Source organism: Pelobates fuscus, chromosome 11 (assembly GCF_036172605.1).
Source record: "Pelobates fuscus isolate aPelFus1 chromosome 11, aPelFus1.pri, whole genome shotgun sequence".
Taxonomy (NCBI): Eukaryota; Metazoa; Chordata; class Amphibia; order Anura; family Pelobatidae; genus Pelobates; species Pelobates fuscus.
The window spans coordinates 78,327,973-78,472,151 of record NC_086327.1 but is presented as its reverse complement, the minus strand read 5'-3'; positions in this window follow the sequence as shown (position 1 = coordinate 78,472,151).

The following is a 144,179-nucleotide window of genomic DNA, read 5'->3' as shown; positions in this document are numbered from 1 at the left end:
AAAAAAAGCAAAAAATCATGTAAACACTGCATATTTTAAAACTCAGGACAAAATTTTGAATCTATTTAGCAGTTTTTTTTATTCGCTTTTGTAGAGGAGTAAAAGATTTTTCAAGTAAAAGTAAAAAAAAATGTATTATTTTAAAATTTTTCATCATATTTGTTTGTTTTTTTTAAATTAAATTACATGAGATTATATAAATAATGGTATGTAAAGAAAGCCTTTTTTGTTCTGAAAAAAACAATATATAATTTGTATAGGAACAGTAAATGATAGAGCGGAAAATTACAGCTAAACACAAACACCACAAAAGTGTAAAAGGAGCCCTGGTTGCAAATGTAAAACATTGCAAAAACAGCCCAGTCCTTAAGGGGTTAATGTTATTATTTTGATGTGTTATGCAATTACAAAAGGACAAATTTTACAGCAAAACATTTTTTTAAGCTTTACTCTCTAACAGAAGGATCTATATATGCATATCTCTTGAGGAAACAAGGAAGTACAAAGTGAAAGGCTTGGAACTGATCTGGAAATATTCTGTAGAGAGGGATTGTTTACTGATTTAACTATTTTTCTTATTGATCACAGCCAGAGTATGAGCATTTTAAACTTAATAGCAGAACGTATAGTGCACTGCATCAGAGAACACAAAGAGATTGCAAGTATTGGTCAGGGAATTTTGCAGGAAAGCATTTAAACAGCAGCAAAATTATTAGAAATGCTTCTCGTAAAATATATAAGTAAGTGAGCAGTGAGGATGATGGCCACTCTGCTTACATAAGTGAAACGTAAAAGCAATGGGAGGTAGTTTTGAAGTGAGATTCTGCCAGAAGAGATCTTGCAGCACCTTAAGCATTATATGTTTCCTGAGGGCAGCATCGCAGACTTCATGGTAGAGTTCCAATCTAAATTTAGGGCTACAGGATAAAGCGTGAATATGCACGTAGACTAAAAGAGATAGAAGGTAAGGAAGGTTGCTTGATCTTGCTCTTACTTACTTATAGCTAAACTATAATGTAACAATGTGAAACTGAGGAAATTAAACTTCATAGCTTAATTGTCAGAAAAAAAATTATCCATGGAGATGCAAACAAATGTCAATGAAAAAAAAAGAATTAAAAGTTTGAAGTGTTCAACTCATCTAGCGGCATCTGATGCCAATGCAGTGTTCCACTCATGCATCGGCATCTGATGCAAGAGAGGATGCATTAGAGGATGCATCCTATCTTGCATCAGTGTTGTTATGGATGCCCTTCAGAGATCAATTTCTCACTTGCTTACCTAATCCTAGACACATGTATGCATGCTGCATTGATCTGGCCATTAATTGGTCAGGTTGACCAGAGTGCCTAGACGGTCTGATGCCACAGCTTTGAAGGATTGCAATAGAGTCAAATACAAGCAATACTGAATCAGCAATCAGATATGCTTAGCCATGAAGTGCAGGTCAATGAGTCAGAAATCCGTTCACAAACTGTAAACCAGGCAGATCGAGAGATTCACAAACAAACAACTTAGTGACGTTCAGGCTAGAAGGTCATGATCAATATGAGGGATTCAATTATAACAGCAAGTAAAAAGAATAATAGACAATGTAAAATATTGTAGAGAATGGTTTAGTGATAACAAATATGCAAATGGAAATAGGTTTTGATTTACAAAATATCAAGTGGCAGATAGACCAGAGCAAAGCAGACATGTTTTAATAACCACTGTCCTAGTTTATTAGTTGTGGTCGATAATAGCTGTGGTCCAAATAGTTTGGATTTGTTTGCAGCATTTGGTCTGGATTTTAGCTGTCCAGTATTATTCGGTCTGGCTGAAATCCAGACCATAGTCAGGCTATTATGTTCCTGAATTACAAAATCCAAACATTGTTGAATTCCATCAGCAATGTCTGGATTATGCAGTTTGAATGACTCCCATATGCAGCTGGATGGTCTTGCCCCATTGCATAGTTACATAGTTAATAGCTGATAAGAGATGTGAAGAAAATAGACTTATGTGTGGTATTTTCTTCTTTATTCGTGACTTTCTGATGCATTTCATTATGCTTCCTTTTGTTGCCAGACAGCTAGGAGAGCGCCATTCAGTAGTTTGATTCATACGAACACGGGGAACAATCGCTCCTATGAGCCAGGAGGCTCCATTCGTGCTTTTATTCGTTTTTATGCTATTTTCTGAATTGACAAACCGCACACACTGAATTTGTGGAACTGTTTTGGGCAGGAACCTCATGTGCGGTCGGTGAACTAAGACTTCCACACTTTTTAAGAACCGCTGAACCGATCTGGGTGAAATTTTATTATGTTGGTCTCCCAGATCGGGGCTATCAGGGAACATGTCATTTGTGGGGATACCTTGTGTATAAAGGGGTGTTCCAAGTTTTGGGGAAATTGTGTGCCCTCTGCCTGGAGATAGTTGGGTTATTCCTTAACTTCCCTTAATCTCCCAGACAGAGGAAGGGAGAGTTTACTGTAATTCTGTGTTATGATTGGTTGTTCCTTTTGTTTATTGTAGGAGGTCCTCTTGCACGAGGATTTCCATAAAAGCCAGTGTGGCATCAATAAAACATTATTCCTGTTGTACCCTTCATGAACTCTTGGCTCATGCTTGGGTAACCTTTTATTTGCTGGGAAGATTCGTTTTGGAAGATGCATTCATCTACACTATTCCTCTACACCCTAACTGCAACTATAATCACTTATGCTCAGTTATTGGGAAAGGAATAGAAGAACTCAGTACCATAATCACTGAGGTTCTTAACAAGAGACATGCGTCCATCAGTCTTTTTCACATTTGATTTTTGCTGTTGATCCAAAAGAAGGCCTTCTTGACTCCATAATGGCAGTCATATATCTCCTTGGACAAAGAAGTTATAACCCCACCAATTAAAATGTATATCCCTTTATATTGTGTTTTTACAAGTGTGTATCAATTGCTATTTATAGACTCTGATAAAACCTCCTTATTGTACTTATTGTAAAAAACCCTTTCCTTTGCCTTAGACTAAATCTCCTTTCTTCCGGTCTAAATGCAAGCTCTCTTGTTCTATGTATAGTCACATTTATAAATAGAATATGTTTAGGTTAACATAGCATTCTCAGTGATCCACTTCTGTCCAGGCTGAAAAGAAATGGTACTAGTAACATGGAAATGGCAATTCCACGTTATGAATGCATATGAGGAAGAGGTGCAGTTAAGGAACAGTGGACCATTGTAAAAGTGTTCGACTTATTATAATGGGGAGCACCAAGTGCTCGGATTGTTCTTTTAATATTTTAATAAAATAGGTATGCTTTATAAAGCAGGACAATGCTTTGTGCTGTACAGCTTGGTTTGCCTATAATTATACAAATAATCAGTGTAAAAATATTTATTTATTTCTGCATTCTTGTACTTTTTTTTATACTTCATTTTTTTTTTCAATAAAGCATAACTTGGGGACACAGAAAGCAAAAGGGAGAGGGTACATGACATAGATATACTTTGCAGGCTACAAGACATGCATTCCAGCCAGATGTGACCCTAGGTTCCAGTGTAGTGAGTTCAGGTAAAGGTGAAAGAATAAGGTTAAAATAGCTAACACAACTAATACATTGAATCAGTCTCCTATAGCTATTACATCACAGATAGTCAACACATTTGTCCCAGTAAGGTGGAGTAAGTTGTGTTTACCTCCGTCCCCTAAAATCCTTGTGGGGGCAAGGGAACTAGTGTCTGTAGGTGTGGGACTGTTATTCTGTTAATACTGGGTCCAGTTTATAGCGTGTGGGGTCATTGTCAGGTAGCCTGTCGGGCAGTCAATTGACTCTGATCTGAAGGCTAGAACTAACGATTGGGGTAGGTGCATTCTTGTACTTTTTTTTTTTTTATTATTCTTTCTTTTTGTTGTGCAACATATTATCACAATCTGACAAGTGAAAAACATATTTTGCATGTCACATTACAGCACAGGGACATCCCTGTTGTAGCGTAGTACATGTGTATAGTGAAAAAACAGGTTTCCAACAACGGGTCTTTAACATGAACCCGTGTGTCACAATCCCCCATTCCACTTTCTGACCAAGACATAGGGTATGCTATCTCATAATTCAGATGCAAGGTTCGCTGTACCGTAAGAGTTATCAGCACCATTCCCTATAGGAGAGGTTCGTGGTGCCGATACGAGGAGAGTGTAAATAGAAAGAACAGAGAAGAAAAGTAAAGAGAAGAGGCAAGACGGGGCGTGGAGGCACGACGGAGGCAGCCGCGGAGGAGGGAAGGAGGGAAAGAGAGGGGGGGGAGGAGGAAGCGGGCCCACCGGCCGGCCCCCAGAGCCGCAGAAGTCCCGTCCCGCGCCCTAGGCGCCCAGCGGACTCTCGTCCCACGGCTCCCACAGTCTTCTGAATGCTCCCAGGGACCCCCTAAGCCTAGCCGTCAGGTCATCCATAAGGCGCACCTCCCTTATTCGCGCAATAACACTCTCTATGTGTGGTGTCTCCAGTTTCAACCATGTGTATGCGATCGCTCGCCTTGCGGCCAATGTAATTTTGTGGATCAGTTTTTGCTCCCTTCTCTTCCACCCATCTATGGTCCTATTTAGGAGATACACCCATGGGTCTAAGTCCGGAGCTCTAGAAAAAATTTGCATCATAAGGTCCTGTAGGGCTCCCCAGAATCCAGTGACCCTCGGGTACCCCCACCACATATGCAGGTAAGTCCCCCTCTCCCCGCACCCCCTCCAGCAATCGTGCGTGGTTGTTTTGCGCATCTTAAGCAACTTGACTGGGGTCGTATACCAACGGAACATTGTTTTTAGGGCTTGTTCCTGTAATGTTACACATACCACGGTTGACCTGCTGGCCTCCCATATTTCTTGCCACTCTACACCTTCGAGTTCTTCCCCCAAGTCTTGCTCCCATTATGTACGTTAGGTCTCCCCAATCACGGGATTCGGAGCATAAGTGTGCGTATAGTCGTGTTATGAGTCCCCTTGGCATACTCCCCCAAGTCACACATGGATTCAAAGAAAGTCAGTGTCTTTTGTGCTATTGCTTTTATGTGGGGTTGGCTAGCGTAATCTTTGATCTGCAGATATCGAAAGAAGTCCGCCGGTGTTAAGTGCCTTCCCTGTTTGAGGTGGTCAAAAGTAACTACGGCAGAGCCCTGGAACAAGTGGTGCAATCTTTGCAGACGCGCGCTATCTAGGTTCCTAAGGTTCCCTGCCTCCATACCTGGAATAAACCCTCTATTGCGTAATATTGGCATAAGGGGGAGGGGGAAGATGCCAACCCGTACCTCCGGCTGCAGGTATCCCACAGCCGAAGGGAGTTCAGGATTGCTGGGCAGGTGACCCTCAGCAGCGGCCTGTGCTCCCTGGGGACCCACATCACAAACTGGGGGAGATCCGGTCCCATCATACGTGACTCTATTTCTACCCATTTCCGTTCGTCAGGGGGTGAGTGCCATAACGCGACCTGAGCTAGCTGTGCTGCCACGTAATAGTGATATAGGCTTGGAAGTCCAAGCCCCCCCCTCGTCTTTGGCCGATACAGGACTTGTCTAGAGATGCGGTGCCTTTTATGCTGCCATACAAAGTCACCAATCGCTCTTTGGAGTGGGGAAAGTTGCGCTTTAGTCAAGGGGATCGGAAGGGCCTGGAAGAAAAAGAGGGCCCTTGGGAGCAGATTCATCTTTACAGAATGAATCCTCCCCACCCAAGATATTGGCTTATCGGTCCACCTGTCCATGTCTCTAGTCAGTGTGTGCCATAAGGGCATGTAGTTGTGGGAGTAAAGATCATCCGGGTTGGCCGTTAAATGAATTCCCAGATATTTGAGAGAGTGCGTTTCCATCTTGATGCGCCCTGTGTATCTGCTCTATGTCCGCCGCTTGCATATTAATGGGGAGTGCGCTTGATTTTGCCATATTGGCTTTGAAGTCTGAAATTTCCCCGTATGTGTCTAAAACCTTGCGCAGCGCCCTCATAGAATCCATAGGCCTCGTGAGCGTCAAAAGTATGTCATCCACGTAAGCCGCTGCTACAAATTCCTGTCCCCCCACCCGCACCCCCTGAGTCTCTGGGTGCTTTCGGAGCGCCTGTAGGAGGGGCTCTAGCGAAATGACGAAAAGTAGCGGGGAGAGTGGACATCCCTGCCTGGTGCCATTATAAAGTGGGAAGGGAGAGGGGGGCGCGCCCAAGATCCGGACCTTTGCCCTAAGATTGCTGTACATAGCCTTTACCACTGTAAGGTATTCTGCCGGGAACCCCAAATGTTGCAACACTGTAAACATATAATGCCAATTGACGCGGTCGAAAGCTTTTCCAGCGTCAATCGAGACCGCCAGGGTAGGTGTGTTCATGACTGTTTGTTTCCATATGAGATCTATATTCCGACGGGTATTTTCAAAAAGCTGCCTCCCGGGGATAAAGCCCACTTGATCGGGGGCCAATAGGGAAGTTAGATGTGGGGAAAGTCTATCCGCTTGGATCTTGGCTAGTATTTTCATGTCCTGGTTTATGAGGGATATGGGTCTGTAACTACTGGGTAGCAACGGGTCCTTATCTGGCTTGGGAAGCAATACAATGGATGCCAGTGCCATGTCCGGGTTCGGTGCACCCCCCTCTCTAAAGTTGTTAAATAGTTTAAGCAAGTGTGGTACTAGCTCTTCCCGAAATGTCTTGTAATAAGACCCATCAAAACCATCTGGCCCTGGTGCTTTATTCCCCTTAAGTCCCGTGATTGCCCTGTCTATTTCCTCTTCAGTTATCTCCGCCGCTATCTAGGCCCTCGCCTCTCCGGAGAGTTTTGGTAGGTCGAGATCCCTCAGAAAGCTGTGGATAAGTTCCGACTCCTGGTCCAGTCTCTGTCCGTCTGTAGGAGTGTGGTTATATAGTGCTTTGTAAAAGTCGCGGAAGACACCCGCAATGTCACCTGGAGTCGTTTTTATGGATCCGTCTGTGTGTCGTATGGATGTGATATGTGTACGTCCCTGTCGAGGCCGTAGGGTCCTAGCCAACAGAGAGTCCATTTTATTGCCTTTTTCATCAAAGGAACGTTTAGACCATGACAGTGATCTCGCTACGTCATCTACGAGCAATGCTCGTATGTCTTGGCCTCCACCCGTCCCAGTGTCTCCCCGTCCGGGCAGGTCTGATGTCTCTGCTCTGCAGTCTTAAGTTCCCTAAGAAGTCTCTCTAAAGTCGACACCTTTTGCTTTTTCCTCATCGTTGCTAGGCGGATAAGGGCACACCGTGGGTACCCCTACCTCAGGTGTGTCGTTATGGGCGAAGAAATCCGTTATCTCTGCCTGTATTTGTTCTCTAACCATGGGGTCTCATAGTAAGGAGGCGTTAAGTCTCCATGTCCAAGGGGATGCGGCACAGAGGTTCCCAAGGGTAATCGAGATCTCTGCGTGGTCAGACCACGTAATGGATCCCACAGCCGAGTCAGTGGTGCGTGCGAGGCAGCTATCATTAGCCAAGAAAAGGTTGATCCTTGAATAAGTGCCATATGGGGCTGAGTAAAATGTGTAATCGACCTCACTCGGGTGCTGAGCCCTCCATACGTCCAACAATCCCGACCGTGTCATAAAATTGTGTAGCAGCCTGTCCTGTCCCCCCCTCCCCTGTGATCTGAGTAAGCCTCTATGGGTGCTTCTGTCCACCGCCGTGCTCGACACCGCATTGAGGTCCCTCCCACGAGGAGCATACCCCGCGGCAGACTCTGGATTTTGTCAAGTAATGTGTCCCAGAACTCCAATTCCGGTCGGTTAGGGGCATAAACATTAACTAAATGGACGGCATGGGAGTATAGAACCCCGGATACTATAATATAGCGTCCGTCTACATCTGCTTCAGTCGAGGGTATCCGTAATGGGCATCTACTCCTCACCAAGATTGCCACTCCGTTACGTTTACGGTGGGCCCTGGCCTCGTGGGAGACTGTATATGTGTGGTCTCGAAGGGTAAAACGTGCTTGTTTAGGCAAGTGCGTTTCCTGGACAAATGCAACATCTGCTCCCCCCCTTTTCATTTCACGGAAAAGCACCGTCTGGGTGTTAAGGCCCCTCACGTTTAGCGATACAATTTTCATGGACATGGCACTAATTTGGGTCCTGAGCTATTGGAAGGGAACCGAGCCCGGCCCGCGGGTTCTCCGCTGGGGAGTTTGGGGAATCGCTGTGGGAGACCCCTCTACCCGCACCTCCTTGAGAGGACCCCTCCCCAAAACTATCACGTCCCTTCCCAGTACTCTCCATGGGGGTGTGTGTTCCCTGTGCCCCCACGTGGTAGGGAGCCCCTAATAAACCCCCTGCTCCACCCTCTCTTCTGCCCTCCTTATGTAAGTGCCCTCCGTCCGAGGCCCACGGACCCCCCCGTATCAGACATATGTTCTACGGCTACCTGCATGTGTTATGGGGCGCCTCGTTGGAATTTCCATAGTGGCGGAAAGGTGGGCAAACCCTTATAGGCATAGGGAGTGCCGTGCAAGAGACAAGCGGGCCGCCAGTCCCCGAGCAGGCAGACCAGGGCTCCCCTCCCTGCCGCTTCCTCTGGTGCTCATCTTTCTCTCCCAAGGTGCCGCTGCATCCCAGTCCCCACCTCCGCCCGTAGTCACTCCCCCTACCTGCTTCTCCCTTCTCTCCCGCCTGCATCCGCTCCCCTCAGAGGGGTCCTGTTCCCCCGCCCGTGCCATCTTCCATGGAAAATGTCCGGTTCCGCCCCCCTCTTGGGGCCTCAGAGTTACGATCGCCGGCCCTCACAAGGAAGCACCTTCCCTACCTAACCCCCCATGCCCTCCCCTCTACCTGCCGCTACCTGCGCCCCCTGGGAATGCAGTGCAGTGTGTGGGGCAGCGGAAGTACAGTGGTGGCATGTATACATATCCCCGCTCACCTAGGTAGATAAGTTATGGCACCCCCGTATACAGAGCATATTCCAAGAATCTCCCCTGGGATTGGCAACCCTAGCCTCCCATGCAGTAGGGCAATAATGTTTTCCGGAGTAGTTCCAATATGCAGCAGGCCCGCCCATGGATCCCGGGCCCACTGGAGGGGGCTGAAAGCTCCGCTATTGTGCCCATGTTTAGAGGCTGGACTACCCCCATCCCATGGGCCACGGGATACCCCCATGCCCCCTCAGGTGGAGACAATGCACCCCCCCATTCTGAGCCCTATCCACCCCACCTAGCTGCTGACTCCCTCCCCCAGCGTATCTACCTCACCCTGTCCTCTAATGGTAGGTCCTTCCCCAGGGGGGACTCCGTCCCTCCGCCACCATCAAAAAATCTAACAAAAGTAAATAACATAAAACCTCTCTCTGTTTGCATCGTCCATGCTATTGTCTCTGCTGGGCTCAGGCTGTGCGGTATACGATACCCCTCTCAGTCCTCAGTGTCCTCTGGTTCCGGCGGACTGCCACTCAGTCGGCAGGGGTCTCAGCTCCTCTGTAGGCACCGGTACGGCCGGTAGGTTCAGTGGGGGTGCCAACCCCATGTCTCTAAAGAACCTGCTAGGGTCTCCTCCGGGTGACAGAACATGCACTCTGCCGTCTTTTAAAGCCATGAGGCGGAAGGGAAAGCCCCATGCGTAGCGGACTCCAGCCCATCTCAATGCTTCCGTGATCGGCTTCCAATCCCTTCTGCGCTGGAGTGTGCTAGGTGCCAGGTCCTGGTAGAGAGCTATAGTTGCTCCTCCATGGGTGATAGGGCCCTATCTGCCCCTCTGAAGTATTGCTTCTTTGGTTGGCAATTATGTCTCTTGGTGCGTTCACCTCCGGCCAGCGTGTCCGCAGGGCCCTATGTGCCCTCTCTATCTGCCACATGCCCTCTGGAATATCTGGTAGTAGCGGTTTGAATATGGCAAGAATAAGCTCTGCCAGGGGTCCCTCACCCTCCTTCTCGGGTAATCCTCTAATCCGGAGGTTATTGTGCCGAGACCGGTTTGCGACATCTTCCAGCGCCAGGTCTGCTTCCAGGAGGCGTGTGGTGAGTATGTTAACCTGGGCCACTACTTCATTATGCGCCTTTGCAGCCTCCTCCATAAGCTTCCTGTTCTCGCTCCCAGCGCGTGGATTTCAGTCCGCAGTACTGTTGTGGACCTCTCTATCTCGCCCGCTAGGTAAGTTTTAACCTCCGCGAGCGTTGCTAGTATTTGGGAGGTGTCACAGTGGGGGAGCTCTGAGGCCATTCCGCCACATGGCGAGGATGCAGATGGAGTGCGGCCTACCTCGGTGACATTTTGGTCCAGCGCTGGGCCCGCTTTATTGGCGGTAAGCATGTCCATGACCGAGGCTCCCGGTTCGGGTCCTTTCCTGGGTGCTTTCTTAGGGTTCCGTTTCTCCATGGGAGAGTTAGTGTCTATCAAATTAAGAGCAATTGATCACTAAAAGCAGCGATATCGGAGCAGAGCTTCACGCCGACACGTCTATCTCTCTCCGAGGTCAGGCCACGCCCCGCATTCTTGTACTTTTAAAATGCAAATTTTAGTAAATATTATTTACATATGATTTTATATTTAGTTTATATATACTTTTGTATATAAAAGAAATACAGAAGATTTTAATGTTGACATATAAGTATGAAATATTATTTTTAAGTTGTTATTTATTTATTTGTTTATTTTGTTAGTTTTAGAGTAGAGGTTGTAGCCATATTAGTCCAGGGATGCAGAATAAATGTATATATTTTCATTTTTATTGGACTGACACAATTTTGGAATGACAAGCTTTTGGAAGAACCTCCCTTTCTCAACTCTAAAGCATTTCTGAGCCAATGGCTCAAAAATGCCCAGACATGCTTCAGACTTGAGAAAGGGAAGTTCTCCCAAAAGCTTGTCATTCCAAAATTGTGTCATTACAAAATTATATTGGTAAAGTAAAAAAGGTATTACAAGATAAAACATTTATATATTTTTTCGTTATGTTAGACTAACTGGAGTGAGTGAGTTTGCAGCTGACCTGGAGGCCATTTGATCTTATGTTTGGGTATTTCCCTTTCAGCAAGACAAAATGGAGGATAGCTTAGCCTCAGGGTCACTTTCCTCCAGTGACATGCTTTATTTTAATTACAGGAGCATTTTTTACAAATTTTATAGAGATTCTTTCCTATACACCGAGTATATTTAAAGGACCACTATAGGCACCCAGACCACTTCAGCTCATTGAAGTGATCTGGGTGCCAGGTCCATCTAGGGTTAACCTTGCAGCTGTAAACATAGCAGTTTCAGAGAAACTGCTATGTTTACAATAGGGTTAATCCAGCCTCAAGTGGCTGTCTCATTGACAGCTGCTAGAGGCGATTTCGTGCTTCTCACTGTGATTTTTGTGTGTATGTGGGGCAGTATGTGTATGGGTGGGCAGTGTATATGTGTGAATGTGTATGGTGTGTGTATGGGGGGGACAGTGTATTTGTGTGTGGGGGCAGTGTGTGTATGGGGGACTGTATGTGTGTGTGTGGCAATGTGTGTGTGTGGGGGAGCAGTGTGTGTACGGGGGGCTGTATGTGTGTGTGGCAATGTGTTAGTGTGTGTGGGGGGGGCAGTGCATATGTGTGTTGGGTATTGTGCTTGTATGTGTGGGGGAAGAGTGTGAATGGGGGGGCAGTGTATGTGTGTGTGGGGGGGGCAGTGTATGTGTGTGGGGGCAGTATATGTGTGTGGGGGCAGTGTGTGTGTATGGGGCCAGTGTATGTGTGTGTATGGGAGGCTATGTGTGTGTGGGGGCAGTGTATGTGTGTGGGGGGGGTAGTGTGTGTATGGGGGGAGAGTGTATGTGTGCGTGGGGGCAGTTTGTGTATGGGGCAGTGTGTGAATGGTTAGAGAGTGTATGTGTATGGGGGGCAGTATATGTGTGTGTGTGTAGGGGCAATGTGTGTGTATGGGGGGAATGTATGAATGTGTGGTGAAGAGGGTAGGGGGGCTTTTTGATAAAAAAAATAAAAATAAAGAATTTATAAAATTAAATACATTTATGTCCCCCCTCACTTCTTACCTTTACTGGGAGGAGATCAGACATTTCTGGATCCCTGGTGGTCTGGTGGGGAATCCCTGGTGGTCCCAGTGGTTAGAGTGAATTCTAGCCCGCAGCTCCAGGGCTAGAGTTCACTCTCGCGAGATTTGGAGCGTTGCCGTAGTAACCGCAGCAACGCTCCGTGCTCGCGAGAGTAGGATCCAAAGGAGCTGCAGGTAAGAGCTCCCGGGTCCTCTCTCCCTCCCCTGCCGGCTGCCAGCATTGTGCCTGCGGACCGGGGAGAGAGATCTCTGATCTCCCTCCCCGGTCCGCAGGCACATTGCAGGGCTGGCACTTGGACAATGACAGCCCTGCACTAGCCGGCAGGGGAGAATCTCGGGGCGGGCAATTGCCCCATTGTCTTCCCCCGGATCCGCCAGTGAGATGACGTCAGAAGAGGGAGGAGAGTCCCCAGCGCCAAGGGAGCCCGGCAAGAAAGATAAGTGTTTAACCCCTTAACCCCTCTTGAGCCTGGCGGGAGGGGGACCCTGAGTGTGGGGGGACCCAAAGACCCTATAGAGCCAGGAAAACAAGTTTGTTTTCCTGGCACTATAGTGGTCCTTTAAACCTGGTAGCCCTGCTAAATGACAACTACTATAAATAGCAATGCAGCATTACTTTCCCACAAAGCTGATTAGTAAATCTAAAGAACTGTGCAGAATACACACGAGAATGCATGTGATATATTTTTCCAAAAGGAATTAATAGCAATAAATGGGCTCAAAGTGAACCAAATATAATAAAAAGAATAAAAACAATCTAGGTGGTAACCCTGAAGTTCCCATTGAAAATAATTAGTTATTTTACACCTATTTTTATACCCTTAGTGTGGTAATGTAATTTGATCTTATAAGATAATTCATATGCAAGAAAACTTATTACCCAGGTGTTTTCAGAGCTACATATGGAAAACTCCTTTTCTCTCTTTCTTACTAGAATAAAAGATTGTTTTAAAGGCAGGAGCCCCTTCAATCTAATATGTGGATTGATAGCTTATCTACAGAGAAAACAGAATAATAAGAGCTAGTCTCTACAAGCACTTCAGTATTTCAACATTAGATGCTATTCTTCTTAAAAATGGAAAAATTATTTAAGCTCGCTGCGCAGTTTGACGAGCATTAAACCATTCACAGAAGACGTGTCCTTCTAATCCACATTAGGACAGTGACAATTGGCACTAATATTATTTTTTTATGTTGTAATTATGAAATTTCAGAAGGAAAACCCTGTGTATTCTACTTCTACTTCTAAATTCCCCAGAGAAGTAGAAAAATATTAATATATAATTCAGCACCCCCTATGGCTCAATGGCAGTGTGAGATTACATGCCTCTACAACACTAGTTAAAAGCTGCTAAACCTATTTTCTCCTTAGCCCTTGAAGAAGTGAAAATGTTCTAGTGAGACATATAGGGAACAATGATTTTCAGTGATGTTATACCTTACTTTTTATTGAAGCTAGATGGAGATCATGTTGAAAGCAAGATAACATGCCATGAGCACCTCCAGGTCCATGTTGTCTTTCTTGTTACAGTTACTGACCATGCTTTGTAAAAGTTAGCAACACATACATAAGATATTGTGTCTCACTTGTGTCTCCTTCCCTGTTAAGATTCCCTTGCAAGGTGGACTTCTCAAATATCTTAAAGAATCACTCAGGGCACACATTTGCTGCCAATAACAGAGTTACAAACACAGCACTCCATTGCCTTCTGTTAATGGAATGTGTCCTTGTTCATCACCTTGTGCATCATAGCTTCTTTTAAAATGGTGATGTGACAGATTGATACAATTTTGCAAATAGGCAAATTATTGCATGCTACACAATCTGCTGAAAGACCCATAAATTTAGTGTATTGTATCAATTGTTCGTTTAATGGAATTATATATTCAGAGCCGCAGCGTAATGATGGGGGGTGCCACTGACTAGGGGGGTGCCATGACGTCCAGTGTCATGTGTCACCCCCCATCATTACGCTGCGGCGGCTGCGCACAGCCGCAGCACCTTTGCGGCCCGGCGGGACTTACTTCAAGGAGAAGGAGGAGGAGTGTTGCGGGCCGCGGCATCACGCAACGTGATGACGTCATGCGCAGCGCCGTCAGCCCGCCTTCACGGATATCCAGCTGAAGGTTCCAATATCCGGGCGGTGAGGCACCCAGTCGGTCAAGGCATCATCAAAATGTGAGTAGATTAATTAAGGGGGCTGTATTAATTAAGGGGGGAGTGAGGATTAATTAAGGGGGTGTATTAATTAATGGGGGAGTGAGGATTAATTAAGGGGGTGTATTAAGGGGTGTGTGGATTAATTAAGGGGGTGTATTAATTAATGGGGGAGTGAGGATTAATTAAGGGGGTGTATTAAGGGGGGTGTGGATTAATTAAGGGGGCTGTATTAATTAATGGGGGAGTGAGGATTAATTAAGGGGGTGTATTAAGGGGTGTGTGGATTAATTAAGGGGGTGTATTAAGGGGGGAGTGGATTAATTAAGGGGGTGTATTAAGGGGGGTGAGGATTAATTAAGGGGGTGTATTAATTAAGGGGGGAGTGAGGATTAATTAAGGAGGTTTATTAAGGGGGTGTGGATTAATTAAGGGGGTGTATTAAGGGGGTGAGGATTAATTAAGGGGGTGTATTAATTAAGGGGGAGTGAGGATTAATTAAGGGGGTGTATTAATTAAGGGGGGAGTGAGGAATAATTAAGGGGGTGTATTAATTAAGGGGGCTGTATTAATTAATGGGGGAGTGAGGATTAATTAAGGGGGTGTGAGGATTAATTAAGGGGGTGTATTAATTAAGGGGGGTGTGGATTAATTAAGGTGGCTGTATTAATTAAGGGGGGAGTGAGGATTAATTAAGGGGGGTGTATTAATTAAGGGGGAGTGAGGATTAATTAAGGGGGTATATTAATTAAGGGGGAGTGAGGATTAATTAAGGGGGGAGTGAGGATTAATTAAGGGGGGTGTATTAATTAAAGGGGGAGTGATGATTAATTAAGGGGGTGTATTAATTAAGGAGGAGTGAGGATTAATTAAGGTGGGTGTATTAATTAAGGGGGTAGTGAGGATTAATTAAGGGGGTAGTGAGGATTAATTAAGGGGGGTGTATTAATTAAGGGGGAGTGAGGATTAATTAAGGGGGAGTGAGGATTAATTAAGGGGGTGTATTAATTAAGGGGGGAGTGAGGATTAATTAAGGGGGGTGTATTAATTAAGGAGGAGTGAGGATTAATTAAGGTGGGTGTATTAATTAAGGGGGTAGTGAGGATTAATTAAGGGGGTAGTGAGGATTAATTAAGGGGGTGTATTAATAAGGGGGGGTGTATTAATTAAGGGGGAGTGGGGATTAATTAAGGGGGTGTATTAATTAAGGGGTGTGTGGATTAATTAAGGGGGGTGTATTAATTAAGGGGGGTGGATTAATTAAGGAGGGTGTATTAATTAAGGGGGAGGGTGGATTCATTAAGGGGGTGGATTAATTAAGGGGTGTGTGGATTAATTAAGGGGTGTGGATTCATTAAGGGGTGTGTATTGATTAAGGGGGTGCCACACTCAGGGTCCGCCCCGGGTGCCAAATGCTCTAGGTACGCCCCTGATTCAGAGGAAACTAGTAACAATATGATTTAGAACAAATGAAGTAATATTATGCATGTTCTCTGATTTCTCTGTTCCCATTCTGTACACTTCATTTTATAAGGACTTCCTTCCTAATATGATACACACCCTACAGGTAGATGCTTTCAATAACTCATTTAAAGCTAACCTGATAGAAAGATACACCTTCTATCATATCTAAGATACACTATATCCCACTACTTCCTTTTCCGGAAGGATATTTCCTACAGAGGGAAATTATTCCACTGCTGAGAGAGTTATTGATCATCGCATATATAAACAAGAAAGGACAGATTTTCGAGAAGGTTCTTCTACACGTTTCTTAATATTGTTGCATCAGAAGGTTCTGTCCCTGTCATGTTGGTGATTGGGGGTACTCTTTCTATTTGTTTCCATCTCATCATTACTTATAGCCTAGGAATAAAAATGATAAGGCAGATCAAGAGCAGTGAATTTTAAGCATACCACGTCAAGAAAAACAAAAAAAAACATACATTTTTAGGTTTCTCTATTGTGCACATCCCAAATCCCAAATTAATTTACAATTACACATTAAATTAACACCAAACAATTACAATAAAATACCCTTACTAAATAAATGTAAAAGCAATGTGCCATATTTGGCTACCATTAAAAACATACAGAAGTATACAACAGTGTTGAAACTTAACTATAAAAAATGTATAAAGCCAACCACCAAAATGTATGCTTAGCTGACATGACCAAGAGAGTCTGATGACCATATCACCAACACCCAAACGTTTCTGAAACCAAACTGTTGCCTTTCTTAAGGGCACATAATCCTCACTGATTCATGTGATTAGTGGGATTTAAATACTGATAATTAATGTTAAATACTGCAGGATGAACACTTTGATGGAACATCTTGCAAGAAGATGCTTCAATGTCATTACACTTGGTATCACAAGACTAAGCAACACAACCACATTCCAAACTAGCTGTGGTTTAAAAAACAAAAAACAAAAAAACAGTTAGTGGATTAGCAACACAAACAGTTATCTTATCTGCGTGTGTGGTTGCCTGTGGTAGAAAAATAGATAATTTATTTTTGTATGCTCCTCCCCCCTCCCCATCATTAATTTGAATATATGTTTACTCAGCAGTGGAAAATTATACTAACCATCTCTGTGCTGTACATCTTCATTAAAAGTAATTTTATGGCAGGACAGGAGGCTTCATGTTTGCTTTACCTTCTTTACTGAAACCTCCAGCAGCAAAGAAACAGTTAACAGAACTTTTCAAAACAACCAAGCAGAACAAAGCAACAGTAGTATAAAACCCCTAAGCAGGCTCTTCCACTTCCTCTTTCTTTGCTGCTGCCTCCAGGTGAGCACTCACCAACTCAGAGTTGTCTCTGCTCTGGGTTGTTTTTTTTTATCCTACATTCTGCTTGCTTATTTTAACAGTCTATTTAATCTGTCTATTTATTAGGTTTGTTTAGGCAGCTTAATTGCTGGATTTATTTAGGCAGGTTTCTTGCTGGATTTGCTTTGACAGTTTGTCTGCTGGGTTTATCAAGGCAGTCTATTGCTGGGTTTATCTAGGCACTCTATTGCTGGGTTTAGCTAGGCAGTTTATTGCTGGGTTTAGCTAGGCAGTCTATTGCTGTGTTTATCTAGGCAGTCTATTGCTGTGTTTATCTAGGCAGTCTATTGCTGGGTTTATCTAGGCAGTCTATTGCTGGGTTTAGCTAGGCAGTCTATTGCTGGGTTTAGCTAGGCAGTCTATTGCTGGGTTTAGCTAGGCAGTCTATTGCTGGGTTTAGCTAGGCAGTCTATTGCTGGGTTTAGCTAGGCAGTTTATTCTGTGTTATTTCCTATACCACTTCATGCTATGTAGCTGCTGTATCACTTGTTAACATTTGTTGCTGTATTTAGGCTATTTATCTGATATATTCTGGTTACTGCTCATTGATTTATTGTTCTTCTGGGTTACTCTATGCAGTTTTTCTCACTCTGCTGTTTGGGGAATGGGTGTCCTTGCTATGATGCTTTGGCTCTGCCTGTAATCTGTTTCCCCTCCCCGGGTTCCCCTGCTGGGCTCTGTCGCCCATACCCTTTCTCCCTTATTCCCCACCTGCTCCCCGCGGCCCCTGGCTGCTTGCTGAGCAGCTTTTCCAACCATGGCAGTGCCGCGCGATCACCACGCGGTAGGCCGCGCTCGTTTTTGGCGTCCATTTTTTTTGGAGCCGCATGGCTACGTGCGTTGCGAACAGCCCGGTCTCACCAACCGAGCTGGCCTGCTGGCCATGTGGGCATGTGGCCAGCCTCCCCTCTCCCTACTTACTGTGCCTGTCTCACATGCTGCATATGTAACAGATCCGGGATAGCAGGATCTGTCCCAGGCACTCTCACAGCTCACAACTGCAGCTTACTATGATGTCTGATGCAATGTGACTATGTTCTCTATCTAAGCAGTAGACTTGTCATGCTTTTTTTACTAATTACATGTGAATCTCAGATTTAGAGGGGCATGTTACTGCTCAAATATAAATCATTGTTTAAAAAATCATTGTTTAACAAGACTATGCCACATGTGATATATGCTAATCAAGTCTTTCTCTTAAGGTTCAGTCACTTCTCATAAAAATGAAATGGCCTGTTTTTCAGCACCTAGCTCCCCTGCCTAGGATTTGCTGCCCTTCCTGCAAGGGACTTACATTTTTCCACTATACATACACTTTGAAAGTGTATCCTAATATAATACCTGAGTGGTCTGTAGATGTGAGTCAGCTTCTAGCTGTATGGACCCTTCTACCCCTCAGGGGGGCTAACCGGCCCCACATACAGCCCTGTTATTACGGGGGTGACACCCCCTCCCCCGTCCATATTTCTGGGGGTCTATGCGCTACTGGACCATAATAATGGACGTGTGACACCATTGTGGGCTGGGTGACCCCCTCCCTCTGGCAACATGGCTACCAATGAGTACCCTGCTGGCTCTACGGTGTCCTGTAGGATTAATGCTGAGGGTGACCCCCTCCTGCTTCCTACACTTATGCTCTGACAATGTCCTGTTATTATCATACAGAGGGGGAACCCCTCCTACAGCCTGCACTGCTGGACCTGCAGCATCCGAGTATACCCGTAAAAGAGGGTACCCCTCCCACTGATTGAGCTACTGTTCTTGCGGTGCCCTGCTATACGCAGATACTGAGGGTGACCCCCTCCTGTGGACTATTCTGCTGGTTCTGTTATAACCATAATGAGGGTGACCCCCTCTCGCTGACTGCACTACTGGGTGTAACGACCTATATGATACCACACTGAGGGTGACCCCCTCTTACCTACATCACTGCTGGATCTGCAATGCCCGGTTATGGTTATATGAGGGTGACCCCCTCCTGCCGTCTGCACTGCTGGACCGGCAATGTCTGGTTACTTTATTATACGGCTAATCACTACGGCACTACTGTACCTACAGTGTCCGATGTTCAGACTGAGGGTGACCCCCTCCCCTGCTGGCCTATACTGCATGGTATGCGTGTGCTTGTTGGGTGACACCCTCTTGCACGCTGGGTGACCCCCAGCTGGCCGCACAAGGTATCACTCCGACTGTTACCTCTATGGCAGTTATGCAATCACAACTGAAGGACAAATATCCCGTACCCAGAAGGTCACTTGGCCTGTCCTCATGCTGCCCTGCTGACCTCACTGCCAGAAACCATTGGTACCCTACAGGGGACACTCCACCGGCCATCCTAGATGCTACACCAAGCACCCCTGGTACACGTTGGCTAACGGATGGATTCATCAAGAGGATCAGTCTTCATGACGGAGTCCGGAAAGGACCCCGCAAACACGTGATACAGGGTTTGCACTCTATCTGGGACTAACCACTGGATGTCGACGACACGTGGACACAAATGTTTCCTCGGGACAAACGGCGCGTTACAGCTTGGAAAGCGAAAAATACTAAATTCCCTTTGGGAATGGACCGATATGACTTATAGGTATCGCCTAGTTGGTTTCTACCCCTGAGAACCGAAAAAAATGGCCCTTGTCCGAGCTGGACATCAAACTGACGGATTTGGCATCCAAGTGCTGGGTCTGCTCTCCGGAGTTACCCTCACGTACAAATTGAGCTGACACGTCTCTATTCATAGGGTTCCCCTTAACTAGCCCCAGAGGTCTCTCGGACCATGGCCGGACTCAGGATCAAGGTTGCGGAACCTTGGACCGTTCCATGAGCGATACGCATGACCAAAAGAGTCGTCCATTCCGACTCATTCCGAAGTTGCCATGCTGGGCGAAGGGTGTGGCAGAGTGGACTCCCGCCCCATCCCCATGCCACATGCTCCCAATGCATATGTCGCCTGTGGACACTTCGAGATGGAGGGCACTCATCCCCTCAGAGAGCTGGTCGGCATGGATGATTGGTTCTCTCCCTCAACTGGACATGAGAGAAACCCACATGGATTTTGCCATCAACATGGACATATTGAATCTGACTCACTCCCAGTCAACCCAGTTTCTGGTCTTTCATAGAATATTCGGTCCAGACGGTGCTCCGCCTCCCGAGGACCAAGATGTCCGTCTTCAAGGAAAATGCCAGGCATATGCTCCGCAACCCGCGGGTCACACTTAGGGGCCCTCCCCGGTCGATTGACCAGTTGTTATTCGCCATCGAGGCCATACCTCCAGGATCCGGTACTATCAGCCGCTCCAACATGACGCTTTCTTGGGTCTTCGGCCTGGTACGACCAACTCATGTGACCTTCGGACGAAGCTCATCTAAAACTTAATTGATGACTCTGACATAGGGGGACCTGGCCTACCTAGGAGTTTCAGACCCCAACCAACTTCGGCCTAGACTCTGGAGTCCGAAAGAGGGACCTCTTCACGCCAACTGCATGGAACTACCTGCAGGTTTGTTCGACATTCACAGCTTTCCCAGGGGAAGTAGTACTGCTCGCTACCTTCCGGCGTGGACTTATCACTGGTTGCCCACTACGGACTGCAGTCGGATCTCACGTAGGATCGCTATCTATAGCTTCTGGACAAGTATTCGTCATTTTGACAGAATGTCTGCGGGAAGAGACACTCATGTGGCGGACGGCTTCACCCGACCATGTGGAGACCCCAATGATTGGTTGCCTCACCCTCCGGGGTCTCGAGTACTGACATAATTAAATTCGGTGCGAACTGCCATACGGAGCGGTTCTCCAGCTGGCTGCCGGACCCTCAGCAAGGCGAGGGACGCGTTTTCCAAGCTTGGTCTCCTTCGGGGCGTACGCATCCTGTTTACCTCCAGGATACTTCGGGCTTTGCATCAGACCGAATTCCTGGGAGTATCATTTCGCCTGGCCACACCACTTCGAAGGAGTCCTCCGTGCTTTCCCCTTTTGCTGGAGTTTGCCATGGGAAGGCAATCTACGACTCCCTGTCTCTTAATGTCCTGTGTGGGATCCACAGAGGTAGCCTGCCATGACTGGTGTCTGGAGAGATGTTTGGGTCCCTATGGTGGTCCTTATCATGGCTGTCCCCATTGTCTGGCTGAGTTGCCCTCTCAGGGTAGGATCGTATGAGGACATTCACGTCCTATGTCAGCTAGTGGACGAGTGCATTTTCTCAAAATTCTAGCATTGGTAAGGATCTCTTGGTCTGCAGTTTACCAAGAGGAGTATACCTTATGGGAGCCCTATCTCTCGCTATTCCTCAAGTCTAGTGGTATTATGTGTTCTGTATTTCCTTGAGGAATGACCTGATGACAAGGACTTGCCTTGCAACAGTTTTTCCACTTACGGTTTTCCTCAGTACATCTTGTATTTCATGGCGTTCTGACGTCATGGTATCGACATAATGTCTTCTTCCTTCTTGCCGTTCAGTACATCGGTTTCTGCTCCACACATATTTCATTTCTCCGAATAGGCCACGGTTCTGTTGACAGGTTGTTCACGACCATGTAGATCCAGGATCTGGTTCTTTCGTCCTTCTACTCATGGACAGCTGTTGATTTCTCCGTACGGCCGTTTTGGACTGTTTCTGCATCTTCGCTCGCCTGTTTGATTTGGTGGATGCTCTCATTGGCTGACCTTGAGTTCCTCTAGGACACTTTTGGTTCGGGGTGCTGTCACCTCAACAACTTTGGAAGCCGTTGGGTCCCTTCTGCATTTTCTCTACACCGCTGCTTGGTTTAGGGAATGGGTTTTTCCATTCTCCTTTTATTTCAGTCCTCTATCTCCTATTGCTTCTGGTTCTACTATTTGGGTGTTAAAATTGCAAATATGAAGCCTCCTGTCTGCCATAAAATTAGGGATTATTCTAGCCTCGGTGAGGGAATAATCTAAATTTTATTAAAGACAGGAGGCGAATATTTCCCCCCTTTTTTTTATGTTCCCTCCCTGGATTTGGGTCTTAGAATTAATTGGGGATATTGTTATGTTATGTGAATGCATTGTTTTACATAATAAAGGTTATTTCTATTATTCAGTGATGATTGTCTGCGTGCATTTTATTCATCATGTTTGTGTTGTAATTATGTTTCGTCAATGCCTTTTAGTTTAGGTACATACTAGATACTAGGTCTTCATAAGATCTGTAGACTTTGTTTATTCATCAGGTATTATGATGTGCAAGTGATATTGTATGGATATGACATCTTGCCTTGACAGTTTACTTTCAAGATGTTTTCCTTTTTCTTGCAGTGTAATCTGTTTTCTCTCTGGGCTTGACGATTGTTTCTCTGCTACAAGCTGGATTCGTTGGTTTCCTTGCTCTCCTGCTTGACCTCATCAAAGATAGAGGAAGTGGAAGTGGAAGCCTGCTTAGGGGTTTTATACTACTGTTGCTTTGTTCTGATTGGTTGTTTTGAAAAGTTCTGTTAACTGTTTCTTTGCTGCTGGAGGTTTCAGTAAAGAAGGTAAAGCAAATATTCGCCTCCTGTCTTTAATAAAATTTAGATTATTCCCTCACCGAGGCTAGAATAATCCCTAATTATCTATTTGGGTGGAGCGAGTAAATCAGTGCACTTACATGTACACAATTACATAGGCTGAAGTCTATGAAGTTTTACTTTTTGTACATCTGTTCTTGATGTTGATCCAAAGGTGAAAGGTGAAAAATAAAATGTAAAGTAATTTCTAATACTATAGCACAAAGGGAAAATATTACTTAATAAATAGGCCATCAGAGACTTCTGGGATCCTTCACTAAATACTGGGTTTTGAGAAAAGGAAAATTTTAAAGGGACACTATAGTCACCTGAACAACTTTAGCTTAATGAAGCAGTTTTGGTGTATAGAACATGCCCCTGCAGCCTCACTGCTCAATCTTCGGCCATTTAGGAGTTAAATCCCTTTGTTTATAAACCCTTGTCACACCTCCCTGCATGTGACTTGCACAGCCTTCCATAAACACTTCCTGTAAAGAGAGCCCTATTTAGGCTTTCTTTATTGCAAGTTCTGTTTAATTAAGATTTTCTTATCTCCTGCTATGTTGATAGCTTGCTAGACCCTGCAAGAGGGTATGTGATTAAAGTTCAATTTAGAGATTGAGATACAATTATTTAAGGTAAATTGCATCTGTTTGAAAGTGAAACCAGTTTTTTTTTCATGCAGGCTCTGTCAATCATAGCCAGGGGAGGTGTGGCTAGGGCTGCATAAACAGAAACAAAGTGATTTAACTCCTAAATGACAGTGAATTGAGCCGTGAAATTGCAGGGGAATGATCTATACACTAAAACTGCTTTATTTAGCTAAAGTAATTTAGGCGACTATAGTGTTCCTTTAAGTACTATTTGCAAGCTGGCTGCAGTACCAGGCAGCAGGCAAAAAGTTACATAACCCTCTGCAGTGAATTATGTGGCAGCTGGCAAGTGCTTGCTAGCCAGTTGCTACATTAAAAAAAAAAAAAGATAAAGATAAAAATAAAATAAAATAAATGAATAAATAAATAAATAATAAGTCTACGAGGGTAAATAAAACTCATATAATACTACCATAATAAACCTTCCTATGTCCCCACCTGCCATGCAGCAGGTTGGGGCATATCTTCTAAATGTTTAAAACTAGCGACTGTGCAGCCATTGCTTCCCAGTTGCTAGAAAAAAAAGTGAAATAACAGGAGAGAACATATTCTGTGAGAGGGCCAAGCCCTCCAGGCCCTACCTATTGGTGAATGTAAAGAGGGTTTAAATCGTATCAGAACTCAGGCAACCTGTGCGGTGCAGATAGATGCCCTTTAGTGCATTATGATTTTGACTTTTTTTATTGTATTTTTGTGAATAGGGCATATTAAAAAAAATCAATTAGTTTTGTCTGTTATTATGGATTTTAAGTTGGCCTTTTATGGGGCTGAAGAAAAGAGGTAGAAGAAAGAAAACTTCAGTTGGTTAATATATATATATATTTACAGGAATTAGTTTTATTGGACCCCTTACTATTATTAGTGTGAGGTGGGTAGGTTTAATTTTTTTTAATGCGGGGGTGGTTAGGCATTGAGGACTAGTGATGTCCCGAACGGTTCGCCGGTGAATAGTTCCTGGCGAACATATTTTTTTTTTGTGGCCAAATTTACTAATACTAAGTAAAAATTACTTAGTATTAGTAAATTGTGCCCCTACTCACAATACCGCAAGTAGGGGCATGTCTATTAAACAGTGAGCAGCCTATGGCCTATGGCTGCTCACTGTTAAAAAAATAAAAATTGATATTTAGGGCCCCCACCTGAGCGGGTGGGGGCCCTAAATACCAATAGGGGGGGACCTATTGTCCTCCCCCCGGCCCCCACCCCTGAGCGGCGGGTGGGGGCCCTAAATACCAATGGGGGGACCTATTGTCCTCCCCCCGGCCCCCACCCCTGAGCGGTGGGTGGGGGCCCTAAAAATAACAATAAGGGAGGGACCTACTGTCCCCCCCGGCCCCCACCCCTGAGCAGTGGGTGGGGTCCCTAAAATTAACAATAAGGGGGGGACCTAATGTCCCCCCTGGCCCCCAAACCTGAGCTGTGGGTGGGGGCCCTAAAATTAACAATAAGGGGGGTACCTACTGCCCCACCCCCCGGCCCCCACCCCTGAGCGGTGGGTGGGGGCCCTAAATACAAAGGGGCGGACCCTAGTCACCCCTCCCCCCAAAAAAATGTTTTATCTTTCTACCTACCCCCTCACCCTAAAAATAATGAGGGGGGGGACCTTTAACTAAAAACCTGTAAAAAAAAAATTTGATAAAAATAACTTACCATTCGATGTTTTCTTTCTTCTACAATCTTCTTTTTTCAGCCCCAAAAAAGGCCAAATAAAAAACCATAATAACCGACGCAATAGAAAAAAAAAAAACGAGCGCACAAAAAAAAAATCCATGTTCACCCATGGAGGGCTCCGCACAGACTGAGTTCTGCAGGGCGGGGGAAGGCTTATAAAGCCTTGCCACGCACTGCAATTAGGCGAAGAACAATCTGATTGGCTGGTTTAAGCCAATCAGAGTGCTCTTTTTCATTTTACACAGCGTGGGAAAGTTCTTTGGAATTTTCCCACGCTGTGTAAAATGACAAAGAGCACTCTGATTGGCTTAAACCAGCCAATCAGAGTGTTCTTAGCCTAATTGCAGGGCGTGGCAAGGCTTTATAAGCCTTCCCCCGCCCTGCAGAGCTCAGTCTGCGCGGAGCCCTCCATGGGTGAACATGGATTTTTTTTTGTGCGCTCGTTTTTTTTTTTTGTTTTTTTTTTATTGCGTTGGTTATTATGGTTTTTTATTTGGCCTTTTTTGGGGCTGAAAAAAGAAGATTTTAGAAGAAAGAAAACATTATCATTATGGCCCCCACCCGCCACCCATGGGTGGGGGCCGGAGAGGGGGAGTACAGTAGGTCCCCACCTCATTATCTTTATGGCCCCACCCGCCGCCCAGGGGTGGAGGCCGGGGGGGGGGGAGGAGAGTAGGTCTCCCCCCCCCCTTCAACCACTATTGTGGCCAGATAGAGTCCCTGTGGGTTTTAAAATTCGCCTGCCTACTGAAGTCTATGGCGTTTCGCCCGGTTCGCAAACATTTGCGGAAGTTCACATTCGCGGTTCGCGAACCGAAGATTTTATGTTCGCGACATCACTATTGAGGGCCAGTAGCCACCTGGGGCAAATTGTTTAGATTTTTTTTTTTTTTTTTTAAACATAGTGGCATGGATATAAAGCATCGGTAAGGATTTCAGCTGTCTGGCAGTATTTGTTCTGGCTAAATATGGACATTATTAAATAGTGTAAACAATATTTGGATTTTGGTTTTCAATTGGCTGAATGGCTGAATGGCCCTGTATGCAAACTTTTTTTTTATATCGCTGTATATTGTTTTTGCACATTTGTATCCAATTGTTGTTTATAGACTCTGATAAAACCATAAAACCACCTCCTTATTGTACTTAGTGTAAAAAACCCTTTCCTTTGCCTTAGACTAAATAACTTTTCTTCCAGTCTAAATGTGAGATATCTTGTTATATGTATAGTCACATTTAAAAATAGATTAGGTTTGGGTTAAAATAGCATTCTCAGTGATCCACTTCTGTCCAGGCTGAAATGAAATTGTACTAGTAATATGGAAATTTAAATTCCATGTTATGAATGCATATGAGGGAGAGGTGCAGTTGGGGAACAGTGGGCCATTGTAAAAGTGTTTGAATTCTTATAATGGGGAGCACCAGTTGCTCAGATGCTTATATTTATTTTTATTTGTAAAAAAGAGCAATTTTGCATTTTATACCTGGTTCCTGTACTTTCATCCAGACGAATATCTATCTTTTCCTGGGGACCTGCATCTCTTTCCAAGCATCTATATTGGATTTACCTACACGCCATTACAGTTTAGAGCCAACTCACGTGGCTCTGTAGATTGTGAGTGCTCCAAGTTACTTTCTTTTTTATATCCTGTACATATATATTGCCCTATGATGGTTTTTTATACCTTTATAGATATAAATACAGTAACTACTATATCCATCGTGTGCGCAAACCACCTTTCTCTTTGTATCAATATGTTTATGTAAGTGTTTTTGGGTGACATAACACTGGGTTTTTTTTAGACGCACTGGGATTTACTATTTGTACATATCTTATCTAATTTTTAGCGCCACTTACACATTTTCTGTTTTTGTTACAAAATTATGTTAGTAAAGTAAAAAAGGTATTACAAGATACAAATGTAATATTTTTTTAGTTATGCTAGACCAACTGGAGGGAGTGGGTTTGCAGCTGACCTGGAGGCCATTTGATCTTATGTTGGGGTATTTCCCTTTCAGCAAGACAAAATGGAGGATAGCTTAGCCTCAGGATCACTTTCCTCCAGTGACATGCTTTATTTTAATTACAGGAGCATTTTACAAATTTTATAGAGATTCTTTCCTATACACCTGCTATAAACCTGGTAGCCCTGCTAAATGACACCTACCATAAGTAGCAATGCAGCGTTACTTTCCCACAAAGCTGATTAGTAAATCCAAAGAACTGTGCAGAATACACAAGAGAATGCATGTGATATATTTTTTCCAAAGGGAATTAATAGCAATAAATGGTCTCAAAGTGAACCAAATATAATAAAAATAATGAAAACAATCTAGGTGGTAACCCAGAAGTTGCCATTAAAAATAATTAGTTATTTCACGCCTATTTTATACCCTTAGTGTGGTAATGTAATTTGATCTTATAAGATAATTCATATAAAAGAAAACTCATTACCAAGGTGTATTCAGAGCTACATATGGAACACTCTTTTTCTCTCTTTCATACTATAATAAAAGATTGTTTTAAAGGCAGGAGCCCCTTCAATCTAATATCTGGATTGATAGCTTAACTACAGATAAAGCAAAATAGTAAGAGCTAGTCTCTACAAGCACTTCAGTATTTCAACATTAGATGCTATTACCGCTTCATCTTAAAAGTGGAAAAATAATTTGAGCTTGCTGCGCAGTTTGACGAGCATTAAACCATTCACAGAAGACGTGTCCTTCTAATCCACATTAGGACAGTGACAATTGGCACTAATATTATTTTTATGTTGTGTAGTTATGAAATTTCAGAAGGAAAATCCTGTGTATTGTACTTCTACTTTTAAATTCCCCCGAGAAGCAAAAAAAATAAATAATATATAATTCAACACCCCCTATGGCTCAATGGCAGTGTGAGATTACATGCCTCTACAACACTAGTTAAAAGCTTCTAAACCAATTTGCTCCTTCTTAGCCATTGAAGAAGTGAAAATGTTCTGGTGAGACATATAGGGAGTTTAGTGTTGCAAAGACATGTGTTGTTAAAATGGCAATCTAGGCACACTGATTTTCAGTGATGTTATACCTTACCTTTTATAGACAATAGATAGGTATCATGTTGACAGCAAGATGACATGATTGATAAAAGGAATGGAGCATTTTAGTTACAAAGAAAGGTTAAAAAATTTAAATCTCTTTAGTTTGGAAAAACATTGCCTCAGAGGGGATATGATAACATTATACAAATATATTTGGGGCCAGTACAAACCATTGTGTGGAAATCTATTCATAAACAGGGCTATACATCGGACACGAGGTCACACATTTAGGCTGGAAGAAAGATTTCATCTAAGGTAAATGTTTTTTTTACAATTAGAGCAATAAGGATATGGAATTCTCTGCCTGAAGAGGTGATTTTATCAGAGACCATACAGATGTTTAAACTGCAATTGGATACATACTTGCAAAAACATAACATACAGGGATATAATTTCTAATTAGTGGGGTAATATCTGCTTGATCCAAGGAGACATCTGACTGCTATTTTGAGGTAAAAAAAAATATTTTTTTCCTAGTTTGTTGCAAAATTAGAACCACTTCAGACAAGGTTTTTTGCCTTCTTTTGGATCAACAGCAAAACATATGTAAGGAAGGCTGAACTTGATGGACGCAAGTCTCTTTTCAGCTATGTAAATATGTAACTAACTATGTAACATACCATGAGCACCTTTAGGTCCATGTTGTCTTTCTTTTTACCGTTACTGACCATGCTTTGTACAAGTTAGCAACACATACATAAGATATTGTGTCTCACTTAATCCTTCCCTGTTAAGATTCCTTTGCAACGTGGACTTTTCAAATATCTTAAAGAGTCACTCAGGGCACACATTTGCTGCCAATAACAGAGTTACAAACACAGCACTCCATTGCCTTCTGTTAATGGAATGTGCCCTTGTTCATCACGTTGTGCAACATAGCTTCATTTAAAATGGTGATGTGACAGATTGATACAATTTTGCAAATAGGTGAATTATTGCATGCTACACAATCTGCTGAAAGACCCATAAATTTAGGGTACTGTATCAATTGTTCCTTTAATTGAATTATATATTCAGAGGAAACTAGTAACAATTAGTGATGTACCGAACTGTTTGCTGGCGAATAGTTCCAGGCGAACATAGCGTGTTCGCGTTCGCCACGGTGGGCGAACACATGCGCGGTTCGATCCGCCCCCTATTCGTCATCATTGAGTAAACTTTGACCCTGTGCCTCACGGTCAGCAGACACATTCCAGCAAATTATAAGCAGACCCTCCCTTCCAGACCCTCCCACCTCCTGTACAGCATCCATTTTAGATTCATTCTGAAGCTGCATTCTTAGATAGAGGAGGGAAAGTGTAGCTGCTGCACATTTGATAAGGAAATTGATAGCTAGGCTAGGGTATTCAGTGTCCACTACAGTCCTGAAGGACTCATCTGATCTCTGCTGTAAGGACAGCACCCCAAAAAGCCCTTTTTAGGGCTAGAACATCAGTCTGCATTTTTTTTTCTGTGTAATGTAATTGCAGTTGCCTGCCTGTCAGCTTCTGTGTCAGGCTCACAGTGGATACTGTGCCCACTTGCCCAGTGCCACCACTCATATCTGGGGTCACAATAGCTTAAGCTTGCATTTAAAAACAAATTTTTTTTTCACTGTAATAGATTGAATAACAGTTAGTTGTCAGCCAGCTACTGTGTCAGGCTCACAGTGGATACTGTGCCCACTTGCCCAGTGCCACCACTCATATTTGGTGTCACAATAGCTTAAGCTTGCATTTAAAAAAAATAAAAAATGTTTCACTGTAATAGATTGAATAGCAGTTAGTTGTCTGCCAGCTTCTGTGTCAGGCTCACAGTGGATACTGTGCTCACTTGCCCAGTGCCACCACTCATATCTGGTGTCACAATAGCTTAAGCTTGCATTTAAAAACAAAAACCTTTTTTTCACTGTAATAGATTGAATAGCAGTTAGTTGTCTGCCAGCTTCTGTGTCAGGCTCACAGTGGATACTGTGCCCACTTGCCCAGTGCCACCACTCCTATCTGGTGTCACAATAGCTTAAGCTTGCATTTAAAAACAAAAATTTGTTTTTCACTGTAATAGATTGAATAGCAGTTAGTTGTCTGCCAGCTTCTGTGTCAGGCTCACAGTGGATACTGTGCCCACTTGCCCAGTGCCACCACTCATATCTGGTGTCACAATAGCTTAAGCTTGCATTTAAAAACAAAAAAAAATGTTTTCACTGTAATAGATTGAATAGCAGTTAGTTTTCTGCCAGCTTCTGTGTCAGGCTCACAGTTGATACTGTGCCCACTTGCCCAGTGCCACCACTCATATCTGGTATCACAATAGCTTAAGCTTGCATTTAAAAACAAAAACATTTTTTCACTGTAATAGATTGAATAGCAGTTAGTTGTCTGCCAGCTTCTGTGTCAGGCTCACAGTGGATACTGTGCCCACTTGCCCAGTGCCACCACTCATATCTGGTGTCACAATAGCTTAAGCTTGCATTTAAAAACATTTTTTTTGCACTGTAATAGATTGAATAGCAGTTAGTTGTCTGCCAGCTTCTGTATCAGGCTCACAGTGGATAATGTGCCCACTTGCCCAGTGCCACTACTCATATCTGGTATCACAATAGCATAAGCTTGCATTTAAAAAAAAAATTTCACTGTAATAGATTGAATAGCAGTTAGTTGTCAGCCAGCTTCTGTGTCAGGCTCACAGTGGATACTGTGCCCACTTGCCCAGTGCCACCACTCATATTTGGTGTCACAATAGCTTAAGCTTGCATTTAAAAACCAAAAAAAAATGTTTCACTGTAATAGATTGAATAGCAGTTAGTTGTCTGCCAGCTTCTGTGTCAGGCTCACAGTGGATACTGTGCTCACTTGCCCAGTGCCACCACTCATATCTGGTGTCACAATAGCTTAAGCTTGCATTTAAACACAAAAAGTTTTTTTTCACTGTAATAGATTGAATAGCAGTTAGTTGTCAGCCAGCTTCTGTGTCAGGCTCACAGTGGATACTGTGCCCACTTGCCCAGTGCCACCACTCATATTTGGTGTCACAATAGCTTAAGCTTGCATTTAAAAACAAAAAAAAATTGTTTCACTGTAATAGATTGAATAGCAGTTAGTTGTCTGCCAGCTTCTGTGTCAGGCTCACAGTGGATGCTGTGCCCACTTGCCCAGTGCCACCACTCATATCTGGTGTCACAATAGCTTAAGCTTGCATTTAAAAACAAAAACTTTTTTTTCACTGTAATAGATTGAATAGCAGTTAGTTGTCTGCCAGCTTCTGTGTCAGGCTCACAGTGGATACTGTGCCCACTTGCCCAGTGCCACCACTCATATCTGGTGTCACAATAGCTTATGCTTGCATTTAAAAACATTTTTTTTGCACTGTAATAGATTGAATAGCAGTTAGTTGTCTGCCAGCTTCTGTATCAGGCTCACAGTGGATAATGTGCCCACTTGCCCAGTGCCACTACTCATATCTGGTATCACAATAGCATTAGCTTGCATTTAAAAACTTTTGTTTCACTGTAATAGATTGAATAGCAGTTAGTTGTCTGCAAGCTTCTGTGTCAGGCTCACAGTGGATACTGTGCCCACTTGCCCAGTGCCACTACTCATATCTGGTATCACAATAGCATAAGCTTGCATTTAAAAACATTTCTTTTTCACTGTAATAGATTGAATAGCAGTTAGTTGTGTGCCAGCTTCTGTGTCAGGCTCACAGTGGATACTGTGCCCACTTGCCCAGTGCCACCAGTCATATCTGGTGTCACAATAGCTTAAGCTTGCATTTAAAAACAAAAACATTTTTTTCACTGTAATAGATTGAATAGCAGTTAGTTGTCTGCCAGCTTCTGTGTCAGGCTCACAGTGGATAATGTGCCCAGTTGCCCAGTGCCACCACTTATATCTGGTGTCACAATAGCCTAAGCTTGCATTTAAAAACAATATTTTTTTTCACTGTAATAGATTGAATAGCAGTTAGTTGTCTGCCAGCTTCTTAGCAGGCTCACAGTGGATACTGTGCCCACTTGCCCAGTGCCTTCACTCATATCTGGTGTCACAATAGCTTAAGCTTGCATTTAAAAACAAACTTTTTTTTCACAGTAATAGATTGAATAGCAGTTAGTTGTGTGCCAGCTTCTGTGTCAGGCTCACAGTGGATACTGTGCACACTTGCCCAGTGCCACCACTCATATCTGGTGTCACAATAGCTTAAGCTTGCATTTAAAAACAAAACATTTTTTTCACTGTAATAGATTGAATAGCAGTTAGTTGTCTGCAAGCGTCTGGGTGTCAGGCCTTCAGCGTGTACTCTGCCAACCTCTGCAAGTGCACTTTGCAACTCATATCTGGTGTCACTATAGCGTGCCTTTAAAAGGCAAAAAAGTGTTTCACTGTAAGCTAATAGCAGTCAGTGTCATTCAAGCGGGTGTCAGGCCTTCAGCGTGCAGTTTGCCACTCATATCTGGTGTCACAATAGCGTGCCTTTAAAAAGCAAAAACATTTTTCACTGTAAGCTAATAGCAGTCAGTGTACTTCAAGTGGGTGTCAGGCCTTCAGCGTGTACTCTGCCAACCTCTGCAAGTGCACTTTGCCACTCATATCTGGTGTCACTATAGCGTGACTTTAAAAAGCAAAAAAGGTTTTTCACTGTGAGCTAATAGCAGTCAGTGTCCTTCAAGCGGGTGTCAGGCCTTCAGTGTGCACTTTGCCACTCATATCTGGTGTCACAATAGCGTGCCTTTAAAAAGCAAAAAAGTTTTTCACTGTAAGCTAATAGCAGTCAGTGTACTTCAGGTGGGTGTCAGGCCTTCAGCGTGTACTCTGCCAACCTCTGCAAGTGCACTTTGCCACTCATATCTGGTGTCACTATAGCGTGACTTTAAAAAGCAAAAAAGTTTTTCACTGTGAGCTAATAGCAGTCAGTGTCCTTCAAGCGGGTGTCAGGCCTTCAGTGTGCACTTTGCCATTTATATCTGGTGTCACAATAGCATGCCTTTAAAAAGCAAAAAAGTTTTTCACTGTGAGCTAATAGCAGTCAGTGTCCTTCAAGCGGGTGTCAGGTCTTCAGCGTGCACTTTGCCACTCATATCTGGTGTCACAATAGCGTACCTTTAAAAAGCAAAAAAAATTTCACTTTAAGCTAATAGCAGTCAGTGTACTTCAAGTGGGTGTCAGGCCTTCAGCGTCTACTCTGCCAACCTCTGCAAGTGCACTTTGCCACTCATATCTGGTGTCACAATAGCTTAAGCTTGCATTTAAAAACAAAAACTTTTTTTTCACTGTAATAGATTGAATAGCAGTTAGTTGTCTGCCAGCTTCTGTGTCAGGCTCACAGTGGATACTGTGCCCACTTGCCCAGTGCCACCACTCCTATCTGGTGTCACAATAGCTTAAGCTTGCATTTAAAAACAAAAATTTGTTTTTCACTGCAATAGATTGAATAGCAGTTAGTTGTCTGCCAGCTTCTGTGTCAGGCTCACAGTGGATACTGTGCCCACTTGCCCAGTGCCACCACTCATATCTGGTGTCACAATAGCTTAAGCTTGCATTTAAAAACAAAAAAAAATGTTTTCACTGTAATAGATTGAATAGCAGTTAGTTTTCTGCCAGCTTCTGTGTCAGGCTCACAGTTGATACTGTGCCCACTTGCCCAGTGCCACCACTCATATCTGGTATCACAATAGCTTAAGCTTGCATTTAAAAACAAAAACATTTTTTTCACTGTAATAGATTGAATAGCAGTTAGTTGTCTGCCAGCTTCTGTGTCAGGCTCACAGTGGATACTGTGCCCACTTGCCCAGTGCCACCACTCATATCTGGTGTCACAATAGCTTAAGCTTGCATTTAAAAACATTTTTTTTGCACTGTAATAGATTGAATAGTAGTTAGTTTTCTGCCAGCTTCTGTATCAGGCTCACAGTGGATACTGTGCCCACTTGCCCAGTGCCACTACTCATATCTGGTATCACAATAGCATAAGCTTGCATTTAAAAAATTTTTTTCACTGTAATAGATTGAATAGCAGTTAGTTGTCAGCCAGCTTCTGTGTCAGGCTCACAGTGGATACTGTGCCCACTTGCCCAGTGCCACCACTCATATTTGGTGTCACAATAGCTTAAGCTTGCATTTAAAAACAAAAAAAAATGTTTCACTGTAATAGATTGAATAGCAGTTAGTTGTCTGCCAGCTTCTGTGTCAGGCTCACAGTGGATACTGTGCTCACTTGCCCAGTGCCACCACTCATATCTGGTGTCACAATAGCTTAAGCTTGCATTTAAAAACAAAAAGTTTTTTTTCACTGTAATAGATTGAATAGCAGTTAGTTGTCTGCCAGCTTCTGTGTCAGGCTCACAGTGGATGCTGTGCCCACTTGCCCAGTGCCACCACTCCTATCTGGTGTCACAATAACTTAAGCTTGCATTTAAAAACAAAAATTTGTTTTTCACTGTAATAGATTGAATAGCAGTTAGTTGTCTGCAAGCGTCTGGGTGTCAGGCCTTCAGCGTGTACTCTGCCAACCTCTGCAAGTTCACTTTGCCACTCATATCTGGTGTCACTATAGCGTGCCTTTAAAAGGCAAAAAAGTGTTTCACTGTAAGCTAATAGCAGTCAGTGTCATTCAAGCGGTTGTCAGGCCTTCAGCGTGCAGTTTGCCACTCATATCTGGTGTCACAATAGCGTGCCTTTAAAAAGCAAAAACATTTTTCACTGTAAGCTAATAGCAGTCAGTGTACTTCAAGTGGGTGTCAGGCCTTCAGCGTGTACTCTGCCAACCTCTGCAAGTGCACTTTGCCACTCATATCTGGTGTCACTATAGCGTGACTTTAAAAAGCAAAAAAGTTTTTCACTGTGAGCTAATAGCAGTCAGTGTCCTTCAAGCGGGTGTCAGGCCTTCAGTGTGCACTTTGCCACTCATATCTGGTGTCACAATAGCGTGCCTTTAAAAAGCAAAAAAGTTTTTCACTGTGAGCTAATAGCAGTCAGTGTCCTTCAAGCGGGTGTCAGGTCTTCAGCGTGCACTTTGCCACTCATATCTGGTGTCACAATAGCGTACCTTTAAAAAGCAAAAAAAATTTCACTTTAAGCTAATAGCAGTCAGTGTACTTCAAGTGGGTGTCAGGCCTTCAGCGTCTACTCTGCCAACCTCTGCAAGTGCACTTTGCCACTCATATCAGGTGTCACAATAGCTTAAGCTTGCATTTAAAAACAAAAACTTTTTTTTTCACTGTAATAGATTGAATAGCAGTTAGTTGTCTGCCAGCTTCTGTGTCAGGCTCACAGTGGATACTGTGCCCACTTGCCCAGTGCCACCACTCCTATCTGGTGTCACAATAGCTTAAGCTTGCATTTAAAAACAAAAATTTGTTTTTCACTGTAATAGATTGAATAGCAGTTAGTTGTCTGCCAGCTTCTGTGTCAGGCTCACAGTGGATACTGTGCCCACTTGCCCAGTGCCACCACTCATATCTGGTGTCACAATAGCTTAAGCTTGCATTTAAAAACAAAAAAAATGTTTTCACTGTAATAGATTGAATAGCAGTTAGTTTTCTGCCAGCTTCTGTGGCAGGCTCACAGTTGATACTGTGCCCACTTGCCCAGTGCCACCACTCATATCTGGTATCACAATAGCTTAAGCTTGCATTTAAAAACAAAAACATTTTTTCACTGTAATAGATTGAATAGCAGTTAGTTGTCTGCCAGCTTCTGTGTCAGGCTCACAGTGGATACTGTGCCCACTTGCCCAGTGCCACCACTCATATCTGGTGTCACAATAGCTTAAGCTTGCATTTAAAAACATTTTTTTTGCACTGTAATAGATTGAATAGCAGTTAGTTGTCTGCCAGCTTCTGTATCAGGCTCACAGTGGATACTGTGCCCACTTGCCCAGTGCCACTACTCATATCTGGTATCACAATAGCATAAGCTTGCATTTAAAAAAAAAATTTCACTGTAATAGATTGAATAGCAGTTAGTTGTCAGCCAGCTTCTGTGTCAGGCTCACAGTGGATACTGTGCCCACTTGCCCAGTGCCACCACTCATATTTGGTGTCACAATAGCTTAAGCTTGCATTTAAAAACAAAAAAAAATGTTTCACTGTAATAGATTGAATAGCAGTTAGTTGTCTGCCAGCTTCTGTGTCAGGCTCACAGTGGATACTGTGCTCACTTGCCCAGTGCCACCACTCATATCTGGTGTCACAATAGCTTAAGCTTGCATTTAAAAACAAAAATTTGTTTTTCACTGTAATAGATTGAATAGCAGTTAGTTGTCTGCCAGCTTCTGTGTCAGGCTCACAGTGGATGCTGTGCCCACTTGCCCAGTGCCACCACTCCTATCTGGTGTCACAATAACTTAAGCTTGCATTTAAAAACAAAAATTTGTTTTTCACTGTAATAGATTGAATAGCAGTTAGTTGTCTGCCAGCTTCTGTGTCAGGCTCAAAGTGGATACTGTGCCCACTTGCCCAGTGCCACCACTCATATCTGGTGTCACAATAGCTTAAGCTTGCATTTAAAAACATTTTTTTTGCACTGTAATAGATTGAATAGCAGTTAGTTGTCTGCCAGCTTCTGTATCAGGCTCACAGTGGATAATGTGCCCACTTGCCCAGTGCCACTACTCATATCTGGTATCACAATAGCATTAGCTTGCATTTAAAAACTTTTTTTTCACTGTAATAGATTGAATAGCAATTAGTTGTCTGCAAGCTTCTGTGTCAGGCTCACAGTGGATACTGTGCCCACTTGCCCAGTGCCACTACTCATATCTGGTATCACAATAGCATAAGCTTGCATTTAAAAACATTTTTTTTTCACTGTAATAGATTGAATAGCAGTTAGTTGTGTGCCAGCTTCTGTGTCAGGCTCACAGTGGATACTGTGCCCACTTGCCCAGTGCCACCAGTCATATCTGGTGTCACAATAGCTTAAGCTTGCATTTAAAAACAAAAACATTTTTTTCACTGTAATAGATTGAATAGCAGTTAGTTGTCTGCCAGCTTCTGTGTCAGGCTCACAGTGGATACTGTGCCCAGTTGCCCAGTGCCACCACTTATATCTGGTGTCACAATAGCCTAAGCTTGCATTTAAAAACAATAATTTTTTTCACTGTAATAGATTGAATAGCAGTTAGTTGTCTGCCAGCTTCTGTGTCAGGCTCACAGTGGATACTGTGCCCACTTGCCCAGTGCCTTCACTCATATCTGGTGTCACAATAGCTTAAGCTTGCATTTAAAAACAAACTTTTTTTTCACAGTAATAGATTGAATAGCAGTTAGTTGTGTGCCAGCTTCTGTGTCAGGCTCACAGTGGATACTGTGCACACTTGCCCAGTGCCACCACTCATATCTGGTGTCACAATAGCTTAAGCTTGCATTTAAAAACAAAACATTTTTTTCACTGTAATAGATTGAATAGCAGTTAGTTGTCTGCAAGCGTCTGGGTGTCAGGCCTTCAGCGTTTACTCTGCCAACCTCTGCAAGTGCACTTTGCCACTCATATCTGGTGTCACTATAGCGTGCCTTTAAAAGGCAAAAAAGTGTTTCACTGTAAGCTAATAGCAGTCAGTGTCATTCAAGCGGGTGTCAGGCCTTCAGCGTGCAGTTTGCCACTCATATCTGGTGTCACAATAGCGTGCCTTTAAAAAGCAAAAACATTTTTCACTGTAAGCTAATAGCAGTCAGTGTACTTCAAGTGGGTGTCAGGCCTTCAGCGTGTACTCTGCCAACCTCTGCAAGTGCACTTTGCCACTCATATCTGGTGTCACTATAGCGTGACTTTAAAAAGCAAAAAAGTTTTTCACTGTGAGCTAATAGCAGTCAGTGTCCTTCAAGCGGGTGTCAGGCCTTCAGTGTGCACTTTGCCACTCATATCTGGTGTCACAATAGCGTGCCTTTAAAAAGCAAAAAAGTTTTTCACTGTAAGCTAATAGCAGTCAGTGTACTTCAGGTGGGTGTCAGGCCTTCAGCGTGTACTCTGCCAACCTCTGCAAGTGCACTTTGCCACTCATATCTGGTGTCACTATAGCGTGACTTTAAAAAGCAAAAAAGTTTTTCACTGTGAGCTAATAGCAGTCAGTGTCCTTCAAGCGGGTGTCAGGCCTTCAGTGTGCACTTTGCCACTCATATCTGGTGTCACAATAGCGTGCCTTTAAAAAGCAAAAAAGTTTTTCACTGTAAGCTAATAGCAGTCAGTGTACTTCAGGTGGGTGTCAGGCCTTCAGCGTGTACTCTGCCAACCTCTGCAAGTGCACTTTGCCACTCATATCTGGTGTCACTATAGCGTGACTTTAAAAAGCAAAAAAGTTTTTTACTGTGAGCTAATAGCAGTCAGTGTCCTTCAAGCGGGTGTCAGGCCTTCAGTGTGCACTTTGCCACTCATATCTGGTGTCACAATAGCGTGCCTTTAAAAAGCAAAAAAGTTTTTCACTGTGAGCTAATAGCAGTCAGTGTCCTTCAAGCGGGTGTCAGGTCTTCAGCGTGCACTTTGCCACTCATATCTGGTGTCACAATAGCGTACCTTTAAAAAGCAAAAAAAATTTCACTTTAAGCTAATAGCAGTCAGTGTACTTCAAGTGGGTGTCAGGCCTTCAGCGTCTACTCTGCCAACCTCTGCAAGTGCACTTTGCCACTCATATCTGGTGTCACAATAGCTTAAGCTTGCATTTAAAAACAAAAACTTTTTTTTCACTGTAATAGATTGAATAGCAGTTAGTTGTCTGCCAGCTTCTGTGTCAGGCTCACAGTGGATACTGTGCCCACTTGCCCAGTGCCACCACTCATATCTGGTGTCACAATAGCTTAAGCTTGCATTTAAAAACAAAAAACAATGTTTTCACTGTAATAGATTGAATAGCAGTTAGTTTTCTGCCAGCTTCTGTGTCAGGCTCACAGTGGATACTGTGCCCACTTGCCCAGTGCCACCACTCATATCTGGTGTCACAATAGCTTAAGCTTGCATTTAAAAACATTTTTTTTGCACTGTAATAGATTGAATAGCAGTTAGTTGTCTGCCAGCATCTGTATCAGGCTCACAGTGGATACTGTGCCCACTTGACCAGTGCCACTACTCATATCTGGTATCACAATAGCATAAGCTTGCATTTAAAAAAAATTTTTTCACTGTAATAGATTGAATAGCAGTTAGTTGTCAGCCAGCTTCTGTGTCAGGCTCACATTGGATACTGTGCCCACTTGCCCAGTGCCACCACTCATATTTGGTGTCACAATAGCTTAAGCTTGCATTTAAAAAAAAAAATGTTTCACTGTAATAGATTGAATAGCAGTTAGTTGTCTGCAAGCTTCTGTGTCAGGCTCACAGTGGATACTGTGCTCACTTGCCCAGTGCCACCACTCATATCTGGTGTCACAATAGCTTAAGCTTGCATTTAAAAACAAAAAGTTTTTTTTCACTGTAATAGATTGAATAGCAGTTAGTTGTCTGCCAGCTTCTGTGTCAGGCTCACAGTGGATGCTGTGCCCACTTGCCCAGTGCCACCACTCCTATCTGGTGTCACAATAACTTAAGCTTGCATTTAAAAACAAAAATTTGTTTTTCACTGTAATAGATTGAATAGCAGTTAGTTGTCTGCCAGCTTCTGTGTCAGGCTCACAGTGGATACTGTGCCCACTTGCCCAGTGCCACCACTCATATCTGGTGTCACAATAGCTTAAGCTTGCATTTAAAAGCATTTTTTTGCACTGTAATAGATTGAATAGCAGTTAGTTGTCTGCCAGCTTCTGTATCAGGCTCACAGTGGATACTGTGCCCACTTGCCCAGTGCCACTACTCATATCTGGTATCACAATAGCATTAGCTTGCATTTAAAAACTTTTTTTTCACTGTAATAGATTGAATAGCAGTTAGTTGTCTGCAAGCTTCTGTGTCAGGCTCACAGTGGATACTGTGCCCACTTGCCCAGTGCCACCACTCCTATCTGGTGTCACAATAACTTAAGCTTGCATTTAAAAACAAAAATTTGTTTTTCACTGTAATAGATTGAATAGCAGTTAGTTGTCTGCCAGCTTCTGTGTCAGGCTCACAGTGGATACTGTGCCCACTTGCCCAGTGCCACAACTCATATCTGGTGTCACAATAGCTTAAGCTTGCATTTAAAAACATTTTTTTTGCACTGTAATAGATTGAATAGCAGTTAGTTGTCTGCCAGCTTCTGTATCAGGCTCACAGTGGATACTGTGCCCACTTGCCCAGTGCCTTCACTCATATCTGGTGTCACAATAGCTTAAGATTGCATTTAAAAACAAACTTTTTTTCACAGTAATAGATTGAATAGCAGTTAGTTGTGTGCCAGCTTCTGTGTCAGGCTCACAGTGGATACTGTGCACACTTGCCCAGTGCCACCACTCATATCTGGTGTCACAATAGCTTAAGCTTGCATTTAAAAACAAAACATTTTTTTCACTGTAATAGATTGAATAGCAGTTAGTTGTCTGCAAGCGTCTGGGTGTCAGGCCTTCAGCGTGTACTCTGCCAACCTCTGCAAGTGCACTTTGCCACTCATATCTGGTGTCACTATAGCGTGCCTTTAAAAGGCAAAAAAGTGTTTCACTGTAAGCTAATAGCAGTCAGTGTCATTCAAGCGGGTGTCAGGCCTTCAGCGTGCAGTTTGCCACTCATATCTGGTGTCACAATAGCGTGCCTTTAAAAAGCAAAAACATTTTTCACTGTAAGCTAATAGCAGTCAGTGTACTTCAAGTGGGTGTCAGGCCTTCAGCGTGTACTCTGCCAACCTCTGCAAGTGCACTTTGCCACTCATATCTGGTGTCACTATAGCGTGACTTTAAAAAGCAAAAAAGTTTTTCACTGTGAGCTAATAGCAGTCAGTGTCCTTCAAGCGGGTGTCAGGCCTTCAGTGTGCACTTTGCCACTCATATCTGGTGTCACAATAGCGTGCCTTTAAAAAGCAAAAAAGTTTTTCACTGTAAGCTAATAGCAGTCAGTGTACTTCAGGTGGGTGTCAGGCCTTCAGCGTGTACTCTGCCAACCTCTGCAAGTGCACTTTGCCACTCATATCTGGTGTCACTATAGCGTGACTTTAAAAAGCAAAAAAGTTTTTCACTGTGAGCTAATAGCAGTCAGTGTCCTTCAAGCGGGTGTCAGGCCTTCAGTGTGCACTTTGCCACTCATATCTGGTGTCACAATAGCGTGCCATTAAAAAGCAAAAAAGTTTTTCACTGTGAGCTAATAGCAGTCAGTGTCCTTCAAGCGGGTGTCAGGTCTTCAGCGTGCACTTTGCCACTCATATCTGGTGTCACAATAGCGTACCTTTAAAAAGCAAAAAAAAATTCACTTTAAGCTAATAGCAGTCAGTGTACTTCAAGTGGGTGTCAGGCCTTCAGCGTCTACTCTGCCAACCTCTGCAAGTGCACTTTGCCACTCATATCTGGTGTCACATTAGCTTAAGCTTGCATTTAAAAACAAAAACTTTTTTTTCACTGTAATAGATTGAATAGCAGTTAGTTGTCTGCCAGCTTCTGTATCAGGCTCACAGTGGATACTGTGCCCACTTGCCCAGTGCCACCACTCCTATCTGGTGTCACAATAGCTTAAGCTTGCATTTAAAAACAAAAAAAAATGTTTCACTGTAATAGATTGAATAGCAGTTAGTTGTCTGCCAGCTTCTGTGTCAGGCTCACAGTGGATACTGTGCTCACTTGCCCAGTGCCACCACTCATATCTGGTGTCACAATAGCTTAAGCTTGCATTTAAAAACAAAAAGTTTTTTTTCACTGTAATAGATTGAATAGCAGTTAGTTGTCTGCCAGCTTCTGTGTCAGGCTCACAGTGGATGCTGTGCCCACTTGCCCAGTGCCACCACTTCTATCTGGTGTCACAATAACTTAAGCTTGCATTTAAAAACAAAAATTTGTTTTTCACTGTAATAGATTGAATAGCAGTTAGTTGTCTGCCAGCTTCTGTGTCAGGCTCACAGTGGATACTGTGCCCACTTGCCCAGTGCCACCACTCATATCTGGTGTCACAATAGCTTAAGCTTGCATTTAAAAACATTTTTTTTGCACTGTAATAGATTGAATAGCAGTTAGTTGTCTGCCAGCTTCTGTATCAGGCTCACAGTGGATACTGTGGCCACTTGCCCAGTGCCACTACTCATATCTGGTATCACAATAGCATTAGCTTGCATTTAAAAACTTTTTTTTCACTGTAATAGATTGAATAGCAGTTAGTTGTCTGCAAGCTTCTGTGTCAGGCTCACAGTGGATACTGTGCCCACTTGCCCAGTGCCACTACTCATATCTGGTATCACAATAGCATAAGCTTGCATTTAAAAACATTTTTTTTTCACTGTAATAGATTGAATAGCAGTTAGTTGTGTGCCAGCTTCTGTGTCAGGCTCACAGTGGATACTGTGCCCACTTGCCCAGTGCCACCAGTCATATCTGGTGTCACAATAGCTTAAGCTTGCATTTAAAAACAAAAACATTTTTTTCACTGTAATAGATTGAATAGCAGTTAGTTGTCTGCCAGCTTCTGTGTCAGGCTCACAGTGGATACTGTGCCCACTTGCCCAGTGCCACCACTTATATCTGGTGTCACAATAGCCTAAGCTTGCATTTAAAAAGAATAATTTTTTTCACTGTAATAGATTGAATAGCAGTTAGTTGTCTGCCAGCTTCTGTGTCAGGCTCACAGTGGATACTGTGCCCACTTGCCCAGTGCCTTCACTCATATCTGGTGTCACAATAGCTTAAGCTTGCATTTAAAAACAAACTTTTTTTTCACAGTAATAGATTGAATAGCAGTTAGTTGTGTGCCAGCTTCTGTGTCAGGCTCCCAGTGGATACTGTGCACACTTGCCCAGTGCCACCACTCATATCTGGTGTCACAATAGCTTAAGCTTGCATTTAAAAACAAAACATTTTTTTCACTGTAATAGATTGAATAGCAGTTAGTTGTCTGCAAGCGTCTGGTTGTCAGGCCTTCAGCGTGTACTCTGCCAACCTCTGCAAGTGCACTTTGCCACTCATATCTGGTGTCACTATAGCGTGCCTTTAAAAGGCAAAAAAGTGTTTCACTGTAAGCTAATAGCAGTCAGTGTCATTCAAGCGGGTGTCAGGCCTTCAGCGTGCAGTTTGCCACTCATATCTGGTGTCACAATAGCGTGCCTTTAAAAAGCAAAAACATTTTTCACTGTAAGCTAATAGCAGTCAGTGTACTTCAAGTGGGTGTCAGGCCTTCAGCGTGTACTCTGCCAACCTCTGCAAGTGCACTTTGCCACTCATATCTGGTGTCACTATAGCGTGACTTTAAAAAGCAAAAAAGTTTTTCACTGTGAGCTAATAGCAGTCAGTGTCCTTCAAGCGGGTGTCAGGCCTTCAGTGTGCACTTTGCCACTCATATCTGGTGTCACAATAGCGTGCCTTTAAAAAGCAAAAAAGTTTTTCACGGGGGCATGGCCTGGCGCTCGAGCTGCACGGACGCATGGAGGAGTAGCTCCTGCCGACCGAGACACAGGGAGCAATACCAATCGGTCTACCGAGCGTCCAAAACACACAGAGGACTCACTAACCTGTCAGTATGTCACAGAGGCAAAAGCTGAAATCCGCTAAGGCGGACAAATCTTCTTTCTTCCTTGCTAAACCGACGCCGCAAAAAGCGCGGGAAGAATCGGACCAAGATGGCGGCGCCCGGAGATCGCGAGAATCATCTCTCTCGCCCCCGGCATCCCCAGAAATGGAGGCAGGGGACAGACCCCTCACAGTGGCAACAATGCAAGGGATGATGGCAAACCTGGCAAAAGATATTCAGCTCGGTTTCCAGACACAAATGAAGACCTTAACAGCCGAACTGAAAAGGGACATCCAGGAGATAGGTAATCGCACAGCTCACCTGGAAGCAAGAATGGACGAGCACTCTGCAGCACACAATAGCCTAGCTGCCCAGCTACAAGACCTAACCTGCAATATGGAAAGACAAAGGGTCAAGATAGCAGACATGGAGGACAGGTCACGCAGGAATAACCTACGATTTAGAGGCATCCCTGAAAAAGTAGGTAACAATGACCTGGACAGATATTTGCAAGAGCTATTCCTTCAGTTAACCCCTGAAATACATCCTGACCAATTGATCATTGATAGGGCTCACCGCCTCAGAAGACCTGCCCACTTACCAACATCTTCCACAAGAGACGTTATAGCTAGAATACACTTTTTCCATGCCAAGGAAAGGATCCTACGTGCCACAAGGAACGCGGAGATGCCTGACAAATTCCGAGATATCAAGATCTTCTCAGACCTGTCGGCGGAAACCCTGCAATTCCGCAAATCACTAGCGCAGATCACCACAGCCCTACGCACGCAAGGTCTAAATTACAGATGGGGATATCCAGCTAAGCTGTTGGTGTACCATCAAGAAGCCCTCCACGCCATCACGACCCCATCTCAAGGCATAAGCATGCTCAAGGACTGGGGCATGCCTCTGATGGAGCAGGCGACTCCGGGCCCAGCCAAAATCCCCAGGCTGACGCAAGACTGGTCCACTCACTGAAGAAAGGAGAGTACGGCAGAGGTGTATGTAAGAAACTGTAATAATAGACACTCACACAGGCCCCTGCCTTGTTAAAGGTTATTGTTAAAGGTTATTGATATGCTACTGTTTTTCAGTTATAATCTGTTCCTCTATGTTTCATTAACCCGTACTTATGAATACTATAACGTGCACTGCCAGCGAGACAGACCCTCGGCTAGACACTGACACTGCCCATGAGCCAGGGTGTAGGGGGTCCGGCACTGGGGCCCGAAGACAGGCATAAAGCTTACCCCACACACAAGGCCCAGATGCCGATGTCTCACCTCACCCTCCAACAAAGCTAGACATGTTATAGTAATTTGCTCCCTTGTGCTCTCAGCGGTTGGACTCCCTCTAACAGGTTGTGTCCAATGACCGCGACCCCCACAGGAGGTGCACGACCCTTGGTCGGCGCACAACGGCTCAAACCCTATGAGCCAGATGGAGTCGAACCCCCTCAACCCCTCACTCCCACACCCCACCCATGCAACCTATCACATGACGCGCAGACCCTAGACCGCAAGTCGCCCTTAAGAACAGCGCATAGCCTAAAAAGCACAGACGATCCTTCACGAAATGCAACACAAGAGAAAATATGTCTCACAGGGAATCTAACAAAAAATAGCTGGTTACCAATGTATATATGTGTAGTACAGAGACAGGAATTGTATAGACAAAATGTTACGTATTATGTCATATAATGTCAAGGGGCTTAACACCCCAGGTAAAAGAAGATTGCTGCTGCACGATCTCAAACAACACTCTGTAGCGATCGCATGCATACAGGAAACGCATTTTAAAAAACCCAAAGAGCCGGCCCTATTCACAAAATTTTTCCCCACGCAATACCATGCCATGTCAGACTCAAAAACAAAAGGGGTCTCCATCCTCATCCACAAGGATGTGGCATTTACCCTGCAACAGAGCCATATAGACGACAAAGGTAGATATGTTATCATAGTAGGCCTCTTTAACAATGTACAGTATACGTTGGTAGCCACATACTTCCCTAATGATAATCAATCCGCATTCCTTACCACCCTTCTGAACAAGATAGACCAACATAAACTGGGGGGACTCATAATAGGGGGCGACTTCAACTTTATTCAGTCTCCTTCCTTGAATACGACCGCTCCCTTGACAGGCAGACGGAAAAAAAGCCTACAGAAACAATGCAAAACTTACAATCACGCCTTGTCCCTATTTAACCTACATGACAGCTGGAGAATATTACACCCCACGGACAGAGACTATTCGTTTTATTCCACTGTCCATAATACTTACACCCGTATCGATACATTCTATATAGATAATATAGCACTAGCTCAGCTGGAAAATTGCACGATAGGGGACATGACGTGGTCTGATCATGGGCCAATCTACTTGGACGTAAGGGACCAACTTAATCGCCAAGGCAAGAGTACGTGGAGACTAAATGAGTCCCTTCTGAAAGATGCCCCTTTTGTAGGACAACTGAAGTTAGACCTTCAAAATTACTTCCGCACGAATGTATCAGACCAAGTCTCAGACTTCACTGTATGGTCTGCTCATAAGGCGGTAATCAGGGGTCAACTCATTAGACGGGCAACGTATCTCAAAAAGCAACACCAAACTAGCTTACTAGAATGCCATAAACAGATAGCACTGACCACTGCCCAAAATAAACGATCACCCACACCAGAACTGGCATCCAAACTGAAAACCCTGCACCAAGACCTCACCAAACTCAATGCCCAAAAAACAACGTACTTCCTACATAGGTTGAGGGCCACTACATACCATACCAGTGGGAAATCATCTAAGTACCTCGCCAACAGGCTTAAAACAAAACAAGTGGCAACTAGAATACCACACCTCATAAATCACTTAGGGGGAAAAATAATGAACCCCATGACCATAGTCCAGGAATTTGCCTACTTTTACAAACAACTATACAACCTCAAAGAAAGCGAGGGTAGAGAAACCCCGGAGGCCGGCCCCATAACCACATACCTACAGGGCATAACGCTCCCTACAATTGACCGATCCGAAGTGAACACACTATGCCAACCATTCACACTACAAGAAGTCCTGACGGTCATAAAGCACCTACCCCTCGGCAAATCCCCAGGGGCTGACGGATTCTCAAACGTATATTACAAGACGTTTGCGGACATACTAGCGCCGCACCTACTGAAGGTGTACCAAAGAGCTGCAGAAACAGGGAGCCTCCCCCCCGAAATGCTCCTGGCCACGATAGTCACGCTGCCCAAACCGGACAAACCGACAGACAGTTGTAAAAATTTCCGACCCATCTCCCTCCTCAACACCGACGCTAAAATATATGCCAAGTTACTGGCCAATAGATTGACTCCTATCTTGCCAACCATAGTCAATGACGACCAGACGGGATTTGTTAGGGGCAGACAGGGCCTGGATAACACTAGAAAACTCTCCCTGGTACTGGAAACAATGAGGGGGTCGGGCCAGGGCGGTCTACTGCTAGCCCTTGATGCTGAAAAAGCATTTGACCGCCTGGGCTGGACATTCCTCGAACAGGCCCTTATAAAATATGGTTTTCCCGTACCGTTCATCAAACAAGTTTTCGCACTATATTCGGGTCCCACAGCGCAGGTGTTGCAGGCCGGATTCCTCTCAGACCGGTTCCCCCTAGCGAATGGCACGAGGCAGGGGTGCCCCCTGTCACCACTACTTTACGTACTGGCTTTGGAGCCTCTACTATGCCAAATCAGGCAGAACGCAGGTATCCACGGGATAAACCTCCATGGCAGGGAAATAAAGGTTAGCGCCTTCGCGGACGATATTCTTCTGTACATAACCCGACCGACAGAATCCCTCCCCCACCTATTAGACCTAATCAAGGATTACGGAAAGTTGTCCTACTATTCCTTAAATACAGGCAAGACACAAGCAATGGGGATACGACTATCGCACCAGACACTAGCTACACTTAAGACAGACTACCCCTTCGAATGGCGCACTGATAACATCAAATATCTAGGGCTCACATTCACGAAACAACCAACAGACACTTTCTCCGCAAATTATGTTAGGGTTTGGAAGGAATGCCAGACACTGATGAAAAAATGGAGCTCCATGTTTCTGACATGGACGGAGAGGGTGGCGACGGTTAAGATGTCGGTGCTCCCCAGACTCCAGTATCTGTTCCGCACCTTACCACTCAAAGTGCCCATGTCCTACTTCAAAACCATACAAAAAGAATTAGTCAGATTTGTCTGGGGCGGGGGCGCAGCTAGAATACAGGGGCCCATATTAAGGGCTCCACAAAAACAAGGGGGCTTCGCCCTCCCCGACATCAAAGCATATTACCAGGCGGCGGTGCTGACAGCTTTGCTGCCCCACCTTCTGGACGTACCACAACCACAGTGGGTTATGATGGAGAAACAAACATTGAAGCCATTCGATATACCCACAATGCTGTGGCTCCCAAAAAGGTTCCGACCCTCCGTGCCCCTTTTGCCAGAACAGCTTAGAATCGCTATACGGGTATGGGACACAACGAGAGGCAGTATAGAAAGCCTTACCCCGCTATCACCAGCAACACCACTCCACATCATCACATACTGTATACCTACGTTCAATGCCAAACCATGGATCGAGAAGGGGGTCACACACCTTTCCCATATGATCGCACGACATAAACTGAGATCATTCCAAGACATGCAAGACACATACCACATACCAGCAGCATCGCAATTCTCACAAATACAATTAAGATCCTTCATGGCAAAAAAAGATAACTTACCCCTCCACATCACAAGAATCGTTCCCGAACTAGAGACGACAGGGTGGGAGCAAATGGCAATAAGGGGAGTGTTACCTAAGGGCTGTAGACCTCTGTCATGGTGTTACCGATTTCTCCAGTCATACACGCACTTTGCGGACTCCAAACAAGCGGCACAGTGGGCGTCAGACCTACAGCGCACTTTAACGAGAGAGGACTGGGAATCCATAGTGAGTGCACCCAGAAAGGTGCTAAAAACGGAGACACTACTAGAGCAGCACAGAAAAACAGTATACAGATGGTATATGGTCCCCACACGTATCCACAAAATATACCCAAACTCGCCCCAGGGGTGCTGGAGATGTGGGCAGCAAGCGGGTACAGTGTTACACGTGTGGTGGTCCTGCACCCGGGTCTCGGGCTTCTGGGAGGACATAATCAACCTAATAAGGGAACTTACTCACACTCAGGTACCCAGGACACCGGAGACGTGCTTACTGCTGTTTCTGCCTCCCGGTATACATACCGCAGTACAGAAACTAGCCTTTCACGTTCTCCTGACGGCACAGCGCGCAATAGCGCGGCTGTGGAAATCCACAAACTCCCCACGGATCACAGAGGTGTATGAGGAGATAGACACTCAAAAATTATACGAAACCAGTTACCAAAGTGTCTTCCCAATGTCTAAAACGGCCGTGGAGGCGTGGGGGTTATGGGAGTCTTGGAGAACGAGCAATCTCGGCCACAAGGCACATCATATAACTAGTGGGAATAAGACCTAAGACCTAATAGATAGCCTGTCACCACACATAGCCATAAGGCGACCAGGTGTCTACTAGGGGCCCGATGGATACGCCATGGAGGAGCTAGCAAACATATAACTAGCAAACACATAATTGCCAAAGAATTATTTGCCGAACGTATACCTGTGTAAATGTATGTGATGCAATAAATTGTACTGTACGTGATGGTCGTCTGTGAAGAATTCGTATGCCCACCGAAGGGGAGTCCCTGAGGTTGCGTGACACTAATAATACTACTGTTGTTATTACTATTATTTCCCTTCTCTCCCTCCTTTTCCTTCTGTACCCCCACCCCATCCCTACGAAAGATGCATGAAAACTCAATAAAAATCCTTAATTGCAAAAAAAAAAAAAAAAAAAAAAAAAAAAGTTTTTCACTGTAAGATAATAGCAGTCAGTGTACTTCAGGTGGGTGTCAGGCCTTCAGCGTGTACTCTGCCAACCTCTGCAAGTGCACTTTGCCACTCATATCTGGTGTCACCATAGCGTGCTTTTAAAAAGCAAAAAAGTTTTTCACTGTGAGCTAATAGCAGTCAGTGTCCTTCAAGCGGGTGTCAGGTCTTCAGCGTGCACTTTGCCACTCATATCTGGTGTCACAATAGCGTACCTTTAAAAAGCAAAAAAAATTCACTTTAAGCTAATAGCAGTCAGTGTACTTCAAGTGGGTGTCAGGCCTTCACCGTCTACTCTGCCAACCTCTGCAAGTGCACTTTGCCACTCATATCTGGTGTTACTATAGCGTGCCTTTAAAAAGCAAAAAAGTTTTTCACTGTAAGCTAATAGCAGTTAGTGTACTTCAAGTGGGTGTCAGGCCTACAGCGTGTACTCTGCCAACCTCTGCCAGTGCACATTGCCACAGAGGGCCAGAAGCACTTTAAGTGCACGGCTCTGTGAGCGACTTAAAATTAAAGCCCACTGACCCAGAGGGATTTAAGGAGACCCGTTATGTCCCCGAATCGCTCGAGGAAGCCGATAGAAGCAAAGGAGGTGAATGATAAGGGAGCCTTTTTTACGGTCCGGGCAACACAAAGTAAGCTTACTGATACAGGGGTTCAAGATGGAGCAGACGCTGAGACAGAAGGTGATACAATCTCAGATACAGATATAGATCCTAAGCCTGCTCCTGTTAAAAAAAGCAGAGGCCCTCCTCACACCAAAGCTTTTACAGGATATGCTGGATAAAGCAGTTATCCAAATGCAGACAACAGTGGCAACTGCCATTGCAGATTTAAAAGAGGATATGATTAAATTAGATACAAGGACTATACACCTAGAGACAAAGGTAGACGAGGTCTCTGTTGCTTACATAGGCTTAAAATCTCGTGTAAGTGTATTAGAGGATAAAATGCTATTTCAGGATTCCAAACTCATGGATTTCGAAGATAGATCTCGCCGAAATAATATCAAAGTGCGAGGAATTCCAGAAGACGTGGGGTAACAGGAGCTCGAGACTTTTATGCTAGAGTTATTTCAATACGCTGTACCAGATTTACCACAAGATATGTTTTTACTGGACCACATACACAGATTGATTAGACCTCAATTCCTGCCGGCCTCCAGCCCGAGAGATGTACTCCTGAGAGTGCATTACTTTCATGTGAAGGAACAAATAATGAGGGCGTACAGAGCAAAAGAAGATCGACCAGGGAAGTACAAAAAAGTCCTCTTATTTGCAGATTTGTCATCAGATACTTTAAGATTTAGAAGATCCTTTAAAGACATTATAGAACTACTCCGAGCTAACGATATCAGATATAAATGGGGGTACCCAGCAAAATTGTTCATTACTAGAGAAGGAAAATTTAATGCTGTGTCATCACCAGCAGAAGGCTCCAAGCTCCTACAGGAATGGGGTTTAACTCCAAACCCCCCATCTGACGATTAGTCATTAGGATTGCTGGCTAATACTCGGAAAACATGAGGAAAACATGAGGAAAATATGAGGAACCACGAGGAACATGATGAACATGAACAAGCTATTGGTTTTTCCGTTTTTTTTCTTTTTTGTGTCTTGATGGGAGACAGGAGAATGGCGACTCTGGTGACTCTGGTGACTCAACAAGGGTTTGAGACTATTATCCTCATTATTTTTCAAACTATATAGTATGTTATGATAAACGAAGGAGAGAAAGAAAGTGAAACGAAAGAGAAAAAAATTAAAAGTATATAATGTATATAATGTGTGTTAATAAGAGTAAAATTATTTGTAAAAAATAAGTGAGAGAGAGTGGAAGGGGAGGGGAAGAGAAAGGAAGGAAAAGGGAGAAAGAAAGATCAAAATATAGGCTATATGCGATAAACCACTAGATATATAAGTTTGGGACTAAGTTGAATAAGTTGAGCTTATGGTTTTGAAATATGTATTCTGAGATATTTTCCAAAGTATTTGAGTATATTTAGATTATCATATCTGGACACAAGTTATTCTGTTCTATCTTAGTTAAGAATAGAAACATTATTCCAGTATAAATAATTATATAAATTCCTTTTTTTGAACAGCAGTAGCATTTTAAACAGCAATAAAGATAATAAAGATATGATTAAAAATAACATTATTAGACGGTTGATGTACTCATATTTGGTTTGATAAGTCAATATATCAATGAGCGACGTTTAGCAAGGTAATAATTAATTGCCAGAATGTTATTTAATTTAAATTAAAAGAATCTCAATAAAATATATATCTAGATAGACTGGATAGACTATTAAAATCAAATTATAAACTATAAATAATAAACAATATTTGGTATTACATGATAGAGATATGCTAAACTTTATTGCTCTATAAGTTAAATCATATTTTGATTATATTTAAAGGGGCATGTATGTCTAAAAAAATGTAAAAATCTTAAAGTTTAAAATCTAAAAAAGGAGCTTAGTGGAAGCAAGTCGAATCATATCACTTTTGGAATAGTGTCAGAATTTACTATGTAAAGAAATAGAATTATCTAAATATTTAAGTACAAACTTCCCTTATATTAAAAGTTGTTTAAAAGGCTTATAATCATTAAACAGGAGGTTAAATTCATACCTCCCTCCCCAACCATTTATATCGCTTCCTTCATCAAATAAAGAACTGCAGCTTTACAGTCAACAATCATATTATAAATTAAACATGACAAAAACTCAAGCAATGTGTCTCAATACAACTAAATCTACAGATCATAGATTGAAAGAAAGTTTTTCTTATGACTGGAGAGAAGATCATTTAATATTCTTAATCATTAGAATCACTAAAAAAGAAAAAGATCTTCTATTAGTCAATTATACGAAATTACTGAAGGAAATCGATAACCAATTAAAATCATGGAATAATCTGTTTTTATCTTGGGTAGGGAAAATAGCAGCACTTAAAATGTCAATATTACCTAAGATATTATACCTCTTTAGATCTTTGCATATGTTACTTCCACAAAAATATATAATAGCTATGCAAGCTGCTATGGTTTGTTTTAGCTGGGGTAACAAACACCCGCGAATGCCCAAAACATTATTGATGAGAAATCTAGAAAATGGAGGAATGGGGATACCAAATATAAAGGCATATTATCACTCTTCTATACTTATGAATGTTATCAGCGCGCATTCAACTGGTTATACCCCTCAATGGGTGGCAATAGAAAATAAATATTGCGGACCACAAGATCTTTCAACACTATTATGGAAGCCTCAACAACTACGACAATTAAACTCAAATATGTTGCCCTCTACTAAACATTTAGTGAAAATCTGGGATATTTACAGAGATAAATTATGTACAGCTTACCCATGGGCCTTAGCGACTCCAATCAAAATTTTACACTCCTGCAATGGAACGTTTCCATATCAGAAATGGGAAAAAGCAGGAATTACACATTTGTTCCACTTATGTACCATAGAAAGTTTAAAATCATTTTCGACTCTACAAAAGGAGTTTTCATTACCACCAAGCTACACATTTGCATATCTTCAAATCAAAGCGATCTTAGATACAGAAAAGGTCCGTGTGAGAACAGTTACGATGCAAACCTCTATATCGAAGTTTGAAGAGAAATGCTTATCATTAAGCCCTCCGAAAAGAACATTGTCTTTATGCTATCAAACTCTAGCTAACCCAGCGGAAAATGCGAAGTGGAAATGTATGCAATATTGGCAAGAAGATCTTCAACAGAATATTTCAATGAGGGATTGGGAATACATTTTTAACGCACATGCTGGACTAACTACTAGCACTGCGCACCTAGAAGTAACAAGGAAAATAATGTACAGGTGGTACATGGTTCCCGCTCGTTTGCACACTATCTTCCCGGATTCATCAGACAGATGTTGGCGCTGTTATACAGATAGAGGCACTATGCTGCATGTCTGGTGGTCATGTAAAGAGGTGAATACACTATGGAAGAAAATTGAAAAAATAATAAAACAAACTACAAACCAGCAAATACCTCACGACCCCAAAACAATACTTCTCCGATTACTTCCAATTAATACTCCTAAAGTAATCAAGAAAACCTGGGGACAAAGTAACAATCAAAGGGGCATATTATTAGCCCTTGATGCTGAGAAAGCATTTGACCGACTAAATTGGACTTATATGCAAGAGGTACTGTTGAGTATGGGGTTTCCTATAGCCTTTTTGAGTAATTTAATGGCCCTTTACTCTAAACCTATGGCCAAAATATATAACTCTGGCTTTCTGTCCAGATCATTCCAAATAACAAACGGTTCCAGGCAAGGCTGCCCACTCTCACCATTGATTTTTATTCTTTGTATGGAGCCCTTAATAAGATACATTAAATCTCAGGAAGCTATTAAAGGTGTAATTACGCCAACAGGGGAACAAAAAATTGCTTTATTTGCGGATGATGTCCTTTTATTCTTATCAGACCCAGAATCATCAATCCCACAGCTACTCACCACGTTGGAAAGATTTGGACAAATATCATACCACAAAAATAACTCTAAAAAATCACAGGCATTGGTTTTAGGACTCCCAATAGATGTCACACAACGATTAAAAGCGACATACAAGTTTGATTGGCGGAAAACATCTATTTCCTATTTAGGCATTAAACTCCCTACAACACATAAGTTGATAATAAAAGAAAACCACCTTCCACTTATACATAAACTGGACCATCAACTTAAAACATGGGAGAATAAAGAAATATCTTGGCTGGGCCGTATACAAACAATAAAAATGATGATTTTGCCACATATTCTTTATCTTTTCCGCACACTGCCAATTGCTATCCCAAATACTATACTCCGGAAGTTTCAGTTATTGATCAATGCACATATATGGAAAAGGAAACCACCAAGAATTGCACAAGACCAACTTTGGCTTCCATTTGCTAAAGGTGGTTTAGGGGTCCCAAATGTTAGAATTTATTATACTTGCCCAAGGCCTTTCATCTCTAGAAAGGGCCTCTTTTCCGCTATGGCTACCATTAGAAAGCTCTCAGTTCCCACAAGGCCCACTAACTTCCATTTTATGGTCAGGGATTAAAGTACATAATAAGGCAGTAGACTTGCTCCCATCTACAAAAAATATTTTGCATATATGGAGAGAGTCTATCTCTAAACTTTTTTTAGGACAAGATTTATTATTTGCAGCACCCTTGCAGACTCTCTCTGTCTTTACCTCAGACTTGCAGCTAGATTATTGGACAAAGTTAGGGGTATGTCATATACGGTTACTATATAATGATTCAGGTATTAAATCATTTCCTGACTTGGTTAAAGAATATTCTCTACCACCCAGGGAATTATTTACATACTTACAACATTTTGCAAGTAAATAAAATTCAAAAAATTCAGCAACTAACACCATTCGCTTTAAAGTGCACAGGGAGACTGCCTAATATTAAAGCTTTGTCCTTTTGTTACAATACTCTTCTGACACAAGGGGAACCTAAGAAACAGGAATATGCTCTAAAATGGGAAAGAGATTTGAAGGAATTTCGTTAGCAAGTTGGTTTCAGGCATTAAGGATAACCAAAGGGGTTTCCAGGAGTCTTAATCATTGGGAAGCTTATTGTAAGATTATTATGCGATGGTACTGGGTGCCAGCTAGATTAGCACATATTTTTAAGGGGACGAGCAATTTATGTTGGAGATGTTTAAAACATGTTTGTGCCCTAGTATTATTAAATTATGGGAGGAGATCGATACATTTCTTAGGGTAGCATTGAAGGTTAATATTCCATTCAGATCAGAGTGTTTTTTACTTCATATATTTCCCACACAGCTTCGGGAAGAAAAATTTATGATTATCCATTGTTTAACAGCAACAAAGATTTCAATAGCTTACAAATGGAAAAATAGACAAGCACCAACAATAGCAGAGGTTTTGTGTAGATTTGATTCCTTTAGCATATATGAAAAAATGGCAAGCCGAATAAAGGGAAGATAAGATCTATATAAGCGAAGATGGCATCAGTGGCTGGTGATAAGAGATCAATATGCATCATTGCTAAATATTGTCAAATAGACCTTACCTTATCTTTTGTTGTATCTTATTTTTTGTTGTTCCCTTCTTCTCTTGTTTTTTTTTGGGAGTGCATTACATTTAGAAGTATGGAAAAAGAAGAAAGGAGAAAGGTACAAGAATATAGTAAGATGTTGATATTACTATTGTATATGGGCGGTATTAAATGTTAAGCATGTTTCCCATTTCCCCTTGTTTTTTCTTTCTGTATCCCAGTTTGATGCTTCAGGGTCATATGATATGACCGTTGTTATCAACATAAAAATAAAATAAAAATAAAAATGAGACATTAAAAAAAAAAAAAAAAAAAAATGATATTCCTTTTATTGAGCACAGGGTCTATACTAATTGCCAGATATTGGAAGTCCAAAGACCTACCTTCACTACAAGAAATTGAAGAAGTAATGTCGACAACAGTAGAATATGAACTATTAATGTGGAACCAAAGAAAAATAGGAAAACTGAGCCCCCAAATAGCCCAAATGTGGCAAACCTACCTTCAATCTATTAATAAGAATTAGTATTTGGGCAGACAACAGGCGATTTACTGGTTTTGGGTAACGTAATCACTTGAGCATTCAAATTTTCCTCCGGCATTCTCACCCAATTTCCAATAGGGATAGTGAGCAAGAAATTTATATTAAAATTAAATTAATAGAAGATTAATGAGTACTTTAGCAATCAGAAGTAAATTGAGATACCTAAAAGAACAAAATGTCAAACGATAATATCAATGTGTTTTTAAAATTATTATTTTTTTTTTTTTTTTGTTTGGGATGGAGTAATATAGAATTACAAATCGTTAAAATACGGTTGAAATACATATATAAGATATAAGCTGTATAAGAGAAAAGAAAAGGAAAAAAAAAAGAAAGGAAAGAAATAGAATAATAGAAATTAATGTGATGATATGTACTGTGAGAATATGCCCCCTTCCCCCTTTTTTGTTCTCTGTTTCCCCCCCTTTTTTTTCCTCTTTATTATTTATACACTTGTTTACATTGTAGTATATAATGTGAGACAAAAATAAAGAAAAAGTAAATTCTAATATCTGGTCTCACAGTAGCTTGCACGCATAGTACCACTAATTTAAAAAAAAAAAATGACAGGCAGAGGCAGGGGCCATCGTGGTCGTGGTGCTGTGATTCCCTTTGGCCCTAGAATAATGCCCAGTTTTCCGAGGCCACGTACCCTGAACTTGAAAAGTTCTGAGGACATAGTTGACTGGCTAACACAGGACACCCAATCTTCTACAGCTTCTGCTCGGAACCTTGACGCACTATCCTCCTCCAGCTTAGCTTCGGGCACCTCTCAAGATACCACTCATCCGCCTGCCACCACCACCAACACTAGCACCACAGCTGCTTCACTTGGTATGTCAGAGGAGTTATTTACACATCCGTTTGAAGAAATGAGTGATGCGTAACCATTATTGCCAGAGGATGTAGATAACAGGGATATGTCTCAGGCAGGCAGCATTACACACATGGACGTACGGTGTGATGATGATGCTGTTGTACCCGCTGCTGCTTCCTTTGCTGAGTTGTCAGATACAAGTGAAGCGGTTGATGATGACGATGCGTCCATGGATGTCACATGGGTGTCCGCTCGGCAAGAAGAAGAACAGGGTGAAAGTTCAGATGGGGAGACAGAGAGGAGGAGGAGGAGATGAGTTGGAAGCAGGGGGAGGTCGTCTCAAGGAGTTAGTGGCACAGTCAGACAGCATGCATCGGCACCCGGGGTCAGCCCGACAGCACGCCAATCAACGCATGCTGTGTCCACCACCAGAATGCTGTCATTGCAGAGCTCAGCAGTGTGGCATTTTTTTTGTGTGTCTGCCTCTGACAACAGCGATGCCATTTGCAACCTGTGCCAAAAGAAACTGAGTCGTGGGAAGTCCAACACCCACCTAGGTACAACTGCTTTGCGTAGGCACATGATCGCACATCACAAACGCCTACGGGATCAACACATGAGTACAAGCAGCACAAAAACTCAAAGCAGCCATCCTCCTCCTGGTCCAGCATCTTCAGCCACGTCAACCACTGCTGTCCTCCTTGCCCCCTCTCAACAATCTGCCACTCCGTCTCTCGCCTTGAGCAGTTCCCGCTCATCTGCCCACAGTCAGGTGTCTGTCAAGGACATGTTTGAGCGTAAGAAGCCAATGTCAGAAAGTCACCCCCTTGCCCAGCGTCTGACAGCTGGCTTGTCTGAACTATTAGCCCGCCAGCTTTTACCATACAAGCTGGTGGAGTCTGAGGCGTTCAAAAAATTTGTGGCTATTGGGATACCGCAGTGGAAGGTACCCGGACGAAATTTCTTTGCACAAAAGGCAATCCCTAACCTATACTCGATTGTGCAAAAGGAAGTAATGGCATGTCTGGCACACAGTGTTGGGGCAAGGGTCCATCTGACCACTGATACCTGGTCTGCAAAGCATGGTCAGGGCAGGTATATCACCTACACTGCGCATTGGGTAAACCTGCTGACGGCTGCCAAGCATGGAATGCGTGGCTCTGCAGAGGAGTTGGTGACACCGCCACGACTTGCAGGCAGGCCTGCTGCCACCTCCTCTACTCCTCCTACTCCATCCTCTTCCATAACCTCCTCGGCTGAGTCCTCTTCTGCTGCTGCGTCTTGCTCCACATCAACGGCACCCCCCCAGCTCCCCAGGTACTATTCCACATCCCGGATACGGCAGTGTCACGCCGTCTTGGGTTTGACTTGCTTGAAAGCAGAGAGTCACACCGGACAAGCACTCCTGTCCGCCCTGAACGCACAGGTGGAAAAGTGGCTGACTCCGCAGCAACTGGATATCGGCAAAGTGGTTTGTGACAACGGAACAAATTTGTTGGTGGCATTGAAGTTGGGCAAGTTGACACATGTGCCGTGCATGGCACATGTGTGTAATCTGATCGTACAACGCTTTGTGCATAGGTACACAGGCTTACAGGACGTCCTGAAGCAGGCCAGGAAGGTGTGTGGCCATTTCAGGCGTTCCTACACGGCCAGTGAGGCGCTTGATTTGCGACAGCCCTACACGTTGGAATGCAACACTCCTAATGTTCGACCGCCTGCTCCAACAAGAAAAAGCCGTTAATGAATATTTGTATGACCGGGGTGCTAGGACAGCCTCTGGGGAGCTGGGAATTTTTTTGCCACGTTACTGGATTCTCATGCACAATGCCTGTAGGCTCATGCGTCCTTTTGAGGAGTTGACAAACCTAGTCAGTCGCACCGAAGGCACCATCAGCGACATCATACCATTTGTTTTCTTCCTGGAGCGTGCCCTGCGAAGAATGCTGGATCAGGCTGTAGATGAGCGTGAAGAGGAAGAGGTAGAGTTGTGGTCCCCATCACCACCAGAAACAGCCTTATCAGCATTGCTTGCTGGACCTGCGGCAACGCTGGAAGAGGATTGTCAATAGGTGTCAATCCATATCTGCCAAGTGACCCTATGTAGGGGGAACAGTCCCTATTCTGCTCTGTGTCAGTGTGTATCAGGGTGTCTGAGGACAGATGTCAATCCATATCTGCCAAGTGAACCTATGTAGGGGGAACAGTCTCTATTCTGCTCTGTGTCAGTGTGTATCAGGGATCCTTAGGATAGGTGTCAATCCATGTCTGCTAAGTGACCCTATGTAGGGGGAACAGTCTCTATTCTGCTCTGTCAGTGTGTATCATGGTCTCTGAGGACAGGTGTCAATCAATATCTGCCAAGTGACCCTATGTAGGGGGAACAGTCTCTATTCTGCTCTGTGTCAGTGTGTATCAGGGATCCTTAGGATAGGTGTCAATCCATATCTGCCAAGTGACCCTATGTAGGGGGAACAGTCCCTATTCTGCTCTGTGTCAGTGTGTATCAGGGTCTCTGAGGACAGGTGTCAATCAATATCTGCCAAGTGACCCTATGTAGGGGGAGCAGTCTCTATTCTGCTCTGTGTCAGTGTGTATCATGGTCTCTGAGGACAGGTTTCAATCAATATCTGCCAAGTGACCCTATGTAGGGGGAACAGTCTCTATTCTACTCTGTGTCAGTGTGTATCAGGGTCTCTGAGGACAGGTGTCAATTCATATCTGCCAAGTGACCCTATGTAGGGGGGACAGTCTCTATTCTGCTCTTTGTCAGTGTGTATCATGGTCTCTGAGGACAGGTGTCAATCCATATCTGCCAAGTGACCATATGTAGGGGGAACAGTCTCTATTCTGCTCTGTGTCAGTGTGTATCATGGTCTCTGAGGACAGGTGTCAATCAATATCTGCCAAGTGACCCTATGTAGGGGGAACAGTCTCTATTCTGCTCTGTGTCAGTGTGTATTAGGGATCCTTAGGCTAGGTGTCAATCCATATCTGCCAAGTGACCCTATGTAGGAGGAACAGTCCCTATTCTGCTCTGTGTCAGTGTTTATCAGGGATCCTTAGGATAGGTGTCAATCCATATCTGCCAAGTGACCCTATGTAGGAGGAACAGTCCCTATTCTGCTCTGTGTCAGTGTGTATCAGGGATCCTTAGGATAGGTGTCAATCCATATCTGCCAAGTGACCCTATGTAGATGGAACAGTCCCTATTCTGCTCTGTGTCAGTGTGTATCAGGGATCCTTAGGATAGGTGTCAATCCATATCTGCCAAGTGACCCTATGTAGGGGGAACAGTCCCTATTCTGCTCTGTGTCAGTGTGTATCAGGGTCTCTGAGGACAGGTGTCAATCCATATGTCAAGGTGTCAATATGTCATATGTCAGGTGTCAATCCATATCCATTGTGAATTAGGAATGTTAGGTGATTTCTGCCCTTTATGGATTAAAACCAGACTCTGCATCAACTGTGTAATTTTCCATGGGAGTTTTGCCATGGATCCCCCTCCGGCATACCACAGTCCAGGTGTTAGTCCCCTTGAAACAACTTTTCCATCACTTTTGTGGCCAGAAAGAGTCCCTGTGGATTTTAAAATTCGCCTGCCCATTGAAGTCAATGGCGGTTCGCCCGGTTCACCGGTTCGCGAACATTTGCGGAAGTTCCCGTTCGCCGTTCGCGAACCGAAAATTACGTGTTCGCGACATCACTATTTAGCATGCTTCTTATTATGAAGTTGATTTGATTTAAAATTCCATAATATAAACCTGAAGGTCTTGCTATACAATCATCAGATTTTCAAAGCACAGCATAGGAAAAGTCAGGATCTTTACTTAAGACAGACAGGGTTAGTCACTAAAGTAATTAATTAATTAATTGATTATATTACCCCCTGAAGAGCCGCCCAAACCGGAGAAATGTGCGTCGGTGCTCACTTACTCTCGGAATGCCACATGTATACTTTTTTCATAACATTATCCTACTCACGATTTTCAGAGGGTTGAAAGGAAGAATCCTCTTTCACCCATCCAGGATATCCGAGACGTGTAGTGTTATATGCACTTCAGACTCGTAGTTAGCACAGACAGTTGAAGTGCACTACTTAGGTGCCCTTGAAGGCACATATCGGTGAAGTTTTCCTCTCTGGCCGATAAGTGCAGCGTTCATCAGTTTCTTGTTATCTAGGCAGTACAAATTTTAGTACCACTGAATCCAGACAGTGACTTTTGGCTAGCTTGGAGAGCCCAGGTGCCCTTGAAGGCACAGTTCAGACATTTTTTCAGTGTGTGCTAAACAAATTGGACTACTTGATATTATTGAGAAGCTGCAGGAGGTCTTACAGTATCTGCCAGGAATATAAATAGGTCTTCATTGTGTAATTGAAAGAGACAAACATTCGATTGGTCTCTTTCATCAAGGACTAGTTTGCTGCATGAGACATATATACAATCTCTGTCAACAGCAATTGAAAGAGACTAACATTTTATCTGTCTCCTCCAACATTGATCAATCTTACCACATGAGACATATATTCAAAAGTCTCTGCCAACAGTAGCATGTTCCAACAGGGCATTCTATAAATATATATTTCACTATAGTGAATTTATCAGTGCTCCATGAGACATATATTCACAAGTCTCTGTCAGCAACAGTAATTTGTGCTGCAAGAGACATATATTCACAAGTCTCTGTCAGCAACAGCAATTCTGAACAGTGTGTGGTAAATACATTGTAAAGCTGTATAAGACATACATATATTTTTTTAGTCTCCACCAGCAACAGCAACTTCTCATCTTACGAGTTATATTGCAACATTGTTATTCTAGACAGCACAGTGCTTCATCTTGCACTCATTAAGGTACCTTTGCTTAAGGAAGTCTGTATTTTAATTTGTTTACTCACTTCCTCAACGCTGTAGGAAACACATACATAAAAGTCTCTGCCAGTAACAAAAAGACTTAACAGTTTGTTCTAAACATATTTCACCATTGGGAAGCTGCATGAGACACACACTGTCCAGTCTCTGATTGTAATAGTAACATTCTACCTATGAGTCATATTGCAACACTGTTGCTGTAGACAAAATAGTGCTTTATCTTGCACTTATTAATTGGCCCTTCTAAAAAGGAGTCTGTATAATTCTTAACTCACTTCCTCTCCTAATTCTTAATTATTAACAATAAAAGTAAATGTTTAATCTGTCATCTGTATATCTTGGTCTGGGGAAATATGTTCTCCCTTTTTTTTGTCCTTTACATATAGGGTCCATGCCCATCTTGCTCAGGGACCAGACACCAATTTTTCTCCCACCTCTCTTTTTAAGATAATTAAAAGTCACTTCAAGGCGAAGTTCAAGGCGAAGTTCAGTGTTATAGATTTTTGGGGAAAAGGAAACATTTGTAAGTGGTTCTTGCATGATTAATAAAGTCCAGGGAAGATTTTGTGATTAAATAAGATAAAAGAAGTGCATCTACACCTTCTAGTGGAAAAGGTGCAGGGAGCACTGAGGTCAGGAAGGTGGTTCCAGATCCACCAAAGGGCTTGTACCCGAAAGAGGTTATAAAATTAAAGAAAATTATTTGAAACTCAAAAAAATGGGAATCAAAACTGGTTTTTAATGTATTACTGGCGGGACCAGGTATCGTTTAACCCCTGACGAAGGTGCATTAGACGCACCGAAACGCGCGTCGGGTTCCAGCTTTGTTTTAATTTATTTTGGCACAGTTTGTCACTATGGTAGCACTAGTTGTTTGATTTAAATTTACTTTAACTACCAGCACTGAAGGAGTCTTTCTTGTAGCCAGCTAGCTGTCTCTACTTGCTTTTTCTTTCCTGTCGATAGGGACAGCATAGAACACCCTTGAAGGTGTTTTTTAGGAGTTGCAGGATATATATTTCTAATTCTATTGGACTTTCATCTATGCCACAGGTAATCTTTGCCTGCTCTCTTTACTCTCCCTACAGGGATAGAACAGAACACCCTTGAAGGTGTCTATCTCGGGAGTGATAGGGGTTACACCCCTGTGTATGAATCTCCGTATATGCTGCAGATACATATTTAGGCAATTGTTGCCTGCTACCCTTCCCTCCATAATAGGGGCAGCATAGAACTGCTATATTGTCCTCATTAGTGGGAGTTTTCTCATATCGATGCTCAGGAGAAATAGCTCAACCTATGATCACCAACGTGTCTAAAATATTAGTTACAGGGTGGATACATTGCCATTGAGACATTTAGGTTTTTCTTTCTTTAAATTAACCCCCTGTATACCTGTATATTGACTGGCATCATATTCACCCACTCAATCTGACCTGGGGATTTATCATAGCCAGGCCTGGTAGAGTGGTGTTTGGCACCCATAGACTCCTCTCTTTTCTAATTATTTGGTATACTATATATATAGGTTTACACCTTTTTCTTAGCTCCAAGTTTTGTTGTCTCCATGTAATTTTATATTAACTATAATAAACTTTTTTTGTTTTAATTTCCTGGGAGATATCAATTAGAGAGTACAATTTGATATTGTATCCTTGTATGCCAATATTGGGGATTTATTGCCTCCCCCCAATTATGTACATTCAGTGCTGATGGTTGGGTCAGGGGTCACATCTATACTGTTGAGTTCTTTGTAATACATTAAAAACCAGTTTTGATTCCCATTTTTTTGAGTTTCAAATAATTTTCTTTAATTTTATAAGATTTTGTGATGTTGGTATATTTTCATTCATGTTTATTTTGGGGTATTACTCGTTTGCAACTTGCAATGTTTTTCACGGTCTTTCTAAACTGTCTCTTCTTTGGTTCATTTGTATTGTGATCAATGAAACTAAAGCATACAGCCTATTTTCTCCAAACCAATTCAAAAGTGGGTAATTTAGTATCAACATGGAGGGATTGTGATGTTGTCAACTTTATTAATGGTTCGTCGGCTGCTGTTAATGTGATAAAATATTAATATTGAATGTACAATGTGCAATCATAATTTTACTATTAGAGGTAGAACGTGCTTGAAAGACAGGCAAAGAAAGAGAATGATACTCTGTTGGCTGGTAATTTACTGGTAAATATATATTTTTTTTCTATAAAATATTCTAAAGAAATATACCACTCTTTTTGTGCATGTCTTTGCTGTTATACAGAACTGCAAAACACTCACTTCAATATTTAATGCATTGTTAACATTTCCTACATTGCTTTAGGGAATTCTTACAAATTTGATTTGATAACTAACTACAGGTTTGCTTCAATGCTTGTCATGTCAGTCAAACTTCCTGCTTGTTATTATTCATCAAATGCACAAATATCAATTTTATAACATGACAGGAGGCTTCGTATTCGCTTAAGTCTCTCTTTACTAGAACTCCACAGCAGCACAGAAAACAACCAATCAGAAAAAAGTTAGGTACTATAAAACTCCCCTCCCCATGCATCATTTCCTCTTTCTTTGCTGCTCCGCACCAGTACAGGTCAGAGTACCTCTGCCTCCTGCTAATATTAGTGGGTGGCTGTATGGTTTTTATTATATTTTCAGTGTTTCACTTGTTTATGTGTTTTCACTTTATTCTCCTCTGCATATTGCTCTGGGGCTTGTGGGGAGTTTGTTTATTTTGGCTTCATTTTCATCTCCCTGGGGATTCTTTCCCTCTCTGTCCCCTTTAATTTTCCCTTCTCTGTTCCCCTGGACCTCTTTCCTCCGGTCGGCGGGGTTCTGTGTTATTGCTCACACCCGCCGGCCGGAGGCTTTCACGTGGCCGCCTGCTGCCTGCCTTGTCTGCGGACCGCATGGCCGCAGGGGGAAGAGGGGACTTTGTCCTACCCCACCTGTAGTTTTCTTCTTCTCCGGTCGCGGTGTTGTGGTACCGCCGACCGGAGGCTTTGCACATGGCCGCCTGCTTGCAGGTCCGCAAGGGGAAGAGGGGGCATTCGCTGCCCCACCTGCGGTTTTTCTCCTCCTCCGGTCGCGGTGTTAGGGTACCGCCGACCGGAGGCTTTACACGTGGCCGCCGGTTTGCAGGTCCGGTTGCGGTGTTATGATGCCGCCGACCGGAGTCTCGGCATGTGGTTGCCTTCCCTGGCCGGCTCTATACGCGGCCGCATGTGTCCGCCGGGGGAGGAGAGAGCAATTACATCCCGCTCGCCCCCCCCGACCCCTCTCCTCACGGTCATACCGGTTTCTCGTCTAACCTGATTGTTAGCTCTCCTTTCTATGTATATCTCACAAATTACTGTGTTTATGTTACATGGGCCTTAGTGGCATTTTCTATCTGAGAGTGATGTGTGTTTGTTTGGCACATATACTCAGATGCTGTGAATTTTGCTGCCAGGTGTATGGCACAGATTACTGTGGGTTTTTTTCCTGACAGTGTAATTCACAGATCACTGTATGTTTTACTGACAGTGTATTTCTAGATTTAGTTTTTCTACCGTGTGTATGCAGCTTGCTGTGTGTCTGACTGACGCTGTATATCTCAGACTTCGTTTTACTGACAGTGTATATGACAGATGCTTTGAGTTTTTGCTGACAGTGCATTTCTCAGTCCGCTGTGTTTACTGACAGTGTATTTCAGGATTTGTTTTTTTTCTGACTGTGTATGTCGCCGTTGCTGCGCGTTTGACTGACAGTGTATTTCTAGATTTCGTTTCTGACAGCGTATGTCGCAGTTGCTGTGTGTTTGCTGTCAGTGTGAATCACAGATCGCTGTGAGTTTGCTGGCAGTGTATTTCTCAGATCACTGAGAATTTTGGACAGTGCATGTCGCCTATTTCTGCGCGTATCACGGAGTTCTGCGAGTTACAGGTGTGTATGTACTCAGCTTGTACAGGCTCTGTACATGTGTAGACAGTGCCAGTTAGCTCTCGGATTCGTTTGCTTCTCAGTATATATTTTTTCTGGTCCAGCTATGAGGTCTCAGATGGGACTGCTCGGGTATGAATTATCTGTCCGTGGCATGTATAGTATGGCTATCAGTCCTGGCTCTGTCTCAAACTGGTATGGGAGGCCAGTCTACGCTGATGCGATACAATTTTATCAGGTTCTCGGGGGAATTAATTAATCCGGCTATGGTTTAGCCCCTCTCCTCGCAGTGTCCGTGATTTCACAACCCCTGCAGGTGGTATGATGATGGTAATATATAATACGCTAGAATTCCTACAGATCTGTGAGAGCATATGCTTACCTATTCACAGTTCAAGGACAGTGTCACTCAGTGTATCTTCCATTCACGGGCATGATGGTCGCTGGACTACCTCCGTTTTACCCAATACAGCTGGAATACCACTTTTCCCTGCTGGGCACTTGGGGGACCGCCAGTCCCGGTTCAGGTTATTACAACGGCATTACGCTATCTAAAAGGGTTGGTGTCTAGGGGTCCTACGTCACAGGATGCTTTGAGGATCCACTAATTTTAGGGGCCTCTATCCAAACTCAGAGGTCCCCACCTTCACTCAGTACCCCTCATAGGCGCTACGGAATTGGATGGCGCTATATAAATAACGTGTTATAATGATATAACTATATACACGACCCAGGATTGGCCTGATATGTCCGTGCCCCATTGATTGGCCTGCTATGTCTGTGCCCCATTGATAGGCCTGCTCTGTCTGTGCCCCATAAGAATGGCCTGCTCTGTCTGTGCCCCATAAGAATGGCCTGCTATGTCTGTGCCCATAAGAATGGCCTGCTATGTCTGTGCCCATAAGAATGGCCTGCTATGTCTGTGCCCATAAGAATGGCCTGCTATGTCTGTGCCCATAAGAATGGCCTGCTATGTCTGTGCCCATAAGAATGGCCTGCTATGTCTGTGCCCATAAGAACGGCCTGCTATGTCTGTGCCCATAAGAACGGCCTGCTATGTCTGTGCCCATAAGAACGGCCTGCTATGTCTGTGCCCATAAGAACGGCCTGCTATGTCTGTGCCCATAAGAACGGCCTGCTATGTCTGTGCCCATAAGAACGGCCTGCTATGTCTGTGCCCATAAGAACGGCCTGCTATGTCGGTGCCCTTTTATTGGTCCTCCTATGTCGGTGCCTATTTGCTTGACCAACTATTCTGTGTCCGTTAGTTTGGCCTGCTGGGCCTGCTCTATTGGTGCCGAACCCCCTTTGGCCGCAGGCCTGGGGCTATATCACTGAGGAGAGGCCAGTGCCCACCAGTGACATGGAAATAGGCAGGTGTCTGGACAAGCACCGTTGCCATACTATCCAAGAGGACGCCAATATACGGCCATCTGGATATGGTAGGTAGGGTGAAGGCCCTAAACCTCAGACCTGAAGGGCAAGTTTTTCCTATGAAGACCCCGGACACACATCCGCGGTTTGCGCCAGACCGGCGACGGCACATCTCCAAGGAGAACTTTGCACTGGTGAGGACCGGTACTCAGACACCTACAGGAGAACGCGGTGTTTTCCTTGTCTTTAACAACTAACTCCGTATCTGCCTCCCGGTATCCATATAGCTATCGGTAGTTATTCCTGCGTAAGGTTAGCTCCTGGCCCTGTTCGGTGGGGCTTACTTACTTGGGCTTTTGCCTTCTAGCTGAGATAGGATTTGCGTGTTTACTCGTTCTACGTTATTGTTGTCTTTTTCGTTTTCGTGACTTCCTTTTCCTTTCGCTCGGGTCGTCGAGAGGCCTGACTTGACCTCCTCCGATCTCCCGGGTGCTCGTGGATTGCGGAGAACGTCTCCAGCTTTCCTCAGACTACCAACGATCCGCCTGGACCCCGCGCGCGCGCACGGGATCTGGACGGTCAGTTGATAGTTTTCCATCGTTTTCCCGTAGATTACCCTCAGCCTTAGGCTGATACTCGTATTTGGTGTACCCTATAGTTGGTCACCCTGAGTCTCTAGGGACTCTAGCTTGGATCACAGGAGGGTGCGGCCCTCCACCTCTTCGATCCGAGAATATTTTATCTTCTGGAACAGTGAGCGTACCCCTCTCGGATACGGAACCGGACACTGATTTGTTATTAGAGGGCGCAGCCCTCCCTCAACCTCAGCCAGAGACTGAGCTGGATACAGGGGTCATGTTTGGAGGAAGCATTCTCCTAGAGAGGAACGGTCACGGATGCAGACTCTACTGTTTGGTTATTTGCGGGTGCGGCCCGCTCAGGCTATCAGCCGGACGTTAGCACGATATTTGATCTCATTAGTAGAGAGCGCGGCTCTCTCGTACACTCGACGCTCTACGGTGCCATCCATTTGTTCATCACACAGACTTGTACCTGTGCAAGACATCGATGACTACATGGAGGGGCGTCCCTCCTGCATTCAAGTAGATCTGACGTCCGTGCTACTGATTTCGATATAGAGGACTGCCTGGTCATGCAAGATATCCATACTTAGACTGGATCCCTCTAGTCTATCTCCTGTAATGGAGGGATATTCCCACAGGGGTATAACGAGGGGTGACTCCCACTTATTTATACACATTCCTGGAGATGGTACGGCCATCGGATGGAACCCAGGTATTATGTGAGTGCAGGTTTGGGTATATTCTGCACCTTAAAGAACAGAGGATGGCTTTCTGTTTTTGGATATCCAGACCATTGTGAACAACTGCTCAGACAGTTTTTCTCCCATATTTAGGTGGCAGGTGATACGGGGACCTTCATGGAGCATGCGGGCTCTGCCTTGCTCGGGTAACAGGATTAAGGAGGGCCTATTACCCGCTCTGAAGGTAAAAACCGTACGTATGGTTCACATGGTAAGACCGGAAACCCCGGTTTGTCTTGACCTCCTCGGTCCTCAGATCTTGGGATACGATGGCAGGACTGCCCCGTCTCCTCGAAACGCATACCTGGTGATCAGGGTTCGGAGATGGAGGACCCTCCATCTATACTCTAGTTATTCCTCACGGGAGCCATTTTGTTGGATTCACGCTACCCTACTTTTCAACTATCGTCGAGGAGACCTACGGGACCTTATGGTGGTACCTGGTATACCCAGACTTCTACACAGACGTCTTTCACTCTTGGACGAGGGCATTTCTGGATGGAAATCTGCGTTCCTGTTTGCACTTCCCATTCCTTTGAAGATTTCTGGGATTCCCTATTCCCAGAATAGTCGACCTCCGTTCCTCCACTCAAGTTCAGTTCAGAACCCTGAATGGACGTCTTTTGGAGCCCTTTCTCTACGGCGTCCGAGGTTTTACACAGTCCGTTTGGACTATTGGAATCACTTAGTATACGACTGGTTTGGACACACTCCCATTGTGTGCGTTATGAATTTATGTTCGGATGAGACATCCCACCGGGTAGGACAGGAAGGTACGAAAGATCCTCCTCGGTTTCTATTGCGATTTTGGTGGTGGTCTTCGGTGCATTCCTTGAGATTGGAGATCTCCCTGCAAGGCTGCATCACCGAATGACCCTGGCACGATCGGAGGAGCCGCCTTACGGGTCATGAGTTGAGACTTGGTGTCAGTTTTCTTCTCGCGACCCTAAGTCTTAGTTCGGATTTCGAAGTTATACAACTACAGGAATGTGGCTAATAGGTCAGCTTGCCAGCTCATGGACCGACTTCTAGGAAACAGGTTGCTACACCAGGTACAATGGATTTACCGGCGGAGGGTGCTTTTTTCCGTATTTGAGATACTTCGTCGGTTGGCATCTCCTTTGACCCGTCGGCTGTCATTTATCGTATTTGGAATGTCCAATTAGGATTACTCTGATATTTCCTGGAATAATTACCAGCGACACAAACAGCGTTGGATTGGTGAACTGAGCGTTGAAACAGCAAATACGAAGCCTCCTGTCATGTTATAAAATTGTAGATTATGCTAGCTTTAGTGTACCTATAATCTTAATTTTATTAATGACAGGAGGCGAGTATTTCCCACCCATTCTTGTCCCTCCCTTTGTTTAATGTTATAGTTTAGATTATCAGGTAAGTATGCAACTCTGTTTGTTGTCTCTGCTACCTGTCGCTTGTTCCTTATGTCTGTTTTTTTCCATAAGTAGGGTTGGGATGTTTCATATTAGGTTAATTTGGTTGCTACTATCTAGTTTGACGGTTACACTTGGATGGTGGACATCGTTATATTCATCGTATCTAGGACTTCGTTTCTTTCCCATGATGTTCTCTGCCTTTTATTCTGTTTTGTCGCAGCTTGAAAGAGGAAATGATGCATGGGGAGGGGAGTTTTATAGTACCTAACTTTTTTCTGATTGGTTGTTTTCTGTGCTGCTGTGGAGTTCTAGTAAAGAGAGACTTAAGCGAATACTCGCCTCCTGTCATTAATAAAATTAAGATTATAGGTACACTAAAGCTAGCATAATCTACAATTTCCGTGTTTGTGGGATTCATGCTTAAGTTATATAAATCTATGAAGGTAAGTGACAGCAAAATGTAGAACATATGAGTAACCTGCAAACTGTCTTACACTCTGTTGGATAATTGGGTCTTTTAATTTATTGTTAGAGAGAAATTTCAGATAGATGAAGCATCTAAGTAAGCTACTTGTGATGCCAAAGAGAAATATTTGACCCCCTGCTGAGGTCAGAAAGTTGGCATTTAGACAAGCACTCTTCATTATGTGATGAAGATAACTATCGTGATTAGCAAATAAGCTTTTCAAGCTGTATTGAAAAAATCTCTGGTTGTTGGTCTTTAGGTACCACTAGGAATTATCCCTCAATAGGGTAAGTCTTCATAAATTCAGTTTCATTATTGGACAGAAAGGGATGAAAGTGATAACGTTGCTATTTTTATTCTTCCGGAATTTATTTCCGAACAGTGTCTACATTTGTGGTAGGAAAATCAATAAATATGAAGGACTTGGGAAACATTAAAGACAACAAACTTGGCAACAATGCGCAATGTCAGGTAGCAGTTGGATTGCCCAGTAAAAAATTGTCAAACATAAAAATATGTATTAATTCACATGATGAAAATATAATTTTCCCTCTTTATAATATAGTTGTAAGACTCCTCTTGAATATGTGGTGCAATTTCGGCCAACTTTTAAAGAAGTGTATTATGAAATTAGAAAATGTGCACACATTGGGTGGAATACCGGCAAAAAAAAATTGCCCAACAGCCAAACGACAAATAATACTAAATATAGGGCCAGTGACTATCTAGCGCAACGCAGGTAGTATAGCGGTCACAGGTTAGCGCGCGCTGCTGCCTCCCTCCCTCTTCCCCCACTACCCAGTTAGGACAAGATGCGTATAGGCCATCTCACACATCGCTATCAGGGATTCCTGAACTGATTTGTTATATGCTTAGTAACTAATTTGTTAATCTGTCAACTGTACCAATTTTTTACACTCTGTACAAACTGGATGAAACCGTCTATGTATACAACTGTTGTGACTTCAAAGCAGATGTGATATATGCCGCTGTCCTCTCCTTCCCCCTCCCTTTTTCTTTTCTGTACCCCCTTCATTAATGTGGTTTTTCATGTTATTCTTATTTCTGTCAAATGAAAAATAAAATACATTGGAAAAAAAGAAAATGTGCACACATGCTACAAAATTAGAGTAGATTATTTTAGTTCTGAAGAATGTCTGGAAAACATGAACTTGTCTTCTTTTGACAAAAAAAAACTGTCACGGTACAGATGTGATATAGATAGATATAAATAGATATATGATATACATTATAACAGTATAAAAAATATTTACAAATAGTTATCTGGTAATTTGTTCATTTATACGATTTTATAAATGATAAGAGGTCACACAATTAGATTTTTATATAGGAGATTTTGCCTATGGCACAGGGTATAGATTTATTGCCTTGGAGTCGGGTCTTACCTTTTCTCCTCACATCCAGTCTATATCCAAATCCTGTAACTTCCACCATAAAAATATTGTTTTATTGTTTCTATTTGCCTTTTTCTAACTTAAGATGCAAATATGGCATGCACTCATCATTTCCTAACTTTTCTACTGAAACTCACTACATATCTGCCTCCCAAAAACCTGCATTGCCCCTCTTCAGCATGTAATGACTGTTGCAACTGGTGTGCAAACTGCATACTTATACCAGGCAGAAAAATAATTTACCAATGCAGGTTAGGCTCTATGATTTAACATGATGGGGGAAGTGTAGGGGCAACAGTGTCTGTCTGTCCGTCCGTCTGTCTAATATAACACTAACTAATGAATTACATTTCATTATGAGTATTTGGGGTTGTCTATGTTTTATGATTTATGAAAGTTGCTTTACAAACTTCTTATATTCCACGTATTTGGTACTGGAACAACACGAACACCTGACACGTTCACCCTCTCTGAATGATCAACTACTAAGGGCCACCAGAATATACGTTTATGGTATTTTTTTGTAAATATGTATGCTTATATATTTATTTCTAACTGTGATGTATTTTTTTTAAATACTCTGTTTCTATCTTTGCATGTTTTGCAAGAGAAAACAGTAATTCTTGCTTAGCATATATCAGAGATGCATTTGTAAAATGCATTAACATATTAGCAAGACCATATTATCACACACATCTTTTTAATGAACTGTAAATAATACATTATACAGTTCCTTGCTAGAATTAAATTATGACCTAATGGCATGAACTCACAGTTACGTGTAAAATGGATGTATAAATAGCTGCAGGAGAAATATCTATGAAAGAGAACATCACAGTCTGTGATTGCTGATAAATAATTGCTGTTGCGATGAAAATGATAGGAAAAAAAAATATTCGTCTGTAGTCAGAAAGAGAGAAGAATACACTATGGTTCTAAATTGCAGTTGTATCAATTGCTGTTCAAGGCTTTAAAATTCAAATTTCAGGCAAGCTATATAAATAGAGGAAGCTGAATCAAATCATTCATTTTTTACAGTGTAATAGTAATGAGATGCTCTTTGTTAGAAATAGTTCCACTATTAGGAATGTCACGTAAAGCGAGGTCTAGAATCAAGAATAGGAGAAAAATATATTTGAATGCTTATGATCTGCTTTCTTTTATGTGATTTTACTGTTGTAATCTTGATGACTACAATAAGCATTTGTATCTAATATTTACATTCTCATTTTGTGCAATCTTCATTTTCAACTATTTAATTAAAAACAAATAGATGTGATATTTCACAGATATCAATAACATTTCTGTGCCTGTGTTTGCACATCAACCTACACAGATATATCCTATTTTGTCACTCAAGCAGTTATATTTTACTCCAATTTTCTAGAGCACACAGCAATATAATTGTTTAGTGAGTATCACTGTAATATACTGTGAATGTGTTATTTCTCCCTAAAATTTATTTCTAGAAAAGAAAACCCATTTAAATAACTAGATTTGAATATTGTACAGTTTTCCAGTTCAAAAATTTTAGACTAAATTTAACATATATACCCTATCTAGATTTGATTCTGTTATGTATCTATGTGTTGCACTTTTTATTTGAACTTTTAATACATGTGTATATGACTTTTAAATGTAAATCACATTTAAAGTGCTACTCCTTCAGGTTTTTTTCTTTGATTATCATTCAGATAGTCACTTTATGTATTGGAGCAATTTTGCACAGAAGTAGCATCTCCATTGGGGGAGGAACATGGCAAACCCACTACTATCCTGGTTCCATCTAGTACCACTGGTTTGTTCAAAGACCTTGAAAAGATGCGAATACAAGAAGCAAGAAACTGTTGGGACTCTATTTTACTACAAAAGTAAATTGATCTATTCATATCAAGAGGTTTAAGGTTGAATAGGCACAGTACAAATTTGGATAGCAAGTTTGAGAAGGAATGACCCATATAAAAATACTACTTTGATATTGCCAAAGGCGATTAAATATAGTGGAGAACAACATTGAAGAGTTACAAAATAAAATTACAACATTGCCATCTATTAAGACAATGAAAGAATTAGATAGTAAGGTTAACAAAAAAGTTAAGTTTAAAATTGAGGTTGAATTAAGAAAAGATTAGATATTTAACTGAGATAGACTTGACTACCAGAATAAAATCAGGTTACAGTATGGAATATAACATCTATAAAACAAGCGTTAAGAGATTACCTAATCCCATAGAGGACCAACTACTGTTGATAATGCAATTAGACTTAGATCTAATAAATCTTTTCACAGTAGATATTTTGATAATGAGAATGAATTAGTTAAAATGTCTAATTATCCTAACAAGTCCTATACCAAACAAAGAGTTCTTCTAGAAATACAATGTCATACAAAACTACTGACCTAAAAGAAGGATAATTATAACTTAAGAAGGCATATCCGCTATTTTCCAAATACTTAAAAGAAGAAATCCCATACCAGAGTCCAGAAGCCGATAAAAATCAATCACAACTGGCCACACATAGTAGAATGACATAGGTAAGGGGGAGCACACAGGGCCAACAACACCACCTATCTCTGCACCACAGACTGCGAACATCCACAACCGTTGGGAGCAACAGGCCTCCTCATGGGCAGAAGGACTCTCCAGACAAAAGCTTGACTCACCGTCCTCACACCCGGAGAGGTCCCAGGAGAGCAAGGCTCTGGCGGGCCCACGGTTCTTCCACACATGCTCAGGCAGCGGGAAGATTGGGAGCACAGCGAAAGGCGGTCAGCCGCGGCGTGCAGCGAGAGGGCTTCAAGATGCAACGCCAAGCATTCAGAGCCCGGCACAGTCTCCCCTCCCATAGAGCTGCGGACGGCCACAAGCACCCACCAGCTACCAGCCTCCCATCTCTAGGCATCGGCTGACCTACCTGATCCATGGTCCACCCTGAAGCAATAAGCTTTGGTCGAGTGGTTGCTGCACTGAATTCTGCGGCAGAATAGCTGATCCTGTGCAGCCCTTACAGAACACAATGCCCGATGATCTGCTTTTGGTACAATCATAGACTAAATCTGCTTTCTTCTTCCCTTAAGCTACCATAGACCACATACCAGATGTTATACCATGCAATGATGCTTACCTATAGTCCTTGTGCAGACACACACTGGTTAGACCAAGCTACCATACAAATAACTAATGTGTTAAAGAAACATGCCCGACAACTTAAGCTTGTACTAAAATGTATCTCTAAAGCATGAACCTCACTACTAGATTAAGCCTGTTTCCCTTAAGCATCTGAACCTATAGTTTAAACTCGTACCTTTTACTTTGAATTAACCTATCCAGTTCTTGCTTGTTATTAATATAAAATTGTGCATGAACTATTACCAAAAATGTGCAGTAAATACAATTGCCATACTGTTGTTATATATGTTACGCATGCGCTTGATCTAGCTGTTGTGGCTAACCAAGCAAGATGTACAACTCGCACAACAAAAATTAAAAATTAAAAAAAAAAAAAAAAAAAAGAAATGTACTTAAAGATTTTAGGTGCCTTTAATCAGCGCCAAATATATATGCCTGGCCTGTACAATCCCTACCTGTGGATATGCTTGTCATCCTGGTCTTTTGGTGAAGAACTTTAAAGGCCAGTATGTGACTTCTGCTCACAGGTGTATAGAAATGTGGCTTCTCTTTCCAGGCATTAGGGGTTTTTCTCTTGGATGCGCAGTAGTGTAGTAGCAGGAATTTAGCGTCATGGAATGAAAATAAAATGGATTATTTTTCACCAATGGTTACAAGCTTTGTCAAAGTGTTTTGACAAACCTTGAGACCACAAAAATGAAGATGTATGGAACACAGAGCTTATCTTGGAAACCCCAGATTCGATACTACAATATTTTAGACAGCATAACTCAGATATAAGTTAACTGGAAGTAATGGGACTTCAGTGGATTCCCTTTTGTTGGGATACTTTATCCAGGATCAGAAGATTGTTGAGAGCAGAATCTTCAAGGATATATAGATTAGGTACTTTAGGCCCAGTGGATTAATGGAAATCACCGAGGATAACACTTTTGTCCAGCTTGAAATCAAAGTAGATCATGTCCACTGCAACACCCTGATCTATACTTCTACTTATTTCTTTGTAGAATTCAATTAAGTTATTTTGACATTACCTGTGTTTCATCAAATCATGCAGATTTTTTGCTTTAAACAATGTTCTTTTCAATGAATTTCCTTAATAACCCTTTAAATAATTTCCTAGCCACAGAAGTTAATCTCGCAGGTCTATACTTTCCAGCAACTATATTGAACCCTTTTTCTTAATATAGGAATCACATCTTCCTCCACTCCTCTCATAAAATTACTGAAAGAAAAGAATCCTGAAAGATTAAAAACAGAGGTTCACTTAATCCCATACTTAGCTTCTTAAGTACTTACGGGTGAATAACATCAGGCTTTGGGGCTTTGTTTACATTAACTTTCTTTATTTGCTACAGCACCTTGAGTCATCCAATTAAAATTTGTATCCAAGTTTTTTGCAGCAATCATTTGCATATCTCTTGCCATTAGTAATTACAAATGCTATATATATATATATATATATATATATATATATATATATATATATATATATAAACACACACATATACATATACATACATATACGTACATGCATGACCAGTGCTAGATAGAGACTTACTGACCGACTCTGGAGGGGACATATACTGAGAGATTACCTGCACAATCAGAAAGGGTTATACTAATAATTTATGTATATTGCAATCATATATTCATTTAATTCTATATACTCTACTTTATGTTATATTAACCCCTTAACGCCGTTACGGCGTTCCATGCCGTTGCGCTTTAAATGGGCTTTAAAGCCGTTGCGGCGGCATGGAACGCCGTAACGGCTTGCAGCCTCAGGAGCCATCAACTACTTACCTCCGCCGCGATCCTCTACTGGAGGGCTGACTGACAGCCCAGGCAGCCCTCCCACGGCAAATGAGGCCCCCGGGGGCCATGTGATCGCTCTCAAAGAGCGATCACATGGCCCCCTATAGCTGGCTGTGGATCTGCCAGCAGGGGGACTGTCTAAAACAGAGGTAGGCAACCTACGGCACTAGTGACGTGCACGGCACTCGAGGTGTCTTTGCACGGCACTCAAGGCTGCTAGAGCCAAACAGGCTCTGGCCTATAAGGAGTCCCAGTAAAACTTCAAATATCTGCTAATACGAAAAGATGGTGAAGGACAATCCTCAATTTAAGCATTGCAGCACATAGAGGTAATTATCTCAGATCACTTCCTCCAAGCACTTGTGAATGGGAATCCACAACGTAGTAGAGCAGCCTGCAGCTGCTGTTGCAGCTCCTGTCTTTGACCTGTACCAGGCCAGCCTGGTCCCCACTGGAACCCAGGGAAGCCAACCATACTGCTACATATACACAGATATTGTGGATCAAACCAAGTGTTTATCTGAGTATCTGCTAATTTCCAAATTGTTAAAATAAATGCGTGCACGTTTTGAAGTAAATTACACTGAGACACAGGTATCAGGTTAATAAAAAACTTCGGAATGTTTACTCAGGGGGCGGCAAGCCCCTTATAAAGGCAAAAATACATCATATGCAAAAATGTAGATAACAGAGAGAATACATCTCTAATTGGTTAGGTGTTAAGTGTCTTATCTAATGCACATCCTACGAGGCGTGATGTCACCATCATCCCGGGATTTTACTCCGGATGTAGGCGCCATCTTGTTACACGAGGAAGTTAGTCGGTGGGAGCGGGTGCTCTAGCAGCCATTTTGAGTAGATATTGAATACAGGTATACACAGTAAATAGACATTTTGACTATCACTAATTTACATTCATAACACAGAAATGAAGAATAACCCTATATAATAGCTCATATACGCACAAATACAATGATGCAAAGCTAAAGGTTTGCAAGTGTTCAATGAGAGATAAGTGTGTGTGTAAGATACTCTAACGTCTGGGTGTGGTCCCCTCAGCCTTCACCAATAGTACATAACATAAACAAAGATTAGACGGAATATCTTACATATAAATAACAGTAGAAATTCAGGTGGTGTGATCCCAATAGGATCCCAATAAATTTGCACTCACAAACAAGGAGCCAATCAATATCCGGCTCAGATCATCAGCTTTGTGGGGTATCAGAGGTCCCACTCCCTCCTTTGTGTGTGCAGAGTCTTCCTTTGGTTGCAATCACAGGCATGCAGTAGTGGTAATTAAAGTGCTTTATTCCATAAAGTGCACAAGTATAATAAAAATAAATAAAAACCTTACAGTCTGTACTGGTTAGTCTTGGATAAAGTAGCAATACGCGTTTCGCCTCTCTGGGAGGCTTCCTCAGTTGCTGGTTTAGTGTCCTAGGGGTTGTCGTTCTTTTAAATCCGTTTCTTAACTCGTGTGGTGTATTACTTCCGGGTCGCGTCTATTCCTTACGCATTTCCGGTTTGCGTTCCACCGTTGGAACGCATAGAGGAGATGGTCGCAGACTTCCTATGTGTCTGTCTGCTGGAACGCATCCTTGCGTTCCACTCCACCATCGATTTCCGTTCTGGATAGTACTTACAATGTTCGTTTAAGTTCTTTATATAGTCCCAATATTATTGAACTCCAAATATTTCTCGAATGGAAAATAGGAGAAGAGGGGAGACAAAGAATAGGTAGGGGTAGTCAGGGATCGAAATGCATTACTTTTTTGCAGTTATATTCACCATTACCTGATACCATAATTTTATACTTATGTATCCAGTGAATATATACAGTATCTTAAAGTGCTTCCAAATGTGTACCATTTCATACCTATATATTTTTTCTTTATGTACCAATGTGAAAAGGGCTTACCGGTATTTCTTAGATATTGCCAAGAATACTCCAATTGGTAAAAAATAAATGGTAGTATAAACATGATTATAAATACGAAGTGGGTGAGCTAGTAACCGGATATTTGTATATCTCAGTTTTAATAGACAATTTAAATCAAAAAAGGTATAAAATGGCAATGTTAAAAAATGCATACAATGCGTGCTGTGTCAATCATCATAAAATCGCTAGGACATCCCATATGTACAATATTAAGTGCATAAACTTGCAATAGGATACTTTCTCCGGACAAGGATAAATATGGTGATATGTAGATACTCATAGTTAGCAAACAGTATTTCACCAATAATTTATTAAAAGATTTCATCTAAAATGGCAAACTTCAAAATCTAGGTTGAGGCCGTGGGGGACTAATGTTTTAAAATTATAAATAAATTTCATTTCTTCTTTTCCTAATTGTTTTATATAGTCCCCTCCTCTCCAATCTTTCTTTACTTCTTTAATAGCACAAAAAAACAGGCTCTCTGGGTTTTGGTTGTGTGCTTGTTTAAAATGTAGCGGAACACTATGGGTCTCCATTCCATTTCTAATATTCCTTATGTGCTCCGCTATCCTAATTTTGAGGGGTCGAATTGTTCTCCCTACATATAATAAGTTACAAGGGCACTTAAGAATATATATGATGCCCTTCGTGTGACACGTCAGATGGTCTGTTATCGTGTAGGGTCGTTTTATTATATTTTCTATGTCTGTGAGGTGACTTTTGTTGCTATTGGTGGTTCTACAAGGGAGGCACATTCCACATCCATAAAAACCCTTGAGGTCCTGTATAAGATGGTTGGTTTTTTTAGGGCTTAAGTGACTTTTAACTAAATAACTCTTAAGATTTCTTGCTCCCCTATATGTGATTCTTGGTCGTGAAGGTAAAATCTTATTTAAAATAGGGTCGTTCCTAAGAAGGTGCCAATACTTTTTGATGGCCTTTTGAATATTTTTATTTTGCCCATTATAGTTACAGATAAATGGTATTTCATTCTTATTAAGGGCTTCCCTTTTAGGTTTATATTTTATTAGTTCCCTCCTTGGTTTCCCTTTTACTTCTTCTATATCTCTTTCCAAGGCTAGTGTGTCGTATCCTTTTTCCTGGAATTGTTGTTTTATATAATTAACTTGTTCCGTATAATCTGTGTCGTTCTTGCAGTTCCGTCGTATTCTTAGGAACTGACTTTTTGGTGCGTTTTCAAGCCATGGATGATGGTGGCAACTGTTTCTATCAATATATCCATTCGCATCTACAGGTTTAAAATGGTTCTTTGTGATTATATTTGAATCTTGGATGTTGATGTTGAGATCTAGGAAATGGATCTCCTCCTCACTGTATGTGCTAGTTAAATGAATTCCCCAATCGTTGGAGTTTAAGTATTTAATAAAATCCTCTAGTTGGTCTCTGTTGCCTTTCCAAATAAAGAAAATGTCGTCTATGAAACGGCAATAGGACACCAAGCTTGCTACCCAGTCATGACCCTGGGTCACATGTGTCTCTTCCCAAAAGGCCATGAACAAATTAGCGTAACTAGGAGCAAACTTGGTGCCCATTGCCGTTCCACAGACTTGCAGACACATATCTCCCTCGAACCAAAAAAAATTGTATATATATATATACTGTATATATTCACTGGATACATAAGTATAAAATTATGGTATCAGGTAATGGTGAATATAACTGCAAAAAAGTAATGCATTTCGATCCCTGACTACCCCTACCTATTCTTTGTCTCCCCTCTTCTCCTATTTTCCATTCGAGAAATATTTGGAGTTCAATAATATTGGGACTATATAAAGAACTTAAACGAACATTGTAAGTACTATCCAGAACGGAAATCGATGGTGGAGTGGAACGCAAGGATGCGTTCCAGCAGACAGACACATAGGAAGTCTGTGACCATCTCCTCTATGCGTTCCAACGGTGGAACGCAAACCGGAAATGCATAAGGAATAGACGCGACCCGGAAGTAATACACCACACGAGTTAAGAAACGGATTTAAAAGAACGACAACCCCTAGGACACTAAACCAGCAACTGAGGAAGCCTCCCAGAGAGGCGAAACGCGTATTGCTACTTTATCCAAGACTAACCAGTACAGACTGTAAGGTTTTTATTTATTTTTATTATACTTGTGCACTTTATGGAATAAAGCACTTTAATTACCACTACTGCATGCCTGTGATTGCAACCAAAGGAAGACTCTGCACACACAAAGGAGGGAGTGGGACCTCTGATACCCCACAAAGCTGATGATCTGAGCCGGATATTGATTGGCTCCTTGTTTGTGAGTGCAAATTTATTGGGATCCTATTGGGAATAATACAATTGCCCTGTCAGTACCAACGATACTGCACTATTATTTGTTCCCTTTGTTTTTTATCCTGTTATAGGAACGATACTCCACCTGAATTTCTACAATGATGCAAAGCAACTGCAGTAAAAATAACACAAGCAGAATACGGCAGCATACACACCTAAATTTAAAAAAATAGGACCGGCACGCTACGGGACATCACAATCCTATATCGGCACAGTGCTGCTAAAAGGTTGCCTACCCCTGGTCTAAAATATCAGACAGTCCCCCTGCTGGTGGGAAGTATATAAAAAAAAAATTAGACATGTGTAAAAATAAATTAAAAGTATTTTTATATATATATATATATATATATAATATGTATATATATTATATATATAATATATTAACATATTATATATATGTAACGTCACACAAAGTGTATTTTAATATTAATATAAGTATATATATTAGTATTAAAATACACTTAGAATGACGTTACATGTATCTAATATGTATATATATTATATATATAATAGATCTACATATATATATTATATATATTTCCTGACCAATTCTACATGGCAGCATTTACTCTTGGGGTAGCTCCTCCCCTCACAGCAGAAAGGACAGGAAACAGAACTCTGAAACTGGTATATATAGATCCTCCCCCTACCCATCAGGCAGTCTTTTTTTTTTCCTGTCCTTCACAAGCAGTTTGGAAGGAGTCTGCTTATGCAGGCCAAGGTTTTCTTTTATGCTCACCAGGCTATATTTTTGTAGCCATGCCAGGGTTCAGCCTCTAAGCCCTGAAGACCCAGCAATACGCACTAAGATGAAAAGCTGCTACCCTGGGTACCCCCTTTAGTGACCGGGGGTCGGACCCAAACTCTCCCTGAAGGGGATGAAAATGGTCCACTGCATGCCAGGGTTCAGCCTCTTATCCCTGAAGAACCAGCAACAGGCCAGCTTGGGTACCCCCTAAAGGGATGTATGTGATCTACTGTATACATGAAGCCCAGCAAACAGCATACCGGTAAGAATTTCCAGCCTGGGTACTTGCTTCAGCATCCAGGGGTCTGTCCTATCTCTCTTGGAAGTAATGACAGTTGTCCACTGCATATATGAGGCCCAGTTGAGTCTAAGCCTTTATCCCTGAAGACCCAGCAAACGGTACATGTGTAGGAGTTACCAGCCTGGGTACCTCCTTCAGCAATCAGGAGTCTAACCCATAACTCTCCCTGAAGGGTTGACAGCGGTACACTGCTTACATGAGGCCCAACAGAGTTGTGACTGCCTGGGTATACCTATTATTTGTGTTCCACCTTGTATGGTGATGATGAATGGCATATGGGGTACAGATGGAAGCCTATAGTTTAAACAGTTTAGGCTGTCAGTTGTTCAAATCCCCATTTTTTCCGCTGAAACTCAGTCCTGCAACGGTTCAGGTGAGTGCATTAGTAGTTTGGATTAAAACTAGTATAGGCACCTGGGCCTCTGTTCTTTCAGTCCCTCCCAGCTGCTTATTTTAGGCTTCCTTCTAACAAATAGGTCACATTTAGGAGATTTGTGTGGTGAGCATTTTAGGTAAGTTTATATTGTTTGGTGCAGGTATATGTACCCAAAAGAGTGCTGATGATACAAGTATGCATTGGGCAAAGTAGTGCTGATAATGCAAAAAGAGTGCTGATAATACAAGGAGGCATTGTGCAAAGGAGTGCTGATAATGCAATGAGACGCTATGAAAAAGAGTGCTAATAATGGATATCCTGGCTGTACAAAGTCTGCTGGAATTCCACAGCCTGGGGTCAGAGGAATATCAAAGGTAAGAGAACCTTCCTGGGTGTCTGTTTGAAGTACACATATGTATATGACAGGTTTTGAAAAACCTAGCTCCAAGGCCACACACACACTTGTTTCTATCAAGGTATGTGGCATTGATTGCTGTTATCTGTGCATTATCACAAATAAGCAGGCTTTTGCAGACATTGGAAGAATATGCTGCACAGGAGACCACCGGGCCTCAGTATCTGTACATGAACTGGTGGTGATACAGCATCGGTATGTTTCCACTACATGCTCTAATGTATGAACAGTTTATCCACTATATGCTCTATGTATGAGTTACTGTGAGGACACTGCCTCAGTATATTTATCCACTATATGCTCTATGTATGAGTTACTGTGAGGACACTCTCAGTATATTTATCCACTATATGCTCTCTATAGGAGTTACTATGAGAACACAGCCTCAGTGTATGTATCCACTATATGCTCTATGTATGAGTTACTGTGAGAACACAGCCTCAGTGTATGTATCCACTATATGCTCTATGTATGAGTTACTGTGAGAACACAGCCTCAGTGTATGTATCCACTATATGCTCTATGTATGAGTTACTGTGAGAACACAGCCTCAGTGTATGTATCCACTATATGCTCTATGTATGAGTTACTGTGAGAACACAGCCTCAGTGTATGTATCCACTATATGCTCTATGTATGAGTTACTGTGAGAACACAGCCTCAGTGTATGTATCCACTATATGCTCTATGTATGAGTTACTGTGAGAACACCGCCTCAGTGTATGTATCCACTATATGCTCTATGTATGAGTTACTATGAGAACACGGCCTCAGTGTATGTATCCACTATATGCTCTATGTATGAGTTACTATGAGAACACGGCCTCAGTGTATGTATCCTCTATATGCTCTATGTATGAGTTACTGTGTGTACACAGCCTCAGTATAGGCACGGCATCAGTGTATGTATCCACTATATGCTCTATGTCAGGGGTAGGCGGCCTTCGGCGCTCCGGGTGTTGTGGACTGCATCCCCCATAGTGCTCTTACACCCATAATGCTGGCAGAGCATCGTGGAGGGTGTGGTCCGGGATGGCTGGGGTGCCGAGGGTTGCCTATGCCTGCTCTATGTGTTAGTTGCTGTGCGAGCACAGCCTAGGTATATGTACCCACTATAGGCTCTGTGTGAGTTACTATAAAGATGCTCTGTGTGTGAGTTGCTGTGGGACACAGCCTTAGTATTTGTACCCACTATATTGGCTGTGTATGAGTTGATCTGAAGACTCTGCCTCAGTGTGTGTTCTTTATATGCTCTAAGTCGCTGTGAAAACTCTGCCTCAGTATATGTCCTCTACATGCTCTATATGAGACATTGCTTCAGTGTATCTGTTCCCTATGTGATTGATGTATTAGTGGAAACACAATATGTGTGAATGATAAAGGGCACATCCGCTATATGAATCCAAGCTAATACTGGTTCTATGTCGGTTGTGAGTCGCAACCTCAGTATATATGACTGGTGTAATATGTGCATGAAGTTCGGTTAGAACACAGCCTCAATTTAGCTCATTCATATAATCTTAATATGTGTACAGGCATAGTGTCACTATATATAGCAGAGGTAGACTATGTATGATTTCTGTTTAAACAGACTCCGTATATGTAACTGATATATCTGTGCATAAGGTGCTGTTAGTAACTCTCACAATGTATGTGATTCATATAATCTGTATGCAGGTTGGTATTATTATATAACCCCAATTTATATACGGCATTGGTAGATTTAGTATATACGAATGATCTAAGGTCTGTTTTGCGCTGAAATGTAGCACTGCCCAGTTCTAGCAAATACTAATGCACTAGTAACTGGATAAGTAATTATTGCCTACTGTGGATTTTCTATTTCAATTTTTTAAATGAAGTAAATAAGGGAACATACTGCTGTTGGCTTTGTATTAGATTCCTTCTCCCACAGGTGTTTCAGGATAAGCAATTAACACATTTTTATCACTTCAGGTAGATTGCAGGTGTTACTGAACCTGTCTGAGTGCCTCTCCCAGGAGAGAAGGAGACCTGATTTTCCAAAATGAAGCATGGTACTGTTTCACAGAATCAATGTTAATTATTTTTTTTTTTTTGTGGGTGCACATCTATGTAATTATTCATGAGACAATAGACTTTCTATTACCAGGTATCCTCTCCTCTCTGTCCAAGATAGGGAATGTTTTTTTTAATTGGTGACAGTGTTTTACCTTTAGATATATGCTGATTACTAATTCACAGCTAAGTAGATCATACTAGTTGCAAGAGTACAAATTGGGCTAATAATTGATCTCACAAGTAGGTAACGCTGAAGCCATTACCTGATTTAAAAGCTGTTAATATTGTTTTTTTCTCTCACCTGGTCATAACCTTTTAGTCTTTAAATCTGAATTCATTTCCTTAAAGCATAAATCTTATTATCTTTTATCCCTTGGGGTCCTGAAAGATTGGCAATCCCTTTCGTATATGTCAGGAGTGTCATGCTTCTGGTTCTTAATGTGTTAATGATCAGAATCTTCTGACCAATTCCCCTGTTGTGAAGGGGAACATTATAAATTCCTCTCTGCAATAATGGTATTATTTTAGGCTCATATGCTCAGGTAACTTTGATGCTGTGGATTGCACGTATTTTAAGGTCTTTCCAGTCCCCAGTCCTTCCTACTAGGTTTTCTATTTTAGGTAAAAATTCACCTGCTACCTGAACAATAGTGGAAATCCCTAAACAGGTTCTGTAATTGCGACCAACCTGTGGATTATATGTTTGGATTGGGGTTGATATCTTGCAGATATAACAAGCTGCTTATTATCACCATAGGCTCTGCCATAAGTCCTTCTTCACTGTCTGAGGATAAGGTAAGAGGAAGTATGTGGTTGTTCTCCTAGGGATAATTGAATATCTTCTACTGCCCTGCTTATTGTGTGTCTGTTGCCACAATGTATAATGTGCCTCTGGTTACCACCTTCCCATCAGTATCTTGCCTAATATGTGTGTGTATATTTTCTATTACCATGTATATCTTACTTATGTTGCACAACAGTCTCTAGTAAATGTGATTAAACTGTTTGGCATAACCTGTACTATTTTACAAATATAGGTACTGACATGGTTAGCCTCCTTATTGATTATTAGTTGCCACAAATTCTATGGTTCATACCGATATTTCTTTATTTTCCTCAACTAATCTGTATATGGTTCTTCTTGCCTTTTGCCTAGTAATGTGATTAGTTTATCTCCTGTGGCTGATCATTGCTGTATCAATTCGTCCACTGTGTGAGGTTGTGAATCTGAATTTAGCAACATCGGGTAATTGTTGCAGTGTTTTAATGACCGACTCTTATTTCTCTACTAGGCTCTGCCCCTTTCTGACAGGCAGGTATTGATTTGTTCCTGTTGCTTCAGGTAAGTAGTTCACAAGGCAAGAGGAAGCGGTGTGAATCGTCTTTATTAAATACATCCAGAAAGTAGTAAGATTCTCAATGTTATTCTCCCCATGTTTAATAGCATGGGGTCTCCGTTCTCATCCAACATTTATCTGCGTGTTACAGTATGATCACTGGAAGTTATGCCTTTGTTGAGGTTTTGATTTGATGGTATCAATTCGGTTTTATATCAGTAAAATTTTTCTTCTCTAGTTTATGCTTTTATGGCCTTAATTCCTATCTGACTCTATATCTATTCAGGATATTTCTGGTATTGAATGCCAGGAGGTTGCTGACCTTGCAGCCTCTAGGGGAAATTTGTCTTGTCTGAGCAGATTTTTATGACAATTTCCTATTGATTCTTGTTTGGCTTTGTAAAGTCTTCTACGATTTATACAGCTCAATAATGGTTTTATAGCTATTGGCTGTTTTTGAACTCTGTCCCTCCCTCTGTGTATTGCTTGGGTATTCCCCAAGAGTAAATGCTGCCATGTAGAATTGGTCAGGAAAATGGAAAATTCCTTCATACTTACCGTAATTTTCATTTCCTGATAATTATACATGGCAGCATTACGGTCCCACCCATATACTATAGGAGGTGAAGCTAGTTACAAAGACTGCCTGATGGGTAGGGGGAGGATCTATATATACCAGTTTCAGAGTTCTGTTTCCTGTCCTTTCTGCTGTGAGGGGAGGAGCTACCCCAAGAGTAAATGCTGCCATGTATAATTATCAGGAAATGAAAATTACGGTAAGTATGAAGGAATTTTCCATTATATATATACGTATAATTAAAATAATAAATAAATAAAATAATAAAATAGATAAATATAATATTGAAACAAAATGTTATATAAATTATATATTCATATGTAATTTCATTCTAACTGTATTTTGTTATTAATATATATATATATATAGGTAACAAAATACACTTAGAATGACATTCTATATCTATCTATATATAAAATACAAATAACCGCAAATATATATATATATATATATATATATATATATATATATATATATATATATAGATAAATACATATAATTACATAAAAGATTACATTAGTATACACATAGAATTTAAATACATATGTATATATATTAAAATTCTACATGTATATTTAAGTAATCTTTTAACATAATTATGTGATTTTATTAATTAAAATTTGATTGACATGCCTGACAACACAGGGTGAAAGTGCAGAGAATTTCATTCGCAATCACTATATTTGACCCTGTAACTCTCCAAGACACCATAAAACCTGTACATAAGGGGGTACTGTTTTACTCGGTAGACTTCGCTGAACTCAAATATTAGTGTTTCAAACTGGTAAATTGTATTACAACGATGATATTTTAAGTAAAATTGACGTTTTTTGCTTTTTTTTACAAACGAACGGCACTTTTATGGACTATATTATTGTTGTAATATGTTTTACTGTTTTAAAACACTAATATTTGTGTTTAGTGAAGTCTCCCGAGAATAACAGTACCCCCCATGTACAGGTTTTATGGTGTTTTGGAAAGTTAGAGAGTCACATATAAGGCTTGCATTTCATTTTCTTCACATTGAAATTTGCCAGATTAGTTATGTTGCCTTTGAGAGCGTATGGTAGCCCAGGAATGAGAATTACCCCCATGATGGCATACCATTTGCAAAAGTAGACAACACGAGGTATTGCAAGTGGGGTATGTCCAGTCTTTCTTAGTAGCCACTTAGTCACAAACACTGGACAAATATTCGTTTTTTGCTTTTTTCACTCAAAAACAAATATGAACGCTAACTTCGGCCAGTGTTTGTGACTAAGTGGCTACTAAGAAAGACTAAACACACCCCACTTTCAATACCCTGGCTTGTCTACTTTTTCAAATGGTATGCCATTATGGGGGTAATTCTCATTCCTGGGCTACCACACCGTCTCAAAGGTAACATTACTAATCTGGCAAATTTCAATTTGAAAATGGATTTTTCTATATTTGACCCTGTAACTTTCCAAAACACCATAAAACCTGTTAATGGGGGGTACTGTTGTACTCGTGAGACATCGCTGATTACAAATATGTGCATTTGTTTGCAGTAAAACCTAACAGTATTATGACATTCACAGCTAAAATGGCAGACGGAAATAGAAATTGTAAAGAAAATCTTATTTTCTCACATTTTGTAAAATTGAATTCATAATAAATTATGTTCCATATATGAATAGTTAATGATAAATTAAAGCCCTGTTTCTCCTGAACAAAATGATATATAATAAGTGTGGGTGCATATAATTTGAAAGAGGGGAACTACGGGTGAACAGACATATAGCGCAAATTCCAGTTTTTGTTTACGTTTTGTTTTGATCAGAACGTGCACTATTAACTCCGCCCTGAAGGGGTTAATGGATTATTAAGTTGTTGTATATCTATATTCATTTAAATTCAATAAACTATATTATAAAGACATTCATTGTATTCTCAATTATGTATATTTATATATATATATATATATATATATATTTTTTTTTTTTTAAATAGAGAAACTCTTACCAACTATATAATGTTAGAGGTAAGATATCTGTAAGGTTAGCCCTGCTAAATGCTATGTTTTTAAGATGCTATAGTGGTAAATAGGGGTACTAGCGATTACATCTTTACCATATTCTTCTTCCTTGCTCCAGTAGAGTAATAGTGGAAAAGGTTCATGTGAAGCTTTCCATGCAGATTTTCATACCCATTCACAATGTGACAAAGGTGTAACAAGAATCCACCGGGCTCCGGTGCGAAAAACTGCACTGGGGCCCCCTCATGAGTCTCAACTACCTCCCTGGGCCATTCTATAAGTCTTATTCCTTCCCTCCCCCCACCAGCCACGCCACATGTCTAATCTGGTGTGCCAGCCCCTCCACGTGTCTCACCGTCCAGCCTCTTCATGTGTCTCTCCAACCCCCCACATGTCTTTCCCACCCCCCAGCCCCTCCATGTTTCTCTCCCACACCCCAAGTATCTCTCCCACCCCCAAACCCCTCCATGTATCTCTCCCAACCCTTCCATGTTTCATACCCACCTCCAGCTCCCCATGTGTCTCTCCCACTCCCCACCTTTGTGGCAGACACACACACTCACTGATAGACACATATAACTCACTGAAAGACATACACACACTGACAGACACAAACAACTCACTGACAGACACACAAGCACACAATCTCTCACACATACATTGGCATACTCTGACAAACACACACACTCACTGACAGACACACACACTCACACTGACACACACACACACACACACACTGACAGGCACACACATTCTTGCACACTCTCACAAATTAGGTTTATATGTTTGTGGCCCTTCCAGCCTCCCTACCTTTTGGAGAGCTGGTGTTGGGTTGTGCTGTAATCTGGCAGTTGCTCACTCTTCCTGCATGCTGTTTAGCATGATGTGGTTTGGCATTATGTCATATTCCTGCTCCTGGCATCACAGAGGGCACGCAAGGGAGGAGAGAGGAACTGACAGATCAGCCTTCCTCACCACAGCTGAATGCCACGTGCATCCTGCCCTCCCACCCTGTTCTGGTATATATCGGCAGAATAGGCCCCTGCCATCCAGGTAAGCTGGTACCTCTTCTGCCTCACTAGATAAGCTCTGTTTGGGAGTGCCCTATGGTGGCCAGATGGCCACCTCCTGTGCCGCCCTGTAACAGAGCTCCTCTCAGCACCCCCATTTTATACTACTACAAGAGATATGCCCAGCACTCCTACTGTTTTTCCACACACTCACAATGCTAGATACAACCACATGTTTCTACACACATATACAACACTGATATGTACTGCATATGTCAATACACACAGACACAATACACGGCCACATACATACTGCCACACACAGATGCTATAATTAAAGATATACCCAAATACAAACAACCGATTCACAGTTTGGTGGGACTTTTGGCTTTTTTTTCACGTTCTAATTTTTCTTTCCACACCCAAATGCCTTGAATACATCACCCAAAATCCATCTAGACATTTACCATCCCACATAAACATTTATTAGCAGTTAAAGGGACGTTAGGAGCCCTTTACACATTATTACATTATGACATTATTATTATGCTGTTGTTTTTGTTGTTGTTTTTTTGCATGTTGGAATCTTTGTGTCTTTTGTACAAAAAACAAATGTATTGCAGAATGATGCACCATTAGCCTGTCTCCTTTGCTATGCTCCCTCAAGTCAAAAATACATCATTATCAAGTGTATGCACACAACTCAGATCTTAATAACACTGAGTGAGGTTTTTTTTTAATCCACAACCTGGCTGCAGACAGGCAGAGAAACTACAAACAGATAGTGATATCCTTACTATATATCTCCATAGGTGTCTAGTTCTTTAAAGTTTAGATCACTCAGTGAGGTCAATGGCTGAGCTGTGTGCATACATTTGATAAGAAAGTATTACTCTGGATTGAAGAGTCATGGCAAAGGATTCAGGCTTGTGGTGCAGGATTCTGTAAAATATGTATTTCTTGTGCACAAATTATAAAGAATTAAGCATGCACAAATTATAAAGAATTAAGCATGCACACATATAGCAGAATTGAGCCTGAAAAAAATACAGCAAATTAATAAGGGGCAAACCTCAAAGGCATGAAAGATGGATTGGTTGCTTGGAGTGTCTGTTTAGGCTGCACACACCACTTAATATCTCCGCATTTCTAGCTACAGTTAAAAACCATAATAGCAAAAATTCTCGCTGTTCATTTCTGCACAGCTATTATTCCTTCAGTGAATATCCCTAAATGTTGCAGAATGCTCTACTCTTTAGGGCCAGTTTTACATCCACCCATGCAAGAAAACCCATTTATTTTTACTCGGCTCAACCAACCCACCCACCCGCAACTCCTCGGTTCCTTGTACCCATATTGCATGCTCTACCAGCTGTTTGTAAACACAGCCAATCACCTCCTTATTACCTCCATATGCTATCAGCTGCTGCAGTTACGGTAAAACTCTCTATGCCATCTCATACAAATTCCTCTGCTACCTTTTGTCTCATCTCCATAGTTTAACCTTTAGATTGTAAGCTCACTAACAGGGAAAAAAGTGGGGAGTAGGTTAGCGCTAATAATATATAAAAGGCAGCAAACTTACAGAGGGTCACCCTCTAACCCTCTGGGATAAGGATGTACAGGTAAAAGGAGAAAAAGGCTGCGCCAAATATGACCTAAAAATACAATAAAATAAGTCCCAATAAAAGTGAAAAAATAAAAAGAAGGATAAATGTCAATGTTTGTTTCACTGGTTGCACTGGTAGAGTGTTCTCTCTTCTTATGATGCTTTGGATCCTCCCGTGATATGTAAAATATAAAAGGGAAAAGGACCAATTGTGCAGGTTGTGGGGTACGTAGTAGGTGAGAAATAAAATGTAAAGAACTCACATTTGCATGAGCTATAACCAGCTCAGGGGGAATAGACGTTCTGCAGTATAATCCCTGCTAGTAGGATATCACGGAATCACTGACAGGGCCCTCTTCCTTTTGTACCGGTCTGTTCTTATTGTATTGTCTTTTTCCTAATTGTACAGTGCAGCAGAATATGTTTGGCGCTTTATAAATACCAATAATAATAATAAATAATTTCTGCAGGGTTACTTCTGCTTGCTTTCCCAGAGTCAACTCCCACAAATCTGTCTAAACTATATTCCTCCACATAAATTCCCCATGGCCACAGATCCCCTGCTTTGTACCCCACTCCATTATGTTGATCAGATATGCAGAGGATGTATGACATATATGTGGGCACGATCATGACTAACATGAAACAAAACAGATTTTTATTTTTTTTTGTTAAAAAAATCTCTTGGTCAAAGGATGGACTAACATTTAATGGTCCCCTCATTCCAAAGCATGGGGTATAGGGGTGGGAAACAGAAAAAAAGAAAGCTCAGTGCTAAAATAAACTAATTGCATGGAAGAATTTACTTCTTGAATCAATGTGTTTTCGTTTATCTTATTTAATCAAGTGATTTGTTCATGCATTTTTTAACAAATTAATGAATCATACAATATTCAGGCACATTCGTATTAGTCCAAAACCTAATGCACAAAACTAGTAATTGACTGTTTAACCTTTTCACTACTGAGCACTTTTTGATTGAAAATATATTAGCATAATGTTTATTTGAAGCAGAGGATGCAAGGCTAGAGCATCAACATATCATTACATGTTGTGCATACATCAGCTTTGCAGACAAACTTGAAATTTAACAGAAGTACATTTTTAAGGTTGTCTATGCGCAAAATTATTATGTTGCCCAATTTTTATTTTTCATTTATTCGTACATCCTTTATAAAATATTATGCAATATTTGGCATAGGGCCTGAAATGTTACAATAAAAGCAAAAATTCATTTTTTTCTCACTTACGATAGGTATGACAGAAATATATGAATACAAATGGTCGAAAACCTTCCTTGTAGGTATTTGTAAGGACCATGAAGGCATTACTAGTGGTGCAATTTCCTAAACATTGCAACAGAATGAAGCCCATGGATCAGCGCAGCTAGGAGAGTGGGTCTTGACAGAGCCAGGAGGTAGGCATAACAGCCAAAGGAAGTTGAGTGACAGCTAGCAACCTGGGTGGGGCGGAGCTACATAGGGAGTATTTATACCGGCCATTTTGTGAAGTGGCCATCTTAACTAAACCTAAACTTACCTGTCAGTTGTTCCTCCTACCCTCCCTGACTTTGGTTAGTTTATAAAAAATTTCCATTTTTTTCACAGAGGCAGAGAATGGCCTGGATAAATTGGGGGGGGGAAGCTGGAGGAGGAAGTGGGCATCCGGAATTTTATTGTGGATTAGGCAGTGTTACACTTGGTTGGTAGGTTCGAGCCCGTTGGTAGCTCCGAATCTGGGGGTGCAACGGTGTCTTGGTACACCCCTACAATTGAACTTGTGGGTGTAGCGGTGTCTTGGTACACCCCTACAATTTAATCTGGTGGTCTGGTGAAAATGTGGTCATAGTGGATGGCCAGTTTCTGTGTTAGTATGTTAAATAAATTGTTATTTATTGTTATTATTGCGGGGTCATTGCTGTAATAATATTTGTTGGCAATGACCCTATTTGTTATTCCTTAATTAATTAATAATTAATAAAGATGTGGATTAATATTTCTGACAGTATAACTCGTGTCCGTGACTTAATGGGGTTTGGTGTAAGGTTAGCGCATGTGCCGGTAAATTCGACTGTGCAGCTGTCATGTAAAATAATGTTCTCATACGGTATACATTCACATATTTCTAAAATAAATGTACCATGTATACTTGAGTATAGGACAACCCAAATATAAGCCGAGGCGCGAGGCACCTAATTGACTCGAGTATAAGCCTTGGGTGGGAAATGCAGCAGCTACTGGTAAATTTAAAAAATAAAAATTGATACCAATAAAATGTCATTAATTAAGGCATCAGTGGGTTAAAGATTTTTGAATATTTATTTCAAAGAAAAACAGTTAACTAGCTGTATAAGTGGAAAAGAGGGTCAACAAAAATAATTTGGTATCAACCGTAACTTTGGAAGTACAAAAACCTTAGCTCAATCGGCAACCAAGCTAAAACACAAGAGTTAAAGTCCTTCAAAACTGGATTCCTCCTCATCATGTGTTTGTCCAAACAGAGCTTCAGCTTTAGCTGGTGTGAGGTTATTAGCATAGACACTGTCATCATCACTGAGTTCGCAGTCATCACCATCACTGCTTTGGTTCTCATACAAAGCGCTGTCTTCACTGCCATCCATAGCATTACTAATGCCACATTTCTTGAAGGTGCGTTGCACCATGTCCTCTGGAATCTCTTCCCATGCATCACAAACCCACTTTGCTATCAATTCTATGTCGGGCTTCATCAGATTTCCAACTTTTGTCAGTCGGTAGAGTTGAGCGGACACCTGGATGTTCGGGTTTGCCAAGTTCGGCCGAACTTCGTCAAAAAGTTTGAGTTCAGCCAGTGGCTGCTCACTGTAAAAAGTGGTGGGTGGGGACCCTAAATTAGAATAAGGGGGGGACCTAATGTCCTCCCCCCTGAGCGGAGGGGGGACCCAATTAGGGGGGGACACCTATTGTACTCCTGAGCGGAAGGTGGGGGCCCTAAATTAGAATAAGGGGGGGACCTATTGTCATCCCCCTGGCCCCCACTCCTGGGCAGTGGCCCTAAATAAAAATGTAACCCCCGTCACCCCTTTCCCCCCAAAAATAATGAGGGGGGACCCATAGCTAGATACCTGTAAAAAAAAAAAAAAACAGCCCCAAAAAAGGCCAAATAAAAATCCATATTAACTGACGCACATTAAAAAATAAATAAATAAATGAGCGCAAAAAAAAAAATCCCCCCCAAAAATAAAATCAATTTTCACCCATGGAGGGCTCCGTGCAGACTGAGCTCTGCAGGGCGGGGGAAGGCTTAGAAAGCCTTGCCCCACCCTGCAATTAGGCTCAGAGCACTCTGATTGGTTGGTTTAAACCAATCAGAGTGCTCTATGTCATTTTACACAGAATGGGAAAGTTCTTTGGAATTTTCCCACGCTGTGTAAAATGACACAAAGCACTCTGATTGGTTAGCTTAAAATCCGGCCAATCAGAGTGTTCTGCGTCATTTTGCACAGCGGGGGAAAGTTCTTTGGAATTTTCCCACGCTGTGTAATTTGACTCATAACTCTCTGGTTACTTTCAATCCACCAATCAGAGTGTTATGAGTCAAATTACCCAGCATGGGAAAGTTCCAAAGAACTTTCCCACACTGTGTAAAATGACACAGAGCACTCTGATTGGTGGATTTTAAGCTAACCAGAGTGCTGTGACAGGTAAATGTAGAGACTTACCTGTCAGTCTCTTCATTTACCTGTCAGAGCACTCTGATTGGATAGCTTAAACCCACCAGAGTGCTCTGAGCCTAATTGCAGAGCTCAGTCTGTGCTGAGCCCTCCATGGGTGAAAATTGATTTTATTTAATTTTTTGCGCTGTTTTTTTTTTTCATTCGGTTATTATAGATTTTTATTTGGCCATTTTTGGGGCTGAAAAAAAGATGATTTTAGAATAAAGACAACATCAAATGGTAAGTTTATTTGTATTTTTTTATTTATTTTTTTAGAGGTATTTAAATAAGGTTCCCCCTCATTATTTTTAGGATGAGGGGGGGGGTAGGGGTTATTTTTTGGGGAAAGGGGGACGGGGGGGGTTACATTTTTATTTAGGGCCCCCACCCACCACCCAGGGGTGGGGGCCAGGGGGGAGGACAATAGGTCCGCCCCCTTATTCTAACTTAGGGCCCCCACCCACCCACCGTGCAGGGGTGGGGGCCGGGGGGAGGACAATTTGCTCCCCCTTATTCTAAATTTAACGGCCCCCACCCGCCGCCTCAGGGGTGGGGGCCAGGGGGGAGGACAGTAGGTGTCCCCCCCTCCTTGTTATTTAGGGCCCCCACCCGCCGCTCAGGGGTGGGGGCCGGGGGAGGACAGTAGGTTCCCCCCTCATTTTTATGTAGGGCCCCCACCCGCCACGCAGGGGTGGAGCATGGGGGGAGAAGAGTAGGTCCCCCCCTCAATCTTATTTAGGGCCCCCACCCACCGCTCAGGGGTGGTGGCCAAGGGGGAGGACAGTAGGTTTCCCCCCCCTCATTGTTATGTAGGGCCCCTACCCACCGCGCAGGGGTGGGGGCCAGGGGGGAGGGGAGGACAGTAGGACTCCCCTCATTTTTATTTAGGACCCCCACCCACCACACAGTAGGTCCCCCCCCACCACATTGTTATTTAGGGCCCCCTAACTGAGTACTACCATTCCCATTATCCCTGCTCTACATTAACTGAGTACTACCATTCCCATTATCCCTGCACTAACTGAGTATTACGATTCCCATTATCCCTGCACTGACTGAGTACTTCCATTCCCATTATCCCTGCACTAACTGAGTACTACCATTCCCATTATTCCTGCTCTGCACTAACTGAGTACTGCCATTCTCATTATCTCTGTGTGGCAGTTGATATCTCTGTATCTGTGTGTATTTCTCGCCGCTCAGATGTCAATGCGGCGTCTATGTATACTATGTCTATGGTTCACATGCTGCACAGGCCAATCACAGTCATGCCATTAGTAGGCATGGCTGTGATGGCTTCTAAGGGCACACAAGTCAAACGCTTGTTGATTGGCTGCCCTGCAGCCTTTCAAAACGCACCATTAAATCGCAGAACACCGAACTCCAACCCGAACATACACTGAAATGTCTGTGTTTGGGTCCGGGGTCAAAAAAACATAATGTTTGGTACGAACCCAAACTTTTCAGTTCGGGTTCACTCAACTCTATCAGTCGGGCTTGACCAGATGACACCCATTCATGCCACATCTTTCGCATATGGTCTTTGAAAGTTTTATTTAAACACACATATTGGGGCTGCAATACAGATGTAAGCCCATCTGGAATAACGGCCAAAGTAACTTGAGAAGACTTTGCCAATTTTTTTGTCATCAGATGTGTGGACTCTGAACATAACCCAAACTAGCAATGATGGATTTTTCTTTAACCCCTTAACCCCTTAAGGACACATGACATGTGTGACATGTCATGATTCCCTTTTATTCCAGAAGTTTGGTCCTTAAGGGGTTAAGGACACATGACATGTGTGACATGTCATGATTCCCTTTTATTCCAGAAGTTTGGTCCTTAAGGGGTTAAGGCTGCTCCTGGTCGTCCGTTCCAAATTCCTTCCGGCCATTTCTTTGTCCAGCCGTCTTTGCCACAGTTCTGTTGCTTGGAAGATCAAAGGTCATAGATGTTTCATCCATATTCCCAATATCTCCCAGGTCATAGCTATGGATCATTCTTTGTTTTAATATGAATGAATGGAATGACATCACTTTTTCATGAAGTTCTTTTGGCAACTTCTGTGAAATTTGTTATTTTCCGCAAACATAGGGCAAACCTATTCATGAAGCGGGTACACCATCCTGCTGACGCAACAACATTTTCAATGCCTGGTGCTTTTAATTTGTCATCTTTAGCCATTTGAAGGGCACGTAAGTGAATTCCCATACATATTACGCAGTAACCATTTTGACGACACTCCATAACCCATTTATGCAATTCAGTCTCTAGAGCCCCATATGAAGTTGTTAAACCACGTCAAGCTTTTTTTGCCTTTGGAATCTTTTCCAAGTCAGCATTAATTTTCCGCCACTCCCTCACTTGTTTTTTTTCTTCAACACAAAATTCCCTTCTTGCAATACTGTTATTGCTTTCTTCTGCTCTTGACACAAGCTTAAGTTTGAAACCAGCTTTGTATGACCTGCGTTTTTGTTTTGGTCCGGGATTAGAAGTATTAGAAGTATTGGGATCCATTTCTAACAGGATAAAAAAAAGACTTTCAAAAAATATGTTTGCATAGAGCAGCCTGTGTTGGGGCTCATACTATACACGCTGTGTTACTGCATGCGCTGCATTACTACATACACTGCCTTACCACATGTACAAAATGCAGCTTGTATAGTTTATAGTTTGTAAACTATAGTTTATAGTTATAGTTTGAGCCCTGACGCAGGCTGATGATATTCCAGAATGTGATGACATGACTGTTTGCATAAAGCAGCCTGTGTTGGGGCTCATAATATACTCATAATATACACGCTGCGTTGTGTATGCACTGTGTTACTACATGCGCTGTGTTACGGCTGGCTTGCAGGAGAAAAGAAGAGTGGTGATATCAACAGTCATTGGACCACCCACAGAGGCTGCAGGCGCCCGCAGATGAGCGGGAGAGACCAGAGAACACCTGCACTGCACCGGAGAACAGGGGGCCCCAGTGCAAAACTGATCTACGGCCCCCCCCCTTTCTAACTCCACCCCCCGACAGACACACACACACATACAAAGACATATACATACAAACAGACAGGCACACATACATACAGAAATACAAACAAAATCACCCGTGAAACAAAGTGATTGAAAAAAACTTAACTTCTGGGTACACAGCTCCCAAGGTTATTTCCCAGTTGATAACCGTTTAATAGAATAGTGTAAAAGATAGGATATTTTAGGGATTCTGCTGATGTACCTAGAATAGAGGATAAAACATAGTGCAAATATTGTTTGATACTCAAAGGTAGTGTACTGGTATATATGCACTCACAAATTCCAAATGGATTAGCGTTTTAAAGGTGCCGCCCCACGATGTAGATGGGGGGTATCGATCAGTATTCCTCCTCGAGTGGTAGCCAATGGGGTGTCTGGGTCAGCTAGATGATTCAAAACAGACTCCGACCAAAAGAATCCTTCCAAGGCAATTTATTCACTCATAAAATCAGGAGGTGTACAAAATAAATAAAAACAAACAAATATAAAAATAAAACAGGTCACCGGTCCTACGCGTTTCGTCCTTTTAAAGAAGGACTTCCTCAGGGACCTTTTCAATAAAACCAGCAATAACATGTACAATAGTTGGCAATGGCATCCTAAAAAACGCTAACACAAGAAATCTTATATAGGGCTAGTCCCTCCAAGTCATTGGTGGAATAGTGGGTGTCTTTTTTCCTCTCAAATTCATTCGCTGCCCGGTATTCTCTTCAGGTGTGGATTCTTGCCGGAGATTGCAATTCCTCCTCGTGTAGTTTTCCTATCACTTCCGCATACGTCACGCGTTACGTTCCGGTCACGTGACCCGTATGCGTTCCACACTCGGGAAAAATAACATGGCCGTGCGTTCCACCATAAAAAGAGATGAGTCCATTTATTGCTTGATGGTACTTGAGAATCTAAACGAGAGGGCTGTTATACATTGCATACAAAATACCCATAATGCTAATAAGAACATTAATATGTCCTCTCTAACTTGTAATAAAAACGGAAAAATTTAAAAAAATAAAAAAAGGAGTGCAACAGCTTATACCCATAATGCTAATAAGAACATTAATATATCCTCTATAACTTATAATAAGAACGAAAAAGTATGAAAAAATGGATGCAACAACTTCCTATCCAAGTGTGCATACAAATATAATTCTAAAGTTATATATCACAAATTTATCTTATATTATATACCATAAGTAATTAATAATTTGTGAATTCTTAAAATACCCTTTAAACCAATAATTCATGTGAATATATAGCTATAATTTTTAAATTTTTCATTTTAAAATGACATATCCATATTTGCATTTGCATATTGTGTTTGACATAGTTTATTTCTCGTGCCTAATCGCAATCCATAATTGCATGTGCATATAGTGTGCAACATAATTTATTTCTCTTGCCTAATCGTGAAGACTAGTGTGCTCAAATCTCAGAAAAAACTTATCTACATCAGAAGAGAATATATATCTCTCTCTTTAACTCAGTTAATCCAAAAAACAAATGATATCCATATCTACATTCAGTCCCCTTGGTGTAAGGGTGCCCAGTCTATGAATCCAATAGGACTCTCTTTTGGCCAAACGCTTTTCCCTGTTTCCCCCTCTCCAGTGTGGTTGAATTTGTTCCATCCCCATGCACCGTAAACCTTTTAAAAAGAATTGTGGGCAATTGTTGCAATGGAGAGGAACAGAGTGGGTCTCAAGTTTTTTCTTGATGTTGTTAATATGTTCAAGAAGCCTCACTTTTAAGCACCTCTTAGTGCGTCCAACATACTGGCTGCCACACGGACACTGAAGCAAATAGACCACAAAGTCCGAGCGGCAGCCAATCCCCGACTTAATGTGAAACTCCTTCCCAGTGGTGGAACTGGTATATGACATAGCTTTGTCTGTATTAACCTGTGAGCAAGCTTTGCAATTCTTGCATCCCTTGAAACCTTTATCGCTCTTTTTGTTTTTAAAGACATTTTTTAGAGCATAACTTGGTGCCAATAAATTTTTTAGATTTTGTTTTTTCCTGTATATAATTTTTGGTTTCTTGGGCAGATGTTCTCCCAAAATAGGGTCCTCCAACAGTATTGGCCAATATTTGCACAAACTCCTCCTAATTTTAGGATGATCTATGTTGTACTGGGTAAAGAAAGATTGTCTGAAATTCTCTTTATGTCTGTCAATCGGATTATTTATTAAGAGGTCATTCCTATCTTTTTTAGACATCATATCAATTTCTCTATCTATCCTCTTTTTGCTGTAACCTTTTTGGACAAGTTTGTCAGCCACATGTTTGGCCTGTGTATGGAAATCTTTAATATGGGAACAGTTTCTCCTAACCCTGGTAAGTTGTCCTTTTGTAATCCCTTTCAACCACGGTTGGTGGTGACAGCTGTGTTTATGAACATAGCTGTTTCCATCGGTTGGTTTAAAAAAACACTTTGTTCTGATTTCATTTCCTTCACTAAACAAGGTTAGGTCCAAGAAATTAATTTCCCTGCGGTTCCATATTGGAGAGAGTTTTAAATTGTATTCATTAGAGTTCAGATAATTCACAAAGGTCATAAACTCCAGATCTGACCCCTTCCAGATAATGATGACATCGTCTATATACCTCCGTCTATATCAACAGTCATTGGACCACCCACAGAGGCTGCAGGCGCCCGCAGATGAGCGGGAGAGACCAGAGAACACCTGCACTGCACCGGAGAACAGGGGGCCCCAGTGCAAAACTGATCTACGCCCCCCCCCCTTTCTAACTCCACCCCCCGACAGACACACACACACATACAAAGACATATACATACAAACAGACAGGCACACATACATACAGACACACAAGACACACATACATACAAAGACACATACAGACAGACAGACAGACACAGACACACACAAGACATACATACAAAGACACATAAAAACAGACAGGCACACTAACATATTACAGACAGATAGACACATACATACAAACAAATAGACAGGCACACAGACAGACAGACACACACACGACACACATACATACAAAGACATACATACAGACAAACACACACACATGACATACATGTTATCAACTATTAAGAGTACAATTCAATTTATTGAACAAACCTGATAACATTATTTTGTTTAAATATAAAAAAACTTACAATGCACTGTTCCAAATTATTACACACAGTAAGTTTCAAAACACTTTGTAGGTTGTAAAAAACTGAAAATTGTCATTTGTTGTGTTTGCAGCATATTTACTGAAATCAAAAGCTATTTCAATCAAATTTATAACAACATTTTAACTTTTTAAACATTTTAACAGGTCATATTACATTTTAACATAGGACCCCTTATTTAGTAGCAGCTACACAAGTCTTGCATCCATTGAGCTTGTGAGTTTTTGGACAGTTTCTGCTTGAATTTGTTTGCAAGATGTCAGAATAGCCTCCCAAATCTGCTCTTTGGATGTAAACTGCCTCCCACCCTCATAGATCTTTTGCTTGAGGATGCTCCAAAGATTCTCAATAGGATTGAGGTCAAGGGAGGATGGAGGCCACACCATGACTTTCTCTCCTTTTATCCCCATAGCAGCCATTGATACAGAGGTATTCTTTGCAGCATGAGATGGTGCATTGTCATGCATGAAGATGATTTTATTATGAAAAGCATAGTTCTTCCTTCTGTACCAGGGAAGAAAGTGGTCAGTCAGAAACTCCACATACTTTGCAGAGGTCATCTTTACACCTTCGGGGACCCTAAAGGGGCCGACCAGCAATCTTCCCATGATTCCGGCCCAAAACATGACTTCACCACTGCCTTGCTGACGTTGCAGCCTTGTTGGAACAGGGTGGCCGTCCACCAACCATCCATCTGGACCATCCAGGGTTGCACGGCACTCATCAGTGAACAGGACCGTTTGAAAATTAGTCTTCATGTATTTTTCTGCCCAATGCAGTCATTTCTTCTTGTGAGCATTGGTTAGTGGTATGCAAAATTGCAAGACTCTGGAGGACTACACCTTGATGTCCGTGGGACTCCAGAGGCACCAGCAGCTTCATATATATCTGTTTGCTGCTATGTAATGGTATTTTAGCAGCTGCTCTCTTGATCAGATGCATGGATCTGGCAGAAATCTTCCTCAATGTGCCTTTATCTGCACGAACCCGTCTGTGCTCTGAATCAGCCACAGATCTCTTAATAGTGCGATGATCATGCTTAAGTTTTCGTGAAATATCTAATGTTTTCATACCTCGTCCAAGGCATTGAACTATTTCACTCTTTTCGGCAGCAGAGAGATCCATTTCCTTCCCCATTTTGCATGGTGCTCTGCTTTAGTACATTTTCCTTAAATTGGGCTCACCTGGCAATCTAATTATCACAGGTGTCCGAGATTGTTTTCAGTGATCAAAAGAACCCTGAGACACAATGCCATCCATGAGTTAAGCTGAAAAACCACAATATTTAATCTTTGTGACACTTAAATAGAATTTGCATAATAATTTGGAACAAGGTGTACATATTACAGACAGACACACACACACACACACACAATATTTAATATTAAATATATATAATATTTAAGTCACCCTCCTGTTGCTTACCTTTTAGGTGCAGGAGGGTGACTCAGGTTAATGGGAGTCAGAGTGGGAACTGCACGTCCAGTCACTTCCTCCCAGCAGTTATGATCTCATCACAGGGGACCCAGTCGCACTGTTAAAGCGCCCAGCGCTGACAATCCATATCCATCAGGAGGCCCTGACAGCATGGGCCACCCGATGGACCCCTTGAACGGTGGCCAAATGATGATGGTGGCGGGTACCCGCGGAATGTAGTGGGGCCCTCACCCGAGTATTAGCCAAGGGGGGCTTTTTCAGCATTTAAAATGTGCTGAAAAAGTCGGCTTATACGGTATTTAAAACTGCTCTAGCATGTTTTTTTATATATATATATATATATATATATATATATATATATATATATATATATATACATATATATATGTGTATGTATGTGTATGTATGTGTATATATATATATATAGGTGTGTGTGTGTGTATACACTCTGCTAATGTAATGCTGACAGTGGAATGGTAAACTCCATTCACTCCTCATCCCTCCCTGACTGTCGGAATGGTATCACCCAGTAAAACGTTGTCGACTATTTGAAATCAGGTAAGCTAACATTTTCAGCAACTTTATATGCATTATATAGTGACTAATGACTTCTGGCAGATAGGTTGATAATCATAACTAGTGTATAAATGAGGGTGATTGAGACTATGAACTAGATTTTATACTGCAAAATACATAAAAATAAAAACATTTATACTATATTCTGGTCAAGGGTTAAGGTCCTGCCATAACATCTCAATAGTGTTCACTTTGATTATACACATTGGGGCACTTATTTTTCAATGTACCAGTACAATAGTTGACAAATAGGGGTCACAGTGAAGTGTACAATATAATAATTGGTAGCAGAGTATGACATGGAGTGGTATGAAGGTCAACACAGCAGGAACCAAAACACATAGGTAATGTAGAACTCACAAGGGTAATATCTTATGCCAATCAACCCACACCAGTTGGAACGTTCAAACAGAATTTTGGTCTTGAGCTGACATATCTTCTTACCTATAAATCATGACTAAAGTTTTTAGTACAAGGACCATAAGAGCCATAAACCTGCATAGACTTTTGAGTGAAGTTAGAAGCAAATCTAGGAAACAGTGTTACAGAAGAAGGGTAGATGGTAGTTGGTAAGGAGCTTACGAAGAAACAGGATTTCTACCCAAAAGCTGGTTATAAGCAGGCAGGACCAAAATACATAAAATAGTGAATCTGTGGCACCTCATCACTTCCAACAGTTAGACGGAGAACCTGAAAAAACTTGAAGAGATGCATTGTGAAATTATACCAGTGCATAAAAAGTGAAATGTCTCGTAGTGGTCACATTTGTAAAACATTTTTTTACATTTGGACAGTGTCATTGTCTATTCGGATAGAGAAATTCTTAGATAACTATTGTTCCCATTGTATCATGTAAGGTACTTACAATTTGATGGCAAAATTGAACACATGAAGAGAAGAATGGAAGCAGGTTTGCCTAAAGAAAAGAGCTTCATAACACAACAATTTATGAGTTAGGAGTATGTATTTAATTTTGAGGACGTTCTCGGGAACGTAGACTACAAGCTTCCCACAGGTGAGGGAAGGAAATCAATTGCAAGACCAAAATAATTGTGAGACTCTGAGGATCCCACACAGAGGCGGCTCTAGACTTTTTGAGGCCTTAGGCGAAAATCAAATATGAGGCCCCCCCGCCACGCGCGCTAAAAATAAAAAATAAGCAGCCGATATTAAAATTAACTGTATAAATTGCATATTTTAAGGCAAATATTAATAAACCTCATAATCTCACTATTCACAAACTTATTTTTGTTAATAAATTATTCTACAAAATACCTATACACAAACATTGGGTATAGATAAAAGGTTTGTGGCTGACTACTTAGTTATTCTTGTTGATGTCTCCTAAAACTGAAATAAAGTTGTCAACAGTGTATTAAAAGAACACTACAGTATCAGGAGCACAAATGTGTATTCCTGACCCTATCGTGTTTAACTATTTAGCCCCCACCCCCCCAATGAAGTAAAAACGTACCTAATTTCTATAGCTGCACAAGTCCGTCAGCGCCGGATCCGCCCAATTGGCTAACATAATCTAAACTGATGATCTCAGTCAATCACAATGCTTTCCCATAGGAAAGCATCGGATTGGCTGAGATCTTCAATTTTGATGTCAGCCAAGGAGTCAATACTATACTATAATACTATACTGTAATTATAACATATTACATATTATCATAATATTATTGTTAATATTAACATATTAACAATTAATATATTATTAAAGGGACACTCCAGGCACCCAAACCACTTCTGCTCATTGGAGTGGTCTGGGTGCCAACTCCCACTACTCTTAACCCTGCAAGTGTAATTATTGCAGTTTTTTATAAACTGCAATAATTACCTTGCAGGGTTAACTCCACCTCTAGTGGCTGTCTCCAAGACAGCCACTAGAGGTCACTTCCTCCTTCATGCTGTGTGAGGACCTCCAGCGTCACTCATTTCCTCATAGGAAAGCTTGGAAAATCTTTTTCAATGCTTTCCTATGGGGAGCGCTAATTCGCATGCGTGGCATTGCCGCGCATGCGCATTAGGTCTCCTCGGCCGGTGGGCGGGATCAGTCTCGCCCACCGGTCGATGGAGACAGCAGGAGGAGCGGCGCGGAGTAGGAGACAGTGACGAGGGACATCGTCGCTGCCTCAGGTAAGTGACTGAAGGGGTTTTCACCCCTTCAGTAACCGGGTATTGGGGGGTGGGAGGGAGAGGGTACCTCCAGTGCCAGGAAAACTGATTGTTTTCCTGGCACTGGAGTTTTCCTTTAATGATAATAATTAATATAATTATGATAATATATTATAATTAATTATTATATTATTAATAATATTTAAAATTGTTAAGTAATATTGTCATGAGATACCAACATTATTCTGTGAAAAGATGGGGGGGGGGGGAGGTACAGCTCTCCTGCTTTTTTTCTCTCTTCTGCTCTGCTCTCCTTCCCTTTTATTTATTTTCCTTTTCTCCTCCCCTTTTATTTATCTTTCTTTTCTCTTCCCCTTTTATTTATCTTTCTTTTCTCTTCCCCTTTTATTTATTTTTCCTTTTCTCTTCCCCTTTTATTTATTTTCCCTTTCTCTTCCCCTTTTATTTATTTTCCTTTTCTCTTCCCCTTTTATTTATCTTTCTTTTCTCTTCCCCTTTTATTTATCTTTCTTTTCTCTTCCCCTTTTATTTTCCTTTTCTCCTCCCCTTTTATTTATCTTTCTTTTCTCTTCCCCTTTTATTTATTTTCCTTTTCTCTTCCCCTTTTATTTATTTTCCTTTTGTCGTCCCCTTTTATTTATTTTCCTTTTCTCTTCCCCTTTTATTTATCTTTCTTTTCTCTTCCCCTTTTATTTATTTTCCTTTTCTCTTCCCCTTTTATTTATTTTCCTTTTCTCTTCCCCTTTGATTTATTTTCCTTTTCTCTTCCCCTTTTATTTATTTTCCTTTTCTCTTCCCCTTTTATTTATTTTCCTTTTCTCTTCCCCTTTGATTTATCTTTCTTTTCTCTTCCCCTTTTATTTATTTTCCTTTTCTCTTCCCCTTTTATTTATTTTCCTTTTCTCTTCCCCTTTGATTTATTTTCCTTTTCTCTTCCCCTTTTATTTATTTTCCTTTTCTCTTCCCCTTTTATTTATTTTCCTTTTGTCGTCCCCTTTTATTTATTTTCCTTTTCTCTTCCCCTTTTATTTATCTTTCTTTTCTCTTCCCCTTTTATTTATTTTCCTTTACTCTTCCCCTTTTATTTATCTTTCTTTTCTCTTCCCCTTTTATTTATTTTCCTTTTCTCTTCCCCTTTTATTTATTTCCCTTTGCTCTTCCCTTTTATTTATTTCCCTTTGCTCTTCCCTTTTATTTATTTCCCTTTGCTCTTCCCTTTTATTTATTTTCCTTTTCTCTTCCCCTTTTATTTATTTTCCTTTTCTCTTCCCCTTTGATTTATCTTTCTTTTCTCTTCCCCTTTTATTTATTTTCCTTTTCTCTTCCCCTTTTATTTATTTTCCTTTTCTCTTCCCCTTTGATTTATTTTCCTTTTCTCTTCCCCTTTTATTTATTTTCCTTTTCTCTTCCCCTTTTATTTATTTTCCTTTTGTCGTCCCCTTTTATTTATTTTCCTTTTCTCTTCCCCTTTTATTTATCTTTCTTTTCTCTTCCCCTTTTATTTATTTTCCTTTACTCTTCCCCTTTTATTTATCTTTCTTTTCTCTTCCCCTTTTATTTATTTTCCTTTTCTCTTCCCCTTTTATTTATTTCCCTTTGCTCTTCCCTTTTATTTATTTCCCTTTGCTCTTCCCTTTTATTTATTTCCCTTTGCTCTTCCCTTTTATTTATTTCCCTTTGCTCTTCCCTTTTATTTATTTCCCTTTGCTCTCCTTACCTTTTTCTCTCTTCTCCTCTGCTCTCCTGAGTCCTTCCGTTTTCTCCGTTCTCTCTCTTCTCCTCTGCTCTCTTTTCTTCAGCAGCAGCTACTCTTCTGTCTTCTTCTTGGTACCGCAGGCGGGGGAATGCAGGGAGGGGTTACGTCGTGACGTCGTCACGTCGTGACGTCATCGGCATCGCGGATTGGCCGATTACCAGGAAGTGTGCAGGAGGAGGGGAGGGGACTCACTCCTGCACGGAAACCCATGTGAGAGGGTTTCATCTTTTAATAGCGCCGGCGCCGCGGCAATCTAAATCCGGCCGGCTTTAAAGTATTTATTAATATTTTATTTTTTTACTGGGAAAGAAAGCTCTGCAGCGGCTCTCTAATTATACGGTTTAGGCGGCCGGGAGGCCCCTTCTAGCGCGAGGCCTTAGGCGGCCGCCTAAACCGCCTAATTAGAGAGCCGCCTCTGATCCCACAGGCCCACCATGTGGATAGATTTAGGTCTAGTGAGAGAAGCTAAAATGGGTACCTACAGTTGGGGAATCAATGACCTTTGAATAAAGGCCAACTGTGTGACCTCTTGGATAATGTGACAAAAAGAGACTTTAATGTGTCACATGACAAAAGATGCAGAGCCTCCCTCCATGCTGAGATATCTTCCTGGCCGATCTAGGTATGCTTTTGTTTTCAAGGTGGACTTGCAGATGAGGGAAGGGAAATTTAGTTTGTATATCCTGATGTGAAGTGAAAATAAAGGCAGTTGCTGATTGTACCAAGAAAGAAACTGGTTGTCTCTTCCCTTGCTGTAACTATTCAAGATCCAAGTTGGCATCCTGGTTGATGCACTGCAGCTGTGCATGACTGATGCAAATATGACGCAAGGTTCTAGTTGCATAGCTGAAAAGAGACTTGCGTCCACCAAGTTCAGCCTTCCTCACATTTGTATTTTGTGGTTGATCCAAAAGAAGGCAAAAAAAATCCCAGTTTGAAGCACTTCCAATTTTGCAACAAACTAGGAAAAAAAATCCCTTCTTGACCCGAGAATGGCAATCAGATTTATCCTTGGATCAAGCATCTGTTACCCTACATTGAAAGATTATATCCTTGAATATTCTGTTTTTGCAAGTATGCATATAAAATATTTTGCAGTTAAAATGTCTTTACCGCTTAACATCAAAGATGGATACTATCTTGAAGTGCTTTTTACACATTGCTCTGAATTGGTCTAGATGTGTGCATTGATTTATGCTATTTCGGATGTTGTTTATGTTTGAATAAATATACATTTTTGGCTGCAAGACACTCTGATTCGATTATTAGAACACTGGTGTGTGACAAACAAACATCTCAAGAAAAGCTAATTTCCTAAATTTAATGGTGGAGAATGCGGGCTGGATTTAAGTCTGAATTATTACTGACTGAATATCTAAATATTCTGCTACAAGAAGATAAGAAGATTACAAGAAGATCACTGAAGAAAAATTCTAATTCTTCCCTGTTAAAAGTTTTAGTACCCGGCTTGAAACAGGACAAACATGTGACTGAAACGACATGACGGCAGACCATAATAATCTACAGAGAGTGACAGCTGTTGAAATCGAAGATATACCTTCAGCCTCCCTCACATTTTAAATACATATGAAGAGTATATACACGTATGTTAAATGCCATTGGAAAAAAAGGTGGAGGCAGTCACAAGTCAACAAGTGAAATTTGCCTACCCCACAAATAAATAGGGATGCGTAACCCCTAGTTGTTATCTGGTCTATTTTGCTGACATAACTCTGAGTGAAGATGGTCGACCATATATTTATGGAAGACTAAAGGGAAATATAACAGAGTTTTATCAGACAAAGGTGCAGCAATGTCTCTTAATAACACACCAATAATATCCCTTCTAAGTTTTAACGGAACACATGCACATGCAACTATATCCACTGATAATGACGTTGAATTTGAAGGAGAAGAAAAATATTTTGTGATTTATGGGTGCAGCCCACCTCACACTGTACTATTATGGTAATGGATGTTATCAATGGACAAACAAGTTTTGTGGATTTATTAAAATTGGTTTTATGGTAAGCTCTAAGTTATAGCAAAACAGGTTGAGTGGTTAAACCTAATGATTTAGGATAGTATAGTCATATCATGGCTGTAAAACAGAGTGAGGTGTCACCTTCTATACAACAAAATGATGAGTTTGTAAAGTATTTTAGTGTTTAATCTTTTTTGTATTAACTTACTCACATTAGAAGAAAAAAACAAACAATACACATGGTCATTACTATACAGACATTAAAGACAGATGATATAATTTAGTGTAATTGTCAAATCAACAATTGTATAGAGACATAGTATACCAAGGTTTGAAAATTCAAGCTCATTATAAATTGTTTAAAGAAATTCCCTTATTTTATTAATCCATTGATCGTAATTATGAATATGATTAAGGTTATTATTTGCATAGGAAACTCCCTGTGACGGACCGTCTGGCACCCCAAACGGGTACCTCCATCTATCACTGCTTCCTAGTACTTGTGACTACCATAATCACTGCACTGAAACACCATAACCACCATAAAACCCACAAACCGCTTGGTTGGGGTCTCGCCATCCTCCACCCACCCTGGACCAAAGACCAGGATCCAGCTTCCAGTGGGTAGACCTCTCCTAGTCCAGAGAGCGTAGAAGAGCTAGTGATTATACTCAGAGGAGTATTGTGATATAGCAATCCCCAGTGTGTATGTAGTTCTCCAATCCCCCCAAACATGAGCCAAGACTTCATGAAGGGGTAAAGCATTCTGTTTAATGGCAGTCACCACTAGCCTTAAATGTAAGTCCTCATGCAAGGGTCACTCCCACATGGACCTTGTTGGGAACTGCAGCATATACAAACACACAATTAGTGATGTCACGGACTTAACATTTTTGGTTCGCGAACGGCGAACGCGAACTTCCGCAAATGTTCGTTAACTGGCGAACCGGGCGAACCGCCATAGACTTCAATGGGCAGGCGAATTTTAAAGCCCACAGGGACTCTTTCTGGTCACAATAGTGATGAGGCATGCCGGAGGGGGATCCATGGCAAAACTCCCATGGAAAATTACACAGTTGATGCAGTCTGGTTTTAATCCATAAAGGGCAGAAATCACCTAACATTCCTAAATCACAATGGATATGGATTGACACCTGACACATTGACATATGGATTGACACCTGTCTTCAGAGACCCTGATACACACTGACACAGAGCTGAATAGGGACTGTTCCCCCTACATAGGGTCACTTGGCAGATATGGATTGACACCTATCCTAAGGATCCCTGATACACACTGACACAGAGCAGAATAGGGACTGTTCCCCCTACATAGGGTCACTTGGCAGATATGGATTGACACCTATCCTAAGGATCCCTGATACACACTGACACAGAGCAGAATAGGGACTGTTCCTCCTACATAGGGTCACTTGGCAGATATGGATTGACACCTATCCTAAGGATCCCTGATACACACTGACACAGAGCAGAATAGGGACTGTTCCCCCTACATAGGGTCACTTGGCAGATATGGATTGACACCTATCCTAAGGATCCCTGATACACACTGACACAGAGCAGCATAGGGACTGTTTTCCCCTACATAGGGTCACTTGGCAGATATGGATTGACACCTGTCCTCAGGGACCCTGATACACACTGGGGGCACCTACTGTCCTCCCCCCGCCCCCACCCCTGTGTGGTGGGTGGGGGCCATAAAAATACTGAGGGGGGAACTACTGTCCTCCCCCGGCCCCCACCCCTGCGCGGTGGGTGGGGACCATAAATCACAATGGGGGGAGGAACTACTGTCCTCCCCCCGGCCTCCACCCCTGCAAGGTGGGTGGGGGCCATAAAAATAATGATGGGGGACCTACTGTCCTCCCCCGGCCCCCACCCCTGCGCGGTGGGTGGGGACCATAAATCACAATGGGGGGAGGAACTACTGTCCTCCCCCCGGCCTCCACCCCTGCAAGGTGGGTGGGGGCCATAAAAATAATGATGGGGGACCTACTGTCCTCCCCCCGCCCCCACCCCTGCGAGGTGGGTGGGGGCCATAAAAATAATGAGGGGGGACCTACTGTCCTCCCCCGGCCCCCACCCCTGCGCGGTGGGTGGGGGCCATAAATCACAATGTGGGGAGGACCTACTGTCCTCCCCCCGCCCCCACTTTCCCCCGCCCCCAAATTCCAAAGAACTTTCCCACGCTGTGTAAAATGACACAGAGCACTCTGATTGGTTAGATTCCAAGCCCACCAATCACAGTGCTCTGTGTCATTTTACACAGCGTGGGAAAGTTCTTTGGAATTTTCCCACACTGTGTAAAATGACAAAGAGCACTCTGATTGGTGGGCTTGGAATCTAGCCAATCAGAGTGTTCTGTGTCATTTTACACAGCGCGGGAAAGTTCTTTGGAATTTTCCCACGCTGTGTAAAATGACAAAGAGCACTCTGATTGGCTTAAACCAGTCAATCAGAGTGTTCTTAGCCTAATTGCAGGGCGTGGCAAGGCTTTATAAGCCTTCCCCCACCCTGCAGAGCTCAGTCTGCGCGGAGCCCTCCATGGGTGAAGATGGATTTTTTTTTTGCGCTCGATTTTTTTTTTTTTTTTTCGTCGGTTCTTATGGCTTTTTATTTGGCCTTTTTTGGGGCTGAAAAAAGATTTTAGAAAAAAGAAGACCTCAAATGGTAAGTTGAATTTTTCTTTACAGGTTAGTTATTTTATTCCCCCCTCACTATTTTTTAGGGTGAGGGGGGTAGGTAGGGGGTAACTTCTTTTGGGGTGGGGGGTTGGGTGACTAGGGGCTTGGGGACCCCTAGTCACCTTTGATTGTCAGTGTGTATCAGGGATCCTTAGGATAGGTGTCAATCCATATCTGCCAAGTGACCCTATGTAGGGGGAAAAGTCCCTATTCTGCTCTGTGCCAGTGTCAGTAACACAGGGTGTCTGGAGGGAGTATCTGCAGTAACACAGAGTGTCTGGAGGGAGTATCTGCAGTAACACAGAGTGTCTGGGGGGAGTATCTGCAGTAATACAGAGCTGACTGTGAGGTACAGGGTCAAAGTTTACTCAATGATAAAGGATAGGGGGCGGACCGAACATCGCATGTGTTCGCCCGCGGTGGTGAACGCGAACACGAACATGCTATGTTCGCCAGGAACTATTCGCCAGCGAACCGTTCGGGACATCACAACACACAATCCCTCCCCTCTGCCTTGGAGATAATTGAATCAGGAACTGTACTAATCTAATCCAATGATCTCCAAGCACAGAAAAAACATACTTTTTAAAAACACCCCAAAAGTACCCTAAAAATACATGAAACCCCATAAATTCCCCCTGATAGCACTGAGCTGGATGACCAACATATCCAAAAATCAACCATATCTGTTCAGGGGTTTAGGAATTATTTTTGACCCACCTTGCCCATGGTCCCATGCCCAAAACAGTTCCAGAGAATCAGGGCTAATGGTCGGACTCTGTCTGGAGTAGAAAAGTACATACTTCACATGAACAGAGCCTTTTAAAGTGCATTGGGCAAGGTTTATTGCAGGCCTCTCCAAGAACCCGTGATGAGGTTCAGTTCGTCACAGGGTCATAATCACAGGGTAGGAGGCTGGTAAACAGGCACCTCCAAAAGCCAGTGAAAAGGTTACTTTCGTCACACTCCCCTTTCCATTTCAAGTTGGAAAATAAGTTGTTTTTTATATTGGGTTAAGTCTGGAGTAGTTATTTGTTTCCAGGATCTCACAATAATAATTTTTGCGGACATAAGATAGTGGAGAATATATTTGTTTTGTTTTTTTTGAAAATTTAGCCCATTTAAGATAAAGAAGGCCTGTTTCTGGGGATTTCCTTAAATTGATTTTGAAAGTTGTCATACTGAAATATATCAGGTCCCAAAATGTAGATATTCTTGGACAGTTCCACCAAATATGTAACATTGAGCCTTCATGGGCTAAGCATCTCCAACAAAGTGGAGAGTTGGCCGAAGATATTTTGACTAATCTAGTTGGAACTAAACAAAAAAAAGGTTCTATAATATTAAGGCAGTGTATATGTTTTTTTTAATAGTCTTAAAGGGAAACAGCATTCCCCCTGTACATTTTAAATTCAGGTTTTTTTCAGCTGGGGGTTCCATACTTGAATATGATTGTCTTTTTAGTTCTATAGCTATGGAGCTAACTGCTTTGACCTCACCTCTTTTAAAGATTTTATGAATTAACCTCATCTTGTCTCCTTCTGCCTTTAAAAGAAATTCGCTTAAGAAACCTCTAACTCTTATATACGCATAAATTTCTTTATCGGAGATATCCAATTGTAGTTTTAAGTTTTCAAATGGACTTAACTTAGAATTTAGAAGAATCTTCAATAAACATTTCTTTATGGATTCTCCATATACTGAGATTTAAATCTGGCATAACTCTTTCTAGGAGTCGAAGGTTAGCTCCTTCAAATATTTTATCGCCCATCTTAAGATTCTTTTTTATTAGTTGCCATTCACCTATAAGATGATTTAAGACACATGAGTTAAATTCCATTGGTTGATGGTTAGGCTTAGTAGAATCATCCCATATCAGAAGGGCTAGATCTCTCTCTTCGGATCTAAATGTTTCTATTTTGAACCAGGCTAGCTCTCTCGAGTTTTAAATCTGGTGTTTATGGATATGAGTAATTATGAGTAATTACGAGTAACTCTGATCGGTGTCACCAGTATTTTCTTAAGCCCTCTGTAGACTCAGGGATATCTCAGGGGCTTACACCAGCTTGTATTGTAAACCTTGCATTGTTAACATCAGTTACCCCATCAATCAACTCGTTAGTCAAACTACAGAACCAAAATGTTGTATATAGGTACATTACTGTTGATAAGAAATTGTACTGTTTTATTTTATGCTTTTGTTTCCAATTGCTATTGTATTATAAGACTCTCAACATTGCTTTCGGTGTATAGAGCAACATCGGTGTGATCTGAACAGTGTGACACTACAACATATTCCCAATCCCTCCTTCTCTCAAGGTACATACAATGGCATCTGTATCCCTGATTTCTCACAACGCAAAGGGATTGAATACCCATGAAAAGCAACATATGGCTTTTGCTGATTACACAAGCACATGGTAGAGGTGGTATTTATACAGGAAACACATTTCCGCAAAGACTCTGCACCTACACTCAGACCAAACTACTATACAAATGGATACTTCAGAAATTATTCTGGGTCAAAATCCAGAGGAGTAGCAATACTACTTAACTCACACTTCCATTTCTGTACAAGGAACACAACGCGGACGACAGTTGCATATCACTCTTCTTAAAGCGACATGTAGGGCACACTATGACCACATTCTCCAACATACATTTACCTATTAGAAAACAGTTTCCACTCTTCTCTGGGCTCCCTGGATCGAATACATGGCTCGTAGGCCAGCAGGGCAGCGGGAGCGGGGGACCGAATAGACGGGTGACCGAGGATACGCACGGAGCTGGGACATGGGTGGCTGGGGGGCTGGCGGATGCCCCCTCTCCCCCCCCCGCTGTAGCCGACATCTCTTCCCCCCCACCCCCCCCTTGCCCTTTCCCCGCACCTATGACGGACCTTCTCCACCACCGACCCCTTGACGGACTACAGGTGCGCACAATTCATACACACATAAACGCACATAGACCGTACACGATAGCGGTTCTACCCTTACGTTAGGTCGATCACATGACCCAGACAAATACTGAGGTTGGGCATAGGCCATTCAGACTAGCCCCCCTTGACCCGACCCCCCTTCAGGGGGCCGCCCAAGACAGGTTATAAAGTTCTGAGAGCGCAGTTGCGCCTGTTTGTTTAATCCACGTAAAGGGGTTGGAAGTGAGGCTACAACCAACACGGAAGTGAGTTGGGTTTGCAACTTGGGATATACATACCCTGGAGCTCGTGAGCTTTTATGCTCTATATGCTTTGCTTCCAAGCATTCAGGGCTTTAATGTCAACCATGGATGACGATAGCTTGCCGATATTTAAGATGACAGTATGTCTGACTTACACAGCCCACTGTTTCTACCTCACCCTTGTTTTGTTTCCTTCAACTAAAAATGAGGCTTGCCTACTCTCTTAGGGTTCATGCATTTACAATTCATTGATGATCCCTATTCATTCACTTCCCCTCGTGTATTGACCCCTACTGTTCATTCCGCAAACGTTGTAACAGTACCACTGTATTGTCCTTTGTTTTTTTTCATTCCTACCTCAATAAAAACACAGAATGCCAAAAAAAAAAAGAAAGAAAACAGTTTCCCACACTCCGTAATATCGTCAAAAACCTCGAAACCTTTGCTGAGGGCCTCCTGATTTTGGGAGGTGACTTTAACATATCCCTAGGCGGGGCAATGGACACTACCTCTCAGGCACACTCCAACATACAAAAGATACAATTTATCCAGGAGTTTTTACAATAAAAAGAAGAGAATGCCTTATAGTTACACAATAAAATTCAAATTTCTAAAAATGAGGAAATTCTTAAAATGCAAATGTGTGTACTCAGGCAGACAACGTTATACTCAGTATAAAATCACAGCATTATGTTTCATAGCAGCAAATAGTCCAAGTATAAATATATAAGTCCCAAATTGGATGAATAATATATACCAGTCTTTTAGAGTGTGTATCATAAACCACCTTTGATCTGCTGGATGAAATAGCAAGATCAACTGGGGTATTTATGAATTTATATACTTTCAATACAAGAAAGATCAAGTGCAAAAGTAGAAAATTAGTGATAATTCGAAAAAATAGATCCAAAATGTCAGTAAATAAACCAAAACATAAAAATGTAAATAGAAATAAAATAAGGGATAATTAGTATTGCTGACTAACAGCCAAAATGCCGGTCTCACCGAAAAAAATCTGGGCTGACAGCCTGAGAGTGATAATTGTGGCTGTAGCAATCAAAGATAAAAAATATACTGTGTTAAAGTCGTGACAGGATCCGTGTATAATCCGTGTGATGCCAATAAAAGATAAAAACTTGTAGGTGAAAAATAGAGTGTTATTTTATTTAATTAATAAAAAGGTAAATCATCTAAATATAGGTGAATAAAATATTATAGAACTGCTCCAAAAAAGAAGAAAGCAAAATGTTGCAGCAACCGGTGAGGACGGCATCCGCAGTCTTGGTTAGTCCACCTCCGACCTCACATCGATAGGTGAGCCATCTCGGTGATGTCAGGCAGAAACAGTAGATAGCCAACAGATGCTTACTCCAAACAGGCCTTAGTTCTCAAAACTTTCCAATGTGGATTGTAGCCTTACGCGTTTCAAAGGGTATTGCCCAATTTCATCAGAGGCATATCAGTACCTTGCTTAATACCAGTATATATATCTACAAACCTACAAGTTATATTTTATGTTTTTATATTTTTACATTTTTATGTTTTGGTTTATTTACTGACATTTTGGATCTATTTTTTCGAATTATCACTAATTTTCTACTTTTGCACTTGATCTTTCTTGTATTGAAAGTATATAAATTCATAAATACCCCAGTTGATCTTGCTATTTCATCCAGCAGATCAAAGGTGGTTTATGATACACACTCTAAAAGACTGGTATATATTATTCATCCAATTTGGGACTTATATATTTATGCTTGGACTATTTGCTGCTATGAAACATAATGCTGTGATTTTATACTGAGTATAACTTTGTCTGCCTGAGTACACACATTTGCATTTTAAGAATTTCCTCATTTTTAGAAATTTTAATTTTATTGTGTAACTATAAGGCATTCTCTTCTTTTTATTGTAAAAGCTCCTGGATAAATTGTATCTTTTCTACGTTAATCCTTGGGATTTGGTGAAACCCCACTCACTCCAGTTTTCGAGCTTCCACTTATTACTCTGTCTTGTTCCCTCTTATTTTCTGATAGCCATTACTTTTGTCTTTCAGTTTTGTTTATTTATTGACACTCCAACATACATTTACCTATTAGAAAACAGTTTTCCACACTCCGTAAAATCGTCAAAAACCTAGAAACCTTTGCTGAGGGCCTCCTTTAATATATCTCTAGGCGGGGCAAGGGACACTACCTCTCAGGCACACTCTTATCAATCCTCAGTAAGGAACCACATTTAAATACTCTTAGACTCCCACCAGCTCTACAACTGATGGCGAACCCGCCACCAAACAGAGAGATTATTCCTTTTATTCACACTCATCAGGCTCCTACTCGAGAATAGATTTGTTCTTCCTCCCCCGTAGATTCCTCAACCTCATATCATCATGCATGTACGAGCCAATAACCTGGTCAGACCACGCACCTTTATCCATGACCATAACGATTCCATCCCTACACCCGACTAGGGCCCAATGGAAACGTAATGACACACTTCTAAACCAAACAGGACCAAATCACTGCAGACCTTAAACAATACTTCTCCCTAAATGTGCACCCAGACTCAACTTATCTGATCATATGGGAAGCCCATAAGAGCGCAATTAGAGGCACAATCATAAAAGTAGCATCCACATATAAGAAACGGTGGGAAAAACAGTCTTCCCAAATAATACTGGAGATCAGGGCATTAGAAAAAGCTCACAAAACAGACCAAAATCTCGCAAATTACAAAACATTGGTAGAGAAAATAACATTTTGATTGTATAGTTTGATTTTCCTCATAAATAAATAAATATTGTTTTTGGATCAACAACGTGAGTGAACTTTAGACCTCATTATTATTGATATAATTTAGGAAAAGTTGTAATTCATCATGGGTAAATAGCCAAATCAATAAAATAGTGTCACTAATGATAGAAATACTAGAAATAAGACTGTTATTAGGACTGGGGTAATAGATAGGAAATATAGGTTTGATTATGGTAGTATTATAGGTTGGATTATGAGTAGAATAAGTGATAGGGAAAAAGTGTTAGATTATGGGAAGATTTAAACGTTGTATTATGGGTTGGCTTAGGGGTTGAATTAAGAATTTTATTAAGTGTTGGAATAGGGACAATTTTAGGGATAGGACTAAATATATGAGTAAAATATATGCATGTATATATTGTACTTGTACATTGTACTCTAGAACAGTAGCAGAATAAAAATATGGGGTGTATGCAGTAGTGGCACATGTGTGGTATGTGAACTTACAATTTGTGTGGAACAAAAACACAAAAAATAACTAATTTGACCTAGATTTGTTAAATATTTTGAACTTTAATACCTAATTCACTCCTTGCAGTATTTGTTTTATAACATAAAAAATAATTGACATTCTAGACATACTGGGAATTTTAACAATCAGGACTAATCATTGGATCTATTTTAAGTTAGTTTTCTTTATTTGGACTCGGTGTTAAGAAATTACTAAATGTAAAACGGAGAAATATTTTCTTTCCCATTTTTCAAATATATTATTCCTATTAAATATAGCGTTATGTATACATACCGGGTATTAAAAGAAAAGCATATTTTCCTTTAATAAAATTATATATAATATGTATGGATGCAAACATATGAGCTGTAGTATTTTGCCAATGCATCAACAATATAGGTGAGGTTCATGCGAGGAGACCCTGTAGAGGAAAGTAAATATGGATTTTTTAGTATGAAGAATGACTATGAAGCACATTATAAAGAGTTTGTTGAGCAAATCCAGTACAGTGCATTTCGATTATATCTGTCAAAAAGTTACACAATTGCACAGATTTGAGTGAGGTACATATTAATTAGAATGCTGTAGTCGACACCAGCCACATTAGCAGGTGTTTTCCTATTGTGGATTCATACTAGAGGATTCATACAGAATGTACATCCTGTAAGAGTTGGCGTCATTAAACATTGGTAGTGCATCCTAAGAGACAAGTATTAACCATAAAAATAAACCTCTAATGTGATAGTGTAAAAGCCAGATGTAGTTAGAAATTAACCAAATAGAGGTTCTCCGTAGCTGTATACAAAATCGGACAATAATGGGTTTAGTGAACTATTTGCTAAGGGAGAGGCTCGCAGTAGCAGGAGCAGATATATTCTCACATTTGCAAACTAATGTAGGGTATAAGACACAATTACAATTTCCACACAGTATAACTGAACCATATTTGTATCTGTTCAACAGCCTTGATCCCTTGCCAGCATTATGGGAGATGTAGTCCACAATTTCTGGAGTGCCGAAGGTTACCTAACACTCTAAAACATCTGCTAAGAAAATTAATTGGTATAAATATTCAAAATCATAATACTGATTATACCAACCAGAATAGAAATTCTAAACTCATAGTCTGCAAATCTACATTTCAGAGCAAAAGCACAGTATTTATGGATTAAAACTGATACTTCTTTGGATTTGGTGGGTGCAGGGGCATTATATGCTACTAGGTAATGTTTAGATTTAAAAGAGAAAAATTGTCCCTGTCAATGCTAAGTAAGATACTGATAATATTCGGGCTTTCCTGCGCCGGTTAGACCTCCCGACGTTAGCAGGGGCAGATCCAGCAGATTCATTTGATTGAAGAAATAGATTTTGCCATATGCTCCTTGAAAGGTCATAGAGCTCTGGGCCCCCGACGGCTTTGATGGGAGCTATTACAAAACGGTCCGTGAAGAATTATCACCCCACTTAGAGTCCTAGTTTAATGACCTTATGGAAGGGGGCACCCTGGACAGTGATATGTCTTTAGCGAATATTGTCTTACTGCTGAAACCTGGCAGGGATGACTCAGAGCTGGCTAACTTTCAACCAATTTCATTGATAAATAGTAATGTACCGAACTGTTCGCTGGCGAATAGTTCCCAGCGAACATAGCGTGTTCGCGTTCACCACGGCGGGCGAACACATGCGCGGTTCGATCCACCCCCTATTCGTCATCATTGAGGAAACTTTGACCCTGTGCCTCACGGTCAGCAGACACATTCCAGCAAATTAGCAGCAAACCCTCCCTTCCAGACCCTCCCACCTCCTATACAGCATCCATTTTAGATTCATTCTGAAGCTGCATTCTTAGATAGAGGAGGGAAAGTGTAGCTGCAGCTCACTAGATAGGGAAATTGATAGCTAGGCTAGGGTATTCAGTGTCCACTACAGTCCTGAATGACTCATCTGATCTCTGCTGTAAGAACAGCACCCCAAAAAGCCCTTTTTAGGGCTAGAACATCAGTCTGCTTTTTTTTCCTGTGTAATCTAATTGCAGTTGCCTGCCTGCCAGCTTCTGTGTTAGGCTCACAGTGGATACTGTGCCCACTTTCCCAGTGCCACCACTCATATCTGGTGTCACAATAGCTTAAGCTTGCATTTAAAAATCAAAAAAAAAATTCACTATAATAGATTGAATAGCAGTTAGTTGTCTGCCAGCTTCTGTGTCAGGCTCACAGTGGATACTGTGCCCACTTGCCCAGTGCCACCACTCATATCTGGTTTCACAATAGCTTAAGTTTGACATTTAAAAAGAAAAAAATGTCACTGTAATAGATTGAATAGCAGTTAGTTGTCTGCAAGCGTCTGGGTGTCAGGCCTTCAGCGTGTACTCTGCCAACCTCTGCCAGTGTACTTTGCCACTCATATCTGGTGTCACAATAGTGTGCCTTTAAAAAGAAAAAACTTTTTCTCTGTAAGCTAATAGCAGTTAGTTGTCTGCAAGCGTCTGGGTGTCAGGCCTTCAGCGTGTACTCTGCCAACCTCTGCCAGTGTACTTTGCCACTCATATCTGGTGTCACAATAGCGTGCCTTTAAAAAGAAAAAAGTTTTTCACTGTAAGCTAATAGCAGTCAGTGTCCTTCAAGCGAGTGTCAGGCCTTCAGCGTGTACTCTGCCAACCTCTGCCAGTCCACTTTGCCACTCATATCTGGTGTGACAATAGCGTGCCTTTAAAAACAAAAAACTTTTTTCACTGTTATAGATTGAATAGCAGTTAGTTGTCTGCCAGCTTCTGTGTCAGGCTCACAGTGGATACTGTGCCCACTTGCCCAGTGCCACCACTCATATCTGGTGTCACAATAGCTTAAGCTTGACATTTAAAAACGTTTATTTTTTCACTGTAATAGATTGAATAGCAGTTAGTTGTCTGTCAGTTTCTGTGTCAGGCTAACAGTGGATACTGTGCCCACTTGCCCAGTGCCACCACTCATATCTGGTGTCACAATAGCTTAAGCTTGACATTTAAAAATATATATTTTTTTCACTTTAATAGATTGAAGAGCAGTTAGTTGTCTGCCAGCTTCTGTGTCAGGCTAACAGTGGATACTGTGCCCACTTGCCCAGTGCCACCACTCATATCTGGTGTCACAATAGCTTAAGCATGACATTTAAAAAGAAAGAAAATGTTTTCACTGTAATAGATTGAATAGCAGTTAGTTGTCTGCCAGCTTCTGTGTCAGGCTCACAGTGGATACTGTGCCCACTTGCCCAGTGCCACCACTCTTATCTGGTGTCACAATAGCTTAAGCTTGACATTTAAAAATATTTTTTTTTCACTGTAATAGATTGAATAGCAGTTAGTTGTCTGCAAGTGTCTGGGTGTCAGGCCTTCAGCGTGTACTCTGCCAACCTCTGCCAGTGTACTTTGCCACTCATATCTGGTGTCACAATAGCGTGCCTTTAAAAAGAAAAAGTTTTTCACTGTAAGCTAACAGCAGTCAGTGTCCTTCAAGCGAGTGTCAGGCATTCAGCGTGTACTCTGCCAACCTCTGCCAGTCCACTTTGCAACTCATATCTGGTGTGACAATAGCGTGCCTTTAAAAACAAAAAACTTTTTTCACTGTTATAGATTGAATAGCAGTTAGTTGTCTGCCAGCTTCTGTGTCAGGCTCACAGTTGATTCTGTGCCCACTTGCCCAGTGACACCACTCATGTCTGGTGTCACAATAGCTTAAGCTTGACATTTAAAAAGAAAAAAAAAATGTCACTGTAATAGATTGAATAGCAGTTAGTTGTCTTCAAGCGTCTGGGTGTCAGGCCTTCAGCGTGTACTCTGCCAACCTCTGCAAGTGCACTTTGACACTCATATCTGGTGTGACTATAGCGTGCCTTTAAAAAGAAAAAAAAGTTTTTCACTGTAAGCTAATAGCCGTCAGTGTCCTTAAAGCGGGTGTCAGGCCTTCAGCGTGTACTCTGCCAACCTCAGCAAGTGCACTTTGCCACTCATATCTGGTGTGACTATAGCGTGCCTTTAAAAAGAAAAAAGTTTTTCACTGTAAGCTAATAGCAGTCAGTGTCCTTAAAGCGGGTGTCAGGCCTTCAGCGTGTACTCTGCCAACCTCAGCAAGTGGACTTTGCCACTCATATCTGGTGTGACTATAGCGTGCCTTTAAAAAGAAAAAACATTTTTCACTATAAGCTAATAGCCGTCAGTGTCCTTCAAGCTGGTGTGTCAGGCCTTCAGCGTGTACTCTGCCAACCTCTGCCAGTCCACTTTGCAACTCATATCTGGTGTGACAATAGCGTGCCTTTAAAAACAAAAAACTTTTTTCACTGTTATAGATTGAATAGCAGTTAGTTGTCTGCCAGCTTCTGTGTCAGGCTCACAGTGGATACTGTGCCCACTTGCCCAGTGACACCACTCATATCTGGTGTCACAATAGCTTAAGCTTGACATTTAAAAACAAAAAATGTTTTTTCACTGTCATAGATTGAATCAGGGCCGGCCTTAGGCATTTGGGCGCCCTGTGCAAAAAATCTTCACAGCGCCCCCCCCCTCACTCCTTACCCCTTCCCACACACCCTGTCACACACACACAAACAGGCAGGCAGACAGCCATACACACACACACACAAACACACTCAAGCAGTCATACACAGACAGCCACACACAAACACACACACAGACATAGAATGTGACGGCAGATAAGAACCATTCGGCCCATCTAGTCTGCCCAGACACACACACACAGGCAGACAGCCACACACACAGCCACACACAAACACACAGGCAGACAGCCAAACACACAGAGGCAAACAGCCACACACACACACACAGTCAAACACACAGACAAACAGTCAAACACACACAGACAAACAGTCAAACACACACTGTCAGACAGCCACACACACACAGACAGACAGACAGACAGTCACACACACACACACACACACACTGGCAGACAATCACACACACACACACAAACATAGGCAAACAGTCACACACACACAGGCAGACACACACACTCACTAACAAACAAACACACTCACAGACACACACTCACAGACACACACTAACAGACACACACTAACAGACACAGACACACACTAACATACACACACACACACACACTAACATACACATACACACACTAACATACACACACACACTAACATACACAGACACACTAACATACACAGACACACACTAACATTATTTACACACACGCACACACACTAACAGACACACACACACTCACCCACATTAACACATTTTTTAAAATTTATTTAGACCCCCCCCCAGCCTCCTTACCTTTGGGAATGCTGGGGGGGGGGTCTCTTCCTCCCTGGTGGTCCAGTGGCTGCTGGGCGGTCGAGCGGGTGGGGGCGGCCGGCGAGGGAGCACTTCCTCTGAGCTGTTTGCTCGGCTCCCTCGCGCGCCGCACAGTGAGGCTGGGAGCCGGAATATGACGTCATATTCCGGCTCCGCCTCCCAGCCTCACTCTGCGGCTGGCGAGGGAGCTGAGCAGACAGCTCAGAGGAAGTGCTCCCTCGCCGCCCGCCCGCCCGCCCGACCGCCCAGCAGCAGCCCAGCAGCAGCCCAGCAGGTCTGTTAGCCGCAAGGCTAACAAGACATTTGCCTTGGGCATTTGGGGGCAGCTTTTTTTGCCGCCCCCTGGAAAATGCCGCCCAAGGCAAATGTCTTGTTAGCATTGCGGCTAATAGACATGCCGTGTGAGCTATGCGGCCGCAGGGCGCCCCCTGCACCATGGCGCCCTGTGCGGCCGCACAGCTCGCACACCCCTAAGGCCGGCCCTGGATTGAATAGCAGTTAGTTGTCTGCCAGCTTCTGTGTCAGGCTCACAGTGGATACTGTGCCCACTTGCCCAGTGCCACCACTCATATCTGGTGTCACAATAGCTTAAGCTTGACATTTAAAAAGAAAAAAATTGTCTGGGTGTCAGGCCTTCAGCGTGTACTCTGCCAACCTCTGCAGTGTACTTTGCCACTCATATCTGGTGTCACAATAGCGTGCCTTACAAAGAAAAAAAGTTTTTCACTGTAAGCTAATAGCAGTCAGTGTCCTTCAAGCTGGTGTGTCAGACCTTCAGCGTGTACTCTGCACACTTCTGCCAGTCCACTTTGCCACTCATATCTGGTGTCACAATAGCGAGCATTTAAAAACAAAAAACTTTTTTCTTTACCAACTCCATAGCAGCAAAGAAAAGAGTGACAACACTGAGAACCAATCGCAATGCAGTATAGAGTATAAGAGGTGTAACATATGACATAATTTCCTCTTTCCTTGCTGCTCCATCACAAGATAAGTACAGATTTTGGTTTCTCCTCTCTGTTCTTACACTTCTACTGTTATTTATATCATATTTTCTAGCTATTCTATTACTACCCAGCTTGTATTTCTGTTACTACCATCCTCTGGTACTAACCCCCTCTGTTTCTGGGCCAGGGACGCCCCCTTGGCTCTGGGACATTTCTACTACCTTTTCTCCCTTTTCCCGTTTACAGGAGGTCTTACCGGCATTCTCGCCGTCTTCACCTCTACTCCCCAGAGCTAGATCTCTTTTTGCGGTATTTTCCCACCTTTCAACGCCGTTCGCACGTTCTTTTGTTTCACGAACGGCACTAATCTTACCAATCATTCGCGTAGGTACGTTTCACTTGCCGAACGCCTATCGTTCGGCAATTTTCCCGCAAACGCCTTGTATTAGGTGCTCATGTTCGTCTATTTGTGAGCCAACACCCACACCATCTATTGGCGCTCGCGTTCGGCTATTTCCCTGCGCACGAATGCCCGGCTCTGCCTGGTGTTCGTGTAATTCCTTTTGCCGCCCTAGCATCTAGGGGAGGTACTAAAACCTCCCCATTTCACTGCTTTCAGTCCGGCGGCCATTTTAAACGGCTACTGCTGTCCTGTTGCAGTCGATTCTCTGCCAGATACTCTGGAACATTCTTCTGAACTCTGCCTCCTTTTATAGCTCACTGTGGGACTAATATCAGGTTAGTGCTTTGCACTTGGGGTCGGTTTAAGCCAGTTGGATTATCCTTATTCTGGCAGGGGTGAGCCCCCATTCATGTGCTGCTGAACAGACCTGTCCATGCAGGATTCCGAATTCCTGGGTGAGCCCCAGTGACAGCCCTCACTACCCTACTTTACCTACCAGTCACATACCCTCTCAGGTTAACCATTACCTACTACAATACCACCCCCTGGTCCCCAGACCTCTCCATTATTCGTGCCACAAGTGCCCTCACACATATTCACCGGGTGAGCCCCGAGTGTGATTATAAGACCATGGAAGAATCACAAAACCCCTCAGATCTCCAGGCCATGATTGCAGCAGCTATAGCTGTGTCTATGGAAAAGGACTTTGCTAAATTGTTCCAATCGGAACAGAACACATCTAAGCCCATCCCCAAGCAGGCTCATTATGGGGCAGATTTTGAGGACTCCGATTCTTCCAGAGAAAGCTCCCACCCTCCTAAGCGCCACTGGAAAGGCGAAACGCATTTACCTTTTGTCGCGCGGGAGTAACCTTCCAGGTCTCTAGACGCACGAAGTCCGACTCTTCCTCTGTCTTTTACCCTTTTTTTCCCTCAGACCCTCAGCTCTGAGTGGTCTCTACTCTCCGTCAATACGTGGAAGCTACCGCAACGTTGCGGCCTTCTTCCAATCGTCAACTTCTCATCTCTTACGTCCGCCCCTACAGTCCAGTTTTGACCACTACGTTGGCCAGATGGGTTAGGTAACTCTTAGCCCTTGCCGGGATTGACCAGGCTTTTGGAGCACACTCAGTTCGAGGGGCCGCGGCCTCTTCCGCCTTCGCGGCAGTGGCCTCCCTTCCAGATATCTTGCGAGCTGCGGACTGGACTAGAGAATCCACCTTTAGGACGTTCTACTTCCGTCCTCCATCTAATCCAGCTTTTGCTCTATTTTCTCAGCGTTGAAATTGCAAATACGAAGCCTCCTGTCATGTGATAAAATTGAAGATTATGCTAGCTTTAGTGTACCGATAATCTTAAGTTTAATAATGACAGGAGGCAAGTTTTTTTCCCTCCCTGCTCTCTTTCGCTCTTCCTTCCCTCTGTTTTCATGCATATTTCCAACTCTTTGTTTTCTGCTATAATTGTACTAATGCCTAGTTTTGAGTCACTCATACACTTAATGCAGATATGCCATGTGGGTGGGATGTTTTAGTTAGCACCGATAGACATGAGGAATGTATTTGTTCTGTTTTAATATTGGTGGTATTAATTTAATCGTAAGGGATAGATATTTCATTGTTTTTACACAACCATTTTTTGGAATCTAATACCCTTTATATTCTCGTTTCAGTTTAACCAGATACCTCAAGGAACTAAACACTCCATTCAAGATGTCATCATCGTCTTGTCATGGAAGATCGTCACTTGACATCAGGAAGTCTTCGCTTGGAGTCTACCTGTTTTGTGTTCAGTTTTACATGTTGTTCTACCATTATCTTACCATGGACCTTTACGAGTTATCTTTATTATTATTCTGCATTGTGATCTTGTGATGTTGCATGCTTTAAGAGGAAATTATGTCATATGTTACACCTCTTATACTCTATACTGCATTGTGATTGGTTCTCAGTTTTGTCACTCTTTTCTTTGCTGCTATGGAGTTAGTAAAGAAAGATTATGCAAATACTCGCCTCCTGTCATTAATTAAATTAAGATTATCAGTACAGTAAAGGTAGCATAATCTTCAATTTGAGCTTTAATTTGCGTTCAACCGTAATTCACCGCTGTCACATTAAGTGCACCCACACTTATTATATATCATTTTGTTCAGGAGAAACAGGGCTTTAATTTAGCATTAACTATTCATATATCGTACATAATTTATTATGAATAAAATTTTAAAAAATGTAAGAAAATAAGATATTTTTTAAAAAATTGTATTTCCATCTGACATTTTAGCTGTAAATGGCATAATACTGTTAGGTTTTACTGCAAAAGAATGCACATATTTGTAATCAGCGATGTCTCACGAGTACAACAGTACCCCCCATTAACAGGTTTTATGGTGTTTTGGAAAGTTACAGGGTCAAATATAGAACGTTCCATTTTCAAATTGAAATTTTCCAGATTAGTAATGTTACCTTTGAGACGGTGTGGTAGCCCAGGAATGAGAATTACCCCCATAATGGCATACCATTTGAAAAAGTAGACAACTCAAGGTATTGAAAGTGGGGTATGTTTAGTCTTTTTAGTAGCCACTTAGTCACAAACACTGGCCAAAGTTAGCGTTCATATTTGTTTTTGTGTGAAAAAAGCAAAAAACAAATATTTGGCCAGTGTTTGTGACTAAGTGGCTACTAAGAAAGACTGGACATACCCCACTTGCAATCCCTTGGGTTGTCTACTTTTGCAAATGGTATGCCATCATGAGGGTAATTCTCATTCCTGGGCTACCATACGCTCTCAAAGGCAACATAACCAATCTGGCAAATTTCAATGTCAAAAAAATTAAATGCAAGCCTTATATATGACTCTCTAACTTTCCAAAACACCATAAAATCTGTACATGGGGGGTACTGTTATTCTCGGGAGACTTCACTAAACACAAATAATAGTGTTTTAAAACAGTAAAACATATCACAACAATAATATAGTCCATAAAAGTGCTGTTTGTTTGTAAAAAAAAATGCAAACAATTTCACTTTTACTTAAAATATCATCGTTGTAATACAATTTACCAGTTTGAAACACTAATATTTGAGTTCAGCGAAGTCTCCCGAGTACGAGTACCCCTATGTTCAGGTTTTATGGTGTCTTGGAGAGTTACAGGGTCAAATATAGTGCTTGCAAATTAAATTATCTGCACTCCCTGTGTTGTCAGGCATGTTAATCAAATTTCAATTAATCAAATCACATAATTATGTTAAAAAATTACTTAAATATACATGTAGAATTGTAATATATATGCATTTATAGGTATTTAAATTCTACATGTATACTAATGTAATCTTTTATGTGATTATATGTATTTATATATATATTTGCGGTTATTTGTATTTTATATATACATAGATATATATAGAATGTCATTCTAAGTGTATATTGTTACATACATATATATATATATATATATATATATATATATATTAATAACAAAATACAGAGAATGAATTACATATGAATATATAATTTATATTACATTTTGTTTCAATATTTTATTTATTTATTTTATTATTTTATTTATTATTGTAATTATACGTGTATATATATATATATATATATATATATATATATATATATATATATATATATAAATATATTTATTTTATTTTATAACATGTCTAATGTTTTTTTTTTTTTTTTACAGATCCCACCAGCAGGGGACTGTCTGACATTTATGACAGTCCCTCGGTTGGCAGATCCACAGCCAGCTATAGGGGGCCATGTGATCGCTCTTTGAGAGCGATCACATGGCCCCCAGGGTCTTCTTTTTCCGTGGGATGGCTGCCTGGGCTGTGAGGCAGTCCTCCTGAAGCGGAGCGCCGGGTAGGTAAGTATCCCGGGCGCTCCAGGGTTCAAAGCCGTTACGGCGTTTTATGCCGCCAGAACGGCTTTAAAGCCCACTAAATGCGGGACGGCATAGAACGCCGTAACGGCGTTAACGGGTTAATTGATTATTATGTCTTCACACTTTACCATATTTTTAAAAATCATATCTGATTTATTTGCATAGGATTTAAAGAACACATAAAATCTAAACTTAAACACTATATTTATATAACTTCCTAAATGTCATATATATATATATATCCACTAACCATAGGATGTAATGCAACTTAAAATAAGGGAAAGAGGAAAAGGTTAGCCTTATTATTTCTACAAATTTAGAAAATCACTGTAATCTAGACTCAAGGTACTCAGCTTACATCAAAATCACGAATACTTTAAACAATCCTACACCTATCCCTGGATCTGCTAACACTTCCTCTCTCTCCGGCTAACTCCACAAAAATGAAACAAAAAAAAATGTTGCTGTAAAATATTTTAACATAGTCCAGAAAAAAAAAATAAAAAAAGTATTTTAAACAGCAGAAGAAAACATTCTGTACTCCATAGGTTAGACTCCATAAAATTGATGACAGTAGTAAGATGGCTAACAGCAATTTAAAATCAGGTTCCACATGTTATCAGCACTCCCTTTTGTTGCTGGACTTTCACCACAAGGCTCCATACATTACTTACAGATTCCGAGAAGGTTATTTCGAGAGCTCGCAGCAATATACAAAACTTTCAGGATTCTCCAATTACTTGGTTGCACAGTTTATGTCCTCATAAATATCTCAGCATCCATGGCCGGCATGGGGTGTGCTCAAACAAGCGCGATTTCAACTTCATTTAGAGTTAGCCGGAAGAGATTGGTGATAATCAGCTCCCAAAGATCAGGCGGTCACTAAAGCACACAAACTGAAGCCTCAGTACCACAAAAATAATTTAACTGACTGAGCTTACCTGCTCAGCGGCAAGGCGGGAACCACTCCTCCACGCCGCTCCGTGAAGTCCAAAATGGCGCCGACCATGCGGTCGCGTCCATCCATGGCTCCGCCCACCAAAGCTATACGAACGTGCGCGTGTCATCACAATGTCAACGCATGCGCACATTCTGGGGTCAGAGGTCACCCTCTGACCAATCAGAACCTAGAGAGGGATATTTAAATCCCTAATTAACCCCAGTACCTTGCCCTGTCGGGGTTTCCTGTTCCTGGTTTTCTGAGAGTGCATTTTTTCCTGTGATATTGATATCCTGGTATTCTGATCTTGGCTGTTCCTGTTTATTCCGATTTCTGGCATTCCTGACTTGGCTTGTTTAAACGGTATTGTCTCTAATGTATTAGTCCGGCCATTCTAAGGTCCGGTTTACATTCTGTCCTTTTATTTCCTTTCTTATTTCTATGCATATGTTTACATAGTTTCTGCGTGTTGGAATACACTAGCAGTCGTGTCATTACAATTGGGCCATGGATCCAGCGGAACTATGTAAACATATGATAGCCTGTGAGAACATGGTGGAGGATATTGACCACAGGTTAGATCAGTTTGCCCAAGCGTTCCAGACCTTGCTCCAGAGAACTGCTTATATGGAGGCACATCCGGTACCACCTGTAGCTCCGCCACCTGTACCTGCACCTGTAGTATATAAACCTCCATCCATAACCCTTTCAACTCCCCCTCGTTTTGGAGGTGATTCTAAAGAATTCAGAGGTTTCCTTAACCAAATCAAAGATCATTTCAAGGCTTCCCCTGGTTCCTTCCCTACAGATAGATCAAAGATTGGTTATCTTATGAACCAATTTACGGACAAGGCCTTAACCTGGGCCAATCCCTTACGGGAAAGTGGAAATACAGTTGCCCGTGATTATAATGAATTCCTAACAGCATTTAAAGCTACTTTTGAGCCAAAGGGAAGAGAGAAAAATGCTGCCAGAGCCTTAATGAGAATAAAACAAGGCACCGGCTCTATAGCTGATTACGCCATAGAGTTCAGGACATTAGCATCAATAGTGGTTTGGTGGCTGCTTTTTTTGATAGTTTAGCGCAGTGGTGTACATACCAGGGTCTGGTACCCACTGTGGCCAGCCTCTTCTCCTGTGGGGCCATGGTATGTACCCACTGTGGCCAGCCTCTTCTCCTGGGGGGCCATGGTATGTACCCACTGTGGCCAGCCTCTTCTCCTGGGGGGCCCAGGAGTTGACCACCTCAGGGCCCCCCGAGACTGGCCCTGCTGTCACCCCATGGCCGGTCCTGCGGGCGTGCGAGGGAGCACTCTCCAAAAGGTAAGGAGGCTGGGGGATTAAACTAAAAAAAAAACATGTGTTAGTGTGTGTGTTAGTGTGTGTGTTAGAGTGGGTGTTAGTGTGAGTGTTAGTGTGGGTGTGAGTGTTAACGTGTGTGTTAGTGTGAGTGTGAGTGTTAGTGTGTGTGTGAGTGTTAGTGTGTGTGTTAGTGTGTGTTAGTGTGAGTGTTAGTGTGTGTTAGTGTGTGTGTTAGTGTGTGTGTTAGTGTGAGTGTTAGTGTGAGTGTTAGAGTGTGTGTGTCTGCTAGTGAGTGTCAGTGAGTGTGTTACTGTGTGTGTCTGTTACTGAGTGTGTTTGTGTGTGTGTTAGTGAGTCTGTTTGATGTCTGTTAGTGAGTGTGTGTTTGTCAGTGAAAGTGTATGTTTTGTAAGTGAGTGTGTATGTATGGCTGTCGCTGAGTGTGTCTCTGTCAGTAAATGTGTGTGTCTGTTAGCTAGTGTGTATGCGGCTGTTCATGAGAGTGTGTGTGTGTGTGTGTCTTCAGCACTTACCTTTCTCCAGCGCCGGACTCCCTTGGTGCTGGGTGTGACGAAAGTGACCTCACCACTGGTTTTTAGAGGGGCCTGTTTGCCAGCCTCCTGCCCTGCGACTATGGCCCTGGGATGTATTGCCCTTCTAGGAACTGATTTGGGCATATTGTATTTTATTATGATGCTGGTGGCCCTTTAAGAACCATCTGGTGGACATACTGTGGAGTTACTGGGTGGCAACCATTTCATGTATCAGAGGCACATGGTGAGAACAATGGATGAAGCACATGGTGAGAACAATGGATGGTGGCCATTTTAACTCACAGACACTGTTTTGACTTTTCTACACAATGCCATCTCGCCGGTATTTGGTGCACAAAGACATTGTTCAGTAGTTTTAAACTACAGAACAGGGGACACATTTAACAGTAATTATTTTTCATATAGCCTGTATATGTTCTGCGGAATCTGCATTAAACCGTATCTTCCAAACTACTGAATGGATCTAGGTGAATTTTGGATGTGTGGTTCACCCAGATCCCCCGGTTCCGAGGATATATTTTTTTTATGGGGTTATTGCAAGTTTTGGGGTCCCTGTGATATGTTTTATAATACTGTATTTCTCTGCCTGTGATAATTATATTAACCATTGTGTTCAGTAATCATATCACAGGCAGAGGGGAGGATTTTGCGAGGTAGTGTCTGTGTGTATTGTACGGATTGATTGGTTGTATTTCAAAACCCTGTGGGCAGTACTATGTTTGTAGAATATGAATAAAAGAGGCTGTATGTGCCAGTACAGTCAGTTCTACTTCACCCTCAATCTGAGTCCTGTCTCTTATTGGGGGAATCTGCTACAAGGGATTGCTATGCGCTGCATATTCCCTTGCTATAATCACTGAGCTCTTGTCTCTGAAGGAGTCTACGGTGGTTATGGTGTCGGCTGGAGTGCTTGGAGCCCTCAGGAAGCGCTAGGAGCATCCTTCAATGTAGGTACCCAGTCGAGGGTGCCAGGTGATCCGTTACACTGGGGATCCCTCTGCCTCTCAGCTCCGAATGTGCATGCGCGGCAAGAGCCGCACACGCATTCAAACCGCTCATAGGAAAGCATTACTCAATGCTTTCCTATGGACGTTCAGTGTCTTAGAATTGCGGAAGCTCTTTAGGGGCTGTCAGTGAGACAGCCACTAGGGGCTGGATTAACCCTCAGTGAAACATAGCAGTTTCTCTGAAACTGCTATGTTTTCAGCTGCAGGGTTAAAACTAGAGGGACCTGACACCCAGACCACTTCATTGAGCTGATGTGATCTGGGTGTCTGTAGTGGTCCTTTAAGTGTGTGTGTATCTGCATGCACTGGCATACATACCGCGGTTGCAGGGGTCGCAGCCCTGCAACCCCTGAAACCCCTGAAACAAGGTGCCTGCCGCCAAGTGTTGCGGCCCTGGCCCGCGCAGATTGAAATCTTTATTTGCTTCAGCACTTGTCCTGATGCACCCTGATCCGATCAGTTCCTGATCAGACAGGAACATATTTAAGAACGTTCCCCACAGCCGATACACTGTCTTGAAAAAGCCCGGTTTAGCGGGCGAAACGCGTTGAGGTGCTATTGGCATTCAGGATACAGAGGACTGATGACGGCAGCCTGATTTCCACCGACCACACACCGAGATTTTCAGTTCACATGCTATATTCCACCTTATCAGCGCTGAGATCGGGCGGGAGTTTTGAACTGCTGAAACCAGTGGACGGTAAACGGCTGTTTAGCCTCTGATTCTGTCAAAATGTGTTTGTGATATCATGGAGACAAGTATCACCACTTGCTAATGTAAGGGTTTCTATTTGGGAGAAGGGAATCTTTTTTTTTTATTAATAAAAGCAGTTTTACACTATGAAAGGCTTTTTGTATCTTTTTAAGGTACAATCTGCATAGAGCTACAGTGTATCCATGGATGTTACATTTTCTGCTGCAGCACAAGAGAAACCCTCTAAAGACTCCCACTCAATACTTTCCATTTGATGCCATGTAGAAGCCAGAGTGTAGGATGTATTGGTAAGAGCTTAAAGGCATTCACTATGTCTGTTTTGCTTAGCCATGCCCCTACCCCTGCTCTTATGATAGCTGTAATGGTGTTGTCAATAGTAGTGTATTGTAGTAAAAACTCGTCTGAAGACGGAATTGCTGAAGAATGGGGTGCAGATAAGTTGATAATTAATCTTTGTTTTAATTGAGTTCTTTCCTGTGACAATATCGATAGGGTTTGTCCTCCATTAAGTGAAGGCAGGGGATTGGAAATTACCTAAAAGGAAGCCTTCTGTAACTTCTTGCTCAATAAGTATGTCAACCGCTGATGGATTTGCCAGTGCTGATTGCAGGTTATTACATTCTATAGTACCTGATGGCATATGGATTATACCTCTATGAAAATCTTCAGAAAAACCTGAAATTAGGAATTCAACCAAGTGTTTGGAAGGATGTTCTGAGCCGTTAAAGCAGTCACATTAACAGAGGTTAAGTGAGGTTTGGGATACATTTTATTGGGGCACATGTGCCCAGATACAGTTAGAACAGATATGTAGTAGCCTGCAAGTGCTTAGTACCTGCATTAAAATTTTGCACATCTGTGATTTTCCCCAGAAAGACTATGGGGTGTTCTAATTTTTCCGATCTACCAGAAAAGTTGGGAACGGAAACGTTAGAAGAAACCTCAGCTGTGTCGGGACATAAGTTTGTTGCGTGAGAGGTAGACGAACAGACTGCATAGGCTGGTATCTTCAGGCCTGCAAAATGTCTGCAGAATAGTTCTGTATCTAATTTACACCAGTTTGTATTTACTCCAAATATAGTGAGAACTGCAAACACCTTTACCGAAAATGATCTATGATAATCGTGGAATGCTGTACCTCCATATTTGTGCCCTAAATCCACCAGCTTGTGCATGTACAAATTGAATTCTTCTCTCCTATTAGGATAAACAGAGCATATCCCATCCCTATAAATCCCAAATGAGAGAAACATGTTTAAGGATGGTGAGTTTTCTGTTTAGCCTAGGGTCCCTAGCTTTTATCACTACTGACAAATCACCATAAGCATAATATCCTGGGAGACAATTAGGAGGTACACCAGATTTACGTCTTTGCCTTGCAGGATATCTTTCCTAATGTTAGCCGAGATCATATGGGCTGGATTAATATCTTCTTGTAACTCTGAAGTGGACAATAAATTACCCTGTTGAGCCCCAGTTGGTAATGATTGAACTGAAGTGGAAGGCCCAGTTGGTGACAAAGCAAGAGTGAGAGATTCAAATTTCTCTAAACGGTCATTGATTTTTCCCTTGGAGGCCATGAGTGATGACAACATGGAGGGAATATCAGCCAAATTAGAACCACTCAGGCCCTCCCCTGCATCAGAATTATCCGTAGAGGTGCGCAGTAACTTAAATAGTTAAACTGCTTTCCTAGAAGTTGCTGTATATGGAATATGACGTTCTTGCAATTCAGCTGTGATGCGAGGAATAGTCCAGGATCTGATAGATGTAGAACTTGCCATTTCCCCTTTACGTGAAGGTGTACCGGATTTAGCCGGTGTGCTGGGCAGAGATATGTCTTCGCCACCATCTTGTATATGAGACATGTTAAATGATATAAGGTTACCATTAGTGTATGTATACCTTAGAGATGTACTGGCTTGCTAGCGAATGCCAAGTGGCGAAACAATTTTGCTAGATTGGTGACAGTTAAGGCCCTGCTAGATGCAGCTTGAGAGGCTCTATCTATGAGTTGGCGCGAGGGAATTTTGTGGTCACGGAACAGTGTGGCTGGGTGTTTGCCCCTCGGTGACATTTAAGATATAATAATAATAATAATAATAATATAGAATGAGAGTGACACTATGCAAGGTGGTTAGCTATGATTTGGGCCAATGGGCATAGTACCTCCGATTATGAGGTTGGGTGTTGGCCTCGTGGGACCACTAACCTAAGGCATGGAGGCTGTAGAAATAATTAACTATTGGACTCCAAAGACCCTATCAGCCAGTATTTTATAACTAGATAAAATTGAGGGGTCTGTAAAGATTTGGTGAGGTAGTATAGAATTGAAAAATTGTACGTAGGAAAACCAACATTTATTAATAGGATAGGCATACACCAGACGAGTTGCTTAGAAGCGTACTTGATAGTAAAAACTTAATGCAGAATCACATTTGTTTAAATAAACCATACAGAGAGTATTACCAGATATAATCTTAATATAAGTAGTTGAGTTACCTCTACCCATAATATTGTGATGACCAGTTATTCTTTAGCAATGTAAAACACACTTTGATTAAATTCAGCAATTCAACCTTTATTTTGAATAACAGCTAGAGGTCCTTATTTCATTTCCGTAACCATAATGCATTGTGTAGATTAATTTCATATGAATTTGAGAACCGTGCAGTTGAAATATTCAAATTGTTTCATGAAATGCTCTATCCAGCCATAGGGCTTTCGTGCTGGCTGTTATTTCCACAAAAGGGGAGCGTTCGTTGAAAATAAACAAAAGCTTCCCCAATCCATCAATGAAATGCAAAATCATGTGAAAGCCATTCGTTTGAATGACTGCAACTGAATATAACAAATGAAAAATGCAATTAGTAGTCCCAAAAGCTTGCAAATGAAATAGAACGAGACCGAAACCTACGAGCAAAATGTGCAAAATGTTTTAAGCAGTGAGATAAACCTAAACCGTGATGATGCCGTGGGAATGCGACCATGGCGCGACTGTTAGGTCAGTATCTTACAGTTTTGGAGTGTTTCCGGTTTCCGTCCATGGAGAGCTGAATCTGGAGAGCTGAGGAGGGGGTTCCCATATGCAGAGTACACCAGCCGGAGGAAGACAACAGATTCCGGTAAACCAGGTGGAGAATCAGGTAAATTTGCAAGATGGCGACTGGCGACTTGCGTGTGACCCGGAAATAATCACATGCAAATCGCTAGACCAAGAATGGTGTGGAGCAAGGTAAGGAGTTCCTTTAAGTAGGGTAATCATGCTCCTCCCACAAAAACAGGCAAAAGCCTTAATACATATGCATATATATTTAAATTCTGCTTGCATATTTATGTAACTTTTTTAAATAATTAAGTGATTTTATTAATTACAATTTGAGGGACCTGTCTGACAACCCAGGCAGAAAGTCCAGATAATTTAGTTTGCAAGTCCTATATTTAACCCTGTAACTTTCCAAAACCCTATAAAACCTGTAAGTTGGGAGTACTGTTTTACTCAAGAGACTTCTCTTAACACAAAAATGAATTATTTAAAAGCTTAGAACATATCATGACGATGATATAATCAGTGAAAATGCAGGTTTTGTGTAAAAAATGCAAAGGAACAAATGAATGCTAATTTTGGCAAGGGTTTGTGACTAAGTATCTACTTACATAAACTAAACATATCCCAATTTGTATACCCTGGGTTGTTTACCTTTTCAACGGTATGCCATGATGGGGTAATATTAATTCCTGGGCTGCTCTAGGGCCTCATGAACAATCTGTAAAATTTAAAATTGCAAAAACTGAAATGGGAAGTCTTTTATTTGACCCTATTACTTTTCAAATCACCATACAACCTGGACATGGGGAGTACTGTTGTACGTGTGAGACATTACTGAACACAAATATGAGTGTTTTAAAACCGTAAAATGTATAATGCTGATGATATCATCAATGAAAGGGCAGTTGATATGCCTCCTTTCTCAAGGTTTGGCAGCCCTGGGGAAAATACATAGACAGGAGTGACAATAGCTAGGTGCCAGGATTGGGGACTTTTTTGTACACATGTGCATTCGTTTTTGTACAAATACAATTTTGTTAAAAAAATTTTAGTTTTTTTCGGATTTGTTTATTAAATGTAAACTAAAGCCCTACAAATGAAATATAAACTAAACAAAAGGGCAAATGCCAAATGCATTACCTTTTTATTTAATTTTGTTCATTTGATAGATTCCTTGCTGCAGGATAATTAACCCCCAAAGCACTGAGAAATGCATGATAAAAACAAAAACAAGGAGGGAGTCGGCAGCGCTGTATTAAGTCATCATACTGTACGAGATGAAACTAGTACACATTGTCTTTGAATACAATATATGTTAAGCTACATATTTGTTAAGCTACATATTTGAACTCATAAATAAAGAATTTTAAAAAGGAAAAAAGGGCAGTTTGTTTATGAAAAATTCAAAAAACAAATATGAACGCTAGCTTTGGCCAGTGTTTGTGACTAAGTGGCTTCTAGAAAAGAGTGGACATATTCAATTTTGAATACCCTTGGTTTTGTACTTATTAAAATGGTATGCTATGAAGGGGGTCATTTTCATTACTGGGCTGCTATACGGTCTCAAAGGGAACAAAACCAACCCGGCAATTTTCATTGTGTATAAACTGAAAAAGAGAACATGCTATATTTGACCCTGTAACTTTCCAAAATCCCATAAAACCTGTACATGGGTGTACTCTTGTACTTGGGAGACATTGCTGAACACAAATATGTGTGTTTTATTGCAGTAAAATCAGTATTATGACATTCACAGTTAAAATGCCATGCAGAACTAAGAAATTAACATTTCTAGCCCATTCTGGCCATGGTGGAGAGTTTGGAATCTGATTGCGAGCTGAGATTAGTAGCACTCCCTTTAGAGAGTGCTCTTAAACTCAGCTCATTAGCTGTATAAAAGACACCTGGGAGCCAGAAATCTTTCTGATTGATAAGGGCTCAAATACTTATGTCACTCATTCACATGCAAATCAATTTATAACTTTTTTGACATGCATTTTTCTGTTTGTTTTTTTGTTGTTATTCTGTCTCTCACTGTTAAAATAGAACTACCATTAAATTATACATACAATTATAGACTGATCATTTCTTTGTAAGGGTACAAACGTTTAAAATCAGCATGTAATCAAATACTTTTTTCCCTCACTGTGTATATATATATATATATATATATATATATATATATATATATATAAATATATATATATATATATATATATATATATATATACACACACACACACACACACATATATTTATTAATTTATTTCCAATCTAATTTTTGCTCTTTTTTTTCATTTAGTTCACGAATAGGAATCAGCCAAACCGACCATCAGATGAAATCCAGGTGTCCCAAAAAATGATCTATTTTTGGGAAAAATGGTTCGGCTGAGACAAATATTCTAAACCCACATAAACATAGAAATATAGAATGTGACGGCAGATAAGAACCATTCGGCCCATGTAGCCTGTCCAATATTTCAAAATACTTTTAATTAGTCCCTGGCCTTATCTTAAGTCTAGGATAGCCTTATGCCTATCCCACGCATGCTTATACTCCCTCACTGTATTAACCTCTTGCACTTCAGCTGGAAGGCTATTCCATGCATCCACTACCTTCTCAGTAAAGTAATACTTCCTGAAATTATTTTTCAACTTTTGCCCCTTTAATTTAAGACCTCTTGTTGTGGTAGTTTTTCTTCTTTTAAATATAGTCTCCTCCTTTACTGTGTTGATTCCCTTTATGTATTGAAATATTTCTATAACATTCCCCTGTCTCATCTTTCCTCCAAGCTATGCATTTTAAGTTCCTTTAACCTTTCCTTATAAGTTTTATCCTGCAATCCATGAACCAGTTTAGTAGCCCTTCTCTGAACTCTCTCTAAAGTATCAATATCCTTCTGGAGATACAGTCTCCAGTACTGCGTACAATACTCCAAGTGAGGTCTCACCAGTGTTCTGTACAATGGCATGAGCACTTCCCTCTTTCTACTGCTAATACCTCTCCCTAAAACCAATCATTCTGCTAGCATTTCCTGCTGCTCTATTACATTGTCTGCCTACCTTTAAGTCATCAGAAATAATTACCCCTGAATCCCTTTCCTCAGATGTTGAGGTTAGGACTCTGTCAAATATTCTGTACTCTGCCCTTCGGTTTTTGCATCCAAGATGCATTATCTTGCACTTATCCACATTAAAAAGATCAACAGCACTTGGAGATGTTCGGAATTGAACCTGGGGCCTCATACATAAGATTACTATTTATGAAAAAAGTAATGAACACTTGAGCCGAACATTCAAAATTTGCCTTCAATTGTGTTAAGTCCTTTTACACACAACATTATGTTATAATTTACCATGCATTTAATAGTGTAGGTTCAGATTCTGTTCTCAACATATTAACCTCAGCCCCATGGATCTATTATTTTGACAGAATAATCAATAGAAGTATTTAACAGTGATTTTCTTTAGTTTCGATAGACTAAAGAATGCAGAGTTTGAAATGTATTTATATTTCTGTAGTGTGATATGTATTTTCATTTGAAAATTTATTTTCATTATTTAATTTGCTATTGAATCATTGATTGTTATTCCAGGAAGTTGTTTTATTGGAATATGTTGATTGTCAGTTGACATAATTGAAGAATTTGATGCAATATTTAAAATGTGTCTCTTTAATTGAGTAATACCATCTAAAATTGTATGATGATATATTCACTTTCAAATCTGTATACTTTTCTGGTGAAGCTCACAGCAAATGTATATATTAAAATATATGCTTACCTGCAGACAGCTTTCTCTTTACACAGCATGGTACCTGGAATGTAAGGGACAATTACAAGTGTATCCAACATACTCCATAATTATATTTACTTTGAGATCTGCCTTTTTAGTCTCTTCTAACCTCTATGTTTGTACTTTTTACTGTTATGCTGACAGCATGTATGAAATAAACAAAAAAATAAATGTAGATGTAATTGAAAAATAAAGATAATTGTAATTTTCTAAACTTTAAAGGGAAACTATAGGCTAGGAATACAAAATTGTATTCCTTGTACTATAGTACCCTATTGTGCCCCTTTTACTTGTGCCCACGCAGCACAGAAGGGGAAAAAACCCTTCGGTCACTTACCTAAATCTAGCGCTTGGTCATGCTCTGCCGCTAGATCAAGCTCTGCCTCCGCTTCTACTCTCCTGATGTCACCTGACGACAGGGATCTAATGCGCATGCGCGGCAAGTGCCACACTCCTATTAGGACAACCCCATAGTAAAGCAATTATTCGATTCTTTCCTATGGGGTTTTAGCTGGATGTCCTCATGCAAAGTGTGAGGACGTCAGTGTTAGGCACCAAAAGTGGTAGACAGCTACTAGAGCTGGAGTTAACCCTGCAATGTAATTATTGCAGTTTTTCAATAATTGCAATAATTACAATTGCAGGGTTAAACAGAGAGGGGCTGCACTCCGACCACTTAATCGAACCTGCACTCAGACTACTTTAATGGTCCTTTTAATATTTCCAGTATTTGCATTTGACTATTTTGAGACTGTCATGAGAAATACAAATGAAAGAAAATATTTCTAAGCCAATATTTTGTGACTGCATAATTATATACTAATCTAGGTTGATAAAAAAAATTGAGTTAAACCTTTAACCCCTTAAGGACCAAACTTCTGGAATAAAAGGGAATCATGACATGTCACACATGTCATGTGTCCTTAAGGGGTTAAAGGGATAATCTAAACCCGGGCTATCCAACCTGTGGCCCCCCAGATGTTGCTGAACTACAACTCCCATGATTCTTTCAATGAAACAGATAGCCAGGGAATCATAGTATTTGTAGTTCAGCAACATCTAGGGTGGCGCAGGTTGGACAGACCTACCCTAAACACCAAACAACCTTAGCTTAACCACTTCATGATCAAATAAGGTGTAAACTATTTTATTTTCATATTTTTTGCAGAATAAAATCTAGTCACTCGCCCTCTTATATACTTTAGGAATTATTGCAGGCAAGTGAGAGACAAATTTATATTTTAAAAGAAAGCACGCTAAACTGATCTGTAAATAGAGAATAACAACATATAGTGCAGCCTATCTGGACAAGGTCCAAAATATGTGAAAATGGGGGATGTGGGGAAAAAAACTCACATTTGCCAGAGCCCTATCACCCCAGGCTCTGGGTTTGCAATGCTCCACTTAAGAGGGAAGATTCCCACACTGGTTAGGCTCCAAGCTCACTGGAAACCGATAAAGCTTTGCAATATAGGACAGAGAGAGGCAGGACCTCCAATTGAATAGTATCAAAGACAATTTATTAAAAGTAAATGGTTAAAAACTCTTACTTTGCGAGTGGTGGGTTATGCTAACATAGCTACCCACATAAAAGCATGTAAACAGCAAGTATAAAATCACTTCCTGGTTTCGTCCGTCCCGATCACATGATCACTTCCGGGTCCGCCTCTCTCGTGACGTGTGTGTGACGCGTTTCGCCCGCCTCCACAGGCTTCCTCTGACAACGTCATTGGTGTCCAGCCCTGTCTTTTAAGTGTCTCACTCCTCCCCTTCTGTTATTTCATTGGTTCGGGGGCGTGGTTTCCTCAGAAAGGCTGGTATTATACATCCGATGGATTTTAAATCTCTAGTCCAGCTTACTCATACGTGTGTAATTTTCAATCAGGTAACCAACGTTAAAGGGCTAGTGTCCAACCTATTATTGCACAGCCTGCTTGGGATAGTACTATGTCTATATTTGAAGCAAGAGGAAAATACTGTTCCAATCTGGATGATATTTTTGGGGATGAAGTAATATGTAACACACCCAACATCCCAAAGACTGTTCCTGAATTATGTAAAGACCTACAAAAACTACTCACTAAAGAGCTCAAAATTAAGTGGGAAGTCGCCACTTTGGAACAGTATATTAAGGAAGGAATGGTACCTAGGGGTTTACGATTCAATAAAACACCCACTTTTGATAGAGATAGTGAAGAATTTATGGGGGAATGGGATCAATATTTGAATCAAATATCTTTAGGTCTCCTACATATCATCATCAAAAGGAGACAACTTAATTTGAGGGAGCTTGATAGTAAGATACGATCTATTAAAGAGCTCCTACAACCTTTTTTAGAATCCAAGGCAATGGAGACACACTCTGAGGAAATTATGAATGATATGAATAGAGTGGAGAATGAGACTATTTTGATTAAGAAAAAGAAATATTTTAGGGATAAACAGGATTATATGGAGAATAAGGTACATGCTTTTCATAGAGGAAAATTTGAGAACAGGAGAAGATGGACAGAACCCCGACACAATTTAACTAGATCAGGGAATTTCAAAAGAGAGTATAATGAGCCCAGACGTCAATTTAAACAACAATATACCCAACGCAATATGGGTACATATCAACAAAATAAGAGGAGAGAATCATTTAATGATAGTAGAAAGTACCAGAGGGGCTATAATCCCCATCAACATCAGAGAAATAATACCCAGATAAATGAGACCCCAAGTAAAGACAGTGGGGAACAGGCTACTAATCAACGAATGAGGAACATCACTCAGGCAAGAAAGACACAATTTAGGGAAAATGGAGACCTCAATTACAGATCAGACGCCAATGTCTGGAAAACCACTCAGTCTAGAGTGGAAAAATCGGATCCCCCTAGATCTGATACACATACTGATAACAAGCATTCAGTCTGTAGTCAAGGAGAACAACCCAAAGATTTTTTAGAATGGGACCGAAAAAGAAAAGAAAGGATACAATTAAACATTCCAAGCTCCCCATTAAAAAGAAGAATAGAAAGAGAGGAACAAGAGGGGGGACCCAGATACAGAGAAGAAAAAAGAGGAAGGTTATAGATATTAAGGGAATATATAACCTCTCTAAGCTCTCCCTTACTACAATGCAAAGCATCCCTCTACTCGATCATTCTACATCAGAAAGGCATAGAGGCCGTTAAACATTTTCTGTCCACCTCCAATTTATCCTCTAACCATCAAGCCTTCATTTTAGAGGGCATCCATCTTATATTGACCAACAACTATTTTCATCATATAGATTTGTTTTATTTGCAGATCCTCGGGACGGCGATGGGGACCAGATTCGCACCCAGCTATGCAAATCTATTCATGTCCCATTGGGAGGAGTCCTTCATTTATGCGGGACATAGCTGGGTGCAGAATCTGGTCACCTATCGCCGTTACATCGACGATCTGTTTTGGATTTGGAGAGGCTCTAGGGAGGAACTTACTGCATTTTTTTCATATTTAAATTCAAACTCTTGGGGTGTTAGACTGACCATGGACCATAGTGACAGCCAGGTCAATTTTTTGGACCTACGAATTTTTATTTCTAATACCAAGATCTGCACTGAAACCTTCTTCAAGAAGGTAGATGTAAATAGTTTTATTTTTTACGACAGCTGACACTATGGTCCCTGGTTGGATAACATTCCCAAAGGACAAATGATGAGGATTAAGAGAAACTGCACCAATACAGACTCTTATGAATTCCAGGTGCACAAGCTAATGAATGACTTTACAGTCAAGAACTATCCAAAAGCAGTATTGGACAAGGCATATAAGGAAACAAGCATTGTAAGTAGGGATGATCTTTTAAAGAACGATAAAAAGCAAACCAAAGGGGGGGAGAATAAGATTAATGAGGTCCCACTTATTTTCGATTATTCAGGGAAAAATAAAGAATTGAAGAGAATTGTAAATAAGTATTGGTTTATTTTACAGGAGGACCCTCTTCTGGATCAAATAGTCCCCAAAAAGCCTAGGATCATTTATAGAGGGACACCAGGGCCGGTGCAAGGATTTTTGGGTACATAGGCGAAGATGTAGTTTTCCGCCCCCCAGGGCCGTCTTTAATATTGATTGGACCCTGGGCAAAGCATTTGCTTGGGCCCCCTGGTACCCTCTCCCCAGGTGTGCAATCCCGTCCT